We start from the raw sequence: 144,179 nt of genomic DNA on the forward strand, positions 1-144,179 counted from the left end.
CATTTCTTTTTAGAAAAAGTATTTCTTCTTCAATGCTTTTCTATTCCATCTTCTTCAAGATCCTTAGCAAATAGCCAAGACATCAGATCTTAAAAGTAATTTCATTTTGTCAGATACAGGTCATTCAACTCTTGTGTCTTCTATGAACGAATAAAATTTGTTCAGTTATATATTGTGTGAATCAAGAAATATTTACACCATCATTCCATCTAGCTGTTCCTTTATTTTGGCACTCATCACTCTGATTATTATTATTATTATTAACAATTTGCAACATTGCCACTGCAATGACATTTTACATGAATTCTTTGGGACTTGTAAATTTGTAAATTCATGTTTTTCTAACAAAAGCAATTTTCTTTAGCTGAGGAAAATGCAGACAGTTTATATTGACATTAGCATTTTGTCCATCTAAACCATGAACATACCAGCCTGAATTAATTAATTGCTGAAATACTTAGGACATCTTACAGTGAGTCACGTCCCTTCTTGTGACACACCATAGAAATGTGATATAAATGAACAATTGTATTTCCATTAACTGGCATATCACATATAAATGGATAAGCATATTTCAATCAATATCATCAACAGCACATATAATAGCTGATTATGTTGATAGTTGATATGGTAGAGAAGAAACTATTCCATAAAAAGATTAAATAAATGCACAGAGACATTTTTCTTTTTAATGTGTGGTGTTATAACACATATATATAACTTCATTTTATTAATAACTCTACAAATATAATGCTGAAGCCATATCCAAATTTATCAAATGTCCTAACACCTTAGATCAGGTAAATTGTTACTTTTCTTATTTTCCAGAATTAGTGAATTACTAGCAATAACCATTTAGCACAATATCAGCTGCAGAGTGAGAACCTTATGCTTATCGTATTTAATCCACTGGGTCTCTTTGTACTAAAGATGACACTATTTAAGGTAAATGTTCTTTATCTTTTTTTAAAACAAAATCATTACCCCCTTAAGATTTTCCCTTTATGTTTCTCCCAGTGTCACAATCCCTTTTTCACATCTTTTAAAAGACTGACTCCCTAGTTCCTGACAATCTGGCCTTACATCCCCCACAGTCCAAAGAAAGCTGCAAATATGATCCCAGAAAGCCATATTTTATTTTGACCCGTTTTTCTTTCCTTTGGAAAACAAACAAACAAACAAAAACAAAACAAAACAAAAATCTGAAGAACAGACTAGCAAGTGTAATATATTACCTCTGGTGGCTTAGCTGGACAGCCGCAGGAGCTTGTAATAAGGATGTGGTAATACACCACAAGGAATCTGTAGACTCATAAAACTTGACCTTATAAATCTCTGCGTTTATCAATTCCATACAACAGCCACTCCCTGTGGTGGAAGTCTCAGACCAATAAACCTGCAGTTGATAACCATACAATTTATCCTCAATTTTCCCCTCCAGGCCACCTAATCATGCTATATTAATACTGTCTGTAAAAAATTGGAATGGTACTTAAAAATAAAGATACCACCCGATTCTTGTCATTACTTTACAATTAAGATGTTAAGTAAACAAGCTTACAGTGATATCCAGGATTCTGACATTTTTTTCACACTTGTTCATGTCTCTTTATTTAAAGTTCCCACTCTCCTCCTACAAAACTGCTTTTCTGGTTTTTGTTTTTATAAAAATATCACCTTCTGAACTACACGAGTCCTTTCTCTGGACAGCAAACACTTCAAAAAAAAGAAAAAAAATTATATATTTTGCTGCAGGGACCACTGCATTGTCCTTCTATAAAGAGATATCATATACTCAGCATCTTCAGTGAGCTTGTTTCAAGTCAAGGTGATCGGGATTTGGTGCTAATGATTGTAGCCTGAATTTCTTTTGAACACAGGTCTGTGCACCCCAGCACTTCTGTCCCAAATTCTATATTTCCTTGTGAAAAGTGCCTAAACAAACACAGTAGTCCCTTCATTTGATTCTCATGCCCATCTTCTGCACAGTGCTTTACCACAGTGCTACACTTAATGAGGTGCAGTGAGAATGATTTCAGGTTAATTCTGGTTTTCAGTCAAGAAAATTCATTTAGAGTAAACCTAAAAACAAAACCAAACAAAACAAAAACAACAATAAACAATAAACAAACAAACAAACAAACAAAAAAAAACAGAAGAAGGAAAACAAATGCAAGATATCCTGATTCATTCTCTTCCACGGTGTTTCATCTTGGATGGAATGGCTGACTCCAAAGAATATTCCAAATTTGTTTTGAAAGGCACTAGAATAAAACAGGCTACAGAAATTTAAAATATGACTAACAAGAAGTTAGTAGATAAGTGTTTTCTTCTTGTAAGGGTCTGCATGCCACTGAATGACTACAGGAACTCCCACATGTAGGAAAATTAATTAGCATTGTTCAAGGTAAAGTAAGAAAGGACTGATCCTGAAAATTCTAACTTTAAACATGACTTCAGGGAAGCTAATGGATCCATCAATCCCATGGTTGGGCAGTTTTAATACATTTATTTTTTATTTTTTTTAGGATTTATGTCCTTGAAATGTGATTTTTAGTAAAGATCCATTTATAATTCAACATTTTAATCATGTGATTATTTAAAAATGTTTTTAAAGATATGTTAACGAATTCACAAGACATACAGAAATTATGTTTTGATACCCTGGATCCTTCAGTCAATGGGAGTTATGCCACTGATTTTATTGGTGCTAGGATTTTTCTCAGTTTCTGGATACAGTACCATAAATCACATAACATAAAGTAATTCTGTAATTAATCAGTTAAATACATCTCAAATCAATTAAATGCATCTCACAAATTATTTTGTAGTTGAACAAGTACTGCATTTCAGACAAAGTGTAATGCTTACTAGACTCTTTTTGAATTAAAAAAAGTTTTTACTCTTTATCAAGGTGAGCATACAAATAAACTGGTATTCAGACTGTTAATTCAAGCTGGTGGAGTCTTTTATTGTAAATATGTATAATGGGAAAGGTAAATTGCAAACACTGGATCTGATGATCCAGTGACCAGTAACCGCAGAAGCTGTATCTCTTTTTTCTTTTGTAGAAAGTCATCTGCCAGATCTTCAGAGAGTAATCCCATCTCATCAAGCCAGTTTCATGGAAGAATTTCATTTCCAATTATTTGAATGACTAGGATTATGTATGTAAGATTTGCAAATTCAAGTGCTTGTCATCACCGTGTAACTTTTTGGCAGTTGATTCATGCAGAACATGTCTACACTGCATAAGGGAGAGGACAGAAAAGAACTGGGAAGTACTACTAGTCTGAGAAAAATAAAAGGATATCTAGTATGGTGTATTGCTCAGGGACATGTCACTTCTCCTGCATGAGGATTATTCTCCTTAGCAAAGCACCTGGTAAATTAGGTAAGATTATTTTTCTAACTAAACTGGCTTGTGCAGAATCACCGCAGGTATGGGTGCATGAAGCTTACCGCCCTTCTAACACTCAGGTTAGCTGTCAGAGATCTGGCACCTCTGCATTGCTTTGTGGTCAGGCTGAAGCAGCATAACTATCCAAGTACTTAAGTGGTCCTATTCTTTGGCAGAAGTAATGGGCTTCATTCCCTCCTGAATGACATTTTCCTCTCATTTGCACTTCTGCAGAAGTAGTAAGTATAAAATACTATCATTCCCCTACAAGGTGCTCAGAGCTTCATGCAGCTGCTTACACAGGTCCTCAGAAGACTGTAAGAGGTCAGGTGGCTGAGTTTAATGGGTTCCCTTGGGATGAAGAGGCAGAAGAACAAATTTGGCAAGGGTTCTTTTTTAAAAAAGCCCCAACTCATTGCAGATACTACCTTATTTTTAGGTATTCCCAGTATTAGATTTTGCTCTGGGACCTCCCCAGGCCTCTGAACACAAACAGCCATGGTAGAACAGCTGCTGAAGGATAGTCTATTGTAACAGAAAAGGGATTTAATCCTGCAACAATCACTAGCTTTCCAAACAAGAGTTACCATTTTAGAATAAAATCCCTTATTCCAGAACAGCAAGTTCACCTGGGAACTTATTTCTCCTTAAATACATGTCAGAACAACCATGGGCAAGCTCAGAATGTCACATCTAAAGAAATAAATGTTGTGTCTAATTTATTTGACATTTTTTTCTGCCTTATAATTTATAGTTTAATAGTTATAGTTAGCTGCATTAAGCATTTTCTTAGAAGATCTTGTAGCAAGATTGGGACCTAAATTTATATATGTTTGTATAGTAAATAGAATGAAATTTTAGTCAGATGAAAAACTCTGTCTCATATTGTTATGTTGTTTTTTTTGTTTGTTTGTTTGTTTGTGTAAATAATATGGAAAAGATTTTTATATGTATCATGAACTTCTGAGTTAGATAATGTACATGAAGCTCTGCTTCTTACAACGGACACCAGGAAATGTGAGAAATATTCAGTGCTGATCAAGTTGCAGGGGGCAAGGAAGCAGAGTTTCCTGGCAGATGGAGCTGTAGGCTGACACTGTGGAAACATTCTCTGTTTCTGGCTCCCTCACTGAACCTCTGTATAGGCTTTGTGATAATTTAAGCGATTGCTTTGGTAACGCACTCAAAGGCCTCACATGGGATGCAGATAACTTTTTTTAATATTGAGTGTATCTATGCAGTGTGTATGTTCAGCAAGTCCTAAAGAAAACATAGATTCATTATTTTAAAAATTTTGATCATTTTTCAATATATAAATAAACTCTTAGACATTTTCCTATTACAATGTTTCCCGGAATAATAACTGACAAGTATGGCAAGTTACCTTGAAACTTCTAAAAGCAGGATAGTTGATTCATTAATGCTTGTGCAACAGAGATTCAGACTATTAAATTGTCCTATAATCAGCCAATAATAACAGCAGAATAACTATTTGAATAACTACCTGGTGATCTGTTATAGCACATACTATTTATAAGTCATTTTTCAGTTAAAATAAATACATTTTTTTGGAAAAATATTACTAAGTATTCCTTTCAGGCTTGTTGGCTTCCATTGTTGTTTCGGGAGTCTTGAACATATATCCTTGTTACTGCTGTAACAAGGATATATGTTCTAGGTCAGGATATGTGTTCTAGGTCAGGAAAGCATTAAAATGTCTGTAAGGAGTTGGTTTGGACCTCAGTGAATACGATAGAAATGTGTGCTTAACCACATACTTAAGAGAGCAGCCTTCTGCTTACAAGCTAATTCTGAATTGTTTCATAAATCTGTAGTTAATCCAGAGAAAGGGAAAACATAGTGTTTTGCTGCATAGGGAGACAAGGTGAGAGAGCACCAAAATCGTCCTCTTGACTGGGGAAGTAGTAGGGGAAGGACTCCCTACCTGTTACAAGCACAGCATTGATGTGGTGGCAGAACAAGCACTACATCTGGTGGCTGGCATGGAAGAGCAGATTATTGTATAGCACTGGTTCAGCACATCATGACAAGAAAATAAAGAGACTCTTTCACATCTATATCCCCAAAAGAGTGTAGAAATGTCTAAAACCTGTCTGTATTTTAGCAAACACATTGAGCTTGATCTACAGAATATCAGATAGGGCTCTTATTGTCTAGCTGAGGCACAAAATGAGCATGTTTTCTTCAGATTTTTCTCTCCTACAAAAGGCAGAGAAAAGTGTAACTCCTGCCCCCCCCCCCCCCCCCAAACAGTAGTGAAAAAAGCATATTGGTTTATTTATTTGCTTTTAGCACAAAGTTACAGAAAACTATTGTACTAAAAGAAAAGAAGCTAGGCATAATTCATAAAGGAAAGCATTTATTTTGGGTGAATATAAAGTCCTAATTAATTCAGCATATTTCTTATGCCTTGCATTTTATCCTTTTTTAATTAACTCATTTCTAAGCTTTGAACCTTGTACAAAAATATTTTATTGGAATTTCATTACCATTGTTTTCCTTGGTAAGGCAGCTTATAATCTTCATGATATTTTTGTAAAGCCATCACTAAGCAACATGCTTTGGCATTTGTATAAGCCTTTGTCCACCTCCCTCCCTCCACCCAAATGCACACATTTGCATTTACTGTTAAAATATTATGGATGCTGACACCAGTTTAGCCACAAGACCTGGTGTTAGACTGTCTCTAATTGATTTAATTATTCATAATTGCTCAGCTGGGGCTTATGTGTACTTCAGCATGATTAAGGGAGAACATACAAGTCTGCAGCTAATGATGTGTTCCATCATAATTTACAACCGTGAAGTTGCTAGAGCTAAATTGTATAGGCATAGAACATTTCTAATCCTGTTTAGAATGTTTTTTCAGTTCCTGCCAAAAGAAGAAGAAAGAAATAACCCAACCACACTTCTCAAGCTCCTCATAAGTAAGTTTTAAGGAAAGATTGGAAGAGCGCACTGTCTTTTTGTTTAAATTAAAATAGTTGGTAGAATCAGAAGATCAACAGATCTGAGTCTGTTGCACATGATTTAACTGTAATACATTTCTATTAGTTACCTCTTTTCTAAATGTATTTGCTCATCCTTCCTTTTCTAAGCATATTTGTTCATCTTGTGCCAGAAACAATATGATGAAATATTCTGTGAAAAATGTCATTTGTGATCAAAAATAGAAGTAGCTTCTGCCAATATGATGCATGAAAATGATCACACAGTGGTTTCCCTAATTGTCACCAAACATGTTTTCATAATTAGTTCAAGACAAGCAATTCTGACAAAGCCATGTACATTTTATGAGACTACATCTCTGAATACTGTTATTGAGGATTGGTGCCTTTCTCATCTTTCAGCAGTTCCTTACATATGAAGAACACTATTGGGAAAAAAAAATAGCAAAAATGTTAAAAAAGAAACTTGATTTCCAGTATCTAGTAACTAGATAATTTCAGATTGGGACTCTTTTTGGCTTCTGATTGGGAAAAAAATATTTTTTTGGAAGTAAAAAATAGGAAACCAAAACAATGATGTGGTATGCTGTGCATGATTAATATTTTTGAGACTTCTGTCCTAACATTGCTAGTATTAAGTTGAGAGTTTCTTGTGAATTCACTCAGACTAGAGCCTTAGCTGGAGAGAAAAAGTTTCAGGACTGCATTCATTTTAACGTTAGGCAGACAGGCTGGTGACGCAAACTAGAAAATGCAGCATCATTGCCCTCATAGTACAGGCAGTGTGGCTTTGTCTGGAGCAAGTCTCAACTGCTGCAAACATAGCATTAGCTTTCTGTGGTACTTTGTATTTTGGACCCCTCTGAACAAAGAAGGTTCCAAAACTGAAGGTTCTTCCCCAAGTCCTGGTTCCTAACACAGATGTTTTTTTCTTGGACCTTTGGAGAGACACAAAATGCAGCATTTAGAACCGCAATGTATTATCAGAAGGATGTAATTACAATTATTTATTTTAGCTGGTTCTGAACCAGGGAATCCTGATATGAAGCTGGAGCCAGTAAAGGCTTGAAAAACTACTGACAATAAGCAATTCTTCATGGAACAAAACTATTACAATAGAGAGCCTTTGATCTTGCCTGTCTCCTGTTGCCAATTGAACTTTGTCACCATGCACTGTCATCCACAAGGGAGCACTTTTGAATTAAGCAGTCTACAGCAATTTAGTCTGTTCCAGCTTTGAAGTGCCAACATCAGTCAGGCCAGTACTAACTTTTTTCATTAAATTTTTTTTGAGTTCTCTTAGGAGTTTAGCAGTCCTGGCATTTAGATAACTAAAGTCAAGAAACCGAGGCACTAAGACATCAAAAGCAAGAGGGGCCCCTAAAATACAAATGTGAACAATCATTAGGCTCTAATGGTGCACTTCATTAATGTCCACTTCAAAGCAAAAGTTTACTGACTTTGGGATTGACTAATTTACACATTGTGGGAAATTGCTGCCAGCCATGCATGTAACCACTAAATGTTTCTGGAATAAATAGAAACGCCCTCTTCCTTCAGAAATCAGGAACTGCAAACTGAGCCTTTAATTGCAAGATGGCCTTTCATTTGAATCGGAATGGAAAACCTGTCTAGCGCATAAATCACTAAAGCTGCAATGTCGTTATCATACAGACACACAGATGTCAATCAACATCCTTTTGCAAATTTCTCTCTGTCTCCCCACACTCTGTAGCTAAAAAGGAGTATCACAGCACTATCTGTTTTTCTTTTGGATGTGCTCATTTATTCGGAATCTCCAGAAATTCTTGTGTTACTTTGGAACCTAGAGCCTACTGGTAAGTCAGTATCTCCTAAGTGAAGTTGAGTATTACCTCACTGAGTTTCTTTCAGGGGGAGGGAGAAAAGTTGCAGTGCTGTAACTGGTAGTGGTAAATGGTACACTGGTACACATAGTACCACCATACTAACAAACTGCATTCATACTCATCCAGTCACACACACACACACACGTATATATATATACATATATATATATATTTATTTTTTTAAACCATCAGCTAAGCGGAAGGAGTAGAATATGTTATTCTGATAATCAGAATGCAAGCCTACCATGCTAAGAAACATCTACAGCATAGATGTACAGCATAGAAACTATCTAAGCCAGAGCCTCACACAGACTAAGATGATGTGGCCCGGCTTGTGAAAGAACTGAGCACATGCAAACTTTCTTATGCTGCCAGTAAGGATTGCCTGCGTTACAAAATGTGGTTGTGTTTGAATGGAATTGTGATAACTGAGTGAGAGGACAGGGGGCCACTCACAAGTTAGAGGTCAATGGAAGCCAGAAAAATTGTGTTCAGCTGATGCTATGGTGAATACAATTTGTCCTTGTCTAAACACTAACCACTAAGAGATGGTAACATCCTGCCACCTAACAGATTGTTTCCAATCTTGTTCAAGCATGATCAAATCTTTTATCTAGACAAGCCTCACTGTGGCTGTAAAATCTTGTCCCCTTTCAAAAAATCAAGCTGTTGGTTCTTATGTGCAAAGGAGCCTAGAAACATTTTGCTTAAAAAGGATCTGCATAGGATTGCCAGAAATCCACACTTTAGGATGAATGCTTAGAAAAATAAAACTATTATGGATATGTATTGGGCAAAATATGGAGAGATGGCTGCCAAGGACTGTGATGAAAATAGGGAAAAAATTATAATGCTTCTGCTTTATATTTCAACTAACTTCCTTAATTTTTAGCAATTACCTTCTTGTTGCAACATTTTAATAAAGGTCTGTGCCTTCATGCCTGGTAGGGAAGCTAACTTGCCATGGGCAAGAATGGCAGAAAAAAAGAAGGGGGGGGGGAAGGAAAATGGAAAAAAAAAAAAAAACCACTTAGCAAACCACAAATTTCAGAGACCTAGTCACATCTGTGTTTTATCAGCTTTTTCCGGATAGTATTACACCAAACAATTGTCTGCAGATCGGTAGACAGCTGAGACTTTAAAGTGCTGAATTACTGAGAAAATGCTAGAGATAAAAAACAGCACATGTATCCTATCAATGTAATGAAACCAACCTGCTGCTAGCGCCATAGTGCCTTAGTTCTAAGTACCCTGTAGAGGAACGGAAGGCTTTCATTTAACTCTTAAGAGGAAAGCAAGGGAAAGAAGAGTAAAGGTCATCTAATACCAGCCTTAATCACAGAACTCAAATACTCTCAGATATATGAAGGGAGGAATGCTTGGCGTTCAAAATAAAACATCAACTGCAGACAACAAGAGTGTGTCTGATGGTACTGGGGGTAGCATTTCCTGTTGGAAATTCCCAAGACTTGGGCTGATGTCAAGTGGAGTTACAGATGCATACAGCATGGCAAAAGATGAAACTAAAAAAGCTGGGTACTCAAACATTGCCACATAAAGGCCAGTTCAATCTGCTAGAAAACTCTCCAACAGAAGGTAGGTTCAGTACGGCAGCCAGAAGGTACACTGGAAATGAATAATGGATGTTTCCTGAATGGAGCATGGTTATTAAGCATCAGAGCTACTACCCAATGACAGATGTAAAAGTTGAAGTTATGTTTAGAACTCCAAAAAATATTCCAGTGTGCTGGGAATTAAGTATAAAGAAAATGGAGAAATGTAGAGATTCAAATAAAGCTCCTCAGACATAAAAAATTTTTTTCTGAAATTCTCTTTTATTTTATTATTTTTTTAATTTTAATTTTTATTTTTATTCTCTGTTAGAATTGCATTGAAGTTTAGATGTCAGTTTTACTCAGCTGAGTATAATATTCAAGTGTCTCAGATGAAACAATTCAAAGTACTCAACTCTTCGCCCACATAGTGATAACTTCAAGGATGGTTTTATTATTACTTTTTTTTTTAAAAATGTGGCTTTGAGACATTTCATTGAAGCTAAAATTGTATTCTGTCACCTTCTAGTGGAAGAACAGCAAGGCTAAAATAAATGTAACCTTATTGTCGGGTCTTATAGTTCCACTATAACAAAGCTGAGAAATTCAAATAAGGACTGACCTGCTGTACTAGATGCTGTACAACAGAAACTAAATACAGCCCATTCCACAAAGAAATTTTAGGAAAAACAAAAAATAATGAGTGAGGGGGAAAAAAAGCAGCTAGTCAATATAAAGCTTTTTGCATTCATATACATTTTAATCAGTTTTTGATTAAATGTATGAAAGCAGTCTTTCTCCACTAGTCCCTCAGGCTCCAAATGACTCTCAATTAGCCATTTCAAGTTAGCTAATTTTTGTCTGTTTTGTGGTAGAAACACAGAAGAGACATGAAAGAAGAGCAATATTTACTTCGGGCAAGAAATTCCTTGCTTTAGGAGTAGTGCAGGGGAGAGCACAAAAGCCACAAAGACATTTATGAGCAAATAGAGAAGATGGCAGCTGAAGCACGCATCATGGGGAAAGTGTGAGAGATGAGTACAAACACGTAAAAAGAGGATCTTTTGTAATTCAAAAGTGACTTTAAAGTCTTCTGCATTAAAAGACATGAACATACCATTAATGTCACAAATTGTCTTAACGCTCAACAGGAATTTAATGAGCATTTTCAGATTAACAATCTTAAAGGACCATCCATGTCATATGAGTATAGGGATGTTCTTGGAAATGAGTGTACTACAGACACGTACTTAAACTGTATTTGCATACATACCACTCATTTCATGCATTTCCAGTTGGCCCATTTTAATTCACTGTACTATGCAATCGTGTAAGAATGAGAGAAAAGTAAGATGCACAAAATCTATAAATTCACTTTATTGTCACCTAGTTTTACTGCATTCTCAGTAGAAATATAGCAGAGAACTGAGCAGTTCCAAGTTTGTTTTCAAAACTCCTTAATTAAATGTCTACAAAATCACATGGAGGTATATAAAAAAGGCTTTTATATACCAAAATTCTTACTAAGGATTGAATTATGAGATTGAGATGTCTTGCATAAATTAATTCTAATGTGGCCTCTGTGCATGCTGAACACTCTCTTCCATAAATCTACGAGGACACTTCTGCAACACTTCATAGGCTCCTGTTCATCAACCAAAACAAACAAACAAACAAAAACTTTGTGTAAATTCTATGTCAGATAGACATTCTCTGTCAAAATAATAGACTTTCTAGGTGTATAAAAACCAGCAGAATATCAAAAGATGGGAATAAACTTCAAACATCTTTATGAGCAGAATATGACTGGAGTCACCCTGTGTATTATGGTTTTAGGGAATGTAAGTGATGAAATTAGTCCCATCAATACACAAATATAGAAGATTTTATTTTGTTTACAAAGCTAAGATTTCAAAAGTTTCCAAGCAATAGCGCATGTCATTCACTTATTGTTCCAATTCCTTTCTTCTTTAATGTTGATTGATTTGAAGAGATTGTCTTTAATTCAAAAGCTGTTTTCATTTTAGTTTTCATCTTTCTGTCATGTTCCAAATGAGATGAAATTGAATTACCCTCAAGTATAAACAAAAGAGTTTTGATTTTCTTATTTGCTTTATCCCCCAAAGACCGCAAAGATTGCATATAAGCATCTTTTATTTCTTCTACCTCTAGTCAAGAGAGTGTTCATTCACCATGATTGGACACAAATTTTCCATTATCAGTCCTTTTTCACACTTTGTGCATCCAAATGATAGACTTTTCTTGTGGGATAAGGTATGGCTTCTACTTTTATTGCTATCATATCTTGCAACATAATATGTATATGATGATACTCTGTGATCTCTCTCTCCAATATGCAGCCTGTCTCCTCACTGAATTGCTGTAACTCAGCAGTTATCCATGAATTACTTTAAAAGAAAAATGTTTAGGGTATTAGGATTTTGTCTAGGTAGCTTGATCTTCCAGACTCTTCAGAACAGGACAGAGGATATACCTACTTTTATCATTTAATCATGCTGAATACACAAAAATCTAACAAATCTGATTTTGACAACATGGCCAAGCATAAACAAATGAGATCCTTCTCTACAGACTACACTGTTCCCCTTTTTAAGGGAAAAAAAAATAAAAAGGAAGTTTCATGAACAAAATGTGGGTGGAATGAGGTGTGAGAAATCAAATCTTGGGAATTCTGATAAAATCAGTAGGTGATGTCCAAGGAAAAGATAATCATACCATTTTTTAATTTTTTTTTTTTAAATTGTACAGCAAGGTCCCTAGTGGCAGATGATCACAATCTTACACTTAATACAATATAATAACAATTTTTCACTTGCTTTCTTTTGGTGACATTACCCTCACATATAGTTATTTGTTACTGCCTCTGTTTTTATGTTTTTGCTATCACCCCTTCTTAATTTAACTCTCAACATTCTGCAGTGTCCGTCTGGCTATTCTGCAAAGCTATCTCAAACTTTGCATTACAGTACCTAGCCACATGCATATGATGACTTTCATTTTTATGGTATTTTCTTCATCAGTCACATTGGAAGAACAGAGCAGTACTTAGGTTTACACAGGTAGCAAAGCACATAAGTATCTTCTGCCTGACAAAATCAGGCATTGACTCAAGCTCAATACATGTCCAGTTCAACATGAAAAAGAGATAAAAATATAATCCCTTAAAATATAACAAACATGAAAGCTGTCCAAAAGGTCAGTCCTATCCCCTTAGAACTAATGTAAAGGTGCTGTAGGTCAGCGTTTCTGTCTTTATAGTCTTGAAAATATGCTTTTAATAGTACTGAAACATCTCATTCCTTCTTACTCCACATTTAAAGGCAGCCTAGGAAAATATGCATCAGCAAATAAGACTCAGGAAGACAAATGGGTCTTTCAAATGTTTAATGCATACAAAAGCTATTGCAAATTCTCCGATTAGCACTTTTGACTTATGCACGGTGGCTAGATCCCAGCAATGATTTACTGTTATTGGCTCAACCACCACACTGATGACATGTATTGTTTGTTATTTTAGCAAATTGTTTCTTCTCCAAGACAATTCTATTCTATTCTAATTGAATAGCATACACTGAGTGTCAAAAGCTTCAAGAAGTTGTGTTTTGTTTTTTGTTTTTTGTTTTTTTTTTTTTTTTTTTTTTTTTATTTTTTATTTTTTATTTTTTTCAAATCCTGTAGAGGGAATGAGTCAAAATTAGTCAGAATTTTGAAGCTATGTACAATTTTAATTAATTAATTTATTTCTATATCCCTATGTTGACAAACTGCTGACCTAATGGTTTCTGGGTGGAACTTAGCTTGATTTATTCCAGGCGAGGGAAAGACCAAATTTGTGTTTGTATGTTTACAGCTATTTATAAGACTTGTAGCTGTTGATTTTGGAGTACATTCTTATCCTGAAATACTTTTAAGGTGTTACACCTAGTACAGAAAGACCAGCACAGATTAATTAGCATCATGACACAGCGAAAATAAGAATTATTTTAATTATACATTTTCATAACAGAAAATGAGATATATATGCATGATAACCTGCTCAGAGTCCCTGTTAATATAAATAGAAGAAATTTCTCTTCCATTGAAATGAAGCCAAGAAACAGAGAAACAATCTATCCACAGTTCAGAGTACTATTTTATTTTGTGATTGGCCAAGCATCATCAGACTAAAAGTTTCTGAAGTTTCAGCACCCATTTCACAGACATGAATGACAGGCAGTTAATTATGAGGACCAGTAAGAATAAAGATTAAGTGGTTATGACTTATGATGACATGAAAATCTTCAGGATGCACAAACCCTCAGAAAACATATTTTTACCAAAATATTTATGCAAGTCATATTCTTCTAGTTTCTCTTTGGTATCATCAGTCAAGAACTGTGATCTTAGATTCAAAGGTTTTAGTCCTACAAATTTACAACAATATTATTTTCAGTATTTCCTTAAAAAATATGATTCTGTATTATAGACTCCACGTACCTACACTGAGGACTGAATCAATCTGCATCAATATCTAACTAATGTTGTCTCTCTGTCAGCTATATACGCAGATAAGGTATTCTACAGTTGCCAATACAGATACAGACATATTCTGTATGCTCTTAATTACACCATTCAAAATAAGGCATGATTAAAAAACTTATTATTGCCCTTAATTTATATGATAAAATAGAAGGTTTCTCTTGGTTAAATTACATGAAATGTTGTAATAAGCCTTTTTCTTAAGATACTACTCTCACCACCACAAAATCCAGATTAAAACAAGATACGCATATTATAGCAAAAGTTGATAAATGATAATTGAGTCCAATAATACACTAAAGTAGTCTTAAATTACTTAAAGTAATAGTATTTTGGAATCCTTCCTGTGAGCAATCTGATCAAAATGAAGCGATATTTAACCAATGATCTATAGTAGTAGGGAGCTTTACTATTTCTCTTTTGAAGCCCTGCTATTTCTTTCTTTTATTTTTTATTTTATTATTATTATTTTTTTATCCCAATATCTTGTCTGCCATTTGAGTTTCAGCTAAACTATTTCTCAGTGTGTGTTCTGGTATCGACTTTAATCATGAAAATGAAGAATACAATTTTTTTTCCCACAAACACCTTTCTGGTTCTTCCCTGAAACTCAGTTTGAAACCGTAAATTGGAAGCAATTGACAAATACAATTTTTTGTAGGTTGCCCCCTTAATAACTTCATCCAGAATTAACTTGAAAAATAACTTTGCAGGGATAATCCATAGTACTTGTACATTTAAACCAGAGAGCTTTCAGTGAAATACTTAATTCAAACACCTGAGCAAATATGAACTCTAAAGGGAAAGTAAAACGCCTATGTTTCCTCCTCTGCAGCCAGGTCTGCACTGTAAAGTTATTGCTATTACTGCAGAAAACAAGGCCTCCTTTTGCTTAGTGGACATTAGTTGTGAATTAAAACATTGAAAGTAAGAAGCTTGCCAGTTTCACAGACCTTAACACATCACTCTCCATGACAACATGGAACTCAGAGGAAGGAAGAATATTCCTGGGGGAAAAGCTGAAAAGTGCAAAGAATTTTTTTAAATTATTTATTTTCTTTAAATCTGGGATGTTGTGTTTGTTTTTGTTAGCTGAAAACTACTGTTTGATGTCCATTTGTGGTGGTAGATTACTTTATCTTCTCTTCCTTAGGGAACAGACACTACACTATCACTTTGTATACACTACACTGATAGTGCCATTACATTTGAGCATGGAACTGTATGCTGTTATGCTCAAGTGCTTTATTTTCCCCTAGAGCTCTGAAACACTAGAGGAAACTTGCTGGTAAAAGGATGTGGGCTTTACTTTTTCTTTGTTTTCTTTGAAACTTTGAATTTGAGTCTTGAAGGGTTGAAGTGCCTTTTCAGTATGAAGAAAAATGTTAAACGTGCAAGAGGGAAAGAGGTTAGGAAAAAAGGCATTAAAATAACAAACAAAATAGCAACATTTTCTCAATTATACTGTAAAATAGACCATGATAGACAGTTATAAGAACACCACAGAGAAACCCTCCATAGGAAAGGTGTAAACATATCAAAAATATGTAACATTTTTCAAAGCAATGAAGTTGCTTAAGAGCCTAGGTCCCCAGAATGGTCATTTAAATAAATCATTTAGATGTCATTGAAAGTTTTATCCAACAAGGATATCACTCATGTTTCTATATCCACATAGTTCCTTTTATGCTGAAGGAACTCTCTACATTTTAAAGGCTGCAATGCCTCTCATTGATAGCTTCAATCACACATTACTCCCTATGTGTTGGTGTATACCCACAACTAGACCTGTTAGCCCCAGAGAAAGAGGTTGTTGTACCTCCTGTTGATGTTGCTAGACTTTAATGAAGAGAGATCAGAATTTATAATCTCTCACTTCCAACTGGCATACAGGGAGGTTCCCTTTCCAGCTGCCTCTTCAGATGGGCTGGTAAGCTGATGACAGATACTTCTGTGCCCTGTGCTTATCATTGAAATGAACTGTACATAGCTCAGCTGCAGCTCAAGATGAGGAAGAGTAAAAGAGACTGAATTATTTGACAGCTTCACAGGGCAGACACAAATGTGATAGTGGAAGTGGAGAGTAGCTGCAGCTTAAATAAGGTGGGACAGGAGATTCCTTCCAAGTGGAAACCAAAACCCTACCTTTCACTACACAGATACTGCCTTTTAGGCCTTACAGTTGTACACAGCAGCATCACAGCCACAACTTACACTCAGACTCATGCCCCACACTGCCTCATCTAGGATACTCTAAATCAGAGGCAGAACAGAAACCTGAGAGACTTCAAAGCAATTTTATAAGTGTCCTCAGTTCCACCAGTAATAAGTGATGAAAAAGAAGAAAAACAAGATCCCATCTGTTTTAATAAGGAACGCAGGATTTGAGACTGTAATATGGGAACTCCCATATTATGTTGGGCACCTGAAAATCGTACCTAGTAATACTGAAATTCATCCCCAGGAGTGAAATAGTACAGCGTTTTCACTGTTCAGGACAAAGTGATTTAGAAAAAGGATCGCAAAAGAATTCAGTGATCAAAATAATAAATGTCTCTATTTTCACATGAGATAGAAACTTTGGATAGATGTGATACAAATAGAGCACAACTTGAACCTATGCTTATGTCCACACTTGACTACAATAGTTTTATCATTATCCCCCCAAATTATCCCAGAACAGAGCCCATACTGTGCCCAAACACAAGCCTGTGTGCATACCTGTAACTTGGAAGTACTGGACCGTTGAATGCTGTTTTTATGATACTGTCACATAGCCATTGTCAGACAAGTTAAGTCACCTTGGGACATGACATAACGAGCCAACATGAAAGATGGAGTCTGAAGGTTAGCAGCTGACTAAGGTTGCTTATAAAGATAGAGAAGGCATCTTTAAGTGTGAGTTCTAAGTGTCAGGATGTTGGAAAATTCTCTGCATTTTTAGAAGTCTTAGGATTTCATTTTTTTTCTTTTATTCTTTTTATTACATTTCTTTTGGTTTCTAATCCAGATAGGGTTATTTTAGTTTTCATCTTTCTAAAGAATGTAGCCTCACTTCCAAGTGGAAGAGGGAGCTAAGAATTTATCCTAAGAGCTGAGTGTTTGAGCAGAGAGTGGACTCCTGAGCCTTTTCAGGGGTCATCATTTCTCTAATGGCTTCTCTCTATCTGTCTTTTCTCCAGAAATAGGAAAACAGCAAAAGTACTGACACGTGGTAGTATACTTTTCTGTCAGAGAAAAGCCAGAGCATATAGAAGTCACTGTCTACTACTGCAGTGTAAAGAAATTCTAAGAAAAATAAAATGCTTTGTGTGACAGTTTTGTAGTCAACACAGGTCCAGTAGGATAGCTTATATTTATATATATCTAAGGAAGTAAATTCCATCTTCCAATGGTTCAGGAGTATCTGAAGTATTCACGTACTTCAGTGGTACTAGAGGAAAATTTATAGGGTAACATCTGCTTGAATATTAATCCATTGTGCAAATATGATCAAATGTCTTGTTATGTGACGGGAGCATCTTAGCAAACATTCCTCTAAGGCCTTACCGCTTCAAAGACAGTGATTATTTTTCACTCAATCCAGAGTGAAATCAGTCATCAAGTGTAAGCATTGCTCATGATCTTAAGAGATGTTAGTAACAGTGGTATTTATCAATTGGGGAGATAACCCTGTTCTGGAAATTTCACTGTCCTTACCTCAGCTGTACGGTTCTGTAACTAGACTCTGAAGGTAAGCTTCTATATTTTTCCCATGTTATATTTAGCAGGATGGCAGAAAATATTTAGTTTTTTGTTAAAAGCAATATATCATAACAAGATTCTTTTCATCCATTACAATTTTAGGAGGTATTTTAGTCTGGCATATTTTGTTGCAAATTGTAGCAGTGTTTTCAAAGAAATGCTTTTCAGCATAAATCTACTGTTTTGATCACCTTGTATTTTAGAAATAAAGATTATTTGATCCACACATTATCTAAGTAGAAAGGTGCACAATGAACATCTTCTGTCAGTCTTTATGTACAAGTCATATAATTTTTCTCAGAAGCTGAATTAAAGCACTTAAAAATAATAAAGGTTGTAACATACTGAAGGACTCTGCTAAGGTCCATGATCTCCATTTGTAGGCTGCAGTAAAACATACATAAAAGATAAGGTGTGATAAAGTCAACCTAATATTCTTGATCTCATGACTTGCTGGCTGTTCTTTTCTCATGGAGGATGATAGCTACCTATCTAATCAAAATGCATAAGCAGTGTCTGTTCCTTCCACCCCCAGACCCATTCATTTTCTACTCAGAATCTCTGCTTGGAGTAGTATAATTGATTTTGACATAATTTACTGCGTACTTGGTAATGCAGTGTTGCAGTCTCTGATAAAAACCATATCAAGTCACAGCACTGGTCTAGAGCTTGAAAGGGAGGCAGTGTAATCACTTTCTTACCCTAATGCACCGCCATCTCATTTCTGCTGGGCAAGGAGCTGCAAAGTAATCATTGTTAAATGATGCTGGCTCCAAAGAGGGTCTTTCACTTCTCTGCCTGACCACTTCTCTTTGTCTCTCAGCTTTATTTCATGGGGAGGCAGCAGGAAAACTTTTAATTGTTGGATTGTAATGGAAATAAAAGACTATGATTATAGTTGCCTACCATCAGGCATCTACTGCATATCTACTTTGCATGGAGCAAAGATATCCCTTCCTGAATAACCCTGGTAATGTGGTAGTTCAGGAAGATGTGGAAAAATAAATACTCAGAAGTGAAAATGTTGCATAAATATCTTCAATCCCGTTTGCACACTCCTAAGAATTTGTTATTGTACTTATGGCTGCCTGTGTCTGGTAATGAGGTGAGGCGGACTACTGTCCCAGTGCAGAACCTTTGTGCCACCTCCATATGCTATCTGTGATATCTCCTTGCCTCTGCTGCTCCTGCTACACAAGCACCAGTGGCCACCATGATCACCATGCCTAGTGGCTTGCAACCTGGCTGCATAGTCTGTACGATGGTGGTTTGAAACTGGAGTGATTTTTGAAAAATGGGCATATTATAGACACTTAGGTGAGCCCAGGGCTGCTGTGTGCTTTGTGGGGGCCTGCATGGAATTGTGTGTTGCTGGCAATAGATCCAGTCAGGCTCAGCTATTCTCTTTGTAAGGATGTAAAAGTCTGTAATTCCGTGGTGACCTCCACCTCCTGCCATTTTCTCACACCAGCTTCTTACAGGGACCAGGTTCCTCAGTGAGGCTTGCTGGAAAACTCTCTCTGATCAGTAATTTTTCTTGCATATCCCCCATGTGTGGGGGATGCCAGCCAATCAGAGCTGCTGTAACAAATGCTGGCTGCCATCCTCCACTGCTGGGCCTGACTTATGAGGGGACAGAATATCTCCATTCCCAAATGGCACCTGGCCCTGCCTCTTCCCTTTCCTTGTCCTGTCAGAAATGGGATGGCTCTGCCTCCCCTCTCCGGCACCCACATGAGCAAATGGCATCTGCTGCATGGGAAAGGAGGTGGAGACCCCCATGAGGAACAGTAGTGATATGGGGAGCAAATGCCACCACAGTTGGGTGGCATAGGCTACAGAGAGTGCGCACCGGTTATACTGATGGGGAGGTGAGGGATGCCAGGGGAAAAAGAGCTATTCGACATCAGTGCCCTGATTTCCCCAGGCACGGTATTGTTTGGTGTGATTTATGTATCATTTGCATAAGTGGCTAAATGAGCACTTGGTTACAGCAGTTCAGGCCATCTAATTTCAGCGAGTGTCAGGCAGCCTAGATCCTGGACTGCAATCAACTCTTCATTCTCAGGGGACAACTGGTTAATTATTTTCTCCTGGTCACCCCCGTAAAATGACCAACCCAACAAAATGGCCAGATGCTGCTAATGATTTTAGGGAACTGCTCAGTCCTTTCCCTGATTGACTGATGTTGTACTGGGCATTCTGAATCACTTACAGATGCTCTGTTCTACGACCACCTTTATGAAAATAAAGGAAAAAAAATCACTTATTAAAGAGGACTATTATTTTATGCTTCCTACAATAGAACAACAGATTTATGTATTTTTTTAAAGCAGGAAATACTAAACACACCTTTGCAAAGGTGACCTCATTTTGGTTGAAGCTGAGATTTCCTGAGGAAACAAGTAGGCTTTCTGGATGATGTTTCAGAGTAACTTTTCAAGCCACAACATATGTTTTATTTGACAAAGACAGGCATGTAGATTGATTTAGCTTTCTTGTCCTAAGGATTAAATACCAGTAGTCACTCTAGTAGTTTATACATAACGAATTTTTCCTGTAATAGCATTGACCCAAACTCACTAAAGACAGTGAATTTCCACAGCAATTCAGATTATATATTTACTTGTGAGATTAAGGAGAAGATCCCATCCAAATGAATCACTGTTCAGACACAGACAATAACCATCATTGACAAACAGTGATCAAGTTGCAGACACACTTGTTGTACATGGGGAAAGATGTATAACCATATGCAAACCACTATATCTGATGGTTAGAAGCATGTATATTATACCACCACTGCTGGCTGTTCCTAGGTAAACACCTGAGTCAAGGTAATGGGAGTTACTCACCTTGCAATAATTTCCTTAGAAACAACTACATTTCACAATTTGATATCCAAGCTTTAATTGAGAAGGAGCTAGATATGACTATAGACAGCTAAATACTTGTGCCAGCTGGTTTTTAGATGTTGACAATCCAATCCAGATCAGCTTTATGCTTTGAAGTTGTAAAACCATTTACTTTTATTTTGGCAACAAAGTACGGGTCAGTATTTAGCACAAGCTACTGCAGGAAGAGACAACAAGCATGAAAGCAGCGTTTAGAGGGCATGAAACAGTAAAATAATAGATACTCTATTGTAGATAATCTCGAAAGAAAGAAAGAAAGAAAGAAAGAAAGAAAGAAAGAAAGAAAGAAAGAAAGAAAGAAAGAAAGAAAAGAAAAGAAAGAAAAGGAAAGAAAGATTTGTTACAGCTGGGAATCAACAAGCCAAAGCATTTTACATCAAAATGTCTTTTCTGATACTCACTGAGAGTTAAAGTCAGATCTATGTAGCAATTTCTAGTTTTAAGACACAACTCAAGACTCTGTAAGAAGTACTGTAGCATAGGGAAAACCTGTATATTTAAATAAAAAGAGGTAATAAATGATTGTCCTGCCTTTAAATAGTGCTGTCTCCTACTCACATGTGGGGATAAAAAACATCTTGACAGACTACTGATGAACTCACAGAAGCCAGGAAGTGAAGACTGAAGCTGTCCTCAACTAACCCTGTAGTGCTCAACATAGCACATCAAATGTTGCATATAATCATTTACTGTATTGTCACCTTGGAGGCGTATATAAAAAGCAGACAGGAGAAAAGTAAGATGAGTTCAAGATAAGATTTTAGTCCATTTATGTGGGCTTCTAAAACTGTCCTAGCATTGGCACAATTCCCACTGAATTTCATTATGTGACAATGGCTTGTTTATTTTGCTTTTTTTTTTTTTTTTTCTTAAAATTTTTAACTTTCCTGTATATTCAACATAGAAGGCTAGGGTACGTTTGTTTGTTTATTTATTTTAGTAAAATCTAGAACTGCTGGAATTTTTTGCATTTGCATAATATATTCTAATGTTTTTAGAAATTTTATTTGGTCTGAGACGTTAAAAGTACTAACTGATGGAAAATCTGTGTTTAGGAATCTAATAAAAGGGAGAATTGTGTTTTGGGGGCTGGGGTGGAGATGGTGAACAAAAGGATACCTGTCAAAAAGTACACAGGAGTTCAATGAATTGGACTATGCTCTTTTGTATGCTCAGGTTCTAGCCTGGAGTTACTCATGTGCTTGATATTAAGCACATGCATAAGTCTGTGCACGACTGGAATCTATTATTACCATGTTGACATACATTTGTTAAGGGTTTGATTCTACTAACATTTCTATTGGCAACACAGAGAGACACAGTGAGGTCCTGCAGTTCAGGAAGGTATTGCTCTGCATGAGGAGGATGGAAGAGGTTTTGGGGAGCTGTTAATACACCAAGCTTTAGAGACCACTCACAGTAAACCACATTTGAAGTACATTTCTGCAGTCATGTTTATTTCTAAAATAGCTGAAGACATCAATCAAATTGCAGATTAAAGAGCTGTGTAAGTATCCAGCCCTAAGGGGATAAGAAGAAAAAAAAAAAAAAAAAGAAAAAAAATGTATTAATGGTTATTTATTTAAGTCCAGTTTTTGTAAGCTCTCAGTAGTGTGAATAAGAGGTTTAAAAACCATTCCTTATTTGTTGGCCTACTAACTATAAATAAATATTTGGCCTTTGGACTTTTAATTTTTATTTTTGGTAGCTTTAATATAAATATATATATATATGTCTGAATTGAGGCAAAATAACCCAAATTTTTGGCCAAAGCAAGAGATTTTGAGAAATACAGATTTTCTACCATATCTTCACCATGGCAGCTGCTGTTATTTAACAGATAATATTTTGGTAATTTAAAGTAACTTTTACCAGAAGCACAAACCTGTACTTGTTAACTTTGTCTTGGGACTTGAGCGTTTTTTTTTTGTTTGTTTGTTTTGTTTTTTTTCCTTTTTTTTTTTTCCCTGGAGTGTTTGAACTACAGGCTCAGGCAATCTTAACCTTCTGGTTTAAATCCAAATGTTTCAGTTGCAGGAAGCACTACATTTTGTTTACACATCTATTACCTCTGGAGAATTTAATGTGCCATTTCAATCAAAATTAGTTTGTTAGTAGATGAATTTGGATTGAATTTGGATTGTTTTCTTTGAGCACAAATTTGTACAACTTGTATTTATGACCTGTAGACTACTGAGACTTTATTCTTAGTAGGTCCTCATTTTAATACAATAGTGAGTGGGAATGTGATGGAATACAATGGATGAAAATGATGGAGTCAGTTCTCTTGGGCTGTGCATGCTTTGCAAAAAGCCTACTGCAGAGGCAAGACATTGCCTCTTCCCTTTCTCCTCTCCTCCTGACTTAGCTCTGGCTAAGCTAGCTTGCTGACTAAAACCAGTGCAGTGTAGTATAGTGTAGTATAGAATCTGAGAGAATAGCCTTGTTGGGAAACAGCTTTACTAACTTAGGTGGTAAAGTGTCTGATGTTGCTAATGTGGCCATTCAAAGCTGTCAAGCTTCTCTCTCTGCATGTTGTGATACCATGCTATACCCACTTGGTTAGCATTAGCATAGGGATCTATACTCACAAGCAGAATATAAACATCCACATAGTTAGGTTTTCTACATTTTCAGTAGTGTTGACAGTTCTTTTGAAACAGCTGCCATATTTCTACAACAATAAAACAATCTCTTATCAATCAAATATTTATTTGCAGAAAGTCTGTCAAGAAAAATTCTGGGTTGGACACCCCTTGCTTGATCGTGTGTTTATATATAAAATCTACTCGCACCCACAAACTTGGAACAGAGAGAATTCTCAGTGCCCGCAGTCCATACCCTACTTTGAGCTCCAGCTGAAAATGGTATTGAAGTGGAACCTGAATTCCATCTCTCCTCCCCTCACTTCCCCAGAGTACCCCAAACAAGTGTAACTCTGCATCTGGAATCTTCTTAAGACTACACATAGCCCTTAATTTATCAGAAATTATATTTCTCAAGAACAGGATTTCTTATGGGGATAAGCAAAAATGAAGTTTATTTAATGTCAGCTTGCTTTCCAATTCTCAAACAGTTTAGTTATTATAAGTTATTATATTATATTATATAAGTATTAATTAATTAGACTATTCCTACCAGACACATTTTATACAAGGAAATTTGCTTCTCTTTGCCACCTTACTTGTTTCACATGATCTGAACTGTAATTAGTGTGTTCATTATTTTATCCGTGTTCAACAGTTTATGAGAAAGGGGAAGGGGAAGGAAAAGGTAAGAGAGGGCTGTAATTTCTTTCTGCTTCCTTGAGGGAGTAGTTTCTTATTAATTTTCATTTGGGAGGCAGGACAAATCTGAATCAATATTTTGTCCTCTTTTTGCATGCTGTGTCTGGGCATTTTGCTGCAAGCGATAATATGGACAGATAGTTCATGGAAAAAAAAAATAATTCCTTAGATAGCTGCACAAGACAAAACAGCAGAAAACTTTTATAGTATTAATTTCGGCTGACAAATTATTTTCTGACATGATCTATTTTGTAGAAGCATACTAGACAAGAAATATTATTCAGAGAAGGACAGTAGCTTAGACTATCATCTACTTCTGCTTTTTTTTTTTTTAATCTTATCAGTATAGCATCACGTCTCAAGTGTCTAAGTTAATGATATGTGTCAGCCTTGCACTCCATATGGTGAATATCTAGAGCAGATATTGGCTCCCAAGTAGCATGGAATGTCAAGAAGTGGATTTGAGTATATTAGCTTTGTCATCTTGTACCAGTTAAGCAACACTTGATGAAACTAAGCCTCTAAACTAACTCTGTCTTTTAATTAAATCTTTTCTATTCAATATAGAAAACAAAAGACATTAAAGAAAGGGAGTGTGATCTTTAAGTTTTGTTTGTATGTATGCTTGTTTTCTATCACAGAATCACAGAATCACAGAATTTCTAGGTTGGAAGAGACCTCAAGATCATCGAGTCCAACCTCTGACCTAACACTAACAGTCCCCACTAAACCATATCCCTAAGCTCTATCTCTACAGTCTGTTGAGTTGGGAACACCTGAGCTCTGAAATGGATTCATGGATTTCAGGCTGGAGTTGCCTCATTTTCAGTGAACTTAAAAATAATTGTGACAAAAGAGTTCAAGCATATCAGCCACTGACCACAGGTGCCACTCAGGCATGTAACTTTTCACTTTAACGCATGGGGGCTTGTGACTATATGTGTGTTTTGAATGTGAAAGTAAAAGATTAAAAAAATTAAGAAGCCTGACTCTTTATCTTGAATACTCTGATCTGCTAAATATGCTTAACAAATACGTTTAATGAATGTGTTAAATACAAAGCTGTCCAGAACACAACTGCCACAACAATTTTTATTCAAAAATACTGGGATGGGGAGAATGATCTCCACCTTTCTGTAATAGCCCAGTGGCTTGGGACTTCTTGATAATTGAGCTAGTCAAGACATTAACTATTACCCTGTCTTTGATTCAAATTTTTGCTTTAGTGTTTTACTGCCTCTTAATAGAAAATACTGGAAAAAGGCCCAGAACCAAGTATTCCCAGATCTTTGGCTTGCCCACAACACTACTACAGAGTTACACTGCCTGTTTCTTCTTGGTCCATATGTCGAGTTTTATCTACCTTTTTGCATAGTTCTCAGTTTTTTCAAGAAGGACTAGAAGGTCGTTCATCACAAATTCACCCATAGATGTGAGATAGACATGTTAGACTTAGCTCAAGCTTAGTTCTATCTTGTTGCTCAAGTTTCGTATTTTCTGAAGAAGTTGTCCAACTCTTAGGATATTACATTGTAAGTAAATAGCTATCTCTGATATATTTTCTAAGAGCAACCAATCATCCACACTTACAGGGAGGATTTCTACATCTTTTATCTGGCAAGTCTATCAGACTATGGCTAGCCATTCAATTCATGTTCTTAAATCTAGGGCAGATTTCACACGCCACAGTCTATACCATTTTCTGCTGGTTGGTTAGCAGTGCTGTGAATCTCCTTTGTTCATCAGTAGTTTGTTAACTGTGATCAAGAATTGAGATAATTTTGGCTGTGTTAATCTTCAGAAGTGAACCATAACCTTCAGCCTGGAGATGCCTATGTCCACTTTAAATGTAGGTTTTGCAACAGACTTTCACAGAACATTAATAATTCAGTGCCCTGCTGAAAATCTCTTGCTAAGTGTTTTTGCTGCTTAATATGGATTTCTGGGATCGTAATCCCTGAAGTTTTGAAGATATGCAGCTGAAATACCAAATTGTTGGGAACTATGGTCTGAGCAGAAACACCAGTAAATAGTGTCATAATAGTCCTTTGAAAAATCATGCTATCGTGCTGAAAATCGGGTACCAAAAATTTCAACCTTGCTCTCTCTTCACAGTTATATTTTAAAAAATTTAAAATGATATGGACAAGAAAAGTTAATGACAAATCTGTCTACGTAGAAGAGCTCAGATGGTGTATCCTAAATGTAACAAGGGACTGTGTTTTAAAAAACACAGTATTGAAATACTGAAGGAAAAATTAGGAAGTACCAGTCATTGCTGAGTGAAGCAGATCTCCTGCAGAAAAAATAGCAAGTGATTGTGTAATTAAAGATCCTGTTATAATGCTTTTCCTGTCTGTATTCAGAAAAGGCTGTAGAGACAATACAATGTATTTCTTTTACAAAGTTTTAACTGATTGATTTTGTAGCCTTAATAATAGTCTTCTAATAAATACAACATTTAAATTTTACCCCTTGAGTTATAATATATATTCATCCATGAACTGAGAATCAAAATACTTTTTTTTGTTTCTTCTGTGTTGCTCTGTTTTTCCAATCTTCTGTTGTTATCAGTGACATAGAGACTAGAACTTCATTTCTTTTCCAGCAGTCCATTAAATACAACATTCCAGTGATTTATTAGGAGCAGGTGTTAAACATTTTATTCTCTTTCTCCTGTGACTGTATCAATAACTTACTCAGTATGATATTTTGACTAGGTATTTGGTAAACTGTCTAATAGAATTAGTGATGAAAAAAGGATGCATATTAACCACCAGTGTAGTTTAAGTAAAAGGTATGAGTTTGTTTCTCAGCTTTGTTCCAAATTCCCACCTTGTTACCTTCATTTGTTGAATGTCAAGTGGTGTTGCCTCCTGGCAGATCTTGTGCAACTCAGTAGAACCCTGTGCTACCTGGCAGGTCATCTTTTTTTTTTTTTTTTTTTTTTTTTTTGCTGGTATTAATTTAGTGTTTATAAAGTACATTTTACAACACAGACTAATATCAAGCATATGATTGGCCTTTTGTCAAGCACCACCATTTAATAAATCAGAATAGTTCAAGGAAACTTCCAAGATCCAGATCCTGGTAATCAGCTGAATTTCTCCTAGAATTATCATATAATTACAAAATCTATAACAATGTTGGGTACATGCAGCTGCAGTTTGTTTAATTAATCACACAATCACAGAATTTCTAGGTTGGAAGAGACCTCAAGATCATCAAGTCCAACCTCTGACCTAACACTGACAAGTCTTCCACTAAACCATATCACTAAACTCTACATCTAAACGTCTTTTAAAGACCTCTAGGGAAGGTGACTCAACCACTTCCCTGGGCAGCCTGTTCCAATGCCTAACAACCCTTTCGGTAAAGAAGTCCTTCCTAACATCCTACCTAAAACTCCCCTGGCACAACTTTAGTCCATTCCTTCTCGTCCTGTCACCAGGCATGTGGGAGAACAGACCAACCCCCACCTCGCTACAGCCTCCTTTACGGTACTTACAAAGAGCTATAAGGTTGCCCCTGAGCCTCCTCTTCTCTAGGCTGAACAAGCCCAGCTCCCTCAGCCGCTCCTCGTAAGACTTGTTCTCCAGACCCCTCACCAGCTTTGTCGCCCTTCTCTGGACTCACTTGAGCACCTCCATGTCCTTCTTGTAGCGAGGAGCCCAAAACTGAACACAGTACTCAAGGTGCGGCCTCACCAGAGCCGAGTACAGGGGAACAATCACTTCCCTAGCCCTGCTGGTCACACTGCTTCTTATGCAAGCCAGGATGCTGTTGGCCTTCTTGGCCACCTGAGCACACTGCTGGCTCATATTCAGCCGACTATCAACCATCACTCCCAGGTCCTTCTCTGCCTGGCAGCTCTCCAACCATTCCTCTCCCAGCCTGTAGCTCTGCTTGGGGTTATTGCGCCCCAGGTGCAGGACCCGGCACTTGCCTTGTTGAACTTCATACAGTTGACCTCAGCCCATTGGTCCAGCCTACCCAGATCCTCCTGCAGAGCCTTCCTACCCTCAAGCAGATCGACACACGCACCTAACTTGGTGTCATCTGCAAACTTACTGAGGGTGCACTCGATGCCCTCGTCCAGATCATCGATAAAGATATTAAAGAGGACTGGCCCCAGTACCGAGCCCTGGGGGATGCCACTAGTGACCAGCCTCCAACTGGATTTGACTCCATTCACCACAACTCTTTGGGCCTGGCTATCCAGCCAGTTTCTAATCCAATGAAGCGTGCGCCAGTCCAAGCCACGAGCAGACAGTTTCTTGAGGAGAATGTCGTGGGAAATGGTGTCAAAAGCCTTACTGAAGGTAGACCACATCCAAAGCCTTTCCCTCATCAACCAAGCGCATCACTTTGTCATAGAAGGAGATCAGGTTCATCAAGCAGGTCCTGCCTTTCATAAACCCATGCTGACCGGGCCTGATCGCCTGCTTGCCCTTTAAGTGCCGTATGATGATTCTCAAGATAATTTGCTCTATGAGCTTCCCTGGCACTGAGGTCAAACTGATAGGCCTATAGTTCCCCGGGTCTGCCCTCCGGCCCTTCTTGTAGATGGGCGTCATGTTTGCTAGCCGCCAGTCGACTGGGACCTCCTCCAATAGCCAGGACTGCCGATAAATGATTAAAGGTTATTTGTGGGCTTAATTATTAGTTATCAACCAACATATTAATCATTTGTGAAATACATGGTCTTTATTAATATAGATATATATTCACTAAAATTAATAGTCACAAATAAAGTTGGGACCATGGTGGCGTGTAGTAAAACATTACCTCAGTAATATATAGGATTCAAGAATTAATGTAATTCTACCTTTATATTATCTCCTGAAGCTATTGTTTGAAATAAAACATCTCTTTCCAAGAAACCTCAGCCTGAACTTCTACATAGGTCTAGCCAAATTAGTGTCAATCTCCTAACCATGTCTACTCAATGGTTATACATGGCAGTCAGCTTCCACTATTGAAAAACTACTTCATGAATTATTTGGAGATAGAAAAATAATGCTGACATAGAGGGTTTTATAAGTAGTAACAATTTCTCTTTAATACCTAATCTATGGCTTTTTTCTTCCAAATACAAGGACATAGCTCCGGAGGACAACAATTTCTGTTTTGAGCAGGAAGATTGCTTTTTAATCCAAGTTGATAAAATCTTGTTTGTTTGTTGTTGTTTTGTTTTGTTTTGTTTTAAGTGGTCTGTGATCTTGATTAACTATAGAGTGATTCACTGTGGGAATATAAACAACGAGTCACTATCTTTTCCTTCAGTAGAGATGGACTCCAATTCAATGATCACCTGTGATACCAGTTAAAGAAGACCCCAGCAAGTGGAAAAACCCATTACTCTTTACAATTTCAAGTTTATATAGCTGCGACCAGCTCAAAAACATTGCTCTCCCATCATATATTTGTGAAAAATGTTACTCCTTCACTGGGGAGAAAATTCAAGCAGCAACTTGCTGAATTCACAGGGCTTTGATTAGTTTCCTAATAGAATGTGTAGGCTTTAAATGCTGTGGAAATTCACATTTGAAAAAAAAAAAATATCAGAAGGCTGGCTTCTCATATTTTATAAAACTTTGAAGTAGCATCGTAGCATGTAGTCACCATTTAGTCCCTACTATTTTTTGGTACATCCATCTGCCACATGACATAATTTGTAATTCCTTTCACAGATAAAGAATCAACACAGCACCAGATTAACATCAGTATTATTACTGTTTTTTTTTTTGTTTGTTTGTTTTTTGTTTTTTTTTAAACAGAACAGTTATCCAATGTGCACAGATTCACAAACTGATTTCATTAGGATGAGTGATAATTGAATCTGGCATCTCTGATGCAATCCCACTCATTTACAACATACAAAACCCTGTTTCCCTAAACACAGAAGAAATCAAAGAGGAGACAAATCCTTCACAGAGAGCTCCAAATTCCTTTAATCCAGTTTCTGTCTGAAAACTTCTCACGTGTTTTTTCACTACTTCTGTTGTTACATACAGTATTTTCTTCTTGCCTTTTCCTTCACATTCTCTGGACAACCTGCTACATGTAGCACACCTTTTCAGTGCATCCGTTTATTATGTTATTTCTGCTATGTGTTCATGCAGACACCTTTGTTTTGTCTTTTGATCTGTGCTTACATTTAAAGTACTGATAACAGTAATTTTGGCTCCTTCATTCTAAGAATGAGCTTAGTGACTTTCTTCAGCTGTCTAAAATGAAGGGAATTTGGCACCCCAGAGTTTATGAAGTTAAATTCAATACTTATCAAATCATAAGGCAGATAAAAAATGTTAGCTTATGAGTATTATGGAACAATTTGGTAGCTTCGTTAGGTTAGTGATGACTGTTGGCAAGGAATATGCAGGAAGGTTCTTCTAAAACCCAGCCAAGACCTCTGAAATGATCAGCTCTGCAGGTGCCTAAATTCAGGTCATTCTTTTCTAAATTCTGAAGCCTTTGGTTTTCCCCTGAGTTTAAAACTGTAGTCTTTATCCTGATTTCTGCAGACAGCTCCAAGAAAAGTTTGAATGGCATTTGAAATATTATTATTTGAGGCAGTAACTGACTCTAGATAAGTTTAATCACCATTACTCAATGTCCAAAATGTGAACCCTGATACATATTCTATTTTTCTTTTTCCTTTCTCTGGCATAACATTTTACAGCAGGGAGTCATATGAGGGTGGGAAAATGTATTTGGAAACATAAAGCCAACCTAAATCCAAAAGATGCAAGTCAGTGTGTTTTACCCCCATTGTGAAGGGGCACTTTTAGGAGTGTGTTGAAACACTCCACATTATGGAACTGGACAATAAAGCCAAAACATTTAAAGTTAAACTTTCTTCCAATTCCATGATTTATTTCTCAGAAATAATTTCTAGCTGCGATATTTTCTTTATATTTTATTTGACCAGAGTTGTTCAGCTTGTCCTTGTATAAACAGTTTGTGGATTTGGATCTGCCTTTCATTGTATAAACTTTAGTATTCTTCCAGAGAAATATATAGATTCATATGTAAGAGGGTTAGAAATGTTAACCCGTTCATGCGACCACATATGTACAGTATTTGTGTATATGAAAATGCTGGGATATTTTTAGAAGAAGTAGAATCATTTCAGGGAAATTTTGGCATAAACTGAAGAAAAACATTTAAAACAAAACAAAACAAAACATAGTGATTCCTTTCAAACATCCTGTGAAAAGATTTATTTCGCAAATTCCCTGTTGAAGGTCACCCCAGGGACTACTGTATTTTTCACAATCACCACAGTGGGCTGCAGAAGCAATTGAATGACTGATAGACTGATGGACTAATTTTCAGAGTATTGTGTAAGTTTTTAAGACCATCGCTCTCTAATCCAAGAGATTCCAGAGAAAAGGAAAGGGCAGTATCACATGACCCAGTTACAAGTATTCTCTTAGACAAACCAAATTTAGGTCTTATAGACCATCCAGACTTGGCCTCAGGTTGACCTTAATGTTTAGAGATTAGAAAAAAAAAATAGTGACAATGTTATATATAAATAGGGAATAAATTCAAAGATGCTTCAAAGGATGTGGAGCAAAGAAACGTAGTAGGCTAAAATATAACTATTTTAGCTCTTACTCAGAAAAAGTCTTAGCTACATTCCTATTGTGCAAAGATATCTGAATGTCACTCTTTCTCCTTTCCTCTCCCCCTGAGCTGCTGGTTAGTTGTCATTTGTTGGGATCACTTTGCTTTGATTGTTCCCCTCCTCTAAGAAAAATGTGCATAGGTTTTTCAAGTCTGGCTACTTTTTCTCATTTTTCAACTTTTTTCCTGAATATCTCTATTTACTTCTGTTCCTAACTTCCAGTCATTAAGATGCTGTCTAATTCTAACTGGGAAATCACTTCCCTTGTACACCCAAGGAAAACACATTTTCAAGCATCTTTGGCTTCATAATTAAAAACTTATTAATGAACTATTTAATATTTATACCTGAGTTCTTCCAAGATATTTATTATGAACTCAAAACTTGGTACCATTAGAAAGTGAATAGATGGACTATTAAATGATATTAAATAATGGACTATTAGATGGGTTGAAATCCCATTAAATCTAAATCAATTCATGCTTTGTGAAAACATAACTAGTAGTTCTGGTAAAGTCACATAACCACTTCAACAATCTGTTTTTGTTTGTATTAAAAGCAGAAGGTTTGTAAAAGTCTTTTCTTCTGTCACAGAGATTCTCGTTCTGTTTTCAATTAATGTATGTCATTGAAGAGAAGCTTCAGTAAACTGAAGGAAACACCAGAGTTTCAACGATTAGGGCAGAGGGAGCCATCCAACAACCTGTAGGGAAGGTATTTTATTCCTCCCTCTTTTTTGGAGTGGGTGAGTGATCACAATTAAATGTTAAAACAGCCCACTTCCCAACAGTTTTTCTTGGCTGTGTCCTACACACATGGCAAGAAGTACAATAATCTCAACAAACTGCAGCCATGCCATCATGTGCTGGGTCCAGATCCCATCACACAGTAATCTTTGTATGTGCAGTGGTTCACCTGGACTGAAGTGTGCCAGAAAGATACAGATGTGCCCAGTACCAACAGTCTGCATTTTGATCATCTCAGGGAGGCCCCATGGTTGTATGACATGTGACAGGGCGACTGTCACAAAAGTATGCCTTAGCTGTGACTTGATGACAGGGACAAATTTGATCATGTGACAGTATATAATATCCTATGATAAAATCAGAGGCATGGGAGGGACCTTAATGGATGTATGTCCCACCACCTGATGGTATCTACCTTGTTGCCTTCTTGCAGCTTGTTCTTGCGGAAGTGAGTGTTAAAGCACTTATGGAGTTGGAGGCTTGGCTAGTGATGCCTTCTGTGCCACAGATTCCTTGACACAAGGCAAAAAGGCTGAATTAGCCTACCTCTACTTAAGTTCCATGATTTTTTCTTAATGGGGAAATTTAGTGTTGTTATATTCTACTAACAGTGATCATCCAAAAAATTTTAAAAGAAATCTCTGAAAACATGTATAAAAGAATAAAAAATTAAATCCCATGGTTTACATCTACAGTAACAGTATTTCATTCCCTATAGAGAAGCAATTAATTTTTGGAAATCCTATAGACTGTGAGAAATAATTGAATGAAAAAAGCAAAGATTATGTTACTGCCCTTGATTGAGTGGCCATACCTGCTGTTTCTAACTCATATTCAAAAAGGTTTGTGAGATATCTTTCTGCTTTTGGATAGCCAGTGTACAGTAGTTCCTAGCTTGTGTACTTCATAAAGTAAAACCTTAAAAAGATTGTAAACAATCATTTAAATAAATCCTTTTCCACAATGAGCATTGGGATTAATGCCTTGATGTTACACTTTCAAATTACTCAACATTTGCAGCTGTTACAGTGCCTAGTTATTAAGTGCAGCTTCATATAAAGTATGCTGCTACTACTTGCTGTGATCTCTATCAACTCTCAAGTTTTAAAGTCTGTGTTTTTCCAGTAAAGCCTGGTGCAACTTTGACTTGGGCTTCTCATATATACCAAGTATCTAATCCTCCAATTACTTTTTTTGTTCCTAACTCCCTTTGAAATCAAAATAACTTAGAAATACATTTGAGAATCAGTGCCAATATTTTAATTAAAGTGTCCATGAATAGGATTTCTAAAAGTACACAAAGGAATTAGGAGAATAATTATAATTGAAAACCATGAGTTTTGGGCTTTAAACTCTCTTAGGGTACTCCTTAGGATAGAATTTCCAAAAGACTTGAGTGTTTGGTGGTTTGTAATAATTTAAGTTATTAAATTTATGAAGAAGCTGCTGCTTATTTTCAGCACATATGAAACTCAGCCATCAGATAAATGCCTAAATGAATTTCTCTACATACTTGACATTCTTGGTGTCTCTTCCTAACACCACAGAATTATGGAATTACAGAATGGTTACGGTTGGAAGGGACCTTAAGGATCATTTAATTCCAACCCCCCTGCCATGGGCAGGAACAACTTCTACCAGACCAGGCTGCTCAAAACCCCATCCAACCTGGCCTTGAACACTGCCAGGGATGGGGCATCCACAAATCCTCTGGGCAACATGTTCCAGTACCTCAGCACCCTTGTAGAGAACAATTTCTTCCTAATATGACTTCCCAATACAACTTCCCAATATGACTGTGATGATTTATGACACAGGCCTCAAAAATCTGATTAATTTTCTCTCCAGCAAGTGACAGATGAACTTTTCAAAAGGATATTGTGCAATTTTCAATGGGGAAAAAAGTGAAAGTGCCCAATGGGAAAGGAAAAACAAACAAATATTAAGGAGTGATATAAGCTATTAAAATGACATTTTGATTCTAATGGGCGAACACTCAAAGCAAATGGGTCCTGATTTTAGAATTTGTATTTACTAGATCCAAAGATCATCGGATTAATGCTTCCTTGGGGCCTTTTTCTTGGTACTGAACAGATTAGGAAGGGGCAAAGAATGGCTTGAACAGTAAGGGAGATTTCTCTGAGATCTTTGACTAACTTTAATGCTTAGAATCAAAGGAAGATATCAGAAAGGACTGCCAATGCAAGAAAGGAGAAAGTTTTGGGAAGGAGACCACCCTCTATCCACATCACAACTTTGGATTGCTTCTGGCACCCACAAGTTCTGACATAATTTGAAAACTCCTGAGCTCTACATTTCACTGTTCATGAAGCCTCTGCTTCTTTCACGTACTGACTCTCATTAGTTCACTACTTCTGTTGCTTGGTAATCCTTGCAATAGTTATATTGCCTTATTTTACAGCTTGGCATGTGTTATTGAACACTTGCTATTTAATTTTCCTGCCAACTCGCTGTTTGCCAGACTCTTTATCTTTTTACCAAGCTATTGACAATGCTTTTCTGTTATTTTTCTGTCAGACTCACTACTTTATTTATGACTAACTTCTGTCTCTATTCTATCCATTTCTACTCTTCTGTTTTCTGCAGTGTTGTTCTTGTTATTATTACTATTATTATTATTAATTTTAATTTTTAATTTTAATTAATAATAGTGTAATTATTATTAATAATAGTATTATTAATAGGTGGTTTATTCTCCTTTCTTCTTTGGTGCCATCCACCTGCGTTCTTTCTCTTAACTTTTTGATTCTACAACCTCCTCCTCTTATGTGGGTTCTACTGTCTTGTGTTAAAGACTGAAAAATCTCTTTATCTGTTATTTTGACCTGTATCTTCTATCATCTTTTAACTATACTGAACTATCTATCTGTCCATTTAAATGTGATATAATTAAAATCTGCCATTCTGTCACTTGCCAAGCTTTTAATATTTGTCACAATGCCAAGGTGTTGTACTTTTTTTCCCCTTTATTCTTTTTTTTTTTTTTTTTTGTCATAGATGACGTGACAATACTTTGACAATATTATATCTGTCAAAGTGCATGTTATCGGTGATTCCAGTTACTTTCTGGAAAGCCTTTCTTGACTCAATTTTTCATCTTTCCTAAATCAAAACATCGTTATTTTGCTTTTGCTAAATTCTAGACTTTTCTTCTTCTTCCAAAGTCAACCAGAAGAACCTGACAACTGTAATCTTCTCATCTATGCCTTCCTTGTAGTCCACATCATGCTGACATATCTGTCCAGATAATTCCTTTATAATTGTGAATATATTTACCATGACATTCTGTTCATATTTTTTCTCTCTTTGAATTGTTCTTCTCCTCCACTGTGTTATATTATATCCAAGTTTGTTACGATATATCCTGCAATATGATAAAGGCAAAAGAAAAGCTCTGCTTAATTCTAGTAGAAAGTTTTAACTACATTGATCAATTCCCACAAAGTATTGTAACACATTCAAGGAAAAAATGGTAGATATATCAAGTACCATCAGCAAATCTTTGACAAATCTGACCACAACATATTCTTGGCCATCTACTTAAGGCTGTGTATCATATATAGCAATTGTCTAATTGCTATACTTTTTCTAGCATGGCAATTGCAAGAAACTTGCATACTTTTCTTTTTTTTTTTTTTTTTTTTTGTTCCTGAGTTTTGCGTATGTAATACTGATGTAATTCAGTTCACTTCAATGAAGTTATTCCCCACTAGATTAGCCCACATACTCAAATTATATTTCCCAGTTTCCAATATAAACACCCTGGTCTGCAGCCCATAAATTTTGGTTAGGATTTAACTGAACAAGGAATCCCACTGATGCCAATACAAGTAAAACCCACTGAAAAGGTATATAGACGGTAGAATCAAGACCTCATAAAGTTGAAGACAACTATAGAGTTAACTAATCCCTTTGCTGCTTGCTCTCTAGAGAGGTTTGGAATCCTCCTGAGCAATCCCTCTGTATTGGAAAACGCAATTCATAATAGAGACTCAAAGTGGGATTATTTTCAATCCTTTCTTTTTCTTTAGTCCTAACAGGATTTAAATTTGCCTTTCATTTCTCACTCATATCTTTCCTGCTTGCTTTCAGATTTCCCCATTTGTTCTCCTTCACAAATGGACCTTTGGACAAACATTTTGTATGTGGGATGGGTCACCATGTTAAAAAGATTATCTCACTATGGAGTCCATCAGCATTTAGTAACAGCACTTATATTTTTCTCAGGTTGCCTTTATCTCTTAATCATTATTAGCTGACTAAGATTTATGACATCTCCTTCACCCAGAGATAAAATCTATTAGTTGAAAAATCTTCAGCTTGTCAGCTATAGAGAAAAAAAAAAAAACTGTGGGCTTGGATGTATATAACTGTATTTTCCAGTTCAGCAATCATGTGCACATAAGAACAGCCACAACCCCCAGCAGGGAATGGTCAGCTGGTCTCAGCCTATTGAGGGCTCTTGGTGCCAGCCAGTTTTCAAAGAGGAAGGAAAGGCCCTAAGGAGTCCAAAGGATTTTCCCGACCCTCTTGGGTAATTTACACCAATCTTAAACATGTATGTTTGTCTGAAGTCTCTTTTATCAGCGTGGTAATCCCATTACAGACAAATGAAGATGTAATCACAGTTTATTCAAATCGTTTGAAAGCTTTATCCCCTTTTGAGAAAAAGGAGAAAGTACAACTGGCTGTAACTGACTTCTTACACTCCTACTGGGACACTAGTAAAGCAAAAAATTTTTTTAAAAGCATTAGCAGTTAGATATGGGATGAAAAGTATAGCCTAAAGGCTGTCTGAAGAAAGGAATCTTCTCCTTCTGATGGACTTCACAACATATTCAGTACTGTTACTACTAAATTAAATAAAGGAAATTAAGAGAATAGTGTTCTATCATTGGATAGTCACACACTACAGTGATATTTTCTGCTAATGACATCTCTGCTCAACTCCACAAATGGTAGTGAGGATAGGGATGTTGGTTGAACTGTGTCTCCATCACTGGGGTAACCATTGGCTAATCTGCAGAGATCCTGTCTTTTGTGAAATGTGCAACAGTCACCAGAAAAGTATGGGAAAAGAACTAGAAAACCTTGTGCATTTTCAAGGGGAAAATTAACTACTACAATATTTCTCCATTGGTCTTGTTTGTAGCAGAGGGAAATGGAAACATAGACCCAGGGAAAGTTATTTGTGCAGAAATAAAGTATTAAACATTAACAGCCCCAGTGAAGTCTCCAAGATGAAGAAGTGCCAGAGAGGATCCACAGAAGGTGGTAGGAACCCCTTGTTAAAACTTCACGTGTGGAACAACTTCCTTGTCCAGGATATGATGCATTCACACTGCTCTCAGATGCTGAAATAAAAGCGACAAAAATATTCTGACGCTTCCCCCCAAATCACACCAAACAGCAATTGTAATCATTTTATGATTAAATATATATTACCAGATAGCACAGAAAAAGAAAATGAAGTTAATTGATTTTAGTTTCTGAACAAGAAAAAAAAAATCTCTATCATTTCAAATCACAGAATCACAGAATTTTCTAGGTTGGAAGAGACCTCAAGATCATCGAGTCCAACCTCTGACCTAACGCTAACAGTCCCCACTAAACCATTTCCCTAAGCTCTACATCTAAATGTCTTTTAAAGACCTCCAGGGATGGTGACTCCACCACTTCCCTGGGCAGCCTGTTCCAGTGCCTCACAACCCTTTCAGTGAAGAAGTTCTTCCTAACATCTAACCTAAAACTCCCCTGGCTCAACTTAAGCCCATTCCCCCTCGTCCTGTCACCAGGCACGTGGGCGAACAGGCCAACCCCCACCTTGCTACAGCCTCCCTTGAGGTACCTATAGAGAGCGATAAGGTCGCCCCTGAGCCTCCTCTTCTCCAGGCTGAACAAGCCCAGCTCCCTCAGCCGCTCCTCATAGGACTTGTTCTCCAGAATGAGAAGTATATGTTAATTTTAAAGACATTGTATACAATAAACATTCCTTTATTAGGCAGATGTCTTTAACATGAGTTTCTTGACTTCATGATGAAATTTGATAAACAAAAGATTATGTTCTGCAGTTTTCAGTATAGGGCAGTACTGCATGAGGTGATGATTACTTTGCATTTCCATTAGCTAACATGAATCCCTTAGGCAAACTCCCCTTACCCTCAGAAATCATTATTTTTATTTCTTTTCATTACCACAGTACCCCAACCTAGACTAGGAATTAATTACATGAGTACATAATAAGCAAAACATTTTTGCTTTGAAGAACATAGTCTAAATAGAATGAAATTGGGAAGAGGGACTTGGAGGAACCTGTCTGGCACTGTACAGCAAGTTAGTTTTGTAGCTGGGAGTAGTCTTTACTTTCATAGCTCCATAGTATTATTTTCAGCTAATAAAATCCAGCACTTCCACTGTAGTGGTACTTGTCTCTTTCTTTTTGCTGAGCCTTTCCTTTGGCTGGAACAAGTTTTCTTGCAGCCACACAGTGAACCAGAATTGAGAGAGGGTAGAAGTAACACAGCCAGGAAAAAAAAATAATTTAGTTTTCAGTTGGATCAGGTCCCTGGTCTGAGTCATTGTTCAGCTGTACAAACTCTCGTGCTGGCACAATGGAAGGAATGAAAAAGGCATGGAAAGGGCCTGCCAGGGTAAGGAGAGGGGATGTTCCACAATGAGAGTAGCAATGTTAGCAGCAGTGCTGGCTTTACAAGGCTGAAATGGTGTCCTCATTTTCCTCACAAGCTTTGTCTTAGTTTCACATTGTACCGGAGCTGCTTTAGTATTGGTGATGGTACCTCCTTTTCACACTGTGCAGAGCGTGCACGTGTTCAGAAGGAAACATTCAGCTGTGTGAATATTGTCCTCTGAAGCATCTGTGTCCTGTGGCTTGGAATTTAAGAGTTGCAGAGCCTAAGAGAAAGAAGCCTCCACAAGAAAGATTCAAAGAAGGAGCAGATATTATTTGTGATTTAGGTAGCATGCAGAGATGAGAGGTACCAGGAATCATTGTGTTCTCTGTTTCTTTAGAGAGTGTGTGAAGTGATAGAAGTCAACAGGTATTTGGAATAAAAAAACCCTCCAATTTGAGGTACCTTGGGTATGGTTATTATCTGATGAAAACACAGAGTCATTAAAGCCAGCCACTTGTGCAGAGATAAGTTTAATCTTAATGACATTGTTCTCTAAAAAAACTTCATTTTTCTATCAAAGAACTATCAAAGTTCTGATTGTTTCTGATCATTTAGAAACGTGTCCAAGAATATGAGTATAAATGATCTGGCAAGGAGATTTCTGAGTCACTAACTAAGATTTACTTTATTATACTTTGTGATGCACCTGATAGAGTGATTATTATTATTTTGTTGTTGTTAGATGAATAGCCTCTATGGTTTAGATGTTTCCAATTAAACTCGAACAGGATCACTTCACATTTTCTGCTGGATGCATCATGTCAGACCATGTTTTGGCCCCGAGTATATTTCCCTGCTCACAGAGAAAGGAAAAAAAAAAAAGAAAAAAAAAAAGGATATTTCCAAATTCTCTTTTTCAGCTGGGAGTTCCTTTCCAAAGCTGTTGAACCTGGGGTCTGAGACACAAAGCAGAGATCCGGCAACAAGGGGTACAGAAGAACATTGAGATTATGAAGAAGCCATGCCATGTTGCAGGAGATCCCATTGCAAGTGTCAGAGCTCTCAAGAAAGGTCTAAGAACTTTGCCGAGCTTTGTCACAGCCTTTGCAGCTATGAAACATGAACCTTGGGCAGTATTAAGGAGCACAAGCAGAAGACAGAACACAACATGCATCGAACTGGATGCTGGTTCAAAAGCCCACTGAATTCCTTTAGTGGCCTTTGGACTTATTGCATTTGTACCAGTATCATATCACAATTTCTGTAGACATTTTTTTTGAAGCTTTTTATCTTGAACAATGGTTTTGTGTCCTGATCTTATTATAAGCAGGCAGTAAGGTCCATGTTACAGATCACTGTCTTGAGAAGCAGACTCCCCTGCAGGTTTATTTTGATCTATCATGAATGTTACAGAACCTTTCTTTTTTTTGTGGTTTGCTGGTACTCCCTGATAAATGAATTATAACAAGATCTAAACACCAGGAAAATCCAAACTAGAATAATGGTATTGTCTTTGTAGTATTTGTGCATTATGCTGCCAGAAATTAATAATGGCTATCACTCTTTCACTCTGTAATTCTAACAATGGCTCCCTGATTATTAAATCAGCTGGTGAGCTAATATTCTCCCCAGAATATATGTTAGAAATTCCACTGACCTATTTTTCAATGTCATTTTATTACGCATTTAAAACAAAACAAACACACAAATGAACAAAAACCAATACCATTCATATTCTTTGATTTAGTACTGATCCATAATTTTATGATCTACTACAAAGTGTTTTTTCTTTTTGTTTTGCAATATAAAATGTGTTTCCCACCACATTTTTTTTTTTTTCATTAAAATGTATCATTTGGGAAAATACTTTATGTGTTTTGAACTGAAAGATAGATTTTTCTGAAAGAGGAAAAAAGTTTTATGAAAGGGAAAAAGGTGGAAAAAACTTTCATTAAGATCTACATTTTTCTTTTCTTTCCATTGGTGAAACATATATAAAAACATATGTCCAATCAGCAAGGGTTTTCCTACTCAATAAAAAAAGCAAATGTAAAAAAAAAAATCTTTTTTCTTTGGTTGAAATCACTCAGTAATTTTTAAACAAAAAATTCTGATGTTAATTCACATTTCCTTGTAATTAAATTTCCAGTGTGAAACTCTTAAAAAATGTGTTTATTTCACATTTGCTTTGTGAAAACAAAAACTGTGAAAAACTGAAAGTCTTAAAATACTGAAATGTACCATTTCAACCATGCTTGAACAAAAAAGTTAGATGTTCTGGTTCTGAAAATTATTTATTTCTCTTTTAGATAGTCCTACAATATATATGAAAAATCAAAATGAGCCAAATTACTTATTTTAAAATTAATGTTTTGTTCAACCTAAAATATTTTTTTTTCTGGCATTTTATTTCATGCATTTTGTTTATTTTGTTTTAATCTGGAAGGTTATATGGCCAATTATGAAACAAATATAACGAAAACCTCGTAAAATAAAAATTCTAGGTTTGCTCAGTTCTATTACTCTTTGCTTGCAGAGACTGTGCAGACAAAAGCAGGTCTGCCAAAGCCTGCTTACCAGGCAAGTGTGGTTGTGGCATTTCAGTTTTGTAGCTGATAGACAGAGTACAATAGTTATCATTATATCCCTGATCACTCTGCCTGTAATGATTATATTTAGGGCCCCAAAAATATCAAAAATTGATGAAAAAGCTTGTTAATATATGAAGCTTGCATAAAAGTTGAATGTTTCCATTTTTAAGCAATCTGCTTATCATGGTGCTAGAGAAAAGGCAGCATATTTTTAGCTGTTGAGCCAAGTGTGGGGATAATTGCTGTTCTGTAGTTACAATCTTTATCTTGTTTATCTTTGCTTATAAAGTTCATGAGAGGCATCTAACTAGCTATAAAATGATAAAGCTTATCATAAGCGTTGAGAAACATGCTGACCCTTAGGCTATGTAATGTTGTGCTCTATCTGTATACAATAGATCCTAAATTAATCACATTTTACAATATTGACTTATTGTTCCCCTTATGAACTATGTCACAGAACAACAAAGTGTCATAAACAGTACAATGCCTGTTTCCTTCCTAAATGTTATTTTTAGTTTCTTATAATTTGTTACTTTTAAAATTATTACTAGAGAATTGAAGAATCTGTAATAATCTCTGGGGTTCAAAAGTTTGTCATACTCAGATCTACTGCTCACGTTGAGCAAACTTGGGCACGTATTTAAATTCTTGAATGTTGTAAACTAGAATACAAAGGAGACATGTTGCCAGTCCACAAGCCTGCAAAGCAGAGAAGAGCTCAATTACAAATTTCTGGTTGTTTCTGTATATAAGCATCTTAACACGAGGCTCCTTAACAGTTTTCCTTGGTTCTTTGCGTATGTCTTTTGCCCTCCCTTGGAAATAACTGTATGTCTGCTTCTCCAATCTAAGCACCAGAACTAAACTAATCTAAACACATCCAAAAAACTAATAATACAGCTGTCATTTTACAGAAGTTTCCCGAAAAGACGTGAAACAGACTACCTGATGTGTTCCGGGGAATCTGGAATCTGCAAAGAGTGTGGGATCATTGCTGACAGTCTGACATTCCTTGCTTGAGTGGGTAAACGCCAAGTCCAGTTTTTCCTTCCTGTTTCTTATGAAAGGACACATATGGCTGCAGCCTTACTGCTTCGGCCATAAGCTCCTCAAATGTTTTACAGTATTCACAATTGTATTTGGCCATTAGAATAAGTACAGGGATTGTAAAAAGGTAAAAGCACATTGTCAATTAGTTGTGTTGGTGAACACACTGGCTAGTTCTCATTTTTTTCTGATCAATGAATTCTACAGAAACTCTATATTCCTAACTACAACTAGCAAGAAGACTGTGCAGCAAGGATTGCAAGCTTGTTCCAATATTCTATCTATATTTCACTTCCTGTATTTTATGAAACAGAGAAGGGGACAGTGAGAGAATCCAGAGTGAAACAGTCAAAGCAACAGCTAGGAGAACGGTCTGTACAGAAGCATTTTAGATTATTTATGTGTAGGACAGACCCTCTTTTTTCTAGTCAGGTGGAAAGGATATAATAAAGAGAATTAACTATTGGAGATAAAACCGTACGATGGAATGATACAGTTCTGTTACATTCTTTATAAGAAAAAAAGAGAAAAATTCAACAAGAAATCTGGAATCTATCATGATTTAATAATGTAAAAGGAAGACCTGACATTGTGACCCAAAGGGCAAGAGTTTACATTGACCTAAAGAAAAAAAATCACCCTTTCTTTCCCCCCTCCTGATTCTCCTGAGAGTTAGCCAACTGGTTCTATCTTCACCTCCCTCTCTTCCTCATATAGGGCAGCATCTTATGCATTTGCAGGGCAGCGCCACAACCTCTTCACTACTCCACAACTTCTTGTACAAGATAAGGTTGATTGGCCACATCTGCCAGCCAGCTGTGTCTGCTCTGTGAGATCATGGAGCAGGAGAAAAGCCACAACACGATGTGCAAAACAGAATCCCATCGTGAAGCACATTCCTCACTGCAGCACATCACTGAGGCCTCTGCTCTGGCTTTGCATCGACTGTTATAGGTATTTCTCCTGGTACATCATCCAGTACATCATCAGCTCATGCAACAGTACACAAGAAATGTCAGCTCTGCATAAAGTTAAGCATTTCATAAGTCTGAGGCACTAAACTCAGGAACTGGGAAGAAACTGCCTAGATTCTGTTGGACCGTAGTTTACAGTGAAGATATTGCAACATCAATCTTGAATAGAAACAGTGGGGGGGTAGTTTGGAAAGTATAGATTTTCCTGGCTTTTAGTGTCACCTAAACCTAATGAAGGCTTTGTAGCCTCTAGCTTTTAGGTGTTTGGTGCCCAGGATGGAGTACAGATGTCATGTGTTTATTGTGTAAGCTTCCTATAACACTTCTGGGGAAGGTTAGGTGGCTCTGATACTTTTGTCATCATAGTGAGGATATATTCTTTCTGCCATTGCTCAGCTCTGGCTCATACATGTCACTTCAATCTAGGAGCTGCACAGACATATCAGTATGGCACAGGGCATGAACTAATATAGCTTCTAGACAGCATCGGGCTAAAATACTTCTATGAATACATTAACAACAAAAGGAAGATTAAGAAGAATCTCCACCCTTTAGTAGATGTGGGGAGAAACATAGAGACAAAGGATGAGGAAAAGGTTGAAGTGCTTAATGCCTTCTTTGTCTCAGTCTTTAATAGTAAGAGCAGTTGTTCTTCAAGTATTCAGCCCCCTGAGCTGGTAGACAGGGATAGAGAGCAGAATAAAGCCTCCATTTTACTTAGTAGCATGGCTGAGTGGTGAACTTCAGTACTAGGCTAAAGGCTGGACTAGATGATCAACCTGAATGATTCTACAATAATCCAAGAAAAAGGTTGGCAGCCTACTACACCATTTGGACACATACACATACAAATCTTTGGGGCCAGATGGGATCCAAAAGAAGGTACAGAGGAAGATGGCAAAAGTGCCCACAAAGGCACTTTCCATCATTTATCAGCAGTCCTGGCTATCTGGGGATGTCTCAGTTTACTGGAGGCTAGTACAAGTAACACCCATCTACAAGAAGGACCAGAAGGAGAACCCAGGGAACTACAGGCCTGTCAGTATGATCTCAGTGCCAGGGAAGGTTATGAAGCATATCACCTTGAGTGCCATAACGCAACACACAGGGCAACAAGGTGATCAGGCCTAGTCCGCATGGGTTTCTGAAAGCTAAGTCCTGCCTGACTAACCTGATCTTCTTCTATGACAAGGTGACGTGCTCAGCAGATGAGCAAAAAGGTTGTGGATGTGGTCTACCTAGACTTTAGTAAAGCTTTTGACACTGTTTCCCACAGCATTCTTCTGGAGAGACTGGCTGCTCATGGCTTGGATAGACGTATGCTTCACTGAGTAAAAAGCTGCTTGTCTGGCCGGTCCCAAGTGTCATGGTGAATGGAGTTAAATCCAGTTGGTGTCTGGTCACTACTGGTGTCCCCCAGAGCTCAGTATTAGGGCCAGTTCTCTAATGTCTTTATCAAGGATTTGGACAAGGGGATCAAGTGCACCCTCAGTGGGTTTGCAGATAAAACCAAGTTTGAAGGGCATGTTTATCTGCCTGAGGGCAGGAAGGCTCTACACAGGGATCTGGATAGGCTGGATTGATGAACCAAGGCCAACTGTATGAGATTCAGGAAGTCTAAGTGCCGGGTCCTGCACCTGGGGAACAACAACCCCATGCAATACTAAAGGCTGGGAAAGAGTGGCTGGAAATCTGCCTGGCAGAAAGAGAACTGGGAGTATTGGTTGATAGGTAGCTGAACACAAGCCAGCAGTGTGCTTGGGTGTCCAAGAAGGCCCACAGCATCCCAGCTTATATCAGAAAGTGTGTGGCCAGCAGGACTAGGAAAATGACTGTCTTCCTGTACTCAGCTCTAGTGAGGCTGCATCTCAAATACTGCGTTCAGTTCTTAGGCCCCTTACTGCAGGAAGGACATTGAGGTGCTAGAGAATGTCCAAAGAAGGGCAACAAAGTTGGTGATGGGTCTACAGAACAAGTCTTATGAGGAGAGGCTGAGGGAACTTGAGTTATTTAACCTGGAGTAGAGGCTCAGGGGAAACCTTATTGCTCTCTACAACTACCTCAAAGGAGGTTGTAGAAGGGTGCAGGTCAGTCTCTTCTCCCAGGCAACAAGCAATAAGACAAGAGGAAATGGTCTCAAGTTGCACCAGGGGAGGTTTAGCTTGGATATTAGGAAAATTTTCTTCACTGAAAGGGTTGTGAAGCATTGGAACAGGCTGCCCAGGGAAGTGGTTAGGCAGCCTGCTCCAATACCTCACCATCCCTGGAGGTATTTAAAAGAAGTGTAGATGTGGTGCAGATAGTTTAGCAGTAGATTTGGCAGTGCTAGGTTAATGGTTGGACTTGATGATCTTACAGGTCTTTTACAACCTGAATGATTCCGTGATTCTAAGGGAGTAGAGAAAGGCATTAGTTACACCCTTCTCTGAAGCATAAATAATTCTATGCTTGCATCTGAAGAGGTAACTTAAGATCCGTGTTTCAGAAATCAGTATTGAGATAAGGACTTGTTTGGGTTCAGAAGGCCCAGGCCTGTATTTTAAAATACGGCCAAATGGGGAAACACGGGTACCACTCCATTGATTTCTGCTGCAATCAGCAAAGAATGCAACATTATTGTGGCTGGAAATCAAGTGCAGAAGGAATACCTACAATGTGGTCTGAGCACTCAGCAGAGCTTAGAGAGACCTAGGTTCAGTGTTTGAGGCTGCATAGTTCTTGTGCTCATGGCTGAGTATTCATACTACTAGGCTGCTACACAAGGTGGAGGAGAGATGGGAGCAGAAACCAACTTTCTTCATCTCACTGTATTTTGAAATTAAATTATTCTGTCGATGCCTGGCTCATCTGTTGTGAGAATATCAAAGATAGCAGGTTTTGCATGTGCACAGAGCCAGAATTTACAAGTCATGCCATCAGTGAATTTGGTGGGATGTCAAAATGCAATGATAGTCTTTTCTGATTTCCACTTTATCAACAGATACTTCAGTTCTGCTTTAATCTTGATGTAGGTACCCAAGCCATTTATTGGATCTTCTTTTATAATTATTGTTCCAAGTTAGTCAAATGGTAGAAATTACATTTTTTTACCATTTCATTTGGAAGAATGTGCTCATTGAATCATCGGTCATATTGCAAGAACTCCACCCCATAAAAAGCAGCAGAACATTAAAACAAACAAAATTACTTTTATTTTAATTTCTTTACAAATCAGGTATTGAATAATTTCTTTCAGAGGTTTGAAGGAAGGTGGAAAGGAGGTTTTGAATTTTGCATTTGTCATACACAATGGGCTGAAATTTTTTCTTTATATTATCCTGTGTAAATCGGGAGCAGTTCCAATGAAATCAGTAGAGTCACGCAATGGTAAAATTGGTTAGCGATCACAGTCTGGCTGAGTAGGCCCATGGCATTAATCACTTTTAAAGATCTGGTACCTAAGTACTTAATTTCTAGGAAACAGCAGAATGTGACATTACAAGGATCCTATTTAGAGACACACACTCTGCAGATCAAAGCAGGAACTACTGGAAATGCTTTCTGAAGGTATGTGTAACTATAAAATGTTTTGAGTGGCTGCCAGTATTTTGTAATCAGTGTTGTAAAGTTTTGTGATACTCTTGATGTCTGCAGATGTTATGTGGCCCGTGGCACAGAGCTGATGTTCTAAATTACCAATTATATACCTAATGGAGCCCTGAGAACCAACTCCTGCCCTCCTTTGGGTACCGGGGCAGTCTTTAAATGCCAGCAAAGGACCGATGCTATAAATAAAACTCTGTCTCCATAGTGACAGGCAGTTCAGTGCTCAGCTTTCAACACTTTAAGAAGGTAATTACTGTCTTTTTTCTTTATATTTTTTCTATTCTTGGTTTATAACAGCAGTAATAACCTCCTGAGTTGGGCATTTCCTGGCAATTAATGACTGACAGTGTTAAGAGCACTTGGCTTTACCTCAAGCCCTCAAATCCTCCAGCCGGTCATTAACTGCCAGGAAATACCCTTCCCCATAGTCATTATTGCTTAATTATGTAAACCTGGATTAGAAATTTAATTAGATTACTTTAACATTCTCTGATTCTCTCCCCTTCTTTTTCTCCCATATCCTAAGCATCGATATTTGCCACACATATTAGATGGTGGGGCTGACGTTTACTCCAAAATAGTGACAGTATAGCAAATGATGCATATAGTCTCTGGGAAACAAGACTGATTGATTTTTTAGCCCTTGATCAACAGAATTTTTCTACTTATTCTTGTAAAACATATTAGATCAAGTTGAAAGCAACTTTAAGCCCTATCTGCTACTGCTTTAGGTGGTGACTGAGAGGAATTCTCACTGGGAACTGGATGACTCTTCAGTCTGATGAATGAAGGAAGGCATGTAATGGAGGTCTCTGAATCTCTGCCTTAGCTTCTTGATGCCGGCTGTACCTGCTTCAAGCAAGAGTGTTCCAGGCATTACTATGTTTTGTCCCATTACTTTTAACAGCCCAAGCGTATAATTGCTGTAGGCAAACACTTAAAAATGGGATTAGTGGCTCTGGCTCATTTCTAACCAGACTGCCCTTGAAGTTGCTTTCTCAGATCCATTTCCTTTATCTTGACATGGGACCAAGGATTATCCAAATGGCTAAGACAGCACCCAAGTGAAGGTGTCAAATAAAGATGCTCCTCCTTATTTAACAAGTTATTTTTTAATCCACAGTTCTTAAAGATCTCCCACACAACATAGCCACTGCAATGCCAAGTCCATTGTGCTAGAGGCAAGCAAGTTGGAATGCATTACCTCCCTAAGCCTCTGTGCCATTGACTACTGTGGATACCCGAAGCACCTTATATCAGCATCATCAGTATCTTCTCAGTACATTAATGAAATTGTCTGCTTATGCCTTCTGATTTTAGTCCCAGAAGCTTTACTTGATCCCTAAACATGGATAGAAACTGAAGCATACCATCCCCTTATATCTGGACAAAATAGTATTCAACCCTAAAATCCATACTTGTAATCTGGGGAGAAATCTTCCTAAATTGTTGATTTGTTTCTGACTTCTGTGCAGGCTGTATGGATCCATTTAATGACTTAGTGTCTCTGATACTCCATACAGCCGTAACTACTCAGATACTTCATAAAGTACTTCAGTGTTAATTGTTTTAATGTATAAAGGGCATATAATTTGGATCAAAGGGCACTTTCTTTAAAGTCTTGTGTTGCAGCACTGGTACAAAATATTAGAATATGACCTTTATGTCAAGAAGTAATAAACAGAGAAGCAGCAATAATGTGGACATGAAAAGTAATTATTATATTACTGAATCATCTCTTTAATTTGAAGTCCTTTTAAAAAAGCACACTATACTGACTACAGCCTCCATCAATCCCTTGAAGAAGCATTAGCACGTTATGACAATGAAACACAAAAGCACAAGTGTCTTTTGAAAGGCCTTTAGTGTGAAACATTCCATTCATTTCAGCTGTGTATTTTAAAAAAAAATAAAACAAAATCCCCACACAAATGGAAATAACCTAAAAACAATGCAAAATAACATTCATGTTTAAAACCCTTTCCTCCTTTTATGAGTTAATAAATTTTTAGAAAAATGTGTTGAAAACCATATCCATTAGAAAGGTAAATTATGGATTTTAGAGCCAAAGTTTTTATATATTATTTTAATTAACCTATTAAAGTATAATATTCCTTTTTGTGTAACATATTACACCAACTGAGATATGTATGCTGGTATCATGTAACTTTTTTTGTGGTAATTAGCTAACTAAATAAAGCTGAGACTTGCCTGTTTTGCAGGTGGAGGAGGCTTTTCCTCTGATACTTGAGGTAACCGATTTCCATCTGCCATTTTAAAGGCATACCACATAGGATGGAGTTCCAGTCCTTTACTCACTTGCTAATGGAAAAAAATGGGACAGGTACAGAAAGCTGAATACTTGCGGTTTGTAGTGGTCTTGGTTTTCTTTTTCTCCTCCTTGTGTTCCTTTTCCCTGTACCTGCTTTGCACAGCTGTAAAGCTGGGCTTGAGAGGAACCACATTTACTTTTATAGCATTGCAAGGGCACAAAGCCAACCTGGTTACTCCTGGCAAAAAAAAAAAAAAAAAAAAAAAAAAAAGGAGAGAAAATAAAAGTGACTTTAAAGCTGCTTTTAAGAAATTCACTTATGATCATGGTGAACTTACTCAATCTATATTGAGTTAAAATAGGTGATAGAATTAAACAAGCATTCCTTCCTTTCTTACAATAGGGAATCAGAGAATAGAGCCCAAGTCTGGGATGTGATAGACACTTGTTTATGTCATGATGCTGCTACTGACATGAGAATTCAGTTTGGTGCCTTAGTCTCCCAAATACATAATGTTGCTTGCTTCCTGTGTTACAATGACTGATATATACTGACAAAAAGCATTAAATAATCATTGAGACTTATTACACCTTCCAGGAAGTCAATTCAGTCTTTAAGAGACTATGAATAATCCATTATTTTGATGATTCACATCTACAATTTGAATTCAACTGCAGAAATCTGATCAGTTTGGAGGACGGAATGAGAAGGCAGAATAAAATAAGTGTAGTTTACACATCAAAAGAGGTATATCATCTTTTGAGAAGCTTCATAATCTGAACAACAGCTGAACCTCTGATACAACAGGAATACAAGTTAAGAAAAGCTGTTAACTTCAGTGCAACAGTGCATATTTCATATTTTGATAGTTTGCTAAAGCATCAACATCAAAATGCAAAGTAACACTTCCTCATATTGGCATGCTATACACTTTATCTTTCTTGAAGGAGCCATAAAACTACATTTTAAATAGTGCATTTTGTGAAGGATGAGTGGCTAAAATATTCATTAAATGGAAATAAACTTAATAGTTAATACTAACAGGTCATTGCCAAGCAAATTGGAGTAGACAGACAAATTCAACTGATAACGAGATTGCTAATCTAGTTTGCCACTTCAGAATTTAGAGTGAATAATAATGACTGGGGGAGGCAGGACAAGTAGTACAGAAAGTGAAGATTTCTTAATAACGTTTACACAAAAAAAAAAATACTTAGAGTTTGCTTTTCTTCCTGTTCTCCCAGGACAGGTATAAAGTTCAATGAGAGCAAAGAGTTGTTGTTTTAGCAAGGATTTCAGGATTGATCCTCACATTATACAACAGAATTTATCCGTGTCAGGAATCACTTCAGACTCTTTTTGCAAGACTCAGTGATGAATGAAAAGGCTATTAGTGCTGTGGTTCATATAATCTTCTGCCTCTCTTGCATTTCAAAAAATGTATTCAGCTGAGATGGTTTAAGCATTGCTCTGCACAGAGAAATATTGCCAAGATAGCCTGTATTGCTTTGGTTTAATTGATATTGTTCCAATTAAGTGCATTTGCACTGTTGTGTCAATGTCCACAAAGCATGATACTATATTTCCATTGCAGACAAGGTATCTGAGCCTTGCTTGGTATTGTTTGGAGTTGCACTATGTTCTGGATAGTTTTTACAGTATACTGTAGGGTACTTTTTGGCATCTGAAGGAGCAGTGCTGGCAGTGACAGCTTTCTGCCCCAGAGTCACCTGGAATATTATTCCATTTCCAGGTGGTTCTTCACTGAAGCACAGAAGAGCACAATGCTACATCCTTTATCTAACAGCTGTTTCATCAGATTGCTGCACTGGCTGCAGAAATAAGAAAGCCTTATTTCTCTATCTTCAGATTCTTATGGGAGAAGATTTACGGATGGGTGATAGGAAATAATCCATAACTTAAGAGTGTCTTTACATTGTAATCTGGCTGAAAAATCACAGAGGAGAAGTTTTCCTGTGCAAAGCACAGAGTAGACATTAAGGGGGTAGTGCTGTCACATTTTGCATGTTTGTGCTGCTCTCATTTCTTTGATGTTTGATGTCATCCCCTGGGAGGCCCAGGCATAGCCACAATGTACATGCAGAGAGGCTGGGAAGCCAGGTTTCAGAGCTTCTGCATCAAGTAGCCCAGGGTACGTGTTCCCCACATGGCAATGAGGGACATGTGACAGCTCCTTTAGCTTTACTGGTAAATGATGACCTTATAAACTGCATGGAAAAAAAAAAAAAAAGTTATTTCATGGTGTCTTTAGTCAATTAAAAATAATAATAAACTTATGTTGCGTTTTGCTTTTTTTCTTTTTCCCTTGTTTTTATTTTTGCTCGGTAAAAGTGGAGAGATTTCTGTAACATTTTCTGTGTGTTTTTCACCACATTTTCATGGAAATGTTATTGGATTTGTGGTTCTGTTTTTTTTTTTTTATTTTTTTATTATTATGTTTTAAACAGTTCTAATTCTTGAAATCATGCAATAGAGTACTGGACTTTACAGCTCGAGCATCTCAACCTGCCACAAAAGATTATGGAATAATATTGACCTCTGTGTCTCTGAAATAAAAGGAAGCCACCTATTTGTTGTCTTTCCTTTGAGCATAAAGGAGGCTCTCTGTAAGAGGTAAGTCAGGACAAGAATGTACAGCATAATGCACGAGGCCCATGTGTCTGAGCCACGCTCAGCATGGAGGAGAAGCATGTACGCAGGGCTGTGCACTTTGCAAGGCAGGCACTGAGGGATGCAAGCAATGCCACAAATGGTGAAGGAACAGGAATGAGCCAACTGATTAAACTGATAGGAGCCAAACAGTGCAGTGCAGCCTTTGATGGGTGTCAGAGGTCACTTCCATACAGTTCCCCAAGTCCCCAGGACACACAACCTTGCTGACCTAGTTACTAGATCAGACAAGAGCGCTGCGACTCCATCGGCAAACAACAACCTAACAGATTTAGATAACTGATAGACTACTAAGCAAATGCTGTAAAAGGGAGTGAAGGAGAAGGAGCTTGTCAGGAAGGAAAGGCTTAGGGAGAGATGGAAAGAAGTAAGAGAGAGAAATTACTTGTTCAGAAAATATCTACTTCTGTGTCTGTATTTAACAGCAGTACTGGGATGCATGAGAAACTGAGGACAAACATTGACAAACATCAAGGTGTGTCAAAACTCCCTGAAATTGGTAAAGTCTGTATTCATTCTAATTCTTCATCTGCTAAAGAATTTATGGATTTTTGTTTTTTTTTTTTTAGCTCTCTGGGGGGTTTCAGTATTTAGATACCATTTTTTAAAAAAATGAGGTATCAACCTAAAAATATAGTCAGCTACACTGTAGACATTCATGCACCCATTTATCTTTATTTTGTAGAGCAGATTTGCTTTGCCCTATCACAGCATAATCATTTATTTGCATATCAAATATTTGCATATCACAGCAAAAGAGTCCAAATCTACCTTTAAGCAGTTGTTATGCAGAGATATTAGCTCTGATTTCTAAAACAAGCTGTGTTAGTACAACACTGTGCCAAGCTACTAAACTTCATCTGTTAGAATGGTTAATTATTTTGGAGCCAAAATAGCCCTGGAGAGGCTACACTGGTTTTGGTATGACGCTTATCCATATCATAAACACTCCCTGATACATCAGTAGACTCAGAGTCTGTGCCTTCCTATGTATTTCTGTAACAGGCAATGAAATAGTCACCTGTTTGGGCTGGTTTTGATATGACCATGATAATAAACATACCTGATCTCAAAAGTTCACTATGGTCATGAAATGATAAAAAAGCAACGACAATTTATTTATTTATGTATTTATTTATTTTTATTTTTTACATTTTAGGAGCCATCTGAGATATTTTACTGAGGCACACAGTGCATAAATAAAGGTGTCAAGGGCTGTAGGAGACATTTTAGGGTGCCTGAGTGATTCACATAAGGCTGGAAGATATGACACAGAATCTATATGAGACCCATATCACATCCTTCTGGAAGGGTGATAGAAGAGGAAAGATGCCCTTTGTCATCTCAGGATGCTAGGAGCCTGTTTTGGGTAACCTAATCACTGGGGCAGGAAGGTTGTCCACGTCTTCATTTCACAATCACATTGTCAGCACAACAGAGAAGAAAGAATCCACTCAGGTGGCATGAGCTACCTGCCTCTCCTTTGTGAGCTGACATGCTGCAAACCAGATGTGAGCTGGAAGCCATTTAGACAGGTTTGGGTCTTGCTGAAAGGTAACGTAATGTTGAGAAGCAGTACTTCTTTGCTTGAGCACAGTTCTGAGCTAACACATCTAAATGGCTTCCAGAGCCCAGCTGGCTCACCAGCAAGTCTAGCTGGCAATTGTTAGCACATGGCAAAGTGATCAGACCCAAAGAGGACGTGTCAGGACTCTACATCACGTGTCCATCATACTTGTTCACTGGGTTTGCATGGCAGCTTGTGATTGTGAGTGAGCCAGGATGAACTGGATGGGCAAAAGCTCATCTGGAGTTTACAGGAGTCAGTAGCAGGAAAGTAGAATTTCTTATGCTTAAACTGAGGATATTTGAAACAAAATATGCGGAGTGAAAATGAATGGGATCCTTTTTACATTTGCTTTTTACAATGTAAGACACCCTGTAAGAGGAAAATTTGAAAAGTGTTCTGAGTGAAATTAAACTGTGCAGATGAGATACAGAAGTTACCCAGCACAGCCCTTCCATTCACCATCATAGATAATTTTTCAGAAGCTTATGTGGTTTGTTTAGTTAAACAGATTTCCTTAGAGACATGATTGACTATTTTTAAGCTGAACACTCACAGTAACAATTACCTGTGTTCTCAATGTCCATGAGCCTCAATAAACAGCCTGTGGATTTATGTCTTAGTGAGAACTAACCTATTAGTTTCAGCCATAAATCTCATGTGCCTTGTGTGCAAAGTGAATTTTAATAAAAATCATATAAGGAGCCAGACTTGCTAGGCAGGGTTTCACATGGCTGCCAACATTTGAAAACAATTAATAGAGACCTTTTGGGGGAGGGTAAGTAGAACCAGGTCTTTAGCTCCTGTTGAAATACAGTGGACGCAGTGAACTGCCTGAAGGACAGAACAGGGAGGTGTGCCCCCCACTCCCCTGAGCAATAAAATAAATAAATAAATAAAAGGAGGCCATCACTTATAAATAAGGGCAAATGGAATGGAAAGGGTCATTCCTCTGAGTCTGCAATCTCATCCTCTCCAATACCCCGCTGCCAGGGAAAAGACAGTAAGTACCTTCAAATTAAAGAGCAAAATATAATAAACATACATAAATAAATATACATCTGCACTCCCTGTCTGAAAATAGGTTCTGGTCCCAAATGAACAGAAGTAGCATCTGTGTTCAGTTTCAAAACCCTTGCCTTAGGTGCTCCTTGTGCACTCCTCTTCTGAGTCTACAGAATGTTTTGGGTTGAACAGAGTCAAAAAAGTCAAATCTGAGAGTCAGTGTTCATTTTTACTCTCCTGGTCATATTAGCTTTATAAGCAAATAGTTCAGACCTTGAAAAATAAATATGAAACATTTGAAGAGAAAATGTTAGGCCCTGAGCTTCAAATGCTTTGTACTGTCTCTGCAGCCCTAAAGGCTGAAAGGTTGCTCCAGAGGGGAGGCCGGGGATTTCTGCAACACACAAGGAGCCTCCCAGGGTCTCGGTGTTATGTCTGCCCAGTCCATACAGGACTAGCAGCTGGTGTAAATTAACCTAGTTCACAGGCTAGAATACCCTGCTACAATACAGTGAGGAATGAACGTCTTATCACCAGGCTGGTAAAGGACCTGGGGATTGAAAGCCACCTTTCCTTCCCATCCATTCATACCAAGTTTAACCAAATACAGCTGAGTACAGGTCCACTTTATTCTTAAAATCAATAAATATGTAGGCCTGGCCCAGGTAGGAAATGCTGGCAGTGATAGAGGGATAGCTACATTCTACCTGACTGCTCTTAAGGAAAACATGACATGTCTGTTTTGAGTTACAGAAAAGGTACCCACCAGTACCTATGTATACTGTGCTGCTACTCACACACTCCTGTTTAATTCCAGGTTGGGATGTTTATAATAAAACTGATATTGTAATTACAGATGGAATCAATCCCTTTCCTTGGTACTTCCTGCTGGAAAAAAAGTGATAGACACTGGTTTTATGGTCAATTTTCTTAAGCATTCAAGTGTGGATTCCGGTATCCACCACCAGTCAAGTCTGGATCCCAGTATCCACCACCATGTATATGTGTGTGTGTGTATATATATATATATGTACATATTACACTGAAAACATTGAAGCTTGGGTGAATCATTCAGGAATAAAAAGATCAAATCTAAATGGGTTGAATCTGAGCCAGCTATACTATGTCCAAACAGGAAGATCTATGTCCAGCTAACATGTCACTGGGGCCTCAGTGCTGCAAGTACTGTCAGGCAGTCAAAAAGTGCCTTCCTTGGGTTCACACAGTCCTTCTCAGAACACAGAAGTTAGGACCAAGCTTTTTTCCTCCCCAGCTAGCTCTTCTGCAATACTCTCCTATTCTTGCAGGAGCATGGTAGGTTATTTGACTGACTTTGCTAATCCCAAGTAGTGGCAATGAAGATGCGTTCACATCTTAAAGCAAAGTAAGGATTAATTAAAAATATATAGAAAACCTGTACTTTTCCTTGGCCAGGAAGCACTAAATACTGGTTTCTGCCTTCAGATATATGTACGCTGTGCTGATTATAGTTACTGTCAGCCAGGTATATGTAATTAAGTGCAGACTGGACTCAAATACTGTGTATGGCTAGACATGAGGGAGGCAGAGGGAGCAAAATTGTCAGGAGCACTAATAGACCTCGAGGAACAGGGTTGCTCTCATGCCCTAGTTCAGGGTTTACTTAGGATCGTAACATATCCTTTAAGACTGTTAAAAGATTGATCCAAAACTGGGAGGTGTCTTTCCATCTACCTCTGTGGTCTTTTGTACCTGGGAGTCTTTTGCTATCTTGCAGTAAATGCTCAGGTATAAGCTGCAATTTCAACCTTCCTTTTCTTGCCTCTGGAAATCCTATGGAGACTGCTCAAATTACCCAAGAGGGTAGTGATAGTATATTGTTTTCTTGGACTTTGTGTAATTACACACGGGTAATCCTGGTTTATTTCTGTTATCCCTTAATTGAGCTGTAAATTTTTTTTTAAGATTAAAAAAATGCCTCCGGCTTTCTTAAGACTCTAAATTAAAATGCAACCAAACAAAAAGAACCCTCCTCAGTTAACTCTATTGACACACACACACACACAAAAAATGCCAAATTTCATTGTAGAGGTAGTTTTTTGTTTTGTTTTGCTTTGTTTTTTAATTATGAAATCCCAAAGAGATCCTTCAAAACAATTATATGGATTTTTTTATTATTATTATTTATTTTATTTTATTTTCAACTGCCCTGGAGTGCTATGTCTCTATTTTCTCTCTCTCAGCCTAAGATAGTTTTTATGACTAAAGTATCAAAACCCTGAAAACAGAGGTTTGTAATAGGAATCTTGATAGATTTTTAGCTGCATGGGTGGGCGAAGCTCTGGCAATTGCTGCTTTAAAAGTCTCATTCACGTTATCATTGCTGTAGCAGTGGCACCTGTTAGTGGTGCTGCTGCAGTCTCTCAGCGTTTCCATTATAAACCTCTCTTTTCATGAGTTCATTTCTTGGCTAATAAAAGTTTCCTCACAGCTGAAACTTGGCTGAAAGTGACTTTGCCTGGGAACAATTATTATTAATATTTTTTATATAAATTTCCCTTTAAAAATCTTTCTGTTATTTTTAAATTAAAAGTGAGAAAGGTTTACAGGGTTCAGATGCCTACACTGTGCATATACAAGTAGGTCTGGCAACCCTACTCACAGGTAGATGCCAACTAGAAATTACGGGACGTGATTGTCCTGTGGGTGATGCCAGCTGAAAAAAGGGTCATGACCAAGTGCAAACTGCATGGAAAGCCTGTGGCTCCTGTGTACTTGGATGGCACTGGGTCCTAGCAAGTGTGCGCATCTTTGGCCAAGCTTTTTGGAAATATATACATATACAGGAATTTCAGGTTAACTGAAGGAAGAGCACAACAGTGTAGGAGCTCCCTCTTGGAAATGAGTTGTGCCAAAAGTTGCTAGGGGAGTAAGGTAAAGCAACCTAAAGAGCATAACCTTAGCATATGCTGCTCATCAGGTGTGCCTGTGCTTTCGCTGGACGCGTAGTATCAAGTACAGATGAGGACAAAGTGCATCCTGCCTCCTTATCGTGCATTACTCAGGACTTGCTGATCTGTTTTTCCCCTGCTGTTCCCACGTATCCTTATCAGACACTGAGTTTCCAGCAGCACTCGTCCCCCCACTACACACTGCTTTCCTCTGCCCCCACACCAAGCTCGGGGTGAATGTGCTGCACCACATGTTTCTTGTGCCCTTGTTGAAGAAAGCTCTTCTCTTTTCCCCTTCCAAAAAGCTGGTCAGGAGGAGGTCATCATATTCAATTGGTGGTTCTAATGTAGATTGCTGGGGGAGACTGGACCTCCTCCCTCTGTCCCCAGTAATTCTGAGCTAGAGAAGATGCAGGGTGCTGAAACATTTAGTAGTATTGACCAGCTATTCAATCTGGGCAGGAAGTGAAACATAAATTAGAAAATTCCTACAAATCCACAAGGGCAGGATCCCCACCTAGGAATTTTGGATGAACATACTTCATTGCAGCAGAAAATATTCCCAGTTCAGAGTGGGGTATGCAAAGAAAATCTCCGACACTGCCTTCTCATTTTGTACAATCTCATAACAGGATTTGGATAGCAAGCAGAACTTGTGATAACAAGAGAGAATTTTTCCTCTTCAAACAACATAGACTTTTTTTTTTTTTTTTAAATGAAAAAAAAACCACACATCAAGTGACTGAGAATCAAAGCATCAGCCCTGAATTTTTGCAGCAGTGATGTATGTAGCGTATGTAGTGTAGGATGTAGTGATTAAATTTGCATATTTTCTGGTACACAGATGCCAGGCATACCCTTCAGCTCTGCCACTCCTTCTCCCATGCAAATCCATCTCTCCATCTGGGCTGGGATATGGGCAGGCACAAGGCTGCTCAGGCAGGGCTGGGAAGCAACTTAGTACACCATGTGCATGCTGCAGTGAGATGTCCCTGCCCTGGGGACTCTGGGCTGGGCACGTGCTGATGCTGGCCACCCAGCCTGCCAGTAGCATCCTAGCTACTTGGCCTTTCCCTCTGTTGCTTTATGCCCAGATGGAGCATAAGGAATGCCCATGGGGTTAAACTGCTCTGGGGAGAGGTGGAGTATCAATTCCAGACCCCTTGCTGAGGGTGGGTATTTGAACCAAAGTATCAGACTTCCCTATCCAACTGAAGTTACCCTGCTTGCTCCTTAAGAAAGAGAGGCTGAATGTCTCTCTTAAGAGACAATAAGGATGCTTTTCCTTTTCCAGAAACTGGGATACTCAGCTTCCAGTCTCTCCTCTATAGCCAGACTAAGTACCTATTCTCACACAATGTAGCGTCCTGGTCTCACAGGAGGTCCTAAATTCCCCTGGCATCCCTTCATGCTCAAGCTACTCTCAGCACTCTCCTTTCCTCTCTGTGCAGGTGTGAAACTCACAGCCATTCCTTTGCTTTTCTTGCCCACACTTAAAATGTTGTGGGTTACATCCAGCCATTGAGTGAAGACAGAAACTCAGCTTTTCCATTTTTCACCTTATCAAGGAAGAAGGTAGCTGCTATCTGTATTTATCAACCCATTGTCTTCACCGTTCCCTTTCCTTCATTCAACATTCACTGCAAAAGTGTGAAAATAAAAAATACCAAGCAAAGCCTGTTCCAGAAGTCTGGCCTCAGCTCCAACATGCCATCTTAAGTAAGTTGCTTCTCTGCTTTGGTTTCCCCATTGCTAACAGGAAGTTATGTGCATCATAAGAGATATTGTAGCCTACATCGACAGGAATTTACTGATTTTTACTATCTGATGTCCTGGTCTTAATGTGTATAAAACATAAATAGCACATTATTGTTTTCTTAAAGGACAGGGGCTGAACCATACAATGCTGCCTAAGAGAAAGAGCAGAATTTTATAAACTCTTTAGCAAACAGGATCCTCTTTGCCTTACCCCGACACTTCTGGTGCAGTGTTATGGATGTGGACTTTCCCAGAAGTGCCTCTGATTTACAGCTCAGCCTGTGGAAGAGGAGGAATCAGGACAAGAGACTTCAGATGATGCTATTTTTAACCACCAACAATTAGATGTTATACAGTTAACTAACAACAGGGTGGAAAAAACTAAGAGGAATTGTAAATATATCCTAATAATTGTATTGCAGCATAGGATTTATAATTACTAAATGTGTGATAACTGCTTCCTAAATGCCCATGCTCTTTAAACAACCCAATTTATAATTTAAAAAGCTGACAACTCTTAAAGTGTTTTATTTTATCTTGTCTGAAATAATTGAAGAGTAAGTTATTGAAAACCTTTATTTTTCATTAGCCTTAAATTCAGCTACAATTAATGTGCCCAATTTGATTATAAACTGCACAAATTAAACAATAAAGAGCTGTCTAATGAGAAATTAATTATGAGGAACAGAAGAGGAGCTGGGCTGGATAAAAGCAATAAGTTATGGCCTATGGCAGGATGTGTCAGGTTTTAAAGGAGACAAAGGGCTTTTTCCTCAATGTGTGCCAGTGCTGATAGGGCTCATCACAGATCAGTAGATCCAGAAGCCATAACAGCGCGGTAATTGAAACTGCCAAAATCAATAGTGCTGACAACCTTAATTAAATTAAATATGTCTCTGATGAGCTCAAACAGCATGGCAGCGGACCACTTGACCCTTTCTGGGAGCCCCGCTTGATGGAGTGCAGCGTGCAGCGTGATGGATTTCACCCCCGAGGACCGCCGGAGCCCTCGCACTCCTGGAGAAAATTGCTCCGAGAGGAATGGGCTCCCCGGCACAACTCTGTCTGTGGCTCCAAAGTGCAGCACAGACTTCTTGGCTTGCTCCAGCTTCTGCTTCACCTGCAAGGCACGGGGCTGCTTTGCTGAGCGCAGCACGGAGGAGTTTGCCATGCCCTCCGCTGAGCAGAACTAACAGCTTTGTTTTCTAAACAGACAACCAGATGCATCTTCGATTGCATCTGGCTGTCTGCGAAGCATTTGTCACTGTCTTTTTATTGCAAGTGGTATATCAGGTGACCAGTTTGGGATTAGGTCTAATTCAGGCTGATTTTTATTTTTTTTTAATGTTCTGTCTTTTTAAAATAAAAAGCAACTGGACAGAGATGTGTATTACCCTAGAATTATCTGAAAGATGTCATGAAATTATGAGGGAAAATATGAGCTATAAATGTACAGGAGACAAAGAAAAATTCTTGCTGCTGAAACCACAGGGCTGGAATCCCAGTTCAGCTCTGTAGTCAACGTTTGTTTTTCTCGCAAGGAAATTGCATGAGTAAATATTTTTGCAGAATGCTGTTCTCTTGACCACGTAGTGCTGACTTCCTAAACAACACGAAATAATTGCACCTCTAGGTTTTCAAAATGTTTATGTCAGCATTAACAGACTGTTCCTTCGTTATAAGCCTGTCAAAGATCACAGGCTGAGATTATTGCAGTAGATTCCTTTCAAATACTGAAGTTGTTGCTGTGACAACTGCGGGAGAGAAGAGATTGTAAGAGGTGGACAAACTGGGGGGGTTTCCATACCAAGAAGTTTTAAATGGTCCACCTCCCTGTTTAGGAAAATGCCTCAATCACAACAAACACTCCCCAGCTAAGCACAAAGGTCTCAGAAAAGTAAAACGTAACTTTGCATCTAAGAGCACAAGGTTTTAAATCCTGCCATTGAGCTTCATATATATAAATTAGACTAATCTCAAAGAAATGTGATCTAGATACTGTAATTCTGTTCCATGTATAACATTTTATGAAAGACACCTATTCAATATATTTCAAAGCATTGCTATCCTGCTAGGAGCTCATGCAGAAATTTATGATGCTGGAAAAATTATACAAAAGATGATGTCCTTGAATCATGAGCAGGCCCTCCCTCTTGGTGTGGTTTATTACATTGCTAATTCAAATATAGTTTTGTGTCAGGCAAGCTGTTTTATAGCAGCCTCTTTAATCCAGCCTTGGAAACTTTGTAATCCAGTGCATAAGAAAGCAGTTTGCAGGGGGTGGGAGGAATTTGGATTTCATAAATGCTTGAGCCCAACTTCCCCTTCCTCTTCCCCTTCCCCTTCCCATTTCCCTTTCCCTTTCCCTTTTCTTTTCCCTTTCCCTTTCTTTCTCTCTCTCTTTTTTTTTTTTTTTTTTTTTTTTTTTGCTAACATGCAGCAATAATTCTGAGGTTACCAGTAGATGAGAAAATTTATAACCCATGAACATGTATTTTCTTCTGCTGTAGTTTGCCCAATATGTCCTTTTGCCCCATGGTGCTGCATGGTGAGTACAAGGCAGCTGACTCTTTTGCCACAGAGGATGCTGGTGAGATGCATGAAGGCAGATGAGTGAGAGGGAGTTAATGTAGCATAGAGCACAGCTTCCCATCTTCCCAGCAGAAACCAGTAGAATTTTGCTGCCTGAAATACAATGTGCTGGGGCAAGGCACTTGGGATACTCTAGACTTGTGCTGTCATATGGAAGAAAAGGCCCTGAGCAAGCCTGTATCACACTTCAGTCTCTCTCTGCTAACTGACTGAGAGCAAGCTCTGGTTTATAATGATGGGGAAATAAGGCAGGATTGAACAAACCATGAGGTCTGTAGTGAGGGAGAAGAGAAGCAGTGATACCACCTGTCTTGTTTGCTGGTAATTAACACATACATTAAAACATAAATCTGGGTGAAACTGCAGTTTGTCTTATCCTTACCTCTCTCTGTCCTCAGTGACTGTCTGGGAACCCTCCATTAAGTCAAGGCTTGAACTGTGGTCTTGGATGTGTCCCCCAGCAGCTCTGGGCATTTGGGGTCTCCTGCTTTATCAGCAAGTCTGATTTCTCTCCCAGACTGACCTTCTACATTTTACTAAGAAAGACTAGAATTACCTTGAGGAGTCTGAGGAGTTTTTATAAGCAGCAGTTTTCAGGACTCTGTAAATCTCATTGCTTCCTTGCAGACCCATTTTTGTTTGCCAGAATATTTAGGACCTGGCCAACAGCAGCCAAGGTCCCGCCTCCCTGAGTGATGGCTCCCACCAGAGGCTCCCTCCACAAGGGCACGGGTTCTCTGAGGCTCAAAGGAAAGAGCTGAAGAATTCTGTCCCATGCCCCTACACAGTGCATCACCCTTGCACTGGCCATCACCATGTTGCTGTCCTGCACTCAGTTTTGTTGCCCTGCAATCCAGGAGATGGAGGGGAGTAGCACCAGGAGCAAACCACTGAGCACATCTCAGCCACTTCCCTTGGACACAATGAGAATACTTTCAGTGGTGAGTGGAGGTTGTTGGACATTTCTGGAAGGATTCATGAAGTTAGTGAAAGTCTCAAGTGCTCAGATCAGAGAACAATGTCAATTTTGCATTTTTTTTCTGGAAGGTCTGAGCTGACAAAACAAGAACTCAAAAGCTTCATCCTTGAGGTTTTGCACTTTTAGTTTCTCTTGAGCCAAACATTCAAAGCTTGCTCTTGTTGGGAAAACAGTTTAGAGTAAGTGATTCTTAATCTGCTTATTCAAGATAGAGATATGCTCTGGAGCCAAGCTTTTCTGAATGTTCTGTTTTTTTTGGCCAACCAGACTATATCTCCCTAATCTTAAAGAACGCAAAGTATTTTTTTTGTTGCCAAAGAAACCCTTTATGTTTTGGGCAGATCTGATTAGCTACAGGCACCTTCATCCTTCAGTTCTCAATCTGCCCCTCTGTCCTGCAGCAGCTGACCTCTAGGTGACCATGGAAGGCTACCCTTGCCACTGAGATCAGAATGCATACAGCCCTAATGGAAAGCAAAAAAAAGGAGAGCAGCGTAAAGGTGTTGAATTGAATTTCTATTTGCATATTCTACTAATAATTTGGCCTTTATCTCCTATATTGTTCTCTGAGCTCTGAAGCTTCTGATTAATCTCAAGTGATGTGTCTGGGCTAGTCTTGTGTCACCAGCCTTTGAAGTGGGGAAGAAAACTTAGATAGTAAGACAGATAGCTCGGAAGGAGCAATTTGTATAAGGAGGAGAGCCGACATTGATCATGTCACAGCATTACTACCAGTAACAAGTACACTTCAGCTCTGAGTAGAAAAGACTCATTTTCACAAAAGAACTTTGGCTTGAATAGCTGTGGAGAGCAAAAGCCATGCAAATTAGTTTTCCAGAAGCACCATTTCAAGACACACACACACCAAAAAAAAAAAAAAAAAAAAAAAAAAAAAAAAAAAGAATCTTTCTTGTTTCCTAACTAAAAAGGATGCATGGAGAATCTTGCACATAGCAGGTGCAGGATGTTTTTCGGGGTCACTGAAAAAGAAGACACAGTGTAGATCCACGTCATGGCACAAAGGTAAATGCCACAGAGGTATGCAAAAGTATTGCCACAGAGTTCCTTTCATTAATGTCCTGGCTGCAGCTGGTCTTGTCAAAGTCCTTTCATGTTCCCAAAAATTCTTCTCTGCTTTGACATCAGCTAAATGCGAGCAATGTGTGGCAGCTGGTGTTCCAGTCACTGTTTCCTGTACGGTTTTCAATTGTCCCATGTTGGTTGTTGCATTTATCCTATCCATGAGCCCACATTGTAAGTATATAACTTTTACATTATATTTATACAGGGACAAGTTCCTGAATTACTTACCTTCAAATGTGATCTTTCTATTCTTAGTCACTATTCAAACATTCATATTTTGGGTATAGCTGCATGAAAAATGAAAACTTCTGTACTGTACATCATATATAGTATAACCCATTAACATTCACTCTAAGCAAAATTTGGCTTGAAATAGAGCTTTAGGTGCTGAAGGAAAGTCAAGCAATTGGAAAGGTAATTTTGCAGTCTGGCACATCTGGAAAAGGTACTTGTGCACCACATACATTGTAAGTCATAAGGTTGAATCCATTTAAAATATGGTCATAGGTCCTTTACACACTTCTAATATTTTGCATTTTTCTTGTGTTCCAACATTATTAAAATGTGATTCCAATGGACCTGGAATCTTCAATCGATTCTAAGATTTTTTAGTGCAGTTTCTCAGGGACTGCTTATTTGAGAAGCTATTCTCGGCATCTCCCTCTTTACAAATGGAGTGAAAATTCCATCATCATCCAAGGCACATAAGACACATAAATTCCAAGGAACATTGTGATTTTTTTTTTTTTTTTTAATAAAATGTCCAGTCTTTCACAATCCACAGGTTTGTTAACATCTAGTTATCACTTGAAAATGTTTGTTAGTACTCTCCATTTCCCAGCAGCTTGTCCTAAGGTACCAAACAGAGCAGCAACCAGGATAGGTATCCATCCTGTTAATATGAAAAGTATAGAAGACCCTTTACTGAGTTTCCTGAAATCCAGAAAATTGCAGCAGGGCAGAAAAGCTAGGGTTGTGACCTGAATGCAAAACACACCACTGCAAATAGTCCCTGGTCAAGGCCTGCCTGCTTGTGCACAACTTTCTGGGATGAGACCTGAAAAGCCACCAGTTTTTCTCTTTCGTAACAGAGGCAAGCATGGCATGAAGCAAGTTGTGAGTCTTGGTCTTTTTTTTTTTTTTTCTTTTTTCTTTTTTTTTAACCTACTCTAGGTAACAGGATTAAATATTTCATTAATGACATCAACATGACCTCTAATTGTAAAAGAAAATACTCCAGTATATAAGACAGACTTTAAAAAAAAAAAAAAAAATCAGTTACTATACTTCAGTGCAGAATACAATGACGTTTATTTATTATTGATTATGATTTATATGATATATGATTATTCATATATGATCATATGTGATCATACATGATCATATATGATTATTGACTTATTAATATATTTTTTTTCAAAAAGTAGAACTAAAATGTAACTTGAATACTTTTCTGCTTTAAGACTCTTCCATAGAAACACAAAGGTTATTTCTGGTCTTCTGCTATTGCTAAGATATGCTTTTTTTTTTTTTTTTTTTTTTACTATTCCTAAATAAACGTTACTTTTGTCTTTAGTTTTGTCTGCTTACAGACACAGTTAAATAATATCACTTTTGTCCTTTCACTCACTTTGACTTAAATTCTGGAAACTTTTGATGCCCTGATAGTGTCCTTTGACAACACAGAAATACAATGAACTGTGCATGCCCTGAAGCACAGACCTACAAAATTTAGAATAACATGAGTTCACACTGAAGGACATTTTATTGCCTTATTATTATACTATTACGGGAAATAGTCTTAGGAGGAATGGGAATATTAAGAAATTATTGTTCATTTGAGTCAGAGGTCAAATCAGAGACCTTATTGCAAATGTATAGAAATTATCTTTACAGCTCCTAGAAGGTTAGATGGAGTTCAAGGCCAAGCATTCATGCAACTGAGAAAGGTCAAATTATACATATGATAATACTTGGTGACAACAAAGCCAAAGGTCAAGTCTGAGGCATTATTGTTGAACATACAGAGAAAATTACCATTCAGATATCATATGGCATTCCTGCCAGCTCAGGGGCCAGATCCTTATCCTGGTTCTGCTGCTGTAAATTGAATGATTGCCATTATACACCTGTGCATTAGGAAGACTGGGTTTGTTCTTGAATTTTTAGCCATAATTAAATGAAGTTTCCAGTAGTGAAAGTAAACAAGATCTCCTTCATACTCTGTCATTTCCATTTCCACATTTTAAGATTTTAGAATTCCTGATTTCTCTTCAGAAGATAAATCGGCTCCAAGAATTTCAATTTTGCTACTGCAATATCTACGCATACTGAATTTCTTGACAAACAATAACCAAGGAACACTCTTCTGAAAACTAAATAGTTAATAAGAAAATTATCTATTGTAACTTACAGGAAAAATACATATATGTTTATGCACATTTTAGATAAGCAATATTTTATGTATGCCACAAACTGGTTTTTGGTCTGCTATCAGAGTAAAACTTCTAAATGCCCCCATTTTGAAAAGGTTTTAATTTAGTTTGTTGCCTTGGATAAATGGAAGAACAAAAGACTGATTTTTAAAAACATTTGTTCTTCTAAGTTGTCTAATATCTTCTTGAAAATAGACCACTTGTGTAACTAGCTGGAAAGTTTAAAGAACACGTTTAGTTCTTAAAGCAAACTCTTTTGTTGTTGTAAGAATGTGTAGTGTCACCTTAGACCAAGTATAATGGTCCTCCCCAAGCCAACAGGAGAAGATGTTCTGATCATAAGGGAAATGACAATTTGGGAGCTCATTAAAAGAGTGGGATAATTTGTATATTTACTCTAATATGTTGTTCTTGGCATTTTGAAGCACTGTAATGATTTTTCTACTGATACAGTTAATAAAGGCCCATAAATGCAGTGCAAAAGAGTATTACCTGTGTATGCTGCTTCTCTGTAATGTTCTGTAAACTGTACCATAATATTAATGTTTAATAATAATAATACAATGTAAAGAAATGTTGCTGTTAAATGGAAACGGGTACATATTAATTATCTTTTAATTTATTCAAATGTAATTCTCATTAGTCTCTGGAAAGTCTTAATGAGTCATATAAAACACAAACAATTCCACTGCAAGACAAATGTAATATTTTATTCCATTCCTGCTTGAATGTCCACTCTTACAGTGATGTTATCCTTTAAAATTGCTTACACAAAACTGCATATTCAGAAACATAAAAAAAAAAAAAAAAGGTATCTGTTATATAGTGAACATGAAAATGACATGGATAAAGAAAAATTAACCTATTCTTATATCAGTGTGTATATGTATACAGGTATGGATACATGCAGTTTACTTTAAAATCAGTTTAATTTCGGAGACACTTGGTTTCATTTTCAGCCATTTTATTAACAGTAAAACATGCCTCACTAGAGAAAGAAGACATTTTCAAACGATGAAAAAAAAAAAAATAAAGCATTAATAAAGTTGAATCCAGTATTGTAGATTGTGATTGAATGAAGTGGTGTGTCTCTGCAAATGTTATTGAATTTAATATGCTGATTTCTGCTCTTACTATGACTTCAGCAGAAGCTGAAGCCAGCCTACTTAAGCCAGCAGACCCATCCATCTTATTTAATGTTTATCTGCAGTATCTGTTGAATTATGTTACCTTCTGTTCTATACTCTGTGCATATTTTTTTCCAATTCACTACATAACATCAGCCAATCACTGTATTCTTGTGTCTCTGTATAATTACATAGAGAAAATTATCATACAAAGCCACGCAGCAATTCTGGTCCAGGCTGCTATCAGAAATCTTAGTGACAGCATTCAAATCACATGGGATATATCACTCTAGGAGTGTGACCTGGTACTTTTTCAGAAACATTGACATGCAGGAGATACTAAGTACCTGGTGCCAGAAATTTTATTCTCCTTTAACATGGGTCAAGTCAGGTTCCCAAAATCAAAGATCGAAGTATCTGCAAACTCACCTGTTGGTTACAGGAAAAAAAAAAAAAAAAAAAAAAAAGTTGCTTTGGAATGGTAAATCTTACATAAAAGCCACAGAAAGAGAGAAAAACAAACAAACAAACAAACAAAAAAAACACTTTTTTTTTTCCTGACTATTCTCATGTATTTCATGTGGAAATTTAATATTGCCCTTGTCCTTTAATTCTGATTTACCTATTTTTAAGACTAATAAACACCCAGTAAAGATATCTGAAAGCTATCTCCGTCTTTCCTGAAATGAGTATTTTGAAAGAGGCTTATCCTATATCTAGCAAATTCTAATCCCTATGAGCTAAACTCTGGAAGCAAGTGAGGAATGTAGGTAAAAAGCTTTTCTCTTTCAAAGTCAGAGGGTAATAGCACATCCTTTCTGTTCCAAAGTCATAGTGAAGACAAGTTCCTCTTGATGAAAGCGCCACAGTTAATCCGCCTCAGGATTGGTGTCTCCATGTAGCACCCTGGGGAACTAGAATAAAAAGAAGTGTTTTTCGCCTGGTGAGCTGTAGAGTTACAGTGCAGGAAATCCTTGTTGTACAGTACACTATATTGTTTCGCTAATGTATTTTTTCTGTGCTCTGAATGAAGCGCTTATATGCAGTGAAATTGGCTTTGAGGCAACAGATGAAACCAGAATGGTGTCAATGATCTGCCTTGCAGCAGAACAAGAAATCAGCTGATGGATCATGTTAAACCACAGACGGCTGGATCCCACCACGGCCACTCCTGCTAGCAGGCCCATCAGCATGGGGAGCTCCTCTATTAATGCCTGCGACACTGCTCTCTGCAGCGAGGATACTTCCAGCACACACTTCCTAAGGAGCCAGGCTCTGGTCTTGGTGGTTAATTGTGATCATTTATTTAAGAGAGTAAGCTCTTATTTTCCTCATGACTTATTTTTAATTATGTTGTTCACAAACCCCACATATTTCAGTTTTTAACCCCACATATTTTCAGCTTTTTAAAAAGCCATTCAAGGTGGGAAAAGGGAAGACTGGCTTCTTCAGTAGAAGTCATTTGAGAGTGTCTTTTCTCCCCTTTTGCTGTTTTGTTTTTCAGACAACCTGCTATTGAACGTGAGATCTGATCTCCTGACACAGCGCTGAACTTCAAGCCTCTTTATCTGTGCTACAGTACTGGGAGAGTCCTCACCAGGCAGAGGGCCGCTCTGCAAGTAGTGTGCAGACACACGCAATGGGAGAGTTCCTGTTTCACTGATTTTGTCACTTTATTGCTTATTGTTATAAGATCTCTCCACCCTCAATGAAAACTGATATTCTGTTGTTTTTTTTTTTGTTGTTGTTGTTGTTTATTTGCAACTACAAAGCTGTTCAGATACAAGGAGTAAGAGTGATACATTTTTGAAGGGTATATAATTTCCATAAAATACTTGTGTGGTTAGACAATTAAGAACACTCAGGTTATTTCCTCAGCTTCAAAGAAACATTTTCTTTGGATATTCTCTTTTGTATTCTGAAGAATTGCTTTTATATTTAAAGCTAGGTCAGTATATAAAAAGCTTAGCTCTGGATGACGAAAGGTTTTCAAGAAGCAGTTCTTGGGGACTAGTTGGAGAATATTTCATAGAATCATAGAATCATAGAATATCCTGAGTTGGAAGGGACCCTTAAGGATCATCAAGTCCAACTCTTGACACCGCACAGGTCTACCCAAAAGTTCAGACCATGTGACTAAGTGCACAGTCCAATCTCTTCTTAAATTCAGACAGGCTCGGTGCAGTGACCACTTCCCTGGGGAGCCTGTTCCAGCGTGCAACCACCCTCTCTGTGAAGAACCCCCTCCTGATGTCAAGCCTAAATTTCCCCTGCCTCAGCTTAACCCCGTTCCCGCGGGTCCTGTCACTGGTGTTAATGGAGAAAAGGTCTCCTGCCTCTCAACACCCCCTTACGAGGAAGTTGTAGACTGTGATGAGGTCTCCCCTCAGCCTCCTCTTCTCCAGGCTGAACAGGCCCAGTGACCTCAGCCGTTCTTCGTACATCTTCCCCTCCAGGCCTTTCACCATCTTCGTAGCCCTCCTCTGGACACTTTCCAACAGTTTCATGTCCTTTTTATACTGTGGTGCCCAGAACTGCACACAGTACTCGAGGTGAGGCCGCACCAGCGCAGAGTAGAGCGGGACAATCACCTCCCTTGACCTACTAGCGATGCCGTGCTTGATGCACCCCAGGACACGGTTGGCCCTCCTGGCTGCCAGGGCACACTGCTGGCTCATATTCAACTTGCTGTCTACCACGACCCCCAGATGCCTCTTTTCTAGGTTGCTCTCCAGCGTCTCATCACCCAGTCTGTACATGCAGCCAGGGTTTCCCCGTCCCAGGTGCAGGACCCGGCACTTGCTCTTATTGAACTTCATGCGGTTGGTGATCGCCCAGCTCTCCAACCTATCCAGATCCCTCTGCAAGGCCTTTCCACCCTCATTCGAGTCCACAACTCCTCCAAGTTTGGTGTCATCAGCAAACTTGCTCAAAATACCTTCTATTCCTACATCCAGATCGTTTATAAAAATATTGAAAAGTACCGGCCCTAAAATGGAGCCTTGAGGGACCCCACTGGTGACCGCCCGCCAGCCTGACGCAGCCCCATTTACCATAACCCTTTGGGCCCTGCCCGTTAGCCAATTGCTCACCCATCGTATGATGTTTTTATTTAGCTGTATGGTGGACATTTTGTCCAGTAGGATCCTATGGGAAACCGTGTCAAAAGCCTTGCTGAAGTCCAAAAAAATCACATCAGCTGGTTTCCCTTGGTCCACCATACAGGTGATCTTATCATAAAAGGAAATCAGGTTAGTTAGGCAGGACCTACCCTTCACAAACCCATGCTGGCTGGGACCAATGACTGCTTTGTCCCCCAGGTGCGCCTCAATAAGTTCAAGAACCATCTTCTCCATGATTTTACCAGGCACTGACGTGAGACTGACAGGCCTGTGATTGCTAGGGTCTTCTTTCTGACCCTTCTTGAAAATCGGCACAACATTTGCCAGCTTCCAGTCTACCGGGACCTCTCCAAATTCCCAGGATCGTTGAAAAATAATTGAGAGAGGTTCCGCGATGACGTCCGCCAGCTCTTTCAGCACCCGGGGATGAATCCCATCCGGACCCATGGACTTGTAGGGATCCAGGTGGAGTAGCAAATCCCACACACGTTCAGGGTCGGTTGGGAGTTTGTCATCCCCACCGTCCCGGTCCTCCAGCTCAGGGCTCCCTGGGTACCGAAGCCCATCATCGGCATTGAAGACAGAGGCAAAGAAGGCGTTAAGCGTCTCTGCTTTGCCTATGTCATTGTCTGTGAGGAGACCTTCCCTATCAAGGAGCGGCCCTATGTATTCCTTAGTTCTCCTTTTTCCATTCACATATCTAAAAAAAACCTTTTTATTTTCTCTCACAGACACAGCCAGCTTCAACTCTAGATGTGCTTTGGCCATACGAATTTTCTCCCTACAAACACGAACAGCATCCCTGTATTCTTTCCATGACACCTGGCCCTCCTTCCAGTAGCGAAACACTCTCTGTTTCCGCCTAATCTCCATTAGAATGTTCCTGGTCAGCCACGCCGGCCTCCTGCCCCGCCTGCCTGACTTGCGATATTTAGGAATTGCCTGATCTTGTGCTTCTAGGAGGCATCGCTTAAAGAGTGACCAGCACTGGTGGACATCGAGGCCTTCAAGAGCAGTTTCCCAGGGGACCTTGCTGACTAGTTCCCTGAGCAGCCTGAAGTCCGCTTTCCCCATATCTAGGGATGAGGTTTTGGTGGCACTTTTCCTTCTGTCACTGTAAATTTTGAACTCAACCATTTCATGGTCGCTATGACCAAGGCGGCCACCAATCACCACATCTCCCACCAGACCCTCTCTGTTTTCTAGCAACAGGTCTAGGAGGGCACCTTTCCTAGTTGGCTCCGTTAGCACCTGCACCAAGAAGTTATCATCTAGGTGCTTCATGAACCTCCTGGACTTGCTCGTGTCAGCCGTGTGGCACTCCCAGTTAACGTCTGGCAAGTTGAAGTCCCCCATAAGGACAAGGGGAGTTAATCTCGAGGCCTCTCTTAGTTCTGTAAAGAATAATTTATCGGCGCTATCGTCCTGGCCAGGCGGTCTGTAATAGACTCCCACAACGACATCCCCTTTATTCATTCGTTCCTTGATCCTTACCCAGAGTCTCTCAACTTTGCCATTGCTGACCTGAAGTTCCACACAGTCCAGCCCCTGCTTCACATACATTTCATCAGTGTTTATTGCTAATCAGTTTAATCTGTCATTGTAACTGATGTGATAAGGTTTCTGGTCATCTAATTCTGGATGTAATCAAATCTCACCTTCCCAGGTACCCTTATACAACAGGTATGAGGCTCTGGAACTTGATGGCCAGGTAAATGATAGTGTGGTCTAAGGTCCATCATGGCTGGAAGGGTCACCCAGAGCAAGTCAGCCTACCCTCCATATCACCATCAGCTTTGTCATGAAAAAAAAAAAGAAGAGTTGTTGTCATAGGTGACTCTTTTCTGAAGGGAACAGAGGGCCCAATATGCCAACCTGGCCCAATACATAAGGAAATCTGCTGCCTCCCTTGGGTCCATTACCAGAAAACTCACTCACCTGGTACAGCCCTATGATGATTAATCTATTACTGTTTTTTCACATTGGCAGTGATGAAGTAGCAAAGAGAAGGCCAAGGTCAATGAAGAGGGACTTTAGGTCCTTGGGGAGATTGGTTAAAGGATCAGATGCACACGTATTTTTCCCTCTAACCTTCCAGTAGCAGGAAACAATATTGAAATGAGCAGGGAGATCTAGCTGATCATTATGTTGCTGAAAGGCTAGTGTCACTGACTTCTCGGTTGTGGGATGATCCATGCAACACCAGGCCTGCTGGCACTTGATGGTATACACCTTTCTCTGAGGAAAGAAGGATTTTTGTGCAAGAGTTAGCAGGGTTGATTGATAGGTCTTTAAACTAGATTTGAAGGGGTAAAGTGATAAAAACACGCTTGCCAGTGATAAGCTATAGGACAGCATGACAAAATTAAGGGAATGGATGCTAATGAGATCCCTCAGTCTGCTCCATAAGGTGCTGGGTAAAATGAAGCACATTTGAAATGTTTCTACACCAATGCACATAGCATTAGGAACAAGCAAGAAGAGCTAGAAGGTTTAGTTCTGTCCCAGAGCCACAACACCATTAATAAAAGTGAAACATGGTGGGACTAGTCCTGGGCCCTTGTCCTGAGTCCTGGAACCTGGGGCTGATGGACCATGACCACAGGAATGGCAAACTCCAACCAACTCTGAACTCATGCAGGATTTGATGCTCCAGCTGGATGCATATAAGTCTATGGGGCCTATTGGGATTTATTCCAGAGTACTGAGAGAGCTGGCTGATGTCATTTTGAGAGCTCTGTCAGTTGTTTTTCAATGATCTTGGAAATCTGGAGAGGTCCCTGTAAACTGGAAACTGGCAAATGTTGTTCCAATTTTCATGAAGGGCAAGAAAGAAGACCCTGGTAATTATAGGCCTGTCAGTCTCACTTCAGCGCTTGGTAAAATTATGGAGAAAATTGTTAAAGAACACATGAAAGACAATATAGTCATCTTTCCAATGCATCTGGTCACAGCCAACATCGATTCCCAAGTGGAAAGTCCTTTTTAACAAGCTTAATTTCCTTTTATGAAAAAGTTACCCACCTAGTTGACCAAAGGAAGCCAGTTGATTTAAATATTTTGGACTTCAGCAAAGCTTTTGATACCGTTTTTCATGGTATCCTTCTGGACAAAATGTCCTGCATACAGGACAAATATAGACAAATATATAATATATATATATATATATAATATGATATGATATAATAATATATATATATTATATATATATATATATAAAATATGATGGGTGAACAATTGGCTAACAGGCTCAGTTCAAAGGATTATAATAAATGGGGTTACATCAGGCTGGCAGCCAGTCAGTAGTGGGGTTCTGCAGGACTCTATTTTATTTATTTATTTATTTATAATTATGCTTTTATAAATGACTTGGATGCAGGACTTGAAGGTATTGCAGATGTTTGTATTGCACTAAGTTTGCAGATGACACTAAACTAGAATGAGCTGTTGACTCCATCAAGGGTAGACAGGCCTTGCAGAGAGATCTTGACAAATTAGAGGGATGGGCAATCACCAACAATATGAAGTTTAATGAGAGCAAGTATCAGATACTGCATCCGGGATGGGGCAACCCTAGCTGTGTTTGCAGAATGGGGGACAAGAGGATAGAGAGCAGCCCAACAGAAAAGGATCGGTGGGTTCTAGTTAAGGGCAAATTGAATATGAACCAGCAGCGTGCCCTGGCAGCCTAAAGAGCCAACCGTACTCCAGGGTGCATCAGGCTCAGCATGACTGGCCTGACAAAGGAAGTTTTGGACACCACAACATAAGGACATAAAACTATTAGAGAATGTCTAAAAGAGAGCTATGAAGATGTTGAAAGGTCTAGAGAGTAAGATATATGAGAAGTGACTGAGGTCCTTTGGTTTGTTCAGCCCAGTGCAGAGCTGACCGAGGGAAGGCCTCATGGTGGCCTGCAGCTCCCTCGCGAGGGGAGAGGAGGGGCAGGCACTGAGCTCTGCTCTTTGGGGACAGCGACAGGACCTGAGGGAATGGCATGGAGCTTGGGGACAGGTTAGGTGTTAGGAAAAGGTTCTGCACCCAGAGGGTGGTCGGGCACAGGGCCCTCAGCCTGCCACAGCTCAGGAAGCATTTGGACAATGCTATCAGACATAAGGTCTGATTTTGGGGTGGTTCTGTGTGGAGTCAGGAGATGAACTCAGTGATCCTTGTGGGTCCCTTCCAACTCAGGACATTCTATGATTCTATGAATTGTGTAAGGCTCATAATGGTGATACAAGCCAATTCCTTCCAGAGTATATTTGGCAGAAGAAATACCAAATTAATTAATACCTAGCCTTAACTAACCACCCTCAAATCATTTTATAATGAAAAAAAAAAAGTATATATTTGTCAAAACATCAGTACAATATAGGAAAGCCCATGCTTGTTTTGCATGCTGATGTTTATGGGAAGTCTGCTCTTTGCCTTGGCACTTGAAACTTTGCAAAAAGCATCATATTCTGGCCAACCTTTTCTACCTTTTCTCTCCAACTCCTTCCCTCCAAGAATGCTCTATACTCTGTTCAGCTTTTCCATCAAATTTTTAGACAGGCATTCACTCTGATGGAGAGGAAAGCAAAGTGGCTTAATTTGTTCTTTAAAAAAAGTGAATTTCCTCATGTTCAGGGTCTGTCCTAGTAAACCTGGCTTTGTCTCAAAAATTAGTGTTCTCTGTTTTGCAAACCTCACCACATTCACTGTTCAAAACAACAGTCTGTGTGATGACTGGGGAAATCAGCTACTCTAATGTTTCATTATTATAATGCAGCTGTTAAAGCAATTCCTTTCTGTTCTGTTCAAAGCTTTCTCTATCCTCTAGAGCAGAAATTTATCTGGAAAAAAAAATTGCTACAACTCCATTTATAGATGCCAATGAGCTGCTGTAATATTTGATCCATTTATTTTGATTGCATACATTCTCCTGAATACTCATATTTTTGTTCTTTCACCTGACAACTATGTCCTATGTATTTATTGTTTTAGTAATAGTGTCCTCTTCATCTTCTTATGATTTTTTTTTTCCAGACTGATTGTCAACTGGTATAAATACATTTAGGGTGAACAGTTAATCATGTTTTAGGATCAAGCCTCTCATGCTACTAATATGAGGATCTCAAAGTGCTGAAAAATGCTCACTGTTTTTCTTGCAGTAATATTGCAACTTTTTCTGAGACATTCAATTCTAAGTGTATTTGATCACCCCTTTTTTTGTACTCACACACCTAACTGAGCTTGGTGAATAATTCACAGATATGTTAGGTGAAAATTTTATTTAATTATTTTTGATAGCATAACTGAAGGGGGTGAATCCCCCACAATAGGAAATTATGACTTTCAGAGCTTTAAGGTCATCTCTTCTAGCCTCTAGTCCATTCATTTTCTTCTTTTCTGCAAATTGAAACTGCTATGAAAAAAAAAAATAAAAATCTATAACTCACTTCTATATCTGGTGTTTATTATGAAAGTGCTGTCATCTTCCATTTTGACCTGACTGATAATTAGCACATTTGTATCTTTATGGAGTCTTGAAGCAATATATGAAACATCAAGGAGGTAACAGCAAAGGTTAAAGATGCTTGGTGTCTTATGTTTATAACAGTGCCAGAAGAAGTTTTGTATATTTTTGAAGAGGAGATTGCTATTTCTTTCAGAGCAGCTGTATGATTTTATTTTTTCATAACAGCTCTGCATGTATTAGTCTCCTACAGAGCAATTTGCTTTATTTAACATGCCACAGAAAGCTACTGCTGTTGCATCAGGGAGATGGAATGCTTCTCTTAAACTGTAATGCCAATAATTGCTTTTGGACTTCCACACAAAGAAAGTTTTGGTCTTCAAACTGTCTGGAAGGGTTTGTCTGTAATTGCTGTAATGTACAATCACTCCTAGAATGAAAAGGAAAATGACATATATTTAGAAAGTTCAATAAGAACAGTGCAAACAAGCAGTGCTATTATCTAAGGCGGTGAACAAGCCTCATGTTCTGAGGCTGAGCCTCAGGAATTGTTTTATTGCACATGGTGAGCAGACACATTGTTAATATAAATGTATAATGAAAGCAGTTGGAGTAACCACAAGAACACCCTCTGAAGCATCCATGTTTGGTTAAACATATTTGTCTGAATTCATACCAGGCAACTGGGCTGATGGATTATTTATGCTTGGATTCTCCCCCTCCAAACTGATATACAGCAGAAGAGGGACATCCCATTTATACATAGAAAAGTTCATTACCTTCAACATTCAAAGACAATAAAAAGGCAAAATAGTGTGTATTTTCCAATCGTCACAATTGTTAAAACTTTAGATGTACTTTCAGGGAGACATCTTGGCCAAATCTCTCTACACTTAAGACACCTTCATAAGTTTGACTGACTTACAAAATGAAAGGCCCTGCTATTGACTTCAGCTGCCTGTATAAAAATATGTCAAAATTAACAATAACTAACTAACTAAATAAATAAATAAATAAGGATGCAAACAGAGAAGGAAGTTACAGGTAGGGAGGTAAGTCAACAGTGACCTAAAATTATCACTATGGCTTAACAGGATTTAATGTAGTTTCCTCAGAGTGGTGGGAAGCTGCCTTAACAGTCAGCTCTGGTTTAGTTAACTCTTAGCAGACACAACCTGTAGAAGTCAGAAGCTGGCTAGAGATGGGGGAGGCTGGGGACTCCTCTCCTGGTGCTGTGTAGCTGTAAAAATAAGTGGAAACCCCGAAGGATAAAGGAACAATTCAGCCTTCTCAACTACAAAACTTGATCAGATATGAAAAGAACTGTTAAAACTCTCTGCAAAATAATCTTCTGGGAGGGGAAGAAAATTTTTGCATTAGATGTTTGCATATGACTTCTGCTATTGCTTCATATTTTACAGCCCTTTCCACACATGAAATAATGATTTTCTTGTCATCCTGTTAATCGCTATGGAAAATAAATGCATTATCATAACTGATAAACTATCTTCAAGTAAGAAATATTTAACTGAGGCAGATGAATTTCAAGACAGACATCTATCATTATATTTTCATTAAAAAAAAAAAAAGTTCCTAGTATTAATACTAAAGAGAGAAAGAGAGAGAGAAAAAATCCTTAAAATTTACTTTTAGTAATTTTAGTAAAATATGTCAACATATTCCTGATAATATCAATGTATTTATGAGTGTTTTTTTTTTTTTCTGACATGCTAACTTCCAAAACTGATTTTTTAAATCAAGAATTTTTTAAAAAATGGTTAACATTGCCTTAATATGTGTGCAGCTCAGACCAGCTAATGAAGAATTCTACTGCTAACTAAATCTTCATTTCTTAGTGTTTTCTGGTTCCGCTATATCAAGGTGCTAAAAACAAAATATAGTCCTTAGGGCAATCTAGATACAGATCTTTCTGTGCTTGCACCTACAGAACAGATTACACTGGTCTTTCCATGGGTGCATGATGGAGATTTGTGTTTTAAGTACAATGAACTGTGTGAAAGTAATACCATTCTTAATTTTAGGAGACACTGCCCCAGTGCATTACATAATAAAGTTTAATGTTGAAATATGTTTATGAAAATGCTGTAGTTTGTGTTGATCAGCTGCTCACCAAGATATATGTATTCTTTAAAGCATGACAGAGCTAAAACAGGAACTGCAAGTAATTTTTCACTCTTAGCTTCTTTATTTGCTCTGATTAAGTGTGCCCCACTGCACAGATGTCCTACAGAAGGAATCTGAGAAGCAGAAAGTAGCAAGCATTTTTCTAGTTGAACTCTCCCTACTTTCCCCTCGGCTTCTCCTCATCTCCATCTCTGTCATCGCCTGGTCCTCCCCTACAAGCCACATCTCAGCACCCTTGTGCCCCACCACCAGAGCAATGCCTTGACCTTTGATGGTGTTTATTGATAACAAGTTTGAGTGTTTTGGCAACTGGCAAAGCATGCAGTGGCCTTTGTAAATTATACTGTAGATAGCTCTGCCTTCAGTTTTATCCTTGTAAGAGTGACTGAGGTACAGGGTCAGATGGCAAATGGTGACTTTGAGATGTGTTTTCTGTCAGCATTTGAAAACATCAGTCTCTGTGTGATCTCTGGTGGGGGAAATGTCTGAAACAGCATGTTTGTGTCTTCCTTATAGAAATGTTGTCATTTAAACACAAACGTGTTGTGTTCTTAAACTATTTTTAAGGTATAGAATTGGGAAAGATGTACTCAGAAATTGAAGTTATTCTGTAGGGGGAAGGGCCTAGGATGTTGTGAAAATAATTTATGTTTTGTCTACAAAAATTCAGAGAAGGAAGAAGGGGCGAGATGCTGTAAAAGTGTTGTAGGTTGACTCTAATCTTAATTTTACGTTTGTCCTGGAATACAAAAAAGAAAAAAAAAAAATCTGTAATTCTTTCAAACAGAAAATTGAGTTTAGTTCTTGAATTTCTGTTTTAAAAGTGAGCAATGTTAAATACTAGCTTAGAATAGAAAAAAATATATATATCTGGTGCCTTCTGAACTGGAAAGAGAGGAGTCTGACTGAAAAAAAAAATTAAACAAATGTGATAGCATTTGATTTTGGCTGATCCAAGTGTACGTTTTCACTGAAAAACTGTTTCAGACAGTAATTATGTTGCTAGAACTACTCAGAGGACTATTACCATATGTGGAGCTTTTTTCAGACCAATTTCTTTATAAAAAAAACATTCTTACTACCTACAGTACCCTTCTCCCCATTCTTCATGAAAGCAAACCTGTGGCATATCCATATTCATCTCCTCATTTTTTCTTTCCAAAGTTCTGCTCAGAACATCCTACTCCTGCTGCAAACTCACTTTGCATCTGGCTCTGCATCCTACCTTCATTCCCTCAAACCCTGAACTACAATTTTCTCTAATCCTTTCATCCCTTCTTCTAGCCACCCTGCTTCTCTGTATCTCCTCTGGTTCAACCAGGACATTTCTGAGAGCATAACATCAGAAAACAACAAGGCAGGCTTAGAAAACTTCAAATAACTTATGTACACAAGCTGTTCCAAGAGGGATAAATTTTAATTTGATTTCACGTTTTGTAATTCTGTTAACATGATAAAATTAGCAGTAATTTAGAACTTTTCATACCACAGCTTCAAACTGGCACACACTTGAGATGAAGCCTGCAAGAGAGAAAGCAAAATCTGGGTTGATTATTTCTGGGTTGATTTTATTGTTGATATTTCTCTCTGAAATACAGCAAAATCTAACAATGCAGAACAATGGTTTTATTTTTTGTCTGAAAAAGTTACTAATCACTTTACTGCACAAAAACACTACCCCCAAAATAATCATATGTCTTGTGGAGGCACACTATACCAAACTTGAACAGAAAGTTCCAGCCTGATACATAGCTTTAGTCCTCCACTGAAAGCAAGTCTTGGTTCACCCTGGTGTACACTGTTGCTACACTACTGACATCTACCCGAAATCATTTACTGATTGCAGATATATTCTTCTGCTTTTTCTGCTAACCTTTTGTATCTCACACTAATTGCAATTGCCAAAATAGATGCCTTTATTGTACCCCGTGGAGAAGAGCAGTCTTACTCTGGACTTTGCAGGCAGAATAAGTTACACTATAGACCAGAAACATTTAACTAGAGATTATCCAGTGATGTGTGAAATCATTTTTTTTACAACTCTTCTATTTCAAAAACATATATCTTCATTCCTGTTTGCCCCTTTTGATTTGCTCTTCAGGCCTTTTACACCTTTACATCTTTGCTAGGATTACACTATGCATCATTTTGCAAGATTGCACCCAGATTTGAAAACTTCCTGCCCATCAGCCTTTCCAACCCCCACTCCCCAGATTTACACAGATCAAAGCAAATGAAAGAGTAGCAGTGGTACTTCCACTGCTTGGGTAGGCACTCTGATCTGCTAAAATCTAGATGTGGAGCAAAGGAATCTAAAAAAAAAAAAAAAAAAAAAAAAGGAAATATCCCAAAGAGTGGTTCTCAGGCAGCTCTTTTGTGTGGGGATCATATACTTGACACCATGCCTTATGTGGAATGCACATCAAATCACCTGGAGACTCCACATCAATGGTAGTTATGTGCATGCATGTACAACAAAAAGAATAGACCCTTAAACCATTTGGGTGCATGAGGAAAAAAAAAAAAAGTCCAAAGAATGTAAATCTAGAGGAGTACATCAACTTTTCCTTCTTTATGCTCTCTTATACTTTTTTGTTGTTGCTGTTTTTCCATGTTTTAATGGATGGATTTTTTTTTTATTTTATTTTTTAAGGACTCTCCCAGTGCAGCCAGCACTTTATTTTATAAGGTTCTGCCCTTAATCTAACACATCTGTGTTATCTGATCCAAGGCTGCCCATAGGACAGAGGGCCAGATTCTCAGCTCCCATGCGCTTGTGCCGTGGACTTCAAGGGGGTTGCACTAACTGCAACAATCGATGGCTTGCTCTTGTTTGTTGTTGAACTCTTAAATGTTACCATATTTTTCCTTTAACTGTTACTGAAGCCCATACTAAGTACCACTCAGATAAAATGATTTCCTCTGTGCCGAGCTGATTTTTGCTCCAGGCTTGCATTTACTAATTTCAGGGAAGTTTTGCCATCACAGTGAACAGGAGCAAAACAAGCTGTTTGTAGGAGCCAAGAGTCTTCAGTATTTAGATTAAGGAGTTTTTTACCTCAGAACTGAGTCCTGGGTTAAGGTCCATTTGCCTCTTTCAATCTCGGAATGGCAGGAGTGTTATAGTACAAAATAAAAGAAAACATAAAATCAAAAATAGAATAGGAAACTGTATTCCAGGATGAAGTGGGTAAACTCTGTTTACCTTCTGCTGCAGACTTAATAGTGAAAGGCAGTGCCTTTCCCTGTCCCCAGCCATACTCTCATGCTAAACCAATAAGTTGGATGGACCTGCTTGCCAAACCAAGTAAAAGCTCAGTGAGAGCCAAGTGTGTCCTCACGGGGTCCAGGCCTTTCCTGCTACTCTTCCACCAGCTGCTATGAGACCAGTGCTGTGTTTTTGCTCACTTTGCTGCTGAGCCACCAGACTGTGGCAACAGTCCATCCCAAACAGAGATTTCTGACCACACCGAGGAGCAACATGTAACAGGACCGTCCCCGAGACACTGGAAAAAGAAAGTGCTGCTATTGCCAAGCATGGCCATCCTCTCCCCTTGGGAGCCATCAGCCTTTCCTCCCGACCCTTCCTCCTCAGGTTACTTTCAGAGATGGAAATAAGGACAAGGACAACCAACTCCAGACCTCATGCACCCAGTCCCAGCTTTGTTTCCACCCCATGCATGCACTCTGACCCCATGCATAGTGATTGCATTTGATTTTGGCTGACCTAAATGTACGTTTTTAAGCATGTGTTGCGTGTTTTTTAATCAGACTCTCTGGTACTGCAACCAACTTAACAATTACTCTCCACACAGTTGGCAGATACGCTGAGCATACAAACTGCAGGGACATATTAAAAGAAGGAAAAAAAGTGACAAATAACTCAGTGCAGCATGTGAAATAGAACACAGTAAATTGGCTGCTGTCTGATGTCAGCTCAGAGATCTACAAAGAAAAATCCTCTCTTATATCTGGGAGCTCAGGAGCATCCAATGAGTTTTTTAGACATGTGTGAGGATCAGAAGTGACTCCAGACCCACCTGTGGCTCCCATGTGGGGTGCTGGTTTCAGGGTGCTGGTTTCATCGGGATACCCATCTGCAGGGCACAACCTTGTTCTCCTTTGGCAGCCCATGCCTCTCCAGCTCTCACACAGTGCTGAGGACTGCAGGCAGTCTTGCAAGCCCAAATCACAGAGAAAGTCATAAGAATAGGGCAGAGAATCAACCATTTAAATAATTTGTAAATGCAGTCTGTACGGATACTCCTAGGAGGTTGTCCTTCTTTTGAGGACTACTATTCAGTGATAGACCTGAAGTTCACTGATGCTGGGACAAGGGGAGCCAAAGTATGGAGTAGTGATGGGCTCAAACAGCATCACTGGACAGTAGCCAGTGCAGTTCACACTGCAAAGGCAACCTCAAATCTTGTGTCCATACTATGATGTTGGAGTGTCAACAAGACCCACACCAATGTGTCTAGAGACAGAGAACAAAGGCAGTCAGCTGGAGGAGCAGCCCCAGCTGGGTTCGTGTACCAGAAGGAAGAAGGAGAGAGGGATTCATGTTGTTACAGGAAAGAAAAAAAAAAAAAAAAAAAAAGATCAAGCATTAGCTAACTTCACAGGGACAGTTGCAGAAAACAACAGCAAGAACCTGGAGATAAAGTTATGCTGGAAATAAAAGAGGCCTCTTACTGTGTGGATAATTAACTATTAAAACAAAAATCTTTGAATCTGAATGATGACTTCTTCATCTTTTAGTATTTCCAGCTACCTTTTTGGAAGCTATCTTTTATCCAAACACACACTTTTTTGAACTCAATACTGTTGTAATTGGATGAAATGAAATGGCCTGTAATGCATATAGGAAGTCATATTAAGCAATCTGATGTTCCCATCAGTCCTTAGACATTATAAATGAACCCAGAAACTTCTCAGGGTGATGATAGATGTGGAGACTGCAACTCCCAGAGTGAAACCCTCTGTTTCAAGCAATGCAACCAGAACGCTGAGATCAAGCCTGCCTGTTGCATGGCTTTGCTGCCTTCTGCAAGATAGCATCGTCTGCAAGCTGGCCTCTTATATGCAAATTAAGAGCAGCCCTTGGGCCCTGGCGCTTGGCCAGCTCGACCCTCCTTTGAGCAAGGCTCTTGCTTGGGATAAGCCCTCAGCTCCACACGGAGAGAGTGGAGAGAGTGGAGAGGGCTCTCCGTTATTTAGTCCCCAACGATCCTGGCAGAAAGTAGGAGCACTCCATGTTTAAAGATTTTGCCCCACCAAAGGGTTTTTGTTTTGTTTGGATTTGCTATTTTACTTCAGTAATTGAGTTGAGTAACTTCCTCAGCTCCCATAAAGATACCTGGAAATTGTCATTACAAGCTAATCTTCAAATAATATGTTGCTCTTACGGTGCTGAGTCAGGCAATGCATCCCAGCTGGTTGCTTGCATTCTTGTATCTGGAGAAACCTCTGACTGATTCTGCTATTTCTATCTCTGCTTCTCCGGTCTGTTTCAACATTTTCACAAGTTTCTCTCTCTCTCTGTAAGTGATTCATTTCTCTCAACTCTACAAACTGATAGCATTGCTAGCTAAAAGAATGAGCACTTCAAATATTCATATATTGGTTACGCTTTCAAATACAGCTTAATTTAAAAAAATCAGAGAAGCAACATAGAAGATCCAATCAGTATTTTACATCAGTCTTCCAGAGCATGACACAAACATAAATAAAAATAGATCAAAGTAAAATAGATGCAAAAAGAAATCTTATGGATCAAACATAATTACCAAACATAGCTTTAATTGGGGAAAAAAAAAAAAAAAAAAAGTAATCTTCACTAGATCTTTATAATTGAGAATAAAAAGAGAGTTAAAAAAGGTAAAAAGAAGGAAATGAGTAGAAAATATGATCTTTCAAAAGCAGTGACTGTCTAATGTACCTGATTTGCTAGTTGTTGAGGTTTTTCTTGAATGTCTTACATGTTCTGCATAGGCTTTAGCAGAAAATGAATTTTGTCAAATGACTGAAGATAAGATTATTGCAGATTCTTAGAAAGGGGAAGTGTAAGAATACTTAAAATCCCTAAGGCCTATTTTATATGCTCCATTCTAAGAGTTGTGCATTTCACTGAGACCTACTCCCATGAAATTATCAGAAAGTTGAAAAAGTCCTTTATAGGCACCCAGGGATTAATCTGAAACCTGTTAAAAGTAAGGGAAGGGAGGTAGTGCCCTGGGCTGCAAAGACTTTGGATCAGTGCATGTTGGGCAAACAACTGAAATAGCCTAATTTTTTGTTCTTGTTGTTGTTGATAGATCTCTTTTTTCCACTGATTTCTACATCTAGTCCAGCTTGGGAAGATATTGGGTAGTGAGATATTGGCTCTCTGAGTGTGTCATGGCTGGGTCATGAAGGAAAGCAAGGGGATCTGTGGGATGAGATCCCAAACCAATCCTTCTTTCCCTGGAAATGTTTGGCAATACAGTGGGAAGTGCAGCAGGGTCAACTAGGATTGCATCTCTCAGAGATGCCTTTTGCCTGGCAGCTTCAGTGTGTTGAAAACATGGGCTGGATGATGAACATTTGGTAACTGGCTGCTTTAATGACTTCACTGCCTAGTGGACGCCTCCTCCGAGGTGGCTGAGTGGGTGAATACAATGGGGTTGGGGCAGGAGGGGTCTGGGCTGGGAATGGGGATACAGCGGGGCCAGGCTGCATACTATCTCAGCAGCAGGGTTAATCCTGGTGGGCAGAACTGGAGGAGGAGACACTGAGGGGCATCTGGTCTCAGGTACTCTCCATCACCAGCAGAATGGGTGATTCAAGAGACATCCTCCACCGTGGGGCTCACCAGCTGAGCACCACAGAGGTGAAGCCAGGAGGGTAAAGGTGAGAGGGTCCCCAGCCCTCTGGGGGCCCAGCTCAGTATTTGCCCTTAGCCCAAACTCCTGCGGTGGCTCTGGTGCTGCCCCTCGCCCGCTGTGCTGTGGCTGGGATTGGACCGGGGGCAGCCGCGATCACCCGGCTTGGGGCTTGCAGGGCGACAGCGCTGTTTGAAATCCCTCCGAGTAAAATTACAGAAAAGTCTCACGGTGCCTGTTTAAACAAGTGTGCCTGAACAGGAAAATCAAACAGACAGGGAGCGACTTCGGTTTCTCCACTTATACGATGTTTGAAATGATAAGCGAGGATATATTTTCACATAATTGGGCTGTGTCAAGGTACCGGCCGTTTGATCAGATAGGAACTTTCTATGTAGTCTCACATCAGAGGACTAGTAAACTACAAATTAAGGCAGGCTTCAGATTCTGTCTGCAAAGTAGCCAAATAAATTGAATTTTATCCCTAAAGGTCATGCTGGGGGGGCTGGTCAGGGGCAGATGGGGAACACAAAATGCAAAATAATGTCCTAGGACAAGTAAATCCAAAACACTAGAAAAAGTAAGGGAATTAAGTGGCTCTGAAAAGGTCTCAGTCACTATTGAAAACCTGTGAGTATTGGAAAGTTGCTGATTAGTACCCATGAACTTAACAAAGAGTTTTAAGAGTCCAGACTTCCCTCACCCCAAAAGAGATCTGCAGGAAAGCAGAGCTAGAAGGGGGCTGGGGAAATGTAATGAGCCATTGCCTCATTGACAACGTTTGGTTTGGTTTGGTTTTGTTCCATTCCATCTGTGGGTTGCTTTTCATTTGAGTTGGTGTTTGCCTTCTTGTAACCATACCTTGGCAGGGGTGGGACACTCTGGTGTGGGGTGAGGGCCAGGGAGCTCTGCTCAATCCCCTCCATCCTTCCATCCCCTTCATCCCCGCATCCCTCCATCACATCCCTGCAAAATCCTGTTCTTCTACAAGGCTGCCCCATAAGGTGATACCTTCTGGTCCCCCAGCCTTGTCCTCCAGGCAGATTCCCAGGCTCCAAACAAAAATGCCAGGAGGGCTTCAGGGGACCTGTCTGGGTCACAGCCAGCCCTACTGAAAGGGGGTCACTAGAAGCCAGATTTAGTCCTAAGAACAAAGTTTCTGGTGTCTTTCTAAGATGGTCATAGTAGTCTTTTCTCAATTTTTCTTCACCTTCTTTCCTCCCTCCCCTTATTTTTCAAAATCTCATGTGCAAGAGATGTTCCTTGTCACTGCTGGTGAGCTCATTGTTCCTGTCCCTTGTCAGCTCTTTGCACACTCCTGTAGCATTTCCTTCTCTGTCCTTATTTTTCTACACATCACCAGTATTTAAATAGTGTGGATAAGTGAAGAGGAAATTAATTTACCTGTGATTTAGGATTTTCCTTGTAAATAGCTACATCTGAGGCAAGTGGATGGCAAGCTGTCCCCAATCCCCCAGACCCATTTGAGGGTGACCGCAGCATGGGGTGTGGATGTCAGGTGTGTGTGTACAACCATCACCTACTGCCAGTGCTTAAAGCTGTACTGGTTACTGGCAAAGAGAAGGCTGCCATGGGAAATTTTGGTGTAAAAGAGGTGAAAAGGCTTGTACAAAGCCTAGGAGAGAGAACTGAATGCACCCCTGCTCTACCTGCTGGCACAGGGCCTGCCCTTTGCATCTCTGTAATTTATGTGACAGCCATAGCTCATTATATCTCCTTTCATTTTATAGGGGTAAAAAAAATAATTAAAAAAAAATAAAAAATGAATAGAAAGGAAAAAAAAAAATAAAAGTAGGTGCAAATACTTAGTTGGCATCCTTTAAGTTGTTGCAGAAGTAAAACCTAAGCTGACCCAAATCCAACCCCAGAGTAATGGCACTATTAGCAGGCCAAATCCCATGCAGCCCCACATCAGCAGCATTGTCACCAGGGGCAGGATGACACCCTGTTCCTCTGCAGCGTGGCCCATGCTGCCAACCTGGCCCTTTGCAACCAGCCTGGGCTCATCCCTGCAGGGGATACTCACTGAGTTGTAGGGCTCCTGCCTTCAGTCTGTGGATTGCAAGAAGTCAGATGCTGTTTGAAAGGCTGCAAGAAGCTCTTCTCTGAATGACAGAAGGGTAAAAGAAAAAATAAAAATAATAAAAAAAACCAACAGCTGTTGAAGAGCAAAATGACCCAACACCAACAGAGAGCCCACACTTGTTACATAAATAATGTCAAAAACACATATGCAGGGAATAACATGAAGGCAGCTGAAGGCAGACTGATGTCTAGAAATGTTATCTCTTCTGTTCCAAATCCTAATTAACCCAGCAGTGGACAAGCCAGGAACATTTTAGATTATGTCTACACTTGTGGTTGATGGAAAATCTGGGAGGAACGTAAGCTTTCTAAAAGACAAATTCAGTTCCACTACAAAATATTTGGGATTGCTCCCCTCCTCCTCTGGCAGTGAGATTGTTTGGTTACATTGATTTATTAGAATGATGTAACTTGCAGTATCATATCTAGCCATCGGCTGCCACTCAGCAAAAGGATGTGGTGAGATCACATCACCAAAATAATAAGGCGCTGGAGTTCCTAAACAGGAGGTTACATATCATCAGGACAGCTTAAAATACTTGGGGATGGCTTTGATAGTTGCAGGAGTGTGATGTTGTTTTGTATTTCCACAGACAGTGTCTGGAAGATACCTGACTGCAGTTACTCTGTTGCTCAGCCGTAGCTTCCTTCACACAAGGAAAATAAAATCCATGTATATGTATATGCATGAATATATATTTTCATACCTTGGACGTATTTTAGCTTAAGGTGATCACATTCTAACCATCTTAATGGAGAATTTGCCCCAATCTTTTTTCCCACTGGTTTAGAGGGATATTTGGGGCCTCAGGTTCCACAGATGCAAAGTAAAGGTGGGAGGTAGAGGGGGCTGTCTTGTCTTGTGAAGCTGGGTGACATGGGCAGGAAGGTTTGAAGAGGGGTCCAGGAAAGAGCAGGCAAAGTCCAGCTTCAGTGCCTGCAGGTTGAGTCGGGGCCCTCCTCCAGCTGCTGCCACCAGATGCACAGCTGGAGGAGAAACCCTTCTGCACAGACATGGCCCTGCCGTGCACAGGCGTTGGATCTCCCTTGGTTTTTGTTTCTGTGTCCCTTTTTTTCTTTCCCCCAGGAGCTAATTATTATCTAGCTGAAACGTATTTCCTTCTCGAAAAAGGGGGGGTTTGGGTTTATTTTTTGGTGTTTTTGGTGTGTGTGTTTCTTTTGTGTGTGTGTGTTTTTGTTGTTGTTGTATTATTTTTTTTTTCCCAATTCACACAGACATTTCTATCGGGAACAGACGTAGATCTGGACTTCTGCACTTTGCAGGGCTTTTTCAAAACGTGGTGACGTTTGTTTCTTCTGCTTTATATGTTTTCTTGCTGTCCTCTACACAACATATTTTCCAGCAATTTGGAGAGATGTAAGGAATAGCTTTTACACAACAGGCAAAGAAACAGGGGGATTATTCCAATGGTCTTGCAAGTTTGGAGTATTTCATCTTCTTCAAAAGGGGAAAAAAAAATCCCAAACTGTGTCCCTGTGAGCAAATGATTAGAAGAAGGCTGGGAATACAATAATTACCCCAAATGGAAACCCAGACCGCAGTCAAACAATACAGCTTTTGTAAACTGGCCTCGCCTGTAAAAAATCTAGGAAATCTCATAACTAGAGCTGGCGAAATCCTTTTCTTATGCAACGATATGTAAAAGGCTCCTGAGAAATGAGGAGTAAACATGGAAACGCTGTAAAATAGCATGATAATGAACATGCTCTGAGCATCGGAGATCGCCTTGGCGGTACCGGCGTGGATTCCTTCAACCACAAAGTATTTTCTCATGTTAAAGGATTTGGGACAAATTACATTTCGTGACATTTCGCCAATAAACAAGCACGTGAAGACAAATAAACCGGGACTCGCTGTAATCTACCTTGATCGTTGCGGAATTCAAGGGGTACCAAAGGAATTGGGAGCGAGACAGAGCGCGGCTTTGAATGAATGTCCTTTATGAGAGAGAGAAGATCATTTATATCCTTCATATTTTATAGTTTTGCCTCTAGGAAAGAAAAGACCGGCGGAGCCCCGACTATCATTTACTCATAATGATCGCATTCAATCTAGTGATTCACAGTGAATCATATAATAAGGTTTCCATTTTGCGCATAGAGAAAAGAAGGAGGGGTAGTTAAACTTTGTTTAGTTCTCATTCATGCCCCCGGCCTCCTGTTTCCCTTGAACTGTCCAGTTCAAATGACTCACCCATGGGACGATGTTTTTTTTTTTCATTTTCTTTTTTTCTTTTCCTCCTTTTTTTTTTTTTTTAATTCCCCTCCCTCACTCCCCCCCCCCCCCCCCCCCCCCAGCAATAAAAATCCCTGGAAGGAAAGCTGACAGGTTAATTGTACGGTTATTCATTTTTCCTCCCAGCAGCGTTTCATCCGTGCACGCCTCGCCGGGGCCCGGCTCTGCTTTAGCGGCCTCTCGGGGCCGGGGCCAGGCGGGAGCCGTACCGTGCCGTGCTGTACTGTACCGTACCGTTCTGTGCCGTGCCGTGGCTTTGCCCCCTCCAGCCCAGCTCCGCGGAGCAGCCAGACCCGTGCAGCCCCGCTGGAGAGGAGCAAGCAAAGCAGCCCGTTTTATTTCTATATTTTAATTATAGTTATTATTTTACTTTTTTTTTTTTTTTTTTTTTTTTCATTTGGGTCTAAACCAGCACCCACCGCCCCTGGAAACAGCTGGGACACAGCCCGCCCCGCGCCCCCGTCCCGCAGTTTTGGGTCAGGACTAGGGGATTTCGGCATTTCCGACTCCGCTCCCCCCAGCTGTCAGTGCAGACCCCCTCGGCACACGGCTAGGCACACACACAGCCCGACGGCTCGCTGGTAATGCCCGGGAAAGGCGCAGCCGGCAGTCGGATGCTCTTTTTGCTCTTGGGACCTTTGGAGTCTGCAAGCGTTTCAGGTAAAATAAAAATAGAAATAAAAAAATATAAAAAGCCCAACCCGAGGCCAGCGCAGGGTAAAGGTTTTGGGGGGAGGGAGCCGGCTCGGCACTGAAGGGGGTTGCAGTGGGGCAGGATTGGGGTCGGTGGGATGCTGGGGCCAGGCAGGCCACGGGGCTCATCCCATCAACGACTTTTCCTCCAGCCCTCAACGAGAAACAGTCGGAATCACCCCAGAAAGAAATGCACGAAAGAGGTATCGAGCGGAGGAAAGGCTCGGAGAAGGAAAGCAGCCCGGAGCGGGAGGGTGAGGTGATGCCACACAGATGACGGCCCCAAATGCGCCTGGAGAAACGATTCTGTTCTCGGGGAGAGCTGGCACCTCTGCAGCAGCTTTAAAACTCATGATGAAATAAAATAGGCGTGTTGTCACTAAAGGGAAACCACCGCCTTAGCCATGGTGCTTTCACCAGCCAAGTTCCCTCTTGGGCAGAGCAGAGAGTCTCGAAGTCTGCTTGACATCTTGAAGCTTAAATAACCGTAAGGCATTGTTACTCCCTGGCAGCAAAGTGCCTCGTTACGCCTGATTGAGCTAATTGCTTTGAAATAGGATATATTATCTATAATTATAGAGATCTTGGAGGAGACGGCCAGCCCTTTCTTTCATCTTTTCCAAGTGCATCATAATGTCGCGATCAAATTAATTTGGGCCACTTGAAATAGGGCTCTCCTTTCAGTCCTGCTCCTCCGACCCTCAAAGAGCCGGGGACGCCGCGGCGGCTGGGGTTTGGCCGTTCCAATCCCCACTCCTGGTAACCTCCCGAGGAACAACCCAGGTGCCCGAAGTCTTGAAAGTAATTTGGGTTATGTCTGATTTGGCTAGAAAGGGAAAGGGAGAAAGAAAAAGAGAGGTGAAATATATAAGCGGGGAGCGAGGCAGAAGCGAGTATTTTGGCGTTGTCAGTAGAGAAAAAGCAGTGATGGGAGCCGGGGGAGCTGAGACTTGGAGGGCTTTGCGGGCTCGTAAAGCCCGCGGGACACTTCTGGCACTTGCTGGAGACGTGGTTTTGGGGGAAACTCCCCCCGGGCTGAGCCGCTCGGAGGGCAGCGGGTGGCGGGCTCGCAGGGAGCGCGCAAGGAGCGCGCAAAAAGCGCGCAGCGGTGCCCGGCGCCGCAAGTCCCCCGCGTCCCCAAAGCCTCCTGGTGTCTTCGAGGGCTGGCCGCTCTCCTAAGAGCCGCCGTCCCGGGGGAAATAAAATAGAAGCAAGCGAAACAACAACAACCCTCTCCTTTCTTACTCCTGCTTTTAAGTCAAAGATAACGTTTACAAAGGGAGACAATGCCCTGAATTGGCTTAGCACTGCTCCTGTCCTCCCTCCCCATCCCCCCCGCTCTCCTACCAGCGCTTGTTGTTGTATTCCCACTGAAATAAAATGCTAGGGGTAATGGCTTTGCCTTGCACATTCATTATACGAAACGGGACTGTTTAGGATGCTAATTGCCCAATCCTGTTATCTAGCACAAGTGCCTTCAGGGAAGCGCCACGGTTCCCAATAAAAACACCGGATTGGAACAAGCGCCAATAAAGTCACCTATTCCTCTCCCTCCCCAATCCACCCGCCCTTCCCCCCCCCACCCCCCCCTTGCCCTTTTGCTTCGGTTTTCCGTATAGGAAAACGAGGAAAATAAGAACGAGACACCTAAAAACAAGCGGGAGTATCAGCATGACAGAAGCCATACCAAAAAAGTTCCCAATTTCCAGCGGTGTTTTGCTCACCCCGGGCACGGCGAGCAAGGCGAGAAGAGGTCGGGTGCTAAGCAGTTCCCATTAAATAAGGGAAACCATCTCGGGAGAGATTTCGTTTTGTAAATTCGCTTGCTTCATTCCTAACCTGGAGCCTGTATATTTCATCCAGAAAGAAAGGAAAGGGAGAAAGGAACAAGAAACGAAAGAAACTTTACTGGTTTCCCGTTTTCAGCCCCAGAGCTTGCCAGCATGTGGATTAGAATCAAGTCCTCGCTATGGTACAGTGATTAAAATACCACCAAGTATGACAGAAACGTAAACACAAACCGTTCATTGCTGGGAGATAAATAAAAAGCTAATTATCTCATTCTGCCATCTCTCAAGGAAAGCGGGATCTCACTCTCAGTGTGGGACACACATTCGTCTCCTCAAACCTCAGCAACATCCCAATACCCAAACCCTTCTGCAAAAGAAAAAAAAAAAAGAAAAAGAAAAAAAAAAAAAAAAACAGCAGCTCTATTTTTCTTTTCATATTTCCATCAAAACAATGAGATCGAAAGTAGGCTAGGGGCTGCCCGGGGGTCTAATAAACACATCACTTTTTTTTTTTTTTTCACTTTTTTTTTTTTTTTTCTTTCGCACGGTTGCGTTTGGGAGCAGGGAAAAAAAAATAAATAAGTGATCCTACCTGTAGGATCGGGGGGGGACAACGTGAAACACAAATGCACCGGTATTTGTGCATGCTTTTCCTAGGGCGGGGGTGGCGGGGGGGTGCATCTTCGCGTCAAGCACCGGGGCTTTGGGAAAATGTCGTGTGATTGGTAGAGCAAACTAATTTTGTCAGGCTGAATGTGCCGATGTCCCAGGGCTAAGGCGCCTTGCTCCCTTGATGCGGGTTAACGTCCTCAATAGTCCCCCTCCAGCTGAAGCCTTTGATCCGACCGCTGCTGGCGCCTAAAAACAACATCACTTGTCTGCCTATTAGAGGCACTGACTAATCGTGACAGATTGTTTATTCTCGCAATTAGCAATGCAGCCGCTTCTCCGAGCACTGCCCCCCTATCCCCTTTACCCCCCCCCCAACCCCGGCCCCAAGCCCCCAGCCCCCGACCCCCAGCCCACGGCCCGACAGCGGCTACGGGATGCACTGGGACTGCCCGGTGCATCCCTCTGGATGCACAGCACAAGGTGTGCATGTGTTTGGTGGGCAAGAAACACGCGTGGGTAATGCATACGTGTGGGTTGGGTACACGCGTGGATAGGGCATACACGGGGCGCCATCTCCAGCAAGCAGAGGGCTGCGGGTGTCGTGTACGCGCGGGACAATTCACTGCAACCAGATCCCGTTGTTTATCAGTCAATAAAACGTCTATGATATCAATTCATTTCATACTGTATACGCTCCTAATCTCCCATCTTTATTGGGGCCGGCTAAAAGGAAAGGGAATTCGCTGTCCCTCCCCGTTTAGATAATTACCCTTAAATGACTGCGAGAGCCTCCTGTGTTTCCAGGAGATTAGAGCCCTGCAGCTATCAATAAACTTTTCCCAGCGAGCGGCCAATCGCCTCAGTAGAGAGCGGCTCCCTTTTACTGCACATCCGTCCTGGGCGCGGGGATAAGGGCTCGTAAACCAAATTTACAAAACAAAATAGCCCGGACTTTAATGGGGCCGGGGCTTAGATGTGCCCTTTTTTAGGGGAATTAATATTTCATGGCCCGGAGACACGCACGCATCCGTGCCAGGGGTTGCGTGCACGTAGGCGCACATGGGCGCGGAGCACCAAAAGAAAAACAAAAGAAGAAGAAGAATAAAAAACGAAATAAGCTTTATTTTATTATTTTTTTTCCAAGGTGTAGCCAGCCCTAGAGACACAGGGGGGATAACGCAGAGCTCTCACACCCGGCACGGTGCCATGTCAGGGGGTCGCAGGAGGAAAATCCCAGCCTCACTCCTTCCACCGGCGTTTCCCCGACGTTAGCAAGCCCTTTCCCGATTCCCGAACCTCCGTCCTGTTCCGTCCCATCCCCTTCTCCCGGGTTATGCCCCGCTCCAGCCGCCGGCCCAGGCCTTCTTCACCCGCGGGTGGGAGCCGAGCGAGGCGCCCCGCACCGCACCGACGGCGGCCGAGCCCTCTCCTCTCCCTCCTCCCGCCCCCTCCCCGCCGTCGGGGCCGCGGCCTCAGCCAATGGGGAGCCTCGTCCCGCCCCCCCCGCCCTCCGGTTGGGCGGTGCCGCCTCCCGCTCCCCTTTATCAGGGGGCGCCGCCCGCCGCGGGGCCGGACCGCGCCGACGGCTCCCGCGTCCCGACGCCGCCCCCCATGAGCCGCGGCGGCCGCCCCCGCGCAGCACGGCGGCAGCGGACCCCCTCTGCATGGCCCCGGCTGCGGACATGACCACCGCGCCCACCGGGGTCCGCAGCGACGAGCCGCCCGCCTCCGCATTCGCCAAGCCTGGCGGCGGCCTCCCCGTCGCGGCGGCTGCGATGGGCGGAGAAGAGGAGAGCGACAAGCCCAAGGTTTCGCCTTCCCTCCTGCCGTTCAGCGTGGAGGCACTCATGGCTGACCGCAGGAAGGCGCCGGGAGGCAGGGAGGGCCCGCTCGCCGGCCCCGAGGGCAATGGGGTCCCGGCGGCCGTCGGGGCGGCCGCCCGTGGGAGCCTCAGCCCCCGTCTGGGCGCCCCGACGGCGGAGGCGCCGGCGTCCCCGCTGCCCCTCGGCGGCCACTTCGCCGTCGGGGGGCTGGTCAAGCTGCCCGAGGAAGCGCTCGTCAAGGCGGAGAGCCCCGACAAGCAGGAGCGAAGCCCCTGGATGCAGAGTCCCCGCTTCTCGCCGCCCCCACCCAGTAAGTAGCGGGACCCCGACGGCGTGGGGGGGAGGGGAGCGCTGCGGGGCCGCCGGGGGCTTTCCTCTCCTCTTCGGCCTCTCCCGGAGGGGCTTTCCCGGCGGGTCGCGCTCTCTGCCGGGCCACTTGGGCGTTTCCGAAGGAATGAAACTCCTCAGATGTCGCCGGAGCCCGGCCAGTCCCGGCGGTGGCTTCAGAGGCGAAGGAAGAGCGGTCGCGCCAGGGCTGTTTCTTGTGCCAAAAGCTGGCCGGGGAGGGGAAGGAAAAGCAGAAAAGAAAACACCAAAAGCCGGCCTGGGTGCCTCTTAGCCGCTCTGGGGGCGCGAAGCGACCGTGCGCAGTCTGCGAGCAGGATTTAGCCTCGGCAGGGAGTTTAGTGTTTGTTTTTTTGTTTGTTTGTTTTTTAGGGATTATATATATATATATTTTTTTTTATTATTTTTTTTTCTGAAAGCAGCTCTCCTTATTTTGTAAGGACGCGCACGGTCCCGGATGCAGCGGCTTCGGACTTGTTCGGGCTTCGGCCCCGCGGGCTGCTCTCTGCGGCGTTGTTATTTCGGCAGTCCCGAGAGCCGCAACACCCGAATGTTCTGCTGCTTTACTCCGGAGAGATCCCAAATTCTCGGAAACACGAGCGAGAGTCACACGAGCAGAAAGTCCCGTGCATCCCCTGTGCTCAGCCCGGTGGAGCGGCAGCCTCCGGCTGATGCAGCCCGATAGAGCCCGTCCCGGGCCGCATCCTGCCCCCAAACCGCTCCCGTTCCTGTGGGAAAGGCTCAGGCTGAGGCTCCGCGAAGCTTTTGGGGTACTCTTAGAGCTGTAAGCAGAGCTGCCTGCTCCTTTGGGGAAAGGAAGACTTCCCGAAAGGACTTCTGGAGAGAACCACTGTGGTTTTATTTACTTAAATTGCAAAGTACAAGTTACTTTTGCTAAGTAAACCCGGGCCAATTGAGGCTGAGGACCCTTAGAAATCTCGAATAAGAGGAGAGGAGCAGGCTGGTGAAGAGTTGTAGAAGCTGAGTGCTAATTCCAAGCTCATAATTAATTGCATGCTTAATCTGGTTCCCAGGGGCCTAATGAAGAGGGTGTGAGAGTAAGAAGCCAGGCAGTTTTGTTTATTTTTTTTCCCTTAATCCAGTCAAAAGGACAACACGTATATATATATTTTTTGAGGGGTCATTCTCTTAATTTGTTTGTGCTGCTAATGAGAGGGGAGCGGTGAAGTGAAGGCAGAGGGGGTGTGCAGAGCCCTGTGCAGCGGTTTGTTCTGGAGCAGCAGGGCTCCTGGCCATGAAGCACAAGTGGCTGTGAGTGACTTTGGTCCTGGGAGCTTTGAAAAAGCGTAGTGAAACACCCGTCGGCCCTACAGCAAGGGGAAATGTCAATTTGAAGCATGCCCCAGACAGGGAGGACCAAGGCGCTGGAGTTTTTGGGCCACTTTACTTTGGGGGGGACCTCACTGTCCCTGCCCCCACTGCTGCAGGGTGGGGGCTCTGTGAGGTGAGCGTGTCCGGGTGCTGCTAACTGAGCTGTCTCTCTCCTTCCCTGCTTCTCCTCCTGCTTGCTGCTGTCGGCTCAGGGCGGCTGAGCCCCCCAGCCTGCACCCTGCGCAAGCACAAGACGAACAGGAAGCCCCGGACGCCCTTCACCACAGCGCAGCTGCTGGCCCTGGAGAGGAAATTTCGGCAGAAGCAGTACCTGTCCATTGCCGAGCGTGCCGAGTTCTCCAGCTCACTCAGCCTCACGGAGACCCAGGTGAAGATCTGGTTCCAGAACCGCCGTGCCAAGGCCAAGCGGCTCCAGGAGGCCGAGCTGGAGAAGCTGAAGATGGCAGCCAAGCCCATGCTGCCACCCGCTGCTTTCGGCATCTCCTTCCCGCTGGGCGGCCCGGCTGTGGCCGGTGCCTCCTTGTACGGCGCCTCCAGCCCTTTCCAGCGGGCAGGGCTGCCTGTGGCTCCCGTGGGACTGTACACGGCACATGTGGGATACAGCATGTACCACCTCACATAGAGCTGAGCCCTGCCCAGCCTGCCGGCCCCGCACATGCTCCCTCCCTGCTCCTCCAGCTATGTGCCCTCACTGCGGACTCCCCCACAGGCCTTGTGGCAGAGACTTCTCCAGTCTGGCTCCATTTCTCCCGTCCAGTCTTGATCTGCTCTCCATGGCCATCCTGGGAGCTGCTTCGTGCTCTGGCTGGGAAAAACCTGAGGCATTGCCCCAGCTGCTCCCCGGTGCTGCGTGGCCATGGGTCAGCCCTGCCCTGCTCCCCCCCGGCCCACCTGGCAACCTGGGGAAAGCCCCCAGCATGGGGGAAGGAACTGTGGAAGAGAAATGGCAAAAAAGGGGCTTGAAAGAACTTTTCTCTCACTTTCTGCAAGGCGAAGTCAAGAGGCAGAAGCGTAGAGCCGCCTCCCATGTCCCTGTGTAGCAGCACTGGCTGTTACCTGTGTTTGTTCCTCCACTGGCTCCTGTGGAAGGGGCTCTGTGTACTATGTAATATACTGTATATTTGAAATTTTATTATCATTTATATTATAGCTATATTTGTTAAATAAATTAATTTTAAGCTACTGTTGTTTCACGCAGCTTCTTTGCTCCTTGCCCTGCCGGGGGATGACACAGGACGAAGCATGTCTGTGTGTCATGGGGACAGGAGAGCAGGACCGGCCGTACCAGAAACTTTTATTCCTTCCTTGGCAGGGCTCTCAGTTCGCTGTGTGCCCTGGAGCAGCCTGGTACGATGCTTCGAGGGCTGGTTCAAGGTGGAAATTTCTTCCTATAGACCCCAGCCCCTGCGCTGTAACCCCTGCTCTGGAGCTGTGGATACCGGGGTAGCATCAGCCTGGCCCTGCCGGGCACCCTCAGCCAGAGTCGGGAGGAGCTCCCAAGGCTGGGAAGAGCCCGAGGGCTTCCTTCCTTCAGGAGAAGGGAGCACGGTGGGCTTCGGGGCAGTGAGATGAAGATGGGGCTACCGCGGCCGGGGTGGTGCGGGAAAAGGGGCAGAGGGGACAGGGCCATGCGGACGGGGCCGTTAAGAGCCGGGGATAGGAACGGGGCTGTTCGGGGACACAGCAGCCAGGGGAGGGACCCGCCGCCCGCGGGGCTCGCGGTCGGGACCGCTCGGCGCCGGCTCCGGGCGCCCCGCAGCCCCCAGCGCCCGGCCCCGCTGGAAACCCGTCCCGGTCACTGCGGCCGTGCAGAAACCGCCGGCCACAGCCGAGGCAGTTCCGTGCCGTGCCGGGCTGTGCCGTTCCGTGCCGTTCCGCACCGCGCAGCGTCCGCCGACCCCGGCAGCACCGCGTCCCCCCGCCGGCTTCGTCCCCGGAGTCCCCTCATTGCCCCCCTAGACCTGATTTTGTTTGAAGGGTCCTTAGGCTAGGAGAGAGGGTGGGTTGGTGGATTTCCCTCGTTATTTTCTACCTTCCTACTTTATCTTTGCGTGCTGGGAATGGGCGCTGAGAAACTGGGACTCTTTATATTTTTCTTTCTTTCCTTTTTCTTTCTTTCTCTCTCTCTCTGTTTTTTTTTTTTTTTTTTTTTTTTTTTTTTTTTTTTTTCGCTGCTTTCATTTCCAGCAATTTAAAACGTTAAGGTTGAAGCAAAGTTAGAAGGAAAATAATTGCTGTAATGAGGCTAGGCAATCTTCTGCAGGCACTGTGGCTCCAGCGAGACTGTAGCTGGGGGCGAGGCGGGACTTTTATCATCTCCTAAATATCAATGATGCTTTCAATAACTCAGCGAAACAACATACCTGAACCTAGTCACTTTCTCCAGAGCTCGCTGCTCTAATCCCCCTCTTCTCATCTCTCGCTCCGCACTGGCCGCCCAGTCCTGGCTGGGCTGGCGTGAGTTTTGTTTTTTTGTGGGTCTTTTTTTTTTTGTCTGGCTTTTTTTTTTTTTTTTTTTTTTTTCCCCGATCATTTCTTTTCTGTGTGCGAATGACGGTGTCTGTGATCCTGACCCCAGCGCCCAACGCCGCGCCGGACTAGGAGAGCGCGGTGCCGGCTTTTTTCCCACGTTGCCTCTGCCGCAGAAAAGGCTGGAGATAAACTTAGCCTCTGCGCGATTAGACCGCGGGTTTGGGGAGAAGATCTAATCGCACAGGAGGCCAGGTTTATCCTGCAAAGAAGCTCTTAAAAAATAAAAAATAAAAGTCAAGTAGAATTGAAGTAGCGAGCACCGCCGCGAGCTGGCTCCCCGCAAGCCCCTCTCCCCTTCGCCGGCACCTTTGGGCGCTGCGGGCACGGCAATGCGGGGCTCCGAGCTTGCTGGGATCCTTTAATCTTTCCGCTTTGTCTGTATTTACTCCCCCCCCCCTTTTTTTTTTTTTTTTTTTTTTTTTTTTACATTATGTCAACTCGGGATGGATATTCGAAGCGCAGGATTCCTATTGAACGTGTCTTTGCTTTAAGATTTCCCCCTGACCCTTGGGCTAAAGTCCTTGGTTGCTCAATTAAACCCAGATGAGAACAATTAATAACTAAGTAATGACAATAAGTTGGGAATCACACGGATGAACGCTCCATGTGAATAGGAAAAGCTCACACAAAAGAGCAAAAAGGATTTGTCGGCTCTTTTTAAGGGGGAATTGGCTTTTCTTTTTTCTTGCCTCTGGCTTACCAGCAAATAAAACTCACTTTTGTGTCTTTGTCGCCTTAAGGAGCTCAGTGGGCAGTTGGAAGTGAGAATGGCTGTTTTCCTTTCAACTTGAGGGTGCTGGCGCCACGCAGCCCCAAGGATAGAGAGTAGCCAAAGCAAAGTTTCCTAATAACTCCCTCTCCCCCGCCCCCCCCGCCCCCCTCCCAGTCACTCTGATACCCCCCCTCCTATCTCCACACACTCCGAGAGAGCCTGGGCAGACAGGCGAGAGAAAACAGAGGGGCCCCGAGCACATACGTGTAACACACACACACTGATGCGCCGGTTTCCACGGAGGGAAGGAAATTCAGGGCACGGGAGCCAGAGCACGGCGAGCGTGCAAAACACATCCACACCAACCGAGGAAGCCATTTTTCTACTTTTATTCCCACAAATGAGCCCGGTTGTAGAGTTTGGCCGGCGGCTGTGCGCCTGAAACCAGCCTCTTCGGGCACTTTTGCCCGCAATCGGCTCTTTGCATCCTTGCGCTCCCAGGAGCCCGGCTGCGGGGCGCGGGCAGAGGGGTGGGCAGCCGCGGGTTGAGAGCCTCAAAAGGAAGGGAAGACTCTTCTTGTTAACCCCAGAGAACACAGCTGCTGGAAAAACCTGCTAAGCAAACCTTCGGTGAAACCACGGCTTTGCTGTCTGCTCTGAATTCCTGGGAGTTTCGGGCTCTCCGGCAGAATTTGCGATTGACTCGAAACGCAGCCCGGTGCCCTGTTCCCTTTGATGCTTTATCTCGCGATTTCCACAGTGCTCAAGTGAATTAGGAGCTAAAAGCCCGTTTTGAAAAAGTGAGGGGAAGCTAAATTCAGCGAGAGAGTTGGGCAGAGCAGTAGCAGCCTCCTGCTGCTCAGGATTGTGCCTGGGAACACAGCCCTCAGCCAGCAGAAGCAAAGCAGGGAGCTGCCGAGCCTTGCCCATTGTAAAGGCCGGTCGGGGAGGGGGAAGGGGGGGCAACCTGCTCTCAGCTCCTCACTAGCTTAAAGCCAGGTTCATCATTTGACCTGCGTCCCCTCACATCAGCCCTTCCTCCCAAAGGGCTGGAAACTGAAAGGTGTACTGAGCAAAGCGGCCAGACACCCACAGAAGGGGCGCTGACCCCCTGGTGCTTCCCCATTTCAGGTAAACATCTGCACTTAGATATTTCGTAAGCAGGGTGAAAATCCCAATCAACGATTTATTAGTGACTCAGAGATAGTTGCTCTTCATCTCTCCTCACGATATGTTTGGTTTTATATTAGAAACGGAGGTGGCCAGAGACAGCAAGAAAAAGCGGCCGCCTAAAGAGCCTAGTGGTCAGGACACTCCTCGGAGCCGCAGGGCAATCCAAATTAAATCCAGCAGAGCGGTGACTGGAAAGTAAGGCTCCCATTGCTTGAGATATCCTATACTGTACCCAATGAGCTGTCGGATGTGACGAGGTGGTTCTCTTCCCTCCCTAGTTTTCCACAAAAGCAGGCTGATGTGGCTTAGGCACTCAGCTGCCAGAGAGTTTGTGGCAGAATGAGACACATTCTCACTGCCTAACACAACATGGGGGCCCAAAAGTGTGTATATATATGTGTGTGTGTATATATATTCTAACCCAGGGAGCCTGTGGATTTCTGAAGTTCCCTTTCCTTAGCTTTTAACTCTACCCACACCTTGTGTGAAGCACAGTGGTGTCTGTCCCTGGCCGGAGCAATCTGTTCCGCAGCAGGGAGCCCAAAAATGAGGCATGGCGATAACGGGCATCCCAGCCCACAGCTCCCAGGGGCTGGCCCGAGGCCCCTCTGCACCATGTACCCATTGTCTGCCCAGCTCTGGGGCAGGAGAGCCTGGCGGCAGTGCCAGAAGCAAGAGCTCTGAGTCATTTAACTACGAGTAGTAAATTGCAAAGGAGAGATGTGGTAGTGATTTGCTTGCAGCAGTAAATCGGTCAACGCTAACTCCGCTTCATTGTACTTCTTCATGGCAGAGATCTTTTATTGCTTCGAGGCTGGCCCTGCTTCCCACCCGGCACGGATCAGAGGGAGAACAGGAAGGGGAGCTACTTGGAGTCGGTCCCCCTTGGGACACCAGGAATGTGCAGCAAAGCCACCGTGCAAAGCTCCCCATTTCATCTCTGGACACTGCTGAGGACCCCACCTCTGGCTGCTGTGCTGTGGGGTCTCAGCTAATTCTCATGATGGTGCAAGCATTCATAGAATATCTTCTGCCTTAGCACTGAGGAAAAGAAACAAAACTCTTCATCAGGCTCACAGGATAATCAAAACTGCTCAGTTAAATAGTACTGACTCTGGCCTTGACAGTAAGATTGACCTGTGAATGAGTTTGTAGGAGCAATGTTCAAAATCTGAGACTGATTCTGTGTCCAGAATCCACCCTGGAAGCTGGGGCAGACAACGGGGCAGTGGGATCAGGGTGATCAGCAGGACTGAGATCAGGGGACATGGGCATGAAAAGATGTAGACCAAAGTAAATGTGCTTTCAGCCTAATTGAACAATGTTTTTATTGTAGGTGTCTTGTGTCCAACACCAGGCAGGGTGGGATGTGCACTTGATGTACTTTGGAGAAGGAGGTACCCTGTGACAACAAATACATTCAGGAGCCTCTGACCACCACTGTTCCTACCTGGTGGAGGGCTAGAATGAGAAGGAGCATCCAGGGGAGGTAGGATTTAAAGGTTTTGCCATTACTCAGGCTCATTTTGCATGCAGGAGAGCAAAGACGTGGCAGCTGGAGAAGAGGACTGGTAGCAAAAGATGACAAACATGTTAACTGGAAGACTACAAAATGGTGTGGGGAAGCTCTCAGGATGGGAGGAAAAGAGAATTATTTCCAAAAGGCAAACTGGAGGGAAGAAATAACTTTCCTTTGATCCAATGTTTTGTGTGCATTGGGTATTATTATGCAAATAACAGCTAACTCAAATACAGAAATGATGCTGGGATGCTTTAAAAATAAGGGGTCTTGCACTGTAGACACATTTACATCAGCAAAGTACTGGAAGAGACTTTCTGGGGTTCCTAGACCTGCCCTCTTATTAACTCAGGCTCATGTGCAGTAGTCTTGGGGAGCATCTGCTCCTCACACTTTACTCACTAAAAGCCATAAATGCTTTTCAAAACCTTGTAATGAGCTTTGGACTTACTGTGAAAACCATACTCATGGTAAACCACAAGAAGAGACATTGGGATGTCATGGATGTTGTCAGTCTGACCGAAGACTTTTCTTTCCGTGACGTTGTCAATCCTCCCTTTGGGTAGGAGGCTACATAAAAAATATGCATTAAATTCTATTTGTAAAACAAAAAGTAGGGTTACAAAATATGTGCTGTGTTGTACATGTGCTGTGGGGCTGGAATAGGCATGGAGAGAAACACAAGTCGGCATACTCGATTCAACACTTTAAGCATGAATTGCCTTGAATTAATTACTTCCCCTGGAGGCACCCACCTGAGTGTGCAGATGCTGCAGGTTACTGAACGGAGATGTTCCCAGCTGCCACTTAGCTGGGAACCTAAATGCAAGTTCTCTGCGAGACCCTCATCAGCTGAGAGGCAGAAGGCAGCGTGATTGTATTGGATAAAAAACATATCGGTATAAATTGCAATTCAAATAACAACTTTCTTTAGTGCTCAGCACAGCTCAGACACTTTAGCCACATCTTAATTGTGTATCCAATATCTATGTTCAGAAAGCTTAGATGTGAGCTTTTAATTCAGAATTTTAATTTAGACATTATTCGAAGGAAGATTGGCAGCATCTTTAGTCAAAAGACTCTTTGAGGGTCATTTCTTAACAGAAATGTCATTAACTGTATTTTTTTTTTTCAGCTATGATACCTGAATTAGAATGAACCTAACATCCTTATTAGCTCAGAGTTCAAATGAGGATCTTTAGTCAGCCCTCCCTTTAACTCAAGAAGCTTGGTGCAGGCACGTTAATTTTCCCTTTAAATAATCACATCTTTCAAGTACATACTCAACATCAATCCAAGTTAAAAAAAAATAAAGAACTGGAGAGAAAATAGAAAGCTGCACAGAACATATAATAAAATGAGAAAGTTGAGATGGACTCGTAATCCTAAACTATTCTTACTTTTTAAAACACAGGGCTGAATTTCTTAAAATGTGAATTGTTTTCCCTTCCTCCAAGATGGCTTTAATACCAGCCAAGTTTGAAGTTTCTAATGACATTTATTTCTGAGCTATGTATGTTTGAGAATTTCACTTGGATAGTTGGAGGCTGTGATCTTTTTCAAGCTTGTATAATGTTTAACATGACTGAACTGATTTTCAAAACAAAGAAATGCAAAAGTATTGAAAAATGCCCAGAACAAGAATGGGCATTTCCATTCCATAAGGAATCTGTTTGGAAAAAATCATAGAAGAGTTATTGGAATTAGAATCTAAGTTTATCTTAAGTTTTCTGGAAGGGAAAGTTATATTATATGAGACAATTAACCATTGGCTTCGGGTCTGGTCCAAAGCCCAATAAAGTCAGTGGCGTCTTTCCACAGGCAAACTAACAGACTTGGGTCTGACTCATAAACTGTAGAGCTCCACAGAAGATAATAGTTCTACACTGCTTATGTGAAAGTTAAATATAGCCCAGTGTTTGTGAGTGTGTGTATGTATTATGATTAATTTAAAACCCCAGTTAAGATTGGGTTACGGTTTCCATTTAATTCATATGCATGTGTTTGTATTTGTGTGCATGTACATGTAAGGGCAGACATCTGTGAATGTGTAAGCACACATACAGCTAATGGCATGGAGATGATTGACTCAAGTATATACACATGATGGTAAATATCAGCGTTTACTGCAGTAGATATCACTGCTGCAATGTATATACCCTGACAGATCTGAACATACAGTTTCAGAAACAGCAGCATCTGTTTACATTGAACTGCAATAAAAACTGAAGGAGGCATCAGTTAGTATTAGAATTTTATCTTTTCAATGTCCAGAAACAGTTTCTGTGCCTTTGATGTAGGCTGTCAAGCACTACTGGAAAATTGTATCTCTCTAATTACTGCATTCAGTGCAGAGGAAAGGGCACGACTGCCTGGCAGCATTTGTCAGTGGGGACCCTGCAGGGACTTGCTTTTTGGGTACTGATAACTAAAGTTAGCTCGCATTCAAAAAAAACAGTAAAGCAATCCCTTGCACAAAGGGATGAAAAAAACAGAAGGGGCACTATTTTGGATGGTCTTGTAGAAAGTAATACAGCTCTTGTCTGTTCCAGATATGATTAACCCTTATCTTTACTGGCTGCTCCCTTCAGACAGAGCCCCCATGAGAGTTTAGCCTGAATATAAACTGAGTGACAGCAACACCACTGTTTACACAGGGACATGCAGGTTCAGGCCTGCAGTGAGCACCTGATTAACCTGCAAAATGGTTGTATTGTGCCTGATGAGGGGGCTTCACATTTGGAGGCATTTAGAGCTGGTACTGGCTTATCTACTTGGCCTTAAACCCCTGTTCTTCATTTCTTCCCTTAGGTGACAGAGGATCCTCTTGGCTACGTGTCACAAAGCATATTACCGCATTTTAAAGCTGGATCCGGTGCCTGATGACATTTAGAGCTGTGACCTTGCTGATGGCTGTGGTGGCAAAACAGAGGCTGCAGGGAGGGATGGTTAGAAATCCATAGGGGATTGAAGCCTGTAAGGTGACAATGCCACCAAGAGGAGAGTGGCACTTTCCCTTTTGCAAAACTCTATTATGAGAAGGATCTCTCTCTCTTTGTTTCTCCTACTTTTTTTTTTTTTTTTTTTTTTTTAATCTAATTGCAACTGGCAAATAAGGGTTTACTCAGTTTTTTTTTTTTTTTTTTTTTTTTTCCTCCATGTGAGCAGAAAGAAAGCATTTATATACTTCACATGATACACACATGAAAAAAATGTCCAACTGTTGACAGTGTGCATTCTGTTTGTGCACCCAGAAGAAAGATTTGCTAAAATAATTGCAATTTTTTGTAATTTTCCTACCATGCTGTGGTAGCATCCAGAGTAGAAGCACTTCCAGGAGATCTGCACAAGAGCCATATACAGCCAGAGGGGAGATAGTTTGCTGAGAAGTGAGTCCAAGAATAGAAGCCAGATATTTGCAGGGGAAAAAAAAAATAAAAAAGGGAAAATAGCCAGCTGGCATGGAATGGAGCCAAAGTGACCAAAGCAATCACAGTATCTTCCACATTATCACAGTATCTGCCAAAGTACAGGTGGAGGGAGGGAGGTGAAGAGCTAGAAACACATCCCTAAAGATGCAGCTTGCCTTGAAGAGCAGCAAGAACTGTGCAAAAGACACCGTGCACATTGTATTGTGCCTGGCAGCAGCATTTATTTAGTATGGGCAAAATAAGTGGGGCATGGGCATGAACATAAACATTGGCAAACAAACTACTTTACTGGCAATTTGTAAGGAGAACTTCCAGAGTGCTTAACGCATCCACAGCCCGGTCCAGGGGGACTGAAGTGTTTATGCAAATTTTAATGACAGGCTCTAGGAAGGGCTGAAGAGCTCAAAGGTTATCTAATATAAAGTGCAGTGTTCTGAGTGTGGTACAAGGCTTTTTTAATTTAGCCATAAAGGTGCCTTCCTCCCACTTACTAAGCACACTGGACATCTAAGCATCTGTCTCAGGTGCTCTGCTCTAAAACACCTTAAGAAAAGAAAAAAAAAGTTTTTTTTTTTTTTTTTTTTTTTTTTTTTAGGCAGCACAACATCTGTATTTGGTGTCCAAAGAAGGTCATTGATTGCAACCATGTTTTTTTCATTTAACTATTTCCTGTGTACACTTATTGAACTTAAGAAACAACTCAGAGAGAAACTCTAACATGAAGAGAATTATACTGTGTTCAATTCATCTTTCCACTTTATTCTAGCTCAACATTCATTATCTTTCAATTATACTCCCGTCCCACTGCCTGTTTTTGAACCCATACTTTTGTTCATGCAGTTATTATTGGATATATAGTTGTTAGAACATCCAGTAACATGTAATTGCTTTTTACTATGTATTAATTTGCCTTTTCTTCTAGATAGGAATTTGTATGTGTTATATTTGGCTCCAGTCCTGCAAACAGTTGTGCCCATGAATAACTTTACCCACATTAGGAGCTCCACGGGTCACAGCTTCTCTCTCACCCACTGAATTCTGTGAAGTTACTCATGCAGTTAAATTACGCATAAGCGTATGTGTTTTCTAGATCAGGGCCTCTCCTTGTAAGTTAGATCTTTATAATTAATTTAAGACTTTTTTTTTTTTTTTTTTAATAAAGGAACCAAATCCTTGGAAAGTGGCAATAAATTTTAGAGCTGCACATTTTAACGAAAAAATGCACCATGGTTTACTAATTAATATATTTTTTTATTTTTAATTTGACACTAAAAATGAAGCAACACTGACTTGTTACTAAACCATTAAATAAAATATTTAATATTTAATAATTTGACATATTAAACGAGCATCAGAGCTCAACCAGCATAACACTCTTGAATGCTATGTTCACAGAAGTTACCATTGTATGTGTTAGCCTGTTAGTCAGCACATAAATGCGCTGGGCTTTGATCCTAAAACCATTGCCAGTTGGGCATGGTTGTGCCTGCCCACAACCCGCTAAGTGTCCTGGAATGCAACAAGTGGTTGGATCAGGGCGTTAGATCTGAAGATCCCGTAGGCTTGAAAGTGCTCATTTAAAATAATTCTCTGTTTTCCTTTCCATTAGAATCTGTTGCAGCTCTCTTTGAAAGGGATGCTAGATCAAGCACCCTCAATGAGCTGTGATCGATGAGCAATTGGGTTTCTGGAAGGGTACAGTTTATCCTCTCAGAAGAAACCTCATGTTACTTTACTTTTTATGTTGTTTTTGTTTTGGGCATGAAAATTCAAGCCAAACACTTCTACATGTTTCTAGTTCTAACAAGGAGCATACCTGCCAAGATGCAAGACATGGAGCTCTCCCCTGTTTGTAGACCTAACAGTTTAGCACCCTCACAGAGGCAGACAGAGATTTTATTGTGTCCAGATCCAGAAGGACAGTTCCTGGTCATGTATATGCTCTTGACTTGAGCCTTTGCACCTGACTCTTCTCCTGCCCCTTGTGCCTGACTCATGCCTTGTCCTTCCCATTTCTATTTGCTCTCTGACCTTGGGCAATGTGCTTCGCTTGTAGGACTTGGTGGCTTGTCTTGGTGGGCATGCTGCCACCTGACCCTCTGCAGGTGACATTCACCTCTGATGGTGAGTGTGAAGGTTTTGGCTTTCTGTCTTGTCCACCAGCTCACCTTCTGCTCCAAGACTGTTCAGTTCTACAACCTCCCTCACCACAATGGACCAGCATCACTTTGAGCCATTTCAAACCAAGTAACATCTGTAATATTTCCACTCCTGACTCCTTAAAGGTAGACTTCTGTCCCCAAACCAGACATTCCCAGAGCTAGTTTCTTTTTGCTCAGTTACAAAACTTGTCCTTCCTTACCACCACCTCGCTTGTGACACCAGCTTTCTATGCTCTTTAACACCTGATGTGGATTTCACCAGGGTCTTTTGTGAATGAAATGGGCCTAGAAACCCTGCAGGAAAATCAGATGAAAACAAATGTTCACAGCTCTCTAGAAATTGGTGTCAGCTCCCTGATACAGAGAGTTTTACAGCTCTATAAATCAGGCTGAAAATGTAACCAGAAGCCCTGTTAGCTTTCTGTTTCTTTTAGCACATCCGTTTCTTGTAAAATTCCGATTAGAGGGACTGGTCTCTGTAGAAATCATTCACTCTGAACCCAACAGGGCTATAAATCAAAGAGCTACAAATCACCACAATTTGCAGATTCTGGGTTTCATCATTTTATTGCTTTTGGAGAGGTTATGTAAATGTTTTTTGGATAATATTGACCTTTGCATCCTCTATCATATTCTGGGATGATGAAGAAAACTAAAACATTTCCTTAGAAGAAGATATCTCCTTCATATGACTAATGCAATATTGTTTCTGTAAAGGGCTGAGGCAAAAGTTCTTTCTCAAATGAAGAGTCTCACCAAAAATCAGTGGAGACTACTCCCATAACTTGGGGCTACAGGAACAATTATTTTCTTATGAAAGCAGCAAAAACAGGGTAGCATTTTACAGGGGTTTCTGTGAAAAGGAAGAATGTGATTCAGTGATGATCATGTGAATAACACCATTTATGACTCCTCTGCTCCAGCCCTAGTTTGGCTACACAAAAATGATGATTATCTGCTCCAGCAGGCAAAGATTTCACCATCTCAGAATATGAATGACAAAACTGTTCCCAACAAATTTTGCCCTCCCAGTGACAGTAAATTCAATCTAGGCTAGCAAACTCCAGATAACCCTGAGATGAGTCACACCAGCCTGCTCAGCAATGCATCAGACCCAGAAGTGGCCACAGCCATGATTCAGCAATTGATGTACACAGGGAACCATTAGAGGAGTCCTTTTAGAGCAGGCTTTGTCATGAGTCAGGTTCTGTGCTACACTTTTACAGGCTCCAATCCTGGAATAATCCTTCATCTTTACCTACCTGCTTCCTGAGGCATCAAGTCCAATGTCATCAGCAGACTTGTAGGATCTTATTGCAACATATTTCTGCTTACCATCGGATTCACCTCATTATTCACCAAGTACTCTAAGCTTCTGCAACTCTCAAAGATTGGGGAAAAGACAACCATGTAAGGAAAATGACTTTGGATGCAGGCTGAAAGCATTGAATTCTTTCTTTTAGGTTTAATATCACTGTGACAGTGTGCCATTTACCAGGGCTAAATTGAATACATATGGATTTTTAATTGTACGAAGTTGGTGTCTGAGAGCTCCGGCATGAACCAGATCAGATGCCCACTGCACAAGATGTTATACAACACAGAAGAAAAAAATGATCCTTGCTATTGTAAGCTCATAAGTCTTTGCATTACCTTTGCCAGTACATATGTAAATTTAGATTTCTCTATATTATATGCAGATAATATATAATGAAAGGGGAAAATTTTCAAAGGTGCAGGTAAATGTGAGATTCTTGCTGACCCTCAGAGTGATTTTTAATGCTTATTTGCCTATGCTGACTTTGAAATGGGCCACTTAGGCACCTAAGTGATATGATTACGTTCTTCAAAAGCTCCTTTAAATACTGGAAAATACTCTCAGAAATGGAACCATGTCACTGTTTTTGACATGATTACCTTTAAAATTCAATGTAGTGTTTAAACAGATCCTTCATTTCTATTCCATAGTCTATTAAGCCAATTAAATAAGAATTGAAGAGTCTTTTAAAGGCTGTTTTAAGATTCCTTTTTGAGCTCTGTTGCATAGTGTTACAGTAGGACACCATCTGCTGTCCAAGCGGAGTCTGACTGCAGCTGCCTCGACAGCAGAATGCAATATCCTTGCTATAAAAATAATGTGACTTGTATTATCTTGGTAATGTTTTTACAAACTAAGCTCCCTGCCAAATTTGTGAGTCTGCATTGTATTTTCTTTAGGACATCTGATAGTATTCAGTCTTTTTTTATTCTTACGCAGTGGAAATACATAAAACAAAGCTCCTTCATGAAGTTAAGGTTTCCTTTTTTTTTTTTTTTTTTTTTTTTTTTTGGTAGAATGGCATATTCAGGTATTCAGAACATTGAGAAATAAATGCTGTAAATGCAAATAAATAGTAAAACTTCAAACTTCGCATTTGCAAGGAAATTGGGCAAACATTACTGGTTAGTACTACTCCAAGACCAGCATGGTGCAGCCAGCTGCTTGCAAGCTATCTGTGACCACCCATGGACAATGCTCTTCCCATCCCTGTCTAGCTCTTGGGAAAGCATCCGAGGTTTTGTTGGTGTAGCTGAAAAATAATGTTAATTATAAAAGAGATTTCCACACTATGGCCACTTTATAATTAGCTACTGAGATGAGACCATCTGCATATTTTTCATAGGCCTCTGAATCAATTGCCAGCTGTTGATGACTTTGGGTTACTGTCAGTGTGGACCACTTCTGAAAAGACCTTGCTGTGTGAGACTCCATATTCAGTTACCTGTCTCTTGTTTGTACTAAATTAGTCTCAAGATGTGAAGGTAGCTCATCAGGCAAAATTATACCTGTTGGCAACCTGTAAAAATCATTTAGTTGCTTACATAATTGGTATTATCTGCATTCTTTCTCTTCATACTATTTTGTAGAGAGAGGGAAATTTTCTTTAAAATGGCTTCTGTTTTCTTTTGCTTCAGAGCTGAACCTCCTGCCACTCAAAATGATGAAACTATTCTGGAAGAAAAGTGTTGAATCACCATATTGTGTGACTAAATACAGTGTAGTCAGGATACGGCTGTAACTGGTAAACTGTTGCATGAGTCAGTATAGAGAAGCTGTGACCAGGAGTTAAAACAAGATATACAGGAAAAAAAAAATTGTTAGTCTACACTGTATGTACACTAAGTGTCCATAGGGGAACAGAGCCTTTAAATTCCTCTCTTAGGGGTATGTAATTAGAGTTTTGGGTTAGCCGAAGTGGCAAGTTAGGAATAAAATCACCTTTAATTCCTCAGCTAAGCCTAGGGCAATTATTAAATGATTTCCATGCTACCCTCTAGAGGGTCCTATATTTCCCTAGCGCCTGCATAAGAAACCTCAGTTTGATGACTCAGTGGAGATGAATCTAGGTCTCAGTGCGCAGTACACATAGATACATCTGAGTTCCTAAGAAGCTATAGCAAATTAGTATTTTTGCTCAGTTTTCAGAATCATTTAGACATTATCTACCAACAAAACACTTACTGTTATGGGACAAAAGCTTTGGCCTGTGTACTAGTCACCTCTTCTCTCTTCCGTCTTTCAGCCTGGCTCTAGCAAGAGTGTCACATACAAAACCTGATAAGGAGCAGTAGTTTATCGTTTTCATTCTCAGTCCCTTTAGCTGCTGGTCCAGGAAAATGCCTGCAAGAAAAATTGTACATACTTAAGGGTTTTCCATGTAATTTCTTCGTATATTTGAAAAATTTATAAGAATTAAATCAAAAGCAAGGTTGAAATCACTCAAGAAATAATTATACTAAAACATGAAGAAAAGTTTTAGATGTTAGGAAGAAAGAATGGAAAATTTTATAGAAAATTTGCTGCATTTTTCTTTAGGAATGCATATTAATAAGTTTGGTATAATTATTGCCACTAAGCAATTTCCATATTTTTTGTGGATAAGCTGAGATAGATGGATAATGATCATAAGTTCCATTAAAACAATGCCCAGATATGCTTTTTGGATAGAATCAATTTCTCTTCATTCAACACTCACTGCTGTGGAAGAGGAAATTGATAAATAACTCTGTTAGGAAGTTAAAGATCATACACCACTACTCCATTGGCAACAGAGAAATTCTATGAAGGAGATTAAGGTCAGTTCTGTAGCATATAGTTCATGGGATTCTTCTAATTTTTTCACCACTTGCTCAATTTCACCACTTAGATCATTGTTCCTAGTACCCAAGTATTAACAGATGGCTTTCTGCCTGATGGATTATCCTGATGTTATATCTGTGTTATATTTACAGACCTGGATGCAATGGACCCATGCATAAGCTTTCTGCATAAGTCATTTGCCATCTGCCTGCCATTCCCAGTCTTGAGTTAAGGCTGCTAGAAAACATGCTATAGGTCTCAAACATGTCAAAGGTTCCTCAGCAAGGAAGGGAAGAAATGTTTCTCTGCCTGCTGTGGGTAAAATCAGAAATGATGAGCTGAAATTGCCCAAGAGACATTTAGGTGTGATATTGGGAAAAAAATGTCTAATGGAAGAAAGACAGAAATAAATCACTAAGGAAACTGTGCAGTGTCCATAATAAGAAATTCTTTAAGGATGCAGAATAGCATCTGTCATGAATAGGTTATAATCTGATCCTGCCTTTGAAATGGGAAGAGGAGAGTGAACTAAAGGTCTTTTTAAGATCCTTTTCATTTTTGTTGGTTCTATGATCTTTGTTGTTGTTATTATTATTATTAAATTAGCTGTTGTTCCTGCAGCTTCCCCTGCCCTGCTTTGGGCCCACTGTACCTGAAGGTGCCCTTGCAGCTGGCAGCCCAGAGGACTGCCACTCTCTTGTCTTCATTGCACAGTGAGCGAGCCGTGGTGTCATGAGGACAGCTGGAGCACACTCCTGGCTGCCTACCAAGCCCTTGTGGAGCCAGGCAGGTGGGTAACGTACAAAGGCAGCATAAACACGGTTGCTTTTTGCTCCTGCTTCTCTGTTGGTCTCCTCACACTGGATTTCCATGCCCCCCCAGTTGAGTGCTCCAGGAGAGAGTCAAGCCAAGGGCTTGTTAGCAGAGAACTTTGCCTGTTACCCCTGTGTCATGGCTCCAGCAGGGCTTTATCATTAGAGTACCATCTGGGGATACTCTAGTTCTGTGATAAGAGTTGGTTTCTTTTGGCTTACTTTAAATGTCACTAAAAAATGACAAAGGGCTCAGTGTTGGTTGGAACATAGCCAGGGGCCTATGTGGGTCCAGCCACTACCATGGGACTCTAATCATGTCTCGTGGCTTTCAGAATTTTGTGGCTGATTTCCCTTTTTACTGTTGTTCGATGGCAGCTTTCAGCACACGGCCCTGAGCTTGCCCACTAGTTCACAAAGCATAAAATAACATGGCCTACCCTGGGAAAAAAAAAAAAAAATCCTTGCACAATAAAGTGAAATACTATAGTACTACAGTAAATGACCATATCAGATAATATTATTTGTCTTTCTTGTATAGCTCCTGTTGTGCCACTCTCCCTGGCAGCAAGCCCCCCCTTTAGCTCATCATTGCCCTACTTCTGCACATCCAGTCTGTTAGAGGTATCCTTAGACCAGGAGTGATCACCACTTTGTGTTCCTCAGGGATTCATGTCAGCTGGCTGCTGGTTGCTTTCACCTTGTCCTGCTCTCTGCTCCTACTTGCCTTGTCACTGTGGCTTCTTTTCTACAGCTGTTTATTTTGAAGATTTAACTGGAAATTATGTGGCACATTAACTTCACATTAACACTCTGTGCAGGGATCAATTTTGTTCAGGTCAAGCGATGAATTCAAGTGAAGTTCATGGGAATTGGAACCAAGTTATCTTTTATGATTGTTCACTAAATATGTATAGTCCTGAGAAACACTCCCTAAGCTAGAGGGATTCACTTCCTAATGAAAGATGTGGTCACTTTGTGCCTGGGGATGAGAAACAGCCATAATGTTTTCACTGCAGGCTGCTGTCAGCGTGACGGGGTAAAGAGCCAGAGTCCCCAGCATGGTAGCACTGCCACTACCATATGTGTGCACACAGGATGGGGATTTGCTGTCCCAGACCAATGGGATTTTGGTCAGAATAGCTGTATGCACAGTGGGGTAGGGCATTCTGAGGGTAGTGTATTAGCAATCCTGTGCTGATAAAGAGGTTCTGCACAAAGCCATAAACAGAAATAAAATACATCACTGCTCACCACTTCTTTCCTTCAGTCAAACAAACAAGTTTACGCCTCAGCTACTAACTCACCATTGAATTTATCCAGAGATCTAAACAAAACCATACTAACCTGACACCACAGGACTACTTTCAAGCAAAACAATCCCTACAGATATGACTTGAAGATAGAATTAATTCATTTAAATATGAGACCTTCATTATATAGCAGTTGTTTCAACATAGAAATATGATGTATTTTGATACATTAATCTCAGATTATCAACATAGTTCATAAATAAAGTCTATATGTTTGTGACTGAACATTCCCTGTTCTGTACTTTATAAACCTCTCTCCAAAGAGATGCAATGTGGTAAGACAGGTAGCAGTTCACCTCTACTAAGGAAGCTCTGTATTTCCAATGCTGTAAAGCAAATCACTGCCATTAATCTGAGCCATATCCCTGTTACCTTCCCTGATGGCAAATCCTGCAGATGAGAGAGAGGAATAATACGTGAAGCATGAGTGGTCACAGTTAGGGTTCAGAAGGGTAAGCTTTCCTCCATCTTGACCACACAGCGCCTGGGCACATAGCTCAGGCCCCCCACCTGGATTTGTTACGATCAACAAGCATATGCATAGTTCAGAACCAACCTACTCATTTTCTGCAGCATCCAGTATAGGTTATGTGAAATATTAAAATATATAATTTTAAATGCATGCCCTTTATTGCTTTATAACTAAGAAACCAGATCTTTTCCCACTGACTTTCCATGCAACTTTTCCCTGTTCTCATATCCCTTGTGGCTCTTAAGTGAGCAAAGGCACCAGTATTAAAGTTTATAAGATATTTATATAAATCATATGGTTGGTGAGTATTAAATCTGATTTTTCTCAATAACCCGAGGGGGAATATTAAAATATTAAAATTGTTTGAATTTTTAAAACACAAATGGGCTTTTGAATAGTTTAGTCTGAAGCCTCGACTCTTGTACGCAAATATATACTGGCTGAGGATAGAGTCTTTGAAGTTTTAATCTTGTTATTCACATCTAGCAAGACAAATGGCAGGCTTAATAGAAAGTCTGTTCTGAAAAATTGCAAACAGAGAATTGTGGAAAAAATTAATTTTATCTTCAGTTTTCATCCCGTGATTTATATCTTTAGAAGGGTATATCTCTTGTTCTAAATTGCTGATGTCATAATGCAAAAATTCTCAGATTTGCCTCATGGTATTGCAAGCTTAGGAACCATCTTTGCTTCTGTATTTCAATATATTTGATTGTGAACACTTTGAAACCTTACATCACTTTCCTGTACCAGAAAACTTCCTCTCAGCCTCTTAATGCACTTTCCAGGAATTCCTTTTGGTTCCATATTCTGTCTTTGTCATCAAGCATGCGCTAAATACAACACTTAGAGGTGTGGATCAGTGTAGTGTAGTTTCCCAGTTCTAGTTAATACATAAATACCATTTGCCTTGATGAGGATGGTTCTGAGATGTGCAAGGATATGTGTAGAATAGCTAGAGAAGAGGTAGCCATGTAGTCAAAATAGCTATTTGCTTTAGGCTCTGATTAAGTCAATTCTTGGGACAGAGTTGTGCTTGCAAACTCACGATTACTGTAAGGCTGAGTTTTCTCAAAAAAGGGATATATTTGCATAATGTTTTGACGATCTTATTGCCTGACTTGTGGGTAGATATGTATATGGATAAGTAAAATAAATTGCAACAGAAATGTACTAAGAGAAACAAAGTTGTATTTTTGCAGAACTAATTTTCTGTATTTAAAGGTAGTTGTGTAGTCATAACAAGGAGAAATGCTAAGTAGATAAGTGGACAGTAGAAGGCCTCACTGTTCCAAAATAAGGTAGAAGCTTGAGAAAAACAGGATGAGCAGTGTGATAACAGTAAAACAAAGATCACAAGTTCTCAAAACATAAGAAAGGAGGAATTAAAGGGTAGAAAAAAGAAAAATTGTACATATACAGTATAGAGGAGCATCGAGTAGCTTGTGAACCTGTAGTACTCAGCCATTGAGGAAACAGGGGAGGTGATCAGGCATTGAGTAATACGGAAAAGAAGGTTATGATTTGTTTTCTAAAATGTGCTCCTGATTGACAGGATGCCTGCCATTGCAATTGCAAATAAAACAGCTTCACATAAGATCCTGTTTGAAGAAAATTATTTGAGATTTTTCTCACATGTACTTAGACACTATACCACTAATTTTTCCATCGCTGAGAAATCAACGTATAGGCCCAGGTATCTGTGCAAAGAATCAGAGAAATTGCTGTGTGAAAAGAACACTGAAATCAAAAGAAACAGGAAATGATATACTGACAAAAGTGATGTTTTTGTTATTGTTAGATGTTTTAATCTTTATACTTCAGGCTTCATTTCATACTTCATACGGCAAAATGAAAAACAAACATATATTGCATGAAAGAGGAGAACTGTGTTCTTCACCTTTTGAGCTGCTACATAAATGAGTTCCTATTATAGTTTCTAAGAACTATGTTTTCTGGAATGTAGCAAATCCCAACAAGTAAACAAATGCATTTTAAATCTAATCATTGCAAGATTATTCCTGATATTTATAATATCCTGGCCTTTAAGTTTTCTGCTAGAATAGCTGCAGGGCTTTTGGGTGTGATGGGTAGTTCTTAATCGAATGGTTGAAAAACTCCCAAGAAGTGATTTGTCATCTTAGACAAGAGATTTTTTAAAATAACCCCATGGCACATGAAATAAGGCTTAAATGCCATTATGATAAAAACCACTTAAGCTACTGATAATCATCCTATGTGTATTTGCACTCCGCATGTTTACATAAAAGACAGATCTGGACATGCTTCAATTACCTTTTCAGCATAGTTCTGAATACAGTTAATGCTATGAAAAATGTTATATATGTAAATTACAAAAACCAGTGTAAATGAAAGGGGTATGTCCATCATCGTTATTGTTGGCCCTTGCCAAAAAAGCATCTTGTTAAAGTAGATAATTGACTTTTTAAAATTAGAGGTGAAAGAAGCCTATTAGATCATTTTGTTAACCATGACAAACTGGGCATGCTGCCATTATATTTTGTCTAGAAGGAAATGTTAATTCACTGATTCATAACAGATACCCTTTTTCAGCCTTAAATGGTATTCTTTTCTATTCAATAATGCTGATGAGTTCTTTGTCTGAGGTGATCACCTGTGAGCTGTTCTCAAGAAGTAGTCTTACCCCTAATTATCGTTATAGGTCTACCTATATTTCCTTTTAATCATGATTCTGGTCTTCTGGCTGATGAAAAAGAAAGATCTAGCACAGAAATAATTTGGCTCCCAGGGGCCCAAATAAAACTGGGTTTGGCTTCAACCTTCCAATGTAATGCTGAAACACCACTCACTAAATTGCTCTGTTCTGCAGTGTCATTAATGAATCTTTACTGACCTTCACTGAAGAGTCAACAAGATTAATTCAGGTGCAGAGAATCTCCATGGAGGTCTTCAGAGACCTCTCCCCATTGGCTGTATGGAGGATGTAAGTCTTTACTCTATAAAAACTGTTAAAACCTACTTCTTCATCCCCAAGAAACACCTAAAATTTAAGTCTATATGAACCTAAATAGGTTTGTTTTCTGCCATATTTAAACTTGTTTTACCAAATGGAACAAAAGAATGAACTTAACACAATTATGTCCTAAAAATTTCGTTATACAAAGTCTGCATTCACTTTAGACCTGGTCAGCCAGGCTTTGTTCTTGTTTGTAGTACTGTAAGTCCAGATCTTCTTTCCAATGGAAGAAGAGTTTGCTGACTCACATTATTTTTAGAGACTCGTATCCAGTGATGTCAAAGTATCAAAGTAATGGGATCTGAATTGGGGTCAAAAGATGGGAGTACTCAATGTGTTTGTCATTTACTTGAATGTTCTGTAATAAGCAGGCATAATTAAATGATTATAGTCCGTGGAAGTTCAGATATTTCATTTTCTAGTGAAACAAATGCTGTCTTTTTTCAGCTCACAGTGTCTGAAACAATGTGGTACTTCCATTAGATAAATTCTTGCAAAGCATGAAGGCTATGTGTTGCATGCTCAAGGAGTGCATTGAAGAACAGTTAGGAGGCAAAGTCACCTTGGACAGCCGTGGGGACTAGGAGAGATGGAGGGAACCTGCTGTATTTTGTCCACAGTATTTGATAGAAAGAGTCTTGTCTATCCCTCACACTGTACCTGAGAGCACTAGCTAGCACAGCCATACCAGGGAGCATATTGGTAATTAAGTGACATGGACAAACAGTACTCTAGTTTCATTCTAGTTTCTAGGACCTGCTTAATTAGACAGCATAGAAATAGCTCTTTCAACAAATGCTTTAGTGACGTGTTCATCTGATGAAAAAAGCGGTTGTGTTTTCCCATCCTTCACATTTCTTTGCAGGATAATGTATAGATGATATGTCTGGCTGTGGTGTTTGGACAAGAGATGATGTACAGAGTCCTAGAAACAACACTGTGGCTTGTTGTCTCAATGCTTTACGATTCTCATTCAAAAGAGGATAGCCTATCAGTAGCATATTGTGAAGAGACCCAAATATGGGTATTTTCTGTGACACTCTTTGGTTTGTGCAGGACATCAGACTTATAATGTTTTCTTCACAATCTTTCTGCCAGAGATTCTAATTTTAACTGGAATTGTCCTATCTGTATGCAGAAAAGAACATTAGTGGATTAAGAAGTCAGTTGTACACCTTATAATAACTTCCTCAAAAAATAGCAGACACTATTTCAGTCTAGTTTTTCTTGTATTAGAAAACATTAACTTGTAGCTAGCTTTCCAAGTCATGATGTGTTCAAGCAGACAAGATATAGAATGCAGTACCATTACGAGCACTGACATAAGTTATATCAACATTAATAAATATGTGAACAATTAAATATTTGTTTATTTATATATATATTTATTAGAATCTGCAGAAACTATTTCTGAATAAGAAAGATTGAATCATATTAGGCTTTTCTGTGATTTGGTTGTGTTAATTGACATCTATGTCAATGTAGCTCTTGACTTCTCTTGATTATTATATATTCAAGCTTGTCACCATCAAAAGAATAAACAAGTGACCCAATTCAGCTTGGTCTTCACCTTTCACCCACGTAAAATTTCAAAAGGAGACTCATTGTTTTTGTATGTGTTGTAACCCTGTAATTATGAAGAAATTCAGTAGCAAATTACTTCCATGGCTTTTCTCCTCCATTCTCAGCAGTTGAAAGCATTCTTTCAAGAGACATTAACGAGTCTCAATTTTCCTGTTCTTCAGAAAATAGCATACTAACAAAAATATACACTAAATATTTTCCTGAGATAGAAAAACTAGTAAAGTCAGTGGAAATAAATCATTGCCCATTATCAGTTACAATTTGACATGCATTCCTTTTATTGCTCAGCATCTCATTAATGCTGGAAAGGTACACACAGGGGAGCACCTCACAACTTTGAAGAAGTTCCTGCATGCACAAAATGTGTTCAACTATGTAATATTTTTTTCTAGATTTCTAGAGTTGGGCAGTCATAGAGTCATAGGTTGTTATTATTGACAAAGTACAGAAAAATAATGGGAAAAATAATGGAACAAGTTACAGAACGCGTCAACATATGTCCTGTGAACTAAGTAATGTGATAAAAAGCTAGTAGCTGGATGTCAGACTTTACTGTATTTTATCAACCACCAAAAGAAATTAGGGCAGTTAATAGGTTAGGAAATATTGTCAGTGGATATGTCTTTTACAACATGGTTGTTTCTGTAATATGTGTAGAGAAGGCTTTCGGTAATATGTGTGGAGAAGGCTTTTGTCCAGCCTCTGGACAAAAATACAGCTAAACCATGTAACGAACTCATGTGGTATTTGTCATCTAGCTAAGCATCAAGTAGCTGAGTTTTGAATGTGTAATCAGTATGACATTTTGGAAGGCTGCTTTTATTTGCAACATGTTTTCCTAAGCTTGCCAGCTCTGAAGATAAAAGACAACCTGCCAGTATTTTAGATAATAAGATCTTTGATCTGAAAATATATTAAAAAACTTTTTTCTGCCCAGTACATTTTCAGTAAATTTGTCTGAATGCCATAAAATGTGTGTTTAAGAAACAGGATTCAAGCAACTCCTTTGAGTGCCTGCTTTGTTAATAACAACCTATTTCCACTGACAAAGTGCAAGTGAGTTAGTCAGATTCTGGAAAGTTGATGCTAATGTTCTTTTCATCAGACCATGATTTCAAGCTATTTTACAATGGGCAATCAGAATAATCTAGAGTCCGACGCTTTCAGTGGGTTGGTTAGGCCTAGAAATACCATGCTAGAGACTTTGTTTTAGAGTTCTCTGTACATCTCTGAAATAACATCTTTGACGTCAAAGAAATAACAAGGGAAGAGAGAAATGGCATAAACAAAGTCTATTGCACCATATTGAATAGGCTGTGTATCATATTTTGTTAAGTTAACATTACTGTATTTCCTTTCTCTGGAAGACCTTGATTAACTATAGTTTTTAGCAAAGCTGGGCGTTGTCTTAGGTAAAACAGCTGAGGTTTAAAATTCTTATTCTACTACTGCCAAAAGGAGCTGTTTTAAAAAGAGAAAGATTTTAAGTAATTGCTTTGTGATGAGACATAAGAATACAATTATGGAATATGGGTAGCTGGGTGTGTACAGCATAGTCTTTTTAAAACTGACTAGTTATACTCCATGTGAAAACAACCACAGAAGGAGTATTTGGATTAATCTATGTTGTCATATTTTTAATTTCTTTGTGATGCCTTGTATTGTCTTCATATGGTCATGAAAAAAAAATAAATAAAACAAAACAAACCCACATGCATCTCAAGAATTATGGCTGGCCCACTGGCACATCAAAGGCAGATACTCTCCAGCTCCCCAAAGGTGGCAATGGGGTTTGGAAAGTTGCAAAGAAAAAGAAATTGTAAGAAATCTTTTATTCTGGTGAAATATTCTGCATAATGTTGATGAATAAAGGAGAAGAAATAAGTGGAAAAGGATATAAAATCCAGCGCAAGGGTTTCTTCTTTTACTGATCTCAGCAGCATAACCTAATATCCATCTTATTTTGTTAACATCTAGATATGTCTTGCTCTTTAGATCTTTCTTTGTGCTTACTGATTTTGGCTCCTGATCTAGACCATACATTCTTTTCCAACAGCTATGGCACTACTCACAATGATAGACTTAGCAGGCCCCTGTCCATGACATCTTTTTGTGTAGTCGAGAACTATCATATAGATGACTTTATCATATTGGAATGCCATGCAGTTATGTTTGTGACCAGGAATAGCTCCCAGCTTGCTTCAGGGAGAACTGCTGATCTGAGGTTCTTAGTCAGTTCATCCCATAGGATGAGATGAAACCCATGAACTCTGGCATAGCATAAAGTTTTTTTTTTTTTTTTTTTTTTTCCCCCAGGATTGTACAAACGGTCCATTTGAAAGACTGGAATTTAAAATCTGTATTTTTGGATAGGGTATAATGCAAGCATAGATTTTATAAGGAAGACTAAGGGGCTTTAAAACTCATTAGCAAGAATAAATGCAAGGTGTTCTCGTGTGTCTCAACCCCTTTACATTCCTTGTTCACATGAAGAATACCTCCACTCTTGTAGTAAGACCCTTAATTATCACTGGATATTAGGTTTAAGTAGTGTAGGTTGAAAGTCTACAACTTCCTCGATGTTGGTATAAAAGTGGACATGTAATTCAGAGGTTTGGTTGGCTGATTTACCTTCTGAGTCAGGCGTCTTCACTCTTCCCCATTCATTTAGTTTGGCTGAACTCAGATGCATCAACTTCAAAGCAGTCATGTGTAGCATTTTAGTATTATGAAGTTGCCTAATTTACTGGAGAGATGGTAGAATCCAAAAATACATATTTTGGCAAGGGTTAAACCTCAATCTCAAATGCTACATGCCAATTCAAAGTGTATTTCTTGTGCAGATTTATCTGAGAGTGGCTTGGCACTAAAGGATTTTCCACTGGCGCTAAAAGAGCCACCGCATGCCAAGAAAGTAAATATCAAACAGAAATGTGCCAGTATTTCCTGCCAGTCTCACATTTTTGAAACTTTTTCCATCCTTCATGCCATTGATTTCTGATATGCTCCCAGGCTTCCTAGGGAAAGTCTTTTGAGTCTCACCCCAGGATGCTGAAAGTCTTCTAATTTGAATACTAAAAATGTTAAATGAAAAATGACCCCTTCCCCCTCCAACACCCCCAAGGAAAACCCTAAAATCTTTTCCTGTGAAAAGCTGGAAAACTTCAAGGTTTAAACCATCCAGAATACACAACAGAAGGAAAAGTGACACTGTCTCAGGATGGCAGACATTCCTTCCAGTTTTTACACAAACAAGTTGGTAAAGCCTTTCCGCCCCTTCTCTGAGTCTCCTGTGCCATACCCTTCTGATCATACATCGTTATTGATTCCTGTGGCTCATTTTCCCACACTTGGCTTTTTAATTTTTTTCTTGCTTACTCCTACCCTTGGAGCTTTCTCCCTGCTCCTGGCTGCCAAGCTCCACCCTTGAAACTCTGATCCTTGAAGGCTTTTTCTTTCACCAGTCATCTCTGCACCACTGGCCACTCAGTCCCATGTCTAAATTGGATTTCTTTATGCCTGTGGTGCATTCTTTGGAGCTCAGACTGGGAGCTCTCCATTGGGCTTCAGTCTGGGAGGCAGATGGCGTTGATCTACCTTGCCATCAGTAGACATCTTGAAGGCCACATCTTAGTCACAGTGAGGCCTAGTTTAATAGTGTATGGTGTACTGAAGAGTTAGTAACAAAAGTATCCAAGTTATGCTTTAAACAATTAATTGCAGGTAATGGCATAACCCACAATTTACAATATTTTATTAAGCATAGACTTTTTTTTTTTTTTCTGTTTCTAGTTTGTTTTCTAGAGGTAAAAACAATTTTCACTATTGCTTATAATATTACGTACCAAAACAAAATTACATTTCATAGTAACCTACTTGGCTTGTCTCACTTCAGGGTTTAAGCATGTGTCAGGTAGATCTGATATCTCCTAGATTTGGGGTATGTAAAAACACTTAGTATTTTGCCTTACTAATAAGGATTTATTTTATTTTCTTTTTAAACCACTGCTTGTATTTGATCCTAGTATCAAATGTTATTGCCTCTTACCAATTATTTGGTTAATCACGTTTTTTAAGTTCTCTGACTACCACCAGAGGTGGTGGGACATCATGAGTTTCTGAAAGCAGCTGTGTGATGGAGGTAGTATTAACGACTGCTGCAATCATTCCTGAGGTCCCTTCTTATTTGACATTCCTAATGCTGCTGGGGACTTAATCAGAAATAATTCTCACACGATGGAGGAAATCTCATTTAGAAATAACATTTGTGTAGTTAGAAATTTAATTTTAGCTGATGATGGCTCATGCTACAGGCTCAGCACTTCTGGGCAATAGGAAATGCGTGGTCTAGGAATCTGAATACTACACCAAGATTGAATGTGGTTTCTTTGTGTGCGAGTGTGCATGTACAAGCACGTGCATGCACATTCAAAGTTACTGAAATAAGGAAACAGAAAGGAAGGGTGTTGTCGAGTAGGAGTTGAAGAGAAGTCTTTAAACTAATATATATATATATATATACACACACATAAAGCTATGTTGATACTAACAAAATAGCCTAATGTGGACAAACCATAAAAATCAGATTCAGAATTCCTTATGCGTACATACTTTATAAATTAAAGACAACTTTCTGCTCCTGGATCTGAATTGCAGGTCTTGATTGCACATTCTTTGCTAAAATGAGCCTCCAACCAAGCAGAATGAGGGATGCACATGGGGATGATGTTGGGGAGAAATTCCCTGCTACATGTGGGAGAAAAATCTTAACCCTTAAAAATCTTGACCCTTAATCCAGGATGTTGTATGGCTTGGAGGGTTCTCAGGTCATGGCACTGCACAGTCCCAAGATGGGGTCAAGCACTGTCCGTGCATTCCTGGTGCTGTAGGCATCGTCCAGTCCAGGCCTTGGTGCTTAGAGGGGTCATTGCCAGATGCTGTGTGGTTTGAGGCAGTCTGGGAATGTCATAGTGCATCACTGCAACTCCTAAAGAGCCACAGCTCATGGCCTCTTTGAGAGATCACATACTGCTGAAAAACACTTCAAGGCTTTGTATTCAACAAAATCTGTGAAAATAAACCAATAAAAGAAATTAGATGAAATAAAATAAAATAAAATAAAATAAAATAAAATAAAATAAAATAAAATAAAATAAAATAAAATAAAATAAAATAAAATAAAATAAAATAAACCCCAGTCAACTACTTTTACAAGCTGCTGGAGTGAGAAATATGGGAAGTCTTTTCACTACAATGGTCATATCCTTATAAGCCATACCTCTGGAAGAGATCAAAGTGAAAGACTTATTTTACCTCCCTATTCCTTGATGACCTTTATTTAAAATTTCACTCCAAATGTTATCCAAGTACAAATCAGTACTGAAGAATTCATTTTTCTTAACTATCTCTGCTGGGGACCTCTATGGTTAGAAATCAGGCATTATAAATCTGTTCCATTTCAAATCCTTATTTTAAAAAGTCAAAACTGCTGTAAACTTTGTTTTATATACAGCGATTGCTTAACCTTGCCTAGAACTGGAGCAAACAGGCTCAGTGAAATACAAGGTCTCAGCTGTGAATATATATATATATATATATTTTTTTTTTCCATCTATATACAGTGTGGAAAACGAAAGCAAAACCAAACAACAAAACACAAAAGCAGAACTTTTGTACTTGCACTAACCAGAAGAACTGTGCAGCAAAATCCCTCCTACAGACATAGCACGGAGTCACTGCAACTTACCTGCGTGATGAAGTGCCAATGTTGTGCTATCAGGATGCCCCCTTTTTCTCCCATGATGTGTTGTGTCACCATAATAGGTTTTATAATGTAGATGAGCTCAAAATCATATCTAGTCTGAGCTGTATCAGATCAGGGTTTGTAGCAACCTACCCACACTGAAAGTCAACACTTCTGACTGTACCCAGGAGAAAGTTCTCATCAAGTGTCTTTCCTAAAAGGAGGTCAGAAGAGAAGACCAGTGTGGAAACAAACACAGCTTGATCCATCCTTAGCCAGCGTGTGCCTTTTTTCCAGTGTATTCAACAAATTGATCAGATACAGATCATGCTTCTCCTCAACAGGAGAATACAGTAAAAGAAAGAAGAAATGTGTTTTTGAAAACAAGTGATATTTGATATAAAAATTGCAGGAAAACAATTATGCTGGTTTATGTTATGTTGGAATAATTCACTCTGTGCTACCCAGCCTGTTAGTATAATTGGGCACACTGCAACTTATGGAAAGTCTCTGCTGCCAACCTCCATTCTGTAATTCATTAACATCAAGTTGCTGCCTTAACATATAATTTATTAAAATCACAGATCTTCATAATTTTAACAGAGAAAAGTCCTCATGCTTATGAACAGTAAAGGTGTTGGAAGCTTTTATTCAATTAATTGAGATGGAGAATGGAAGTGGTGATGTAAGGCATGGGGACAGAAAGAGAAACCCCATCCTGCTTTGTTAACGGACATGATTGCAGTGTGTGCCAGTATTTTGGTCCCAGTCAGTATTTGATCTGAGCAACAGTGGATTCAGGTTTGTGTGCTCAAAGAACCTGAAGTAGTTGCTTACCACAGTGCTCTTGGGTGTAAATTATTTTCAAATCAGATTGGTCTTACAAACTGCTATAGGCAACCCCTGCCTTGGTTTTCAATGCTTCTACAAGTCAGACAGGCTAATCGTCTATTTCCAGTCAAATGATGAGGGGCAGTATCTGTCTGGGATGCGAGACTGTGTGCTAGGATGGACCTAGGAATAGCATCATGGGAAGGGATGTTGTTCAGGCAGGCACTGAGGAAAGAATGTAGTGCATGGCTGGAGTTGAGGAACGTGTCTCCTCCATGGCTCCTGTGGCCATGAGGCCCCTGGCAGCCGTGTTGGCCCCAGCCTTCTCACTCCATCACCCTGTGCCAATTGCAGCTCATTAATAGATTTTGGCTTTGCTGTTTGCTGTATTTCTGAGGAAGAATAAGGGGGGCAGTGCACAGTATAGATAGGGCTTTATCCTGGGGGATGTCAGAGAGAAGCTGGGGGGTAAGTCCCATATTCATAGTGTGAGACTTCACAGCTCTGCTTATAGACTGTCTACAAGAGAGACTGACCTGGTTAAATGCAGATTTTTTCTTATTACAAGCCTGATTTTTCTCCTCTGGGGTCTTGTAAAACTAGAAGTGCTGTTTCTGTTAAGAAATATTGAAGTCAGACACCTTCTTACCAGCACTGACTTGCTGGGAAAATTGTAGCTTGAGCTAGAAGGAAAGACCTATTTTCAAAACCTGGAAGAAAATAAGAAGGATGCTGGCAGATTGGAGCTGCTACCTAGGAAAAAGAAAAAATAAAAAGAAAAAAGACCATAAACCATCAGTCTGGGGCCATGGGCAGACATTCTCTACTAACACTTTCTAGTTATGTCCTTGCTATGAAATTCAAAGGGGTAATTTTAAGTGGTTCCTTAACAGTTTCTAGTTAAGTATGAGCTAAGGCACTTTGCTTTCCTACTCATTAGGTTACTGTGGAAGGACTATGAACCTGAATGTTTGACTCCATATTAATTGGTTTTGTGAACTCTCACAGCACCTTCCCCAGTAAGTTAGCTTCTGAACACTCAGGCCATGGTGGAAAAAGTCTCCGTTCAGCTATACTGCATGGCTTATGTGGACATGCTGGGAAGAAGGGACCAGTGGATGCCGTTTATTTATTATTTTATTTATTTTATTTTATTTTATTTTATTTTATTTTATTTTATTTTATTTTATTTTATTTTATTTTATTTTATTTTACTTATTTTCTGTGGTGACTGTTTGGAGGCCTACAGGAATTTGTTGACATCAGAAATGCTACTCAGCACAAAGCTCTGCACTGGAGCTTCCAAAGAAGTTATTAGCATGATAAAAGAAACACAAATCCACTCACAAATCCGCTTCAGCACAATGTTTAGCAACATGGAAGTGGTTTATTCTATTAGATTTGCCCTAAAATGCCCATAGGTACCTCTGTACATTGTTCCTTTGACTCTATTACAGTGGTGGTAAGAAACAACTAGGATGATGGCAATATCTCAGTCTTCCTGGTTTTGCTACAATATTTTCATGGATAAGTAGGGAAAGATTCAGGTCTCTACTCATTTGCTTGTATATACCATTTTATGGGAGCAGCTGTTAAAGCGAGTTTCTTCACAAGTCTGACTCCTCATAAACCTGAGAGATCAGAGGGACAGTTCATATGGAATGAAAAAAGCTATGGAGTCAGAAATCCATACAAAGGTCATTTAAAGCATTTTCCCTGAGGTATAGATATTGAACAGGAGAGCAACTAGGATTATCAATCTGAGATCATGCCTGTGATTTACTAGGTTCTGGTAAAAAAACACTACAAATTGCCTCTCAAATTTCCTTAGCAAAAATAGAGTTTTCTATTATAAATTTAAAAAAAAATATTAAATCACACCAACTTGTAAGGTCATATGAAATATTATTAGTGCACCCATTACCTTGTGGGGTTGTTTGTGCTTACGTATTGTTGTACTGTGGTAGAGATTAGACATCTAGTTTGGGATTGGTGTCCCGCAGAGCAAAGTGATGTATCAAGAAGAAAAAGCTCTGCTCTGGCTGGATATGTCTTAGCTGAAACAGTACTATACACATTATGTGCTAACAACTTTGCAATCATGTTATCTAGTCCTGCTATAAGTCACTCAAGGTGGTCAAAACATGTTGAAGTCTATGGACATAGAATCGCAATTCAATGTGATTGAGTGAAAATTAACTAACTGATTGAAAATCATCATGGGGGCTGCTGTAGCTCAGTGGTGTTCAGTAACGTGCTGTACCCAAATACATGTTGTCTACATTTTTCTTTGACCATGTTACTTAACACCTTCCTAGCATGTGTTCAAATTCAAGACTGTCCAAGACAAATGTGTCCCATTATTGAAGAGGTGAAGCAAGGCCAATAGAAATGCATGGTGTGCTGTGAGTTATGCTTACTCAGTAACTTGCCAATATCTGGATTTGGCTGCTATGTTTGTGGCATGTTTGTAAGCCCATACTCTATCTTGGAGGTGTTGATAGCTAAAATCAAAACATCGTTATTACTAAATACAAAAAGGAGAAATCTACAAATATTTTTCAATCAGTGCAGAATGGACACTATGTTTAGCTACACTGACTTGGGGGCACAGAGATAAGAGAGGTCTGATTAATTTGAAAACAACAACAACAACAACAACAACAAAACAATCTATTACTTTGTATCACATTACACACACACACACAAGTCATAGAACTTCAAATAGCTTTAAGGTGTGTGAAATGCTTTATTGTGGAAAAGACAGAAACTATTTAGATATTTCAGGAACTTCGTGTTTTGCTTTTTTTTTTTTCAGTAAAAAGCTGTTAGCCTTTCTCTGTAGAAAACCTGGAACCCTGTTTGTCTCTGCGTAATGGTCTGTTACAGAGTGCTTCTCTTTTAGTATTTGATGCAAAGACTTCTTCCTTTCTAGAAAAGACCTTTGATTTCCTAATGAACGTGTCAGATGATCTGAGAACTACTGGGTGTATTTGTAATCACTGGAGTTTACAACTGGAACAATTCTGTTAGGCAGACTGGATGGAGGGGAGGTGAAAAACCATCTTAATCCCCTCACACCTTTTCCCATCAAGGAAAGAGAGAGAAAAACTAATTTCCTCATCTCCCCCCCACCCAGTCCCATGAAAAAAGGATGTGGATCTTTAAAAAGGAAGAGGAGGATCAAAAGTCTCTGAAAAAGCATTAAGCACTGATGTTGAAAGCTTTTAAATACCTGGTTCTTCAGGTTATACCAGAAAACATGACCTGACAGGTAAGTGACCACTGAGTCCAGGCTACCCTTATCAGTCATTGCTCATTTTTTTCTATACTTCCTCTGATGGTAAGGCACAAAATTTCTCCACTGGTGCTTCACTTCTGATGACTCTTTCCAAATGCCCCACCTCACCAAACTTTAAACCAAACTTCTTTGGTTTAAGAACTCAATGGGAAAACCCTGTCCTGCTCACTATCCCCTATCACATCCCTTCTGTTCCCAATTTGCCTGAATATCAAGCAAAAGAAGCAAAAGAACATGTAGGAATAGCTTGAACATAGAGACACTGGGGAAAGTCTTAGCCCTGTAAGGTATTACCATCATTATTATTTTTTTAATGAGTTCTTCACAAGTATCTCTCCTGGGCTAAAATATAATAATAGTAATAACAATAACAACAACAACAACATCTGGTGCTGTGTTAGATGTAGTACAGGTATCTTTTGATATTTGGTATTTTTGTTGGGTTTTCAGAAGCATGCAAGTACCGCTATGAAAATATAACTTTCTTTGTTGAGAAGGTTAAAAAAAGGGGGGGAAGAATAAACTTCTTACTCAGAGAAGTGTAATTTTTCAACATGCAGTAAAAAGAGGAATATTTTAGATGAAAACAGAAATACTTTTGGCCATTTAGGAATTATAATGAATTACTTCTCCCCTTATCTCTCTCCATGCAAGAATTCTTTGACTTCATTCTTTGACTTTCACCACACACCCCAGGGTGAGGGGATGCAGTTTTGTCCTGGTGGCCCCTTCTCACAGAGCAACATCATATGCAAAGCCCAAAGGCTTTGCCTGATCCCCAGAAGATGGGCACAGCATGTGACTCAATGGCAGCTCTGCAGACACACCACGATTGCCTTAGATGTCAGTCTTAGTGTCACTGTGTATTTGGTTTAAAGGACTTGGACTGGTCTTCTGTGTTCACCTGGCATACCTTCTGATACATTTCCAAGCCCAATTCTACATTACTCACTGCAGGAAAATGGTGCACCAAGAAAATTTAGTATGAAACAGGCTTATAAGGGGTTATCATGAAAGCATACTGCAGGAATTAGTGTCATTGTCTGTAGAAAGATTGAAGACCCAAGGCAGTCTTTCTGTTGCAAACAAGAGATTTATAAAAAAAATATTACATTTGAAAATTGTGTACTATGTCTGGAAATGGTGAGATGTGGCTGCTACAGAAGTTTGTAAATCCAGGTACTGCTTTTAAAACACTTTTAAGATGTTTTTAAGATGTTGCCTATGAAGAGCATGCACAAGATTAATGAACAGTGCAATATAGATCTAATTTTTACTTTTCATACTTTAAAAGCACTTGTAAGATGTTATTGCATACGGGAAGAAAAACCATCAGTCACTTTGGCATTATATAGATGGAACCTCCAACACAGCTCTGGAAAAAACAGAAGTTATGCTAGACCTGGACTGTATGAGTAAGGCTGATACTCAGATAAGTGCTTGGTTCAGGAGCTTCCAGTGGGTCTAGTAACAAATCAGTGTAGATCAGAAAAGATGTACTTGTCTAAAGTAATTATATCATACATATGCAATGTAATGTAATTACACCAGCAGGAAGGGCTCTGACAGAACAATAATGCCTGCTAGCTCCAGTGGTATCATTATCCTATGATAAATGTTGCTAAAATTCCCTTCATAGAAATTCTCCATCTCTCCTTTCTTCTGTAAAATAAGGGTCGTGTTTCAAGATGAAAGGTCTTTTATTTCAGTAACTTGGCAAGATACATTCACTTCCATGCAATATAGTGTCAAATTAAGAAACAGAGAGTATATCCCCACAGTTCCTGTGACTATATCTTGGGCAAGCACATTTTAAATATGGATGCTAATGAGGCTTTGCAATATAATTCTTCACATCTGAGCTATTCATAAAAGTTTCCTCGAGTTTGTTCTCCAGAGAAAACAGTGGTAGGTGGCAGAGTGGCCTGAGTGAATGGAAGCAGCATGTCCCCAGGGCTGTCCCTTGGCTGTTGAGTCCTCAGATGGCAGTTTTGGCTCGTGTGTCCCTGGCTGCTCGCTAGAGTTTATCCTTGGCTCTCTCTTCCCCAGCTGCCCGTCTGCCCAAAACAGAGCAGAAAGTGAAAATATTGTTGTCCTGTTAACTCCTCTTTGTGGAGAAAGTAGGACAGCAAGAGGCAGGTCATCACAGAGAAGAGGACAGAAAACAACAGGCTGTGTGATGTCTGACTGGAGCAAACTAGCCTGTGCCAACACTGCTGAGTTTTAGGGCATTGTAGGAAACAAGACTAGGATTGCTCATGGGTGCATAAAGGTTATGTGCAGGCTCAGACAGACACCACTTTGCACTTCTCTGTATTTTCAAGCTTTTCTTCATTCATGAAGAGTATTAATACTCTTCTTTAAGGAAGTATACTTAAAACTCCAGAGTACATTTTTGTGACAAGCAGTGATTTGCGTGTAAAATCCCCAGGCCCTCAGTACACATGGGACTCCACCTTTGGGTTTAAAATATGTCTGTAAGGTGGCTCTGATGTAACGTGTCCTCCATAAAACCTAGCCTGATCTTCCAGGAAGTCTGGCTGAAGCATCCCTCCAATGCTGTGGGAATTCCCAGCACATTCCTGCACACCACAAACATCTCTCCAGGAGGTGGCCCTTCAGCTTTGTGGCTGTCTGAAAGTTGGAATTCCGGTCTGAACTTACAAGGTCCACAGCCCATCTGCCATGTTCTACTCTAAAGCCATTAAATAAGACAACACTGGCTAAAAATAAATACGTTATAACTTAGAGAAAATGCGGTTTTTAGCAGCTGCTCTGAAGTTGATTTGTTTTTTTCTCCCAAGGCCAGCCCCACCCTGGAAGCCCTCCTCTGACACTGAAGCCTGGCTTGGGGCGTGCCTTAAAATTGTAAAATAAAAGTATGTATTATTGCTGGCAAATGCCCTGTGAACAAACAATAATAACAGCGGAGAATTTTAAACTTGCATTAGCAATAAGAGCTATTAACAAAATTAAATAACTGTTAAACTGTTCAAGCTGCTTCTCTGTGTGCTGACCTGAATACATTTCTTTCTAGGCAATTAAAAATTCTGCTGTAGAAATGTTGGCTTTCAAGTACCTCACTTTACCATGTTTTTTATTTGACTCACTATTTATGTAATGTAGAAATGAAACCAGAAATGAAGTCGCTATATAGTAGCCTTTCTAAAACCATTCATAATTATATAGCATAAGTGTTACACATTTTCAGTCAAGGGATTATTATCAGATCCATAGTTGAATAAATCTTGCAAAGAAATTGCTGCAATTATTTCGATTTGTAACACATTTGGTTAGACTATTCTTCTTGTTCTTCTTATTTGTTTTCAATTCATGTTAAGAATCTTGGTTTGCAGCAATATTGGCAGAAGTAAAAAAAGATCTTGAAAATTCCTATATGAATGAATACTTCTAACAAGATATGTAACCAACACATTTCTATGGCCATAGTGAAATCTGAGTTCTCAGCTCTTGCATATGGTTATTATAGACATCTGATCTAGAAGGGGTAGTTTTGCCATAAGATTTGAACAGTCTTTCTGAACCTGATAGTGTTGGATGTTTTTTTCTCAGTTACTAAAATATGAAGTTGTGATACAGGCAACACTGTAGTTTATAGTTTCAAATGTTTAACTCCTAGTCACGCTGTTCACCAAGATAAACCTATAAACATATTCCCTTCAGTAATAAAAGTCCAAAGGCTTTTCTACTCATGAAAATTCCCAACATATTTATTTCAAAATCCCAGATTAGGATGACCTCTCATTTTTTGCTTGACTTTCAAATATTTCACTGCCTGAGGTTGACAAATACAGCCTAAGTTACCAGTTTCTCACCACAGCGATTGAAGAGAGTAGCTGGGGGCACAAAACAACCTAATAAAGGCTTGGATACAAACCATGATTCAAGATAAAATTATATCGAGTGTTCTGCATATAGCAGTTGCCAAGGTCTGGGAAGCATTTTTTCTTTCTCACTGGGGAGAAAAAAATCTCCCAGGGGTTCCCCGAGGCAATGCATTCTGCAAGCCCTTGAAGATTAGTGTGGAGAGCTGGGGACACAGCACTGGCTATCATTCTGTCCCGTGTGATTTGAACTTGGTCAGTGTCTACAACATTTCTTAATTCTTCATAATAACAACAGCAACAACAGCAATTGCCCCTTTAGTAATTTAGTAAAAGAATGAACGACATTTCTGTCTTTTGCTTATGTACAATGATAATTTATTTTTTCATTTATAAATATATGCCTTTTTATATATTTATTTTGGTTAATGACTAGTGGTAAACACATATACTACAGCGATTAGATTAGATTAATAGTTTTTAGAGCAAGACACTTTTGCATTCAAAAGAGTTTATTATGTTAATGTGTCGTGTTATGTTTCTCTTACTGTTGTGTTCAGGCTTTATTTCCTCATATCTTTCATTGTGTTTCACAAGCTGTGAATTGCTCTAAGTATGGCTTTGATCTTGCAAATGTCTTCAAACTATTTACCTACCAAGTGCCGTCCTCTGTCATGCAATCAGACAATTATTGCATGCAGAAATACTTGCATAAGTGTTTGCTAATTATTGTCTTAGACTTGCCTTGGGAAAGGACTGTGTCTCGCTATGTGTTTACAAGGTGACCAGTGCTGTTGGATCCAGCTGCTGATTCTGTGTACCAGCCATGCATGTGCAGGGTTTAGCTAATAATTTTATACTAATAGTAAAATATATATCCATAAATCAATGTGGTATATAGATATTCTGAAGTACATTTTTTTCTTAACTTTAAGAAAGTTTCCATGTGATTTTGATATATGACTCAGTCTGATGTTTTTGTGAACAATAGTAAGCATTAGCATATATGACATAGTTAAATTGACCTTTAAAATCAGAGGTCTAGTCTCTTCTGAGGGACTTCAGACAGACCTGATTCATTGTGAGTAAGCAATCACAGAACGTTTCACCACAACTTTCCTTTCCTGGTGAATGCACAGGTTTTGTTTGTTTGTGTTTGTTTATTTATTGCTTGTTGATTTGTATGTTTCTTTTTCTAAAGTTCACCATTTCCACTGTTGATTGCTCACCTCTAACATACTGTCCCCAGCTCTAGTTCACGAGTTCACTTATTTTTCTTCTCTCTTTCCATTGCAAGTGGTGACACCCACAGGGAAAGACCATTAGCAGCTAGAAGTCTGAGAACGGTGTGTATTTTCTTGGTGCATTTACGCTGGCTGACAGGGGAACTGAAATTATGTGTCCTTTGATGCTTTATCTTTCACATAGCTCTGAAGAAAAAAAAAAAAAAAAAAAAAAAAAAGGTGCTCTTGAAGCTATCTAATGTACATCACGTATTTTGAAAGAGGAAATGTTCTCTCCATGCATGCTTTGTGTTGGTGTAAGTAGGTTGGCAGAACACCTCAGTCAGTGCAGCACTTGCCAACAGAGGATGTTGCCTATCAGCTAATTTGAAGCACATCTTTCAGAAATACAAAATCCTTGGTAGGCAGAGCAAAAGTTGTGAAAGGTGAAAGTTAATCCATATTTGGAACCAATATTACAATTATCAACAAAACTTTGTTTCACAGATACCCTTTCAGTTCTGTAATGAAAAGCTAATCCATGGATCAATCAATTAAGCATGGAGGTGCCTACGAATATGTCTAATTTTATCTATCTATCTATTTATTTATTTATTTATTTGTTTGTTTATTTATTTTTCAATCCTGTAGACTGGGATTGCAGACAGGAGGAATGAGAAATCTGAGACATTTTTCTTGTCCCTTTTTTTTCTTTTTATGAATGTGATTTAGAGAGTGAGCACAAGTGATGCAGCTAGTGTCTATTAAGGCACCTGTGGAAATAACCATGATGATTTGCTTGAATGATGGCAGTGCTTGTCCCTGCCTGTCACAATTAGCACTCCTGTGTGCTGGCTGGGACACAAATAATTGAACAAAGAGATATTCCCTTGCCTCAGGATCTTCTCCTGCAAATAATAGGATAGATGTAAGTTATCTCCCTTATTATCAGCTCCCTCCCCTCACACATTTGCTGGGGCCTCCATGGACCTATGTACACTAGCTTTTTGGAAAATGCTCAAAGCTTGCAAAGTGGCTGAATCAATGAATTTCTTTGCATCCAGCTAATCTCAGCTGCAAAAAGCCTTTTGAAAGTGTTCGCTGTGCTGCAGACCAAGTGTTGCACGCAGACCCAGGCACCCAGTTTGCCTTTGCTGGGAGCTGTGCGTGTGAGCAGTAGTTTGTGGCACTTCCTGAAGAATTTCAAGGGAGAATATAACAAACAGTCCAAGTATTCATACCAAGAGCTTTGTTTCCAGTTTCACTGCAATAACAATTAGCAGCCAGTTGGCATTTGGCCATTGAAAATTATATAGCCAACTGGCAAAAAGTATCATTTTATTCCTGGCTTTATGCTTTCAAGCTGGGTGGCATAGGAGGAGTTTTTGTATTGTGAGTGTATATAACACTAACCTCTGCAGAATAATGCACCGTCTAACTAGTCAAAAGTTCTTTCTTCACACAGCCAAAGGCTAATTGCCAACCAACTTCACCGACCTTCATCACTACTGATCTTTGTTCAACAGTAACATTTGCCAGCATTTGAGCTTTGTCTTCCTCTTTTTGCTTGTTTCTGTCATGTACACTTATTTTCTCTCTCTCTTTTTTTTTTTTTTTTTTGGTTATCCCTTGCACATGCAGAAAACTTGTGCTGGTTTGAGAAAAAGTTTAAAGACAGTTACAAACTTCTGTCACTATGACTCGTTTTAAGAGCTGAGCAGGATCAGTTCATGACTGTGCTCCGGGAGGTATGCACATAACTCTTAGGACCTCACAGCACCCTTATACTGCCTAGCCATAGCTGCAAAGTGCCTGCACCTGGGTGCTTCCACCCCCAGGACCACCAGCATCCCCAGAGCGGATGCTTTGATGGCAGCAGACTCCAGGCAGTTGGACCTGTTTGCCTAGATTTCTCTACTCCCCAAGGCTAAGCTGTCTTGTTAGCAAGCTGGCAGATTTCAATCCATCCTCCCTGGTTCCAGCCTGAAAGCTGAAAATATATAACAAGCAAATAGTGGTTTACGGCATTATAATTGCAAATATTTCTGTCTTGTTTTCTTCTCAAAGAGAAGAGGTTTGGAATGAACAGAAGCTTGCCAACACGTGAAGTTTTATGGGCTTATGTCCCAAAACATTCATATCTAAGTCACTCATCTAGGAGCTAAATCAGTGTTTTGAATGCTGCTTAAAAACAAAGGAACTCCCAAATAAAAAATAATTGGATTCTTTAGTAAACAGCTAATACTAGAACAGACAATATCAAAATTGCTGTAATTAACATCTCTGTAAAATAAGAAAGTAACAGAAATGAAAATGGTGCTCTATCCATGCCTCCATATAATTTTGTTCACTCATATATTAGTCTAAAAGTACAGTCAGAGATATGCTAAGTAGAACACTTGAAAATGATACAAATCAGGTTGTCCATGACCTTGTAAAATATTCTCTAAATTTTTCCATTCACTTAACTCTAAAGATAATAGCTGAGAAGTAGTTTCAACAGTCCCTGAGGCACAGTGAGTTGTCAGCTCTCTTGCTTTTGTCACAATTGTCTTTTTTCATTTGAATGCCCCAGTTCACATTTTGTGAGAACTTCAGCTGTCCTTTTTCTTTTTGTAGTGAATATGGATAAAACTTATGGACTTTGAACCCAAAAGGTTTAAGAAAAACTTTAAAAAGTATGAATTTATTATTTCAAAATAATTTCTTATTTATAAAATAAATTTTGAGTCACAACTTATACCTTTTAAGATATACATCACCTTAAACACTAGCAAAATTAGGTACTAAAACTGGCAGATATTATATAGGTGTCAGAATAAAAGTGTTGGTTTTTCATACTGATTGCACAGTACAGTGAGAATTTGCAATTTCCATTAATTTAATAATCTTTTAAAGGAAGCCTGAAGCTATGTTTTTATTTTAATACAATAGTTCTACTTATTTAATAGATAAGTTGATATCTTGATATAACAAGGCACATTAAATTTATTTAATGTTGAGACTTTTTTGGTTTTGACATATCAAGATATCTAACTGGAAAGCAGTAACCTTGTGAAAATACAGCTAGTATTGGAGTCAGGTCATATAAAGAAAGGTCATGATGGGAACTTAAAGCCTCCGAGACACTAAACAAGACTGCCTGCCATCAATTTAAGTCAAAAAAATTCTATGCTTTTGTCACCATCTCATGAGATGAAGCTTTGCAAACTGCCAAATCAAATCTTTCCAAACAATCTACAGGTTAAGTTCAGAAGAATAGAAATTATTTTTATTTTAAATATTTGATGGCTCCAATAACTTCAGAATAACTTAGCTTGCATTCTGAGATCACTTTTCTGCAAGGGGGCAAAGTTGCAAACAGTATAAATTAAAAGTGGTAAAAATATTTATTGGCAACCTAGGTTTTAGGAGCACAATTTTATATGTCTCTGTTTGCATAGCTTCAGCAAAAATGGGCTAATATTAATACCACAAGAAGGTCTGTTTACATGCTGCTCCAAGAATTTTCTTGCAAAGGAAAAACCCTTGCCTTTGCCATTATTCTTTATGACCACAAATCTTGGTTAGCTTAAAAAATTAAAGTCTCTTTTTATGTTTATACGATTCTATATTTTGATTACGGAAAGGAGAAATAATTATTTGGAACCTCTGATAAAGCTCTTTATTAGGATAATCACATCACTATTCTTTTGTCTATACAGGATGTTCTATCTGAGCTTGCTCTGTTGTGGAGGAGCAACACTTACCATCTTACTGTGTTCACACTACAGTCAAAATGGTAGTGCTTTTCTGGCAGAAAAGATATGGGAACATCTCCTGTTCGGACACTAAATCGTGCATTTCTCCCTGACTAAATACAAATATTCTTTATTGCCACAAAAGAAGCTCTAAGACAGATAGTCATTTTTGTGGGGTGTTTGGAAGCCTCAGTTCCTTCACTTACTGCTAAAAGTGTCATGCAGAAATTTATATTCCCCTGCCATGAGCCTTTCCCTGTGCAACAGCCAGCCTGCCACTGATCCTTGTTCCCCCTGAGGCTGTGCTTGGATACTCTCCATCGTGTATCTTCATCTCAGCATCCAGTTGTCCTTGGCCAGGCAGAGAACACAACACTCACCTCTGCTGCCTCTTTCCAAATATGACATGGGGTTTTCTCTTGCTAAGGCAGTTTCCAATTCCATCTCTTTGGGGGTACTTCAGTTCAAAATAATGTGAAGGTGAGGCAGAGTCCTCTGCAAAACTTCTAGTGAATGCTTTCCTTTCTATGAAAGTTCAGTATACAAAAACATTTAACAAAGCAGGGCTGATGGGTCAAGAAACAGAGTTCTCTTAGCTTCAGTGTCTGTTCAGAAGTGGAAAGTGTGGAAGAAGACAACCTAGTGGTTCTTCTAATAGTCTCGTGGCTGCTATCAAGTTTCCACACATGAGGTTCTCTCTACTTAGATGGAAAATAACAATATTTTAATTTTGCAAAGTGGTGAGAACTCTCTTTTCTCATTGATGCATCGTGGTGTAAACCCACTACATTGATGTCGTGGTTCCGCTCGAGTGGGCAGCCGAGCTCCACCACAGCCGCTCTCTCACTCCCCCTCCTCAAAGAGGAATGGGGAGAAAATATGTGAAAAGGGCTCAAGGATTGAGATAAGGACGAGAAAATCACGCAATAATTATTGTAACGGGCAAAACTCAGCAAGTTTATTGCAGAGCTAATTATTGCAGACCAGCCTGCTACTCTCTGACCACTTTATAACTTTTTTTTCCTATTTCTCTAAAAAAAAACCTTTTTTTTTTTATTTTTTTTTCACTGTATACAACTACACCATCTGAAAAAAAATCAGTAGAGTTAGAATTGGTTAGTACATATTTAAGATAAAAAGTTAGACAGACATAAGAGAGAAAGAACTGAGGAAAGGAAGAAAAAAGTGTGATGAATGCAGAGATGAAGAACAGAAACTTTTGTACCCCCCCAAAAAAAAGTCTGGAATGGTGAGTGTACAATACCAATGGCTAAGATGTGTCAGCAGAGCAAGTTTTTGGAGGAAACATCTTTTAGTTTGCCTTGTTTTGCATTCATGCAGCATATCTATAGCAGCTTCAGCTAGATTGTGGTGTTACTCTTGTGCAGATGGAAGTGGAACTGAAACATCTGAACTGCAGGATGAGGAAATGCTGTAATACAAATTTGACCTGGTTGCCAGTACTTTTAATGGTGAAAACAGACCTTAGGTATTCAAGAATTCACGCTTCATGTCTATCTAACTGTTTCTGTGTTATAATGGCCATTTGGTTCACCTCAGTTTTATTATTATTTTTTAGGTTGCACAGTGAAGGACAGCATGGAAAGGTTTATAGCTTTGACCAGTGAAGTTAACCTGCCATTTCTCATATGCAGATAGACCATGGTGTTTTCCATCAGTCACAAAAAGAGATATATCTATGATATAGTTAATTTAGGTTTGTCTTGATGTGATTTGCATGGGTTTTTCTTACTTTTTTTTTGAGGAAAACTTAACCAAATTTTGCTTTGGTAAAGATAAACCGATGGCCTTAAAATTTGGAAACAATATATATTCGACCACACAAACTAATAAGGCACCAGTGTTTTAGCAGACATTATAAAACATAAAATTAGATGGAAAATTGCCTTAAGCCCCTGTAAATTAAAATTGCTCTTTTTATAGCAAAAATGAGCCTTATATAGCAACAAACAATTTTGTGATCTTCATTTAACTAGTCAATTTCATATGGCCAAGAGTATTTATTCATCCTGCTCCAGTGACCTAACCAGCAATTTACAATGTGATGCCTTGCATTTTTTCACAGCATTGTAAAAAAATGAGGTTCTGTAGATTTATTTGATCCCTGTTGAAAAATTATTTTTTTACCTCCTCCTAACCAGTGTAAACTGGAAATTGTTCTTAATGTAATTCTTTTGCTTACCATCCACTCATTAATCAGGAAACTAATTAGAGCCAGTTTGCTTGCTCTAATTTGAAAAAGTGAAAGTAACATATGTTGACAGTTAATTTGGATTTTTTTTTTTTGTTAACAAGCACACAAGTTTTTATAATGAAATAATATTTGATACTGATACAGAAAAACATGGACTAATAAATTGCAACAGGCTGGGAAAATGCGGTATGTTAATCATTCTGGGAATAATAACATAGATCATTTAGTACTCTAGTTTTTCTGTTGATGATTTTCCATTTTAGCTATTTTTATGCAGTATTACAGTGACTTGATTTGGAACTTCTCAAACACACGTCAATACAAGTTTTCAGCATTTTGCAAGTTTGTACAGGCCCAGTGCAATTTCTGAGACTGAGTTACAAGAAAAATATTATGCATCTAGGCTCCATGTCAAAAACTTCTGTTGTCTTGGCTTTTAAAAAATGTCAATATGCATAAAAGGGTGCCAGCTGACAGCCTGCAAGGCTCTCTGTTAAAGCTTGATCTGAAGCCCACCCAAATCATTTGCAGTTTTTGCTGTGAGCAGATCACTGGCAGAGGCAGCACAAGCTCCCTCCGAGCTGCCTGTGAGCTAGCGACTGACCTCTGCCCATCTGGGTGGAAGTTTGGTTGCAGTACAGGTATCTTGACGTGAGCAATCTTCAGTCTACTAAATTAAGTATCACAACTGCAGCAGTGCCTTCACCCAGAGAAACCAGCAGCACTTTCAGGGATCTCAAGCATATCATCTGAATTAGGCACTCCATGCATGACACCCTAACAATGCTTTAACTTTAGCTCTTCTTTTTTTTTTTTTTTTTTTTGCCTGTTTTTGCAATGTGGAAGTTCCCATATAGTGAGAAGGCTGTCTGTGTTACAAGAACTGACATGGTCAGTTGGTATCTGACAGAATGGAAGGAGTCCAGAGAAGAACTAGGAAGGGACACAATGATTTCAATAGAAAGAAGACAGAGCCAGGCTCTCTTCAGTGCTGTCTAGTGCCAGGGCAAGAGGCAATGAGCATCAGCTAGAACACAGGAGCTTCTGTCTAAACATCAGAAAAAAACTTCACTGCGCAGGTGATGGAGCACTGGCACAGGTTGCACAGAGTTTGTGGAGTCTTCTCCTTGGATATCTTCAAAAACCACCTGGATGTGGTCCTGGGCAGCCTGCTCTGGTTGGCCCTGCTTGAACAGGCGGTTGTACTAGATAACATCCAGAGGTCTTTTCTAACCTCAACCATTCTGTGATTCTGTGATTCTGTCAGGTAAAAGCCATTGAACAGCACTGTCTTTTAGTCATGTCCGACCACACTGAAACAAAACTGCAGAGCTTCAAACTCTACAGTCCTTTGGCTATCTCATCAGTTAGACATCCTCTTTTATGCAGTCACTTTCCAGGACTCCTATGCTCTAAGGAGAATAATATAAATGTGTATTAAAATTGTAACTACACCTAGACAGAAAGCATAAATCAATATAGTAGGGAAGAAAACATATAACTCTTCAAAATACCTTTTAGCACAAATTCTTTGTTCTTCAGATCTCTATTTTGAAGCACTACAGTGCCAAACTTTAGAGTTGGAAAAAGCAGAGATTCTCTTGAGTGCACCAGCTTCTCACCTGTTCTAATAATAGTTATTATCTCCCCCCAGAAGGCTACGCAGTTAAATCCTTAGACCATCATAGCTGCGCCCCTGTGTTGATTGTTGATATAATTTATTTTGAAGACAAATTTATAAAAATACAAAATCTCTAAGGTCAAACTTCTATTTGGAGATGACATTAAATTTGATCTTTTTATCTTTGAAGACAATTCTTCATGCACAGGTTGTTCCAGTTATTTATGTTGAAGTTACTGCTCTCTGTTGGCTCTATGTGAGGAGATAAGTCCCGTCCCAGATTTGGACACTGTGCTGAGCTATCATCCTCTCTTACAACTGCTCTGTGCTCACCCTGGTGTGAGAGCAAGGTGTATGGAGGCAGATGCTATGGTTTGAAGTGCTGCTCCAAGCTGAGTCTGCCTCTGCACTCTTACCTGTGATGTGCAGGGTAACATGCATGTGGAGGAGATCTCCATGGCCAGGCTTACTCCTTTCATGTGCCTAACACTCAATGAAGCTGCTCTGACACTGCAGAAGTGTTGCTATCCCTGGGTCCCACTGAATTAAGAAAAAGACTGAACAAGTGTTCTCCACACAGGTATTTTCCAAGGAACAAGGGGAATCACAGAATCACAGAATTTCTAGGTTGGAAGAGACCTCAAGATCATCGAGTCCAACCTCTACTTAACGCTAACAATCCCCACTAAACCATATCCCTAAGCTCTACATCTAAACGTCTTTTGAAGACTTCCAGGGATGGTGACTCCACCACTTCCCTGGGCAGCCTGTTCCAATGCCTAACAACCCTTTCAGTAAAGAAGTTCTTCCTAACATCTAACCTAAAACTCCCCTGGCGCAACTTAAGCCCATTCCCCCTCGTCCTGTCACCAGGCACGTGGGAGAACAGACCAACCCCCACCTTGCTACAACCTCCTTTGAGGTACCTATAAAGAGCGATAAGGTCGCCCCTGAGCCTCCTCTTCTCCAGGCTGAACAAGCCCAGCTCCCTCAGCCGCTCCTCATAGGACTTGTTCTCCAGACCCCTCACCAGCTTCGTCGCCCTTCTCTGCACCCGCTCAAGCACCTCGATGTCCTTCTTGTAGCGAGGAGCCCAAAACTGAACACAGTACTCGAGGTGCGGCCTCACCAGAGCTGAGTACAGGGGGACGATCACCTCCCTAGCCCTGCTGGTCACACTGTTTCTGATACAAGCCAGGATGCTGTTGGCCTTCTTGGCCACCTGAGCACACTGCTGGCTCATATTCAGCCGACTATCCACCATCACTCCCAGGTCCTTCTCTGCCTGGCAGCTCTCCAACCACTCATCTCCCAGCCTGTAGCTCTGCTTGGGGTTATTGCGCCCCAGGTGCAGGACCCAGCACTTGGCCTTGTTGAACTTCATGCAGTTGACCTCAGCCCATCGGTGCAGCCTATCCAGATCCTCCTGCAGAGCTTTCCTACCCTCAAGCAGATCGACACACGCACCTAACTTGGTGTCATCTGCAAACTTACTGAGGATGCACTCGATGCCCTCGTCCAGATCATCGATGAAGATATTAAAGAGGACCGGCCCCAGCACCGAGCCCTGGGGGACGCCACTAGTGAATTTCTATGAAGAAAATCATCCTGTCTCCAAAAAGAATGCAAGTGCTTCAAGGTTTTGTTTCTAAATGAATGGGTGAACAGATACCCCTACATCAAGTGCAAGATGGCTAATGTGCTTGTGGAAGTCTTTTCTGCCTGGACTCAATGTGATGAGTAAGGGAAATAAGGCCACGGAGGAGTGACCTCAGGGACTCTTGCACCATGGGCATCACACCTGGTGCTACCCAGCAGGCAGGTGGAAGGAAGTAAGAAAGCAGGAGGTACAATAGATGCTTTCAGAATGCAGCAAGAGACTAAGCTGTTCTTAAGGTAATAAGGCAACTGGGACCCCTCCTTGAACAACATAGCTGTGAGTTGCTGTTCACACTACTCCTTTTCAGCCCTGTTCAGGAGGATCATGCAGTGAAAAGACTGGTAATTGGGCCAACCCCTTGAAGATACTTAACTCTATCCTGTCATATGATATGATAAAAATCAGGGCTGTACCTACCAGATAGAATGGGTCTAGGCAAACACATGAAGTGGAGGCATCAATGCATTAATTAATTAATTGTAAGATTGTGCTATGGATATTGAATGGTGCTGTTGCATTACCAAGTTAAATTATCTGTGATTTACATGTTCAGCTTATGGAAGATACTCTTTCAACAATAGACCTGGTGAGGTGTTTTGCTGCTATACAAGTGGTCTCAATACTATTACAGGTTAGTCAGGTAAGCTACCAGGAG

At 40.0% G+C, this 144,179-nt stretch overlaps 1 protein-coding gene across 1 annotated transcript; it reads left to right on the forward strand.

The window, feature by feature from the left end:
* Positions 1-94,660: 94,660 nt before the first annotated feature.
* MSX1 (msh homeobox 1) lies at positions 94,661-97,139 on the forward strand (the record flags this gene model as incomplete). Its single annotated transcript, XM_084285856.1, has 2 exons — positions 94,661-95,129; positions 96,709-97,139. 2 exons carry the CDS (start codon positions 94,661-94,663, stop codon positions 97,137-97,139), a joined length of 900 nt encoding a protein of 299 aa, XP_084141982.1.
* Between the last annotated feature and the right edge of the window lie 47,040 nt (positions 97,140-144,179).

The sequence above is a fragment of the Netta rufina genome (genome assembly GCF_964035555.1).
Source record: "Netta rufina genome assembly, chromosome: 4".
NCBI lineage: Eukaryota > Metazoa > Chordata > Aves > Anseriformes > Anatidae > Netta > Netta rufina.